General features: G+C 42.9%; 5 protein-coding genes across 5 annotated transcripts; 3 read left to right on the plus strand and 2 right to left on the minus strand.

Annotated features, from left to right (window-relative positions):
* Nucleotides 1-10593: 10593 nt before the first annotated feature.
* On the plus strand, nucleotides 10594-23922 carry TAF8 (TATA-box binding protein associated factor 8). The gene is made up of 8 exons (XM_048498559.1): nucleotides 10594-10727; nucleotides 12523-12682; nucleotides 13572-13670; nucleotides 14576-14638; nucleotides 15573-15697; nucleotides 18207-18354; nucleotides 19533-19666; nucleotides 20717-23922. The coding sequence occupies exons 1-8, from the start codon at nucleotides 10686-10688 to the stop codon at nucleotides 20858-20860; spliced, it is 915 nt and encodes a 304-aa protein (XP_048354516.1). The 5' UTR covers nucleotides 10594-10685; the 3' UTR covers nucleotides 20861-23922.
* Nucleotides 23923-28980: 5058 nt separating this feature from the next.
* Nucleotides 28981-42092, plus strand: LOC125433158 (acidic mammalian chitinase-like). The gene is made up of 11 exons (XM_048497568.1): nucleotides 28981-29012; nucleotides 29765-29794; nucleotides 32036-32240; nucleotides 33486-33542; nucleotides 35269-35434; nucleotides 37095-37213; nucleotides 37467-37590; nucleotides 37693-37875; nucleotides 39030-39146; nucleotides 39431-39566; nucleotides 41710-42092. Exons 1-11 carry the CDS (start codon nucleotides 28988-28990, stop codon nucleotides 42027-42029), a joined length of 1482 nt encoding a protein of 493 aa, XP_048353525.1. The 5' UTR covers nucleotides 28981-28987; the 3' UTR covers nucleotides 42030-42092.
* Nucleotides 42093-59110: 17018 nt separating this feature from the next.
* On the plus strand, nucleotides 59111-78407 carry LOC125433189 (acidic mammalian chitinase-like). Its single transcript, XM_048497626.1, has 11 exons — nucleotides 59111-59135; nucleotides 59794-59823; nucleotides 64235-64439; nucleotides 66615-66671; nucleotides 67650-67815; nucleotides 70156-70280; nucleotides 72723-72843; nucleotides 72932-73117; nucleotides 76166-76288; nucleotides 76596-76731; nucleotides 77966-78407. The coding sequence occupies exons 1-11, from the start codon at nucleotides 59111-59113 to the stop codon at nucleotides 78253-78255; spliced, it is 1464 nt and encodes a 487-aa protein (XP_048353583.1). The 3' UTR covers nucleotides 78256-78407.
* Nucleotides 78408-80356: 1949 nt separating this feature from the next.
* On the minus strand, nucleotides 80357-92769 carry PIFO (primary cilia formation). The gene is made up of 6 exons (XM_048495811.1): nucleotides 92645-92769; nucleotides 89196-89338; nucleotides 86231-86329; nucleotides 85420-85553; nucleotides 82552-82669; nucleotides 80357-81251 (listed from the first exon to the last, which is right to left on the minus strand). The coding sequence occupies exons 1-6, from the start codon at nucleotides 92682-92684 to the stop codon at nucleotides 81186-81188; spliced, it is 600 nt and encodes a 199-aa protein (XP_048351768.1). The 5' UTR covers nucleotides 92685-92769; the 3' UTR covers nucleotides 80357-81185.
* A 3965-nt stretch (nucleotides 92770-96734) lies between these two features.
* LOC125433373 (acidic mammalian chitinase-like) lies at nucleotides 96735-108169 on the minus strand. Its single transcript, XM_048497874.1, is given in 12 exon segments — nucleotides 96735-97018; nucleotides 98473-98614; nucleotides 98724-98843; nucleotides 101194-101379; nucleotides 101544-101667; nucleotides 102834-102958; nucleotides 103660-103825; nucleotides 104792-104848; nucleotides 105460-105500; nucleotides 105503-105672; nucleotides 107568-107597; nucleotides 108145-108169. Coding segments are annotated over 12 exon segments (1470 nt in total).
* Between the last annotated feature and the right edge of the window lie 9563 nt (nucleotides 108170-117732).

Here is a 117732-nt window from a genome sequence, read left to right on the forward strand (position 1 = left end):
ATACAAGTACCTCAGAAGATGTAAAGAAGCAGGAGGAGAACTCAATTCAAAGTCTGTTCAAATACCAATGTATTTGAGGAAATGGAAGCTTGAATGGAGTTCACTGAAATCTGGTCTCCTTAAGATTTCTACAGACAAAAACTCTGGTATAAAGAGGTAAAAAAGATCCTGCAACCCGTCTTCTCTTGGCCTAGTCTATCTCTTGCTAATTCCCCATCTTAAAAGGACAACCCCCAACATTTTTGGGTAACAGTTGGGCTCAACATACTTGCTAGGCTGCATTACATTTGGCTGATTTTGGGAAAAATGAGTCTTATTTTTACTTTTCAGTTATATCATTACGTTGCATTTTGGAAACGAAACACTGGGGAAGGGTAATGCCTATATATCCTTGTTGAAATAGCTTTGCTTGCTTGCTTGCTTGCTGCTGTTGCTTTTGCTGTAGGATGGGTCTTTGTATTCTTAATTGAGAACGGTACTTTTTCCCCCCATGGATGGCTTTAAAAGTGCTGGCCGGATTCATGAAGGACCAATGTCTACTTACCATTATAAGTAAAGGGAACGTAAAACTTTGAAACCCAGTGGTAGAAGGAAACTTCAGGGGAAGGCCTTGATCACTGTGCTCTGTTTGTTTGCTCCTCCAAGGCAACTGTCTATCTGCTATGTGAAACAGCATTCTGAACTAGATGAAGCACTGGTTTGATCCAGTGTCTGACACCAGCATACTTTATGGGATTCAACTGCCCCAAGAGGATAAAATATTCATGTGTAGTTTCTCATTGCAACATACAGCTAACAGTGGATAGGTCAAAGTTTGATCTGGGTTTGCCTCACTCCACTGACATCAGAACTTTCCTTTGGTATCTGGTCAATTTATACAAGTCAAAGAAGATAAAATGTAGTACGGTGAATTGCTTGGCCACAAGAAACAGAGGTCCAAATCTCTACCATAAAACTTGTTGGGTAGCCTTGGACAAGTAACTTGCTCTCACCCTGCCCTGCCTCACAGACTTGTTGTGAGCTTCTCAGGTGAAGGGTGTGGTAGGCCAATTAACTCTGGGGCAACTGCTGTGCACTGGTAACTGGATTGCATCAGGGCAAGAAATCTTGTCCCGACGCACTTCCTACCTGGCGTGCGCCGGGAGCGGAAGCATGTTGGGGCAAAAATCTTGTCCCGACTTGCTTCCTCTTGCCCCGCTTTTCGCTTTCGCCCCAGAAAGTGAGAGCACCTCTGGTGCAATTTTTGTCCCAGAGTGGGGCAAGGGCGGGGCAAATCTGGCCGTGGATAATCGGTCGTAGAAATAAATACAGTAAACACATAATTCAAATGTTTCAAAGAAATACCCACAGGCATACTAGAAAATACATTTAAAAATATTGAGGTCTGTAATCCATCATGACACTAACTGTTTGCCTTGGGGGAAAATGTTTTCTCTTAGGTTATTTCATAACTGTTCATGATGTACTTTCTGGTGTCTTTTGCTAAGTGTCTGGTACTGGCAAATGTCAGTCAAACTGCAGCACATTGGGATGCAGGTTGACACCAACTATTCATCGGCTTAATTGTATTTATGAAACATTTTCTGTTGCAAGTGGGCCTTGGATGAAATGTTGTTGGTCCTGATGAGGACATGGTGGCCCCTAATAAAGGAGTGAAAATGTACAAGTTGCAGCCTGAAATATTCAAAGTTAACTCGATCTATAATAATTGGACTAGAGACACGCTTTACTGGCAAAAGTCTGCCCCCTAGTGACAAATAAATATTTAAAGTGAAGGACAGTAAATAGTGGAAGGAAACCTGATATGCACAAATATGAAGTGCTGCTAACCGATTTTTGACCAGTGTAAATGCTGAGATGGAGGCCACAAATGATACTCACCTAGCTTCATATAATCATTTTTTAAAAATAAATTTTAAAAAAGTTAAAGTTCAATGAAATAGTAAGGAGTTGATTGAGAAAGTGAGGGTAGTCTTACTAACATTGTTGAGGTGAGATAAGCAACCCTGTCTTGAAGAGGCACAAGAAGAAGAATTCGCAGCCTTTAAAATATTTGAGGAAAAATATCTGTGTCCTGCACATCAAATAAAGGGCAGCTGTACATCTTCTACAGGAGTGGTAGAAAGAGGCACCAAGTTGCAGCTGACTTATTGAAACTAGCAAGAGGTTTTCAAGGCAAAATGCAAAGCAACAATTATATGGAAAGGCCCTTCTTAAAATCAAGGTTGGTCACAGTTGTGAAGTCACTTTAAATTTGTATGAAGAACCCTGGATTGTAATGAGTGAATTTAGAAAGTTTGATTAGTAACTGGATCAGTCAAACTTTCCCCCCAGTCTTGTCAGAAACTTATTTTCTGATGTAGCCAGAGAACATGAAATTTCCTTTGTGTCTCTTACTCAAAGCATAAACTTTCATTCCATTACTGACCACAGACAGAAAAGCTCAACAGAGCTGACAGGACATAAGCCACTGAAAGGCAGGCATAAGTCCAAAGGCTGGTGTGCTGTGCTATTGGCCTTCAATTCCAGGAGGGGACTGGCCTTCAGCCCTCCCAGAAACGCCCTGGGGTGCCCCCTCCCACTCCAGCATCTGAGCGACTGCTGGCACGTCTCCCTCTGTCAGGATAAGTTCCCTGGGAAGAGCAAACACTCTAGTGAAAGGGCACACCACTCCCTCAAGCCCTTTACATGCAAATCAATTTACTGTATGTGGGGCAAACAATAAAGCCAATTAATTTCTGCATTTCAGAGCATAGATCGTGCATTAAAAATAAACATCTTGATTCCCCATTAGTTGAGCACTTTATGGAAAAATGAAACACTGAAAATGACTTCCAGTTTTTAGCTTTGGAAAAGGTTTGTACACATCAGTATATACGAAAGAATTTATTAAAAGCTAATAGATTAATCTTTGAGTTTATGCATGTGGAGAAATGGCTCCTTCTCCCCCTTTTCTTCCTTTTTTTGTTTTTTCTCCTTCCCTTCTCCAATTAGGTATCATAGATTTGGAGGACTTAGAAATTCCAGAGAAACATCAGGAAGAGCTACCTGACCTAGGAGGAAAAGATATATTGACCCAGCCTGGCCAGGTCAAAAGAGGGTGGGTGGGGGGGGGGAAGGAACAGAGACGGGTGAGGTGTCTTCTTTTCCTCTGTCTTGTGGGTCACTGAAGGGAGCAGACCTCTTGCCGGGGGTGTAAAAGGAGCAGCCATTTTTTACCCATGTGCTCATCCAGGGAGCTCACTCAACCTGCCAGGTAATGAGAACTCTTTGAGAATTGTAACCTTCTAAACTTTAAGGACCTACCCTATTTTCAACAACTGCTAGGGTATGTTTAGGGAGAGGGACAGAGGATTTGCGTTTATATCTCCTTTGTTTTGGAAACCTTGCTCAGTCTGGTGCAGTGCTAAAAATATACCTGTAGCCATTTTATCTTTAATAAATACTTTTGAACCTTAGATGTGGAGCACAGTTTTCTGTACCATGAATCCCCCACTGTCTTGGTTGCGCTATCTAAATAGGATAGGGGGAAGAAGGCTGGCAGCTGGCGAGCAGCTTTTCCTCCAGGACCTCCAATCTGCCCTGTGGAACACAGGAGAGGGGAACGAAGGGAGACTGAGGCTAGGCCTCATGGGTGGAAAGAAGTTGGGGAACCCTGATCTTCCCCAATGGGCAGTTCCTCAAACGGTCAGGTGGTGGCAATGGTTTACCCAGAGAGAAAGCAAGCCCTGCCCAGGAAAAGTTGACAACCCCTGGGAGAGGCTTGGAAGCAGAATAGGGCCTGTCAGGCAAAGCAATCCCGTTCCGCCACAGTACACATCAGTATAATAAGATTTATTTATTTATTTAATTCTGAGGCTTTTATACCGCCCCATCCCCGAAGATTAATATGCAAAAGAACTTAAAACAGCAAGAAAATAGATTAATCTTTGAGCTGAACACATTTACTCCTTGATGGCTAATTCAGAAGTGAATTTCTCGTTTCTTAAAGACAGTATTGTAAGTACTTGCAACAGGACCATAGTAGGCAATATTGCCAGTATAATAGATAGAGGCTTGGCAGTTGATGTTAATGCAATATACATGAGAACTTGCCACATGGATATGACTATTAGTTATTTTAATTGTTTTATGGTGAGTAAGATTTTATATATATTATGTTAAAGTGCATAAGATGTTATACATATTGTTGAGTTATGATATAAGAACAATATATGTAATGTAACATTTATGATTATTTCAGAATATTGGAGTGAACTTGTATGCCATGTCTCATCTTAAGTCAAAAAGATGGGGTAAGTTTGGTTAATTTGCTTCGTTGCCAGAACAAGTAGATTTGCCAGTGAGCATAACTTTGCACCAGACATGTTCCCTCTGCCCATGGCCAGCCTACCTAGCTCCATCTTTCCCACTCCCTCATGCTGCTGTCCACACCTTCCTCCTTGCCCCTCGTTCCATGTTACTGGCTCTTTCTCTAAATGCTCATAATAACAGATAGTTGGCTTTTCCATGAAACAGTACAAGCAGGTTCTCTTTTTGTCTCCACCCCACCTTCCCTACTCTATTTGCACCCTTCCTGATGATCAGGAGGCATTTTTACAACTTTATTTCAAACAAACCTGTATTTTAAAATAATTTTTCTGGCTGCAGCAGCAGCAGAGAAAGAGAGTGGAGGGAAGGGAGGGGAGAGGAATCTAGTACATGGTCCCCTTCTTCAGCAGCATGTGGTGCAGGGGATTGCTTTGCCTCTTTCTTTTTGTTGAGGGGGGGGGGGAGGAGGGGAATTATGTTACAAGGGGCCAGAGGCATATCTAGAGAAAATGTAGCCTGGTGCAAAATCTGAGTTTTTCACACCACACCACACACACACACCCTGTAGGCGGCTGCCCTCCCCCATCATGACCAAACAACTTTTTTTGCATCAGGTCTTGAAGTCAGTGTATAGACCTGGGGGGCGGGGGGGAGGAGGGGCGTGGAGGGCGATTTTGGGAGCCCCACATGACTGAATGGTTGCATCCTGGGGACATTTGAAAGGGGCTACAATATTGATATACCAGCTATCACAGTTATATCAACATAAGTGAAATTTAAGGGGCTTTAACAAAGCCCTTTATCATGCAATGATGGGTGTAATGGCATCTGTCCCTTTAAGAAGAGCTGATGGGCTGAGTTAAGAGAACCAGGAAAAGTTGCAAATGCCCCTAGAGACCAACAAGCTAGCTGTGGGGCAAGCAGAAAATGACTCCTCGTGTATAGACAGAGAATTGTGAGGAGACCACACTACAGCCTCACTACATGGCTAAGAGCCATAATGGACCATTGTTGCAATTGGTTCTCTTCAGAAAACAAAACCTTTCTTCTACCTTACATGTTTTCTGATTTGTGTAACTTTGTTAGTTGTTGTTTTTTTCCGTATATGCACAATGAATATCTGTAATTTTGATACTGTTATTTTATAATTGTACTGAAGGAACATTAACTCTATGCATAGGTGTGTTGCAGTTTATTGTTTGTAGGTGCCAGCACACACAGTTCACATTGCATTTGCTAATGAGTATTTGTCATGCAAGCAGCATGATCTATTTATATGTATTAGAGCTGTAGGTGGCTTTTAAACTCAGGATGTGCATGTAGCAAAATCTCCAACTCCAGATGAATAATAGTTTTCAAAAGTGGAAAGGGCAGTACCAAAGTGAGGGGAAAAAACTCCTGAAGGTGAAATTTATAGGTGCACAAGAAACATACAAACATATATATATTGTTCTGCTGTAAGCTAAAAACAATATTTATTATACAGTAATATTTTACACATGACCCGTCACAGTGGTAGGACTTGGATCAGCATTTTCAAGTTCTGTAATTACCCACAATTCTGTATTCATGCACGGAATTTCCATATAAGTATTTGTACATATGCAAAAAAACTCATATAACCAAATAACCTATTTGAATATGACATCTTTCTATTTTTGCTATTTACAATATTTTAAAAAACAGAATTGCTTCCTACCTTATAGCAAGAGGTATAGCACTCCTTGAAGATGTGAAAAAAGTAATCTCTAATCACCAATTTCTTTTTTAAAATCACAACCTTTTCATAGCCATAACAGACACAGAGGGGTACTGTGAATTTAATCAACACAGCACACAATCTTTAATTTTCAGTGTTCAACAGTTGTTTACATTTTTGTATTCAGCTCAGTGATTGGCTCAAGCACTACCTTTTCTCTGCCTCCTGTGTACTTGAACAGGAAATGGGGAGTAGAGGGGCTGTAGGGTTTCCTGTTGAAAAGTCTGAAATGCATACATATGCAAGCTTTGATGTTCTGCAGTGTTTTGATCAAAACATCACCACGTAGAAGGGAAGCAGAAACTGAAAGAAGTCATTCTTCTGAAAGCAAACAACCTAAAACACACACCCCTTAATTAAAGTGGCACAGACAAAAGGATGGGTCCTGTCATGGTCTTACAGTTGCTGAGTTTCCCAAATGATGGACTGGGGACCACTGCTATATGATTGAAGTCTTTGTGGGTGAGTTGCTGTCTTGGCAGCAGTTAATGTTAGATGCTATTTGGGAAATCATAATCCATCTTTCCATCTGAGTTTCAAAGTAGAAAATAGTATTACAATCCACAAAACAGACATGAAAACATCAGGTGGAAAATACAAAACAAGGCAGCAACTTTAATGTAATGGCCTGGAGATAAATAATACAACACAGAAGACTACTTGAATGGACAACAACCGGTTTGGAGTGGCAGTTGCCTCAAAATAGAACTGTCCCAACTGGATTTATTGTTGTTAAAACGGACAGGTAAGGCTAAATCTTAAACAGGCATTCACGAACTTGACCAGAATCCAGCAATGTGTTTGAGTGACCTAAAGGGCAACCCTAATCCGAGTTAACTCTTCTAAGTACTGTACTGCAATTTGCTCTAGAGATACAAATAGTGACTTATTGCAGCTTCATGGTGAGTAGTTCAGAAACTTGAAGCTCTCTGTCACACTTGTTATGAACGTAAAGTGGCAGCCTGTGATATGGATTATCCTTGCTCTTATTAAGTAGCCATTGCTCTCTGTGCCAAAAAGGATACGAGCCTTTAGCACAACATAGCTATGCAGTAGGAACACCAGGCAGAAGTTCTGGATCAGCAGCATTTGATGTGCCAGTTCTTGCACCAACACCAGTGATCAGGCCTGGTGCTAGAAATAAAGAACCTACATTCAACACCTGGAAGCTTTGTACTCAATTCTATAAACTACTATTAGATTCCTATTCACTGTTGGCAATTCTTTTTCTGAAGGGCTTGGGAAGAAATTTAGAATCTGGGAGTTTATTCTGAAGGCCAAGTCACTACTCTCCTCCACTTACTGTCAGAAGCAAGTGGGAAAAAAGGACTGCCTAAAATCCCAGTTGCTCTAATTTGTTCCCAATGGTTCTAATGCTCTCCAAGTTTTATAGATTGCCCTAGAGTTGGGGTTCTTTAGGTAAGGATGGCAGAATTAGAGTGTAGTTGAGAGGGCGCATTCATGTCTGGCAAACCTAAAGCCAGATGCTGCACAAAATACTTAATAAGCAATTTCTGAAACACTTGGATTTTGAAGGGTCAGGAGAAGCATTACTGGAATTACACACTAGCAGGCCTCCAAGTCCTTTGGTGAGCAGAATTTGCAGGGCAAAACAATTTGCTCCCTCTATTTTGCAGCTAATATCTGAACTGAGATATGTCACTGGCAATGAATGATTTTTTGGGTATCTGCATGACTGTACTACACTCTTCCATATTCTGTTTGATATGCTCATAAAAAGTAACAATGCAGCCTTGAAGCAACAAAATGGTTTCAGTTTTTTCCAGGTATGTAACTTTTGATGCTAAACATCTGGAAAATCAAATGAGCTCTAATTGTGACTGTAATTCAACAAAGCATGTATTCTATGTATAAGTAATAAACACAACATTCACCTCTGAATCCCTGAGGCACACAAGTGTGATAAGAGTCCATGGATCTTGGACTCTCACATTCAATCTGTTTGTGGATTAGGGACTTCTTGTCTGGACATTCCCAGAGGGTTAGACTGGGAAATCGGGTTTCCTCTGTTCTTACTCTAAATATGGGAACGCCACAGGGCTGTGTGTTGAGTCCTTTACTGTTCACCCTTTATACATATGACTGTACTCCTGTCTATCATAGTAACACCATTATCAAATTTGCTGATGACACAACGGTGGTGGGGCTCATCTCTGGAGGGGATGAGTCTGCCTATCGGAATGAAGTGGACCGACTGCTCTCATGGTGCAGGGAAAATAACCTGGTTCTTAACACTAACAAGACAAAGGAGCTCATAGTGGACTATAGAAGGAATAGCTCAGAAATTCAGCCCTTGACTATAAATGGAGATCAAGTGGAGCGGGTGGCTAGTTTTAAATTTCTGGGCGTTATGATTAAAGAGGACTTGACCTGGGGCGTACAGACTGCCGCAGTGGTTAAGAAAGCCCAGCAAAGACTGTACTTTCTGAGACTTTTAAGGAAGCAACAACTAGATGGAAAACTTCTGGTGTCCTTTTACCGCTGTGCTATAGAGAGTGTCCTAACCTACTGCATCTGTGTATGGTTCTCCAGTTGCACAGTGGCGAATAGGAAGGCGCTCCAAAGGGTGATCACTACTGCACAAAGGATTATCGGCTGCCCTCTTCCCTCCTTGGAAGAAATATATAATTCCCGAAGCCTAAATAAAGCCCAAAATATTCTGAGGGACCCGTCTCATCCAGCACACTCTCTTTTTAAACTGTTACCATCCGGCAGACGATACAGGGCCCTCAGAACTAGGACAAAGAGGCTTAGAGACAGCTTCTACTCTAGAGCTGTGGCTATGCTAAACTCCGCTGCTTCATATTGATGTATTTGGGGCTGTGTAGGGATGGGTGGAGGAAGGGGAAAGTGAGGATGATGTATGAGTCTGAAATTGTGTTCATCGAGGAATGCTGCTGTTAATTTCGTTGTGCGTGCACAATGACAATAAAATGCTTTTGCTTATGCTTATAAAAGATGAACGTCTAAAGTGTAAAACATTGGTTTGCTTAGCCAGATAATTGACATGGGCTATTTTATTTATTCTAGCCCAGGGGTCGGGAACCCGCGGCTCGCGAGCCGCATGCGGCTCTTCTGCCGCTGTTCTGCGGCTCCATGAGCCGAGCCGCCGGCCCCATCCTCGCCCGCCCTGCAGGCAGCAGGGCGGGCGCATCCATTGCTCACGGCCGGCTAGGCCGCGCCGCAGGCTTGTTTCCCACCCGCCCCGCTGGTTGCAAGGCGAGCGCTCTCCCGGCGGCCGGCTAAGCCGAACTGCTGGCCCCATCTTCTCCCGCCCTGCAGGGAGCAGGGCGAGTGAATCCATCGCCCAAGGCCGGCTAGGCCGCGCCGCGGGCTTGCTTCCCGCCCGCCCTGCTGGTTGCGGGGCGAGCGTTCTCTCGGCGGCCGGCCAAGCTGAGCCGCCGGCCCCATCTTCACCCGCCCTGCAGGGAGCAGGGCGGGCGAATCCATCGCCCAAGGGCGGCTAGAAGCCCGCGCCCGGCTTGCTTCCCGCCGTCACCTGCGTTTGGGCGGCTCTCCAGCGGCGGCTTCGCCCGAACTGCGGCCCCATCTTCGCCGCGCCCTGCAGGGGGCATCCATTGCCCGCAGGGGCTAGGCAGCGGGCTTGCTTCCTGCCTGCCCTGCTGGTTGCAGGGTGAGCGCTCTCCCGGTGGCCGGCCAAGCTGAGCCGCCGGCCCCATCTTCACCCGCCCTGCAGGGAGCAGGGCGGGCGCATCCATCGCCCAAGGCCGGCTAGGCTTCCCGCCCGGCCCGCTGGTTGCGGGGCAAGCGCTCTCCCGGCGGCCGGCCAAGCTGAGCCGCGGCCCCATCTTCGCCCGCCCTGCAGGGAGCAGGGCGGGCGCATCCGTCGCCCACGGTCAGCTTGGCCGCGCTGCGGCCTTGCTACCTGCCCGCCCTGCTGGTTGCGGGATGAGTGCTCTCCCCCGCTGGCCCCACCTTCGCCCGCCTTGCAGGGAGCAGGGCGGGCGCATCCATCGCCCACGGCTGGCTAGGCTGCGCCACGGGTTTTGCCTCCCACCCGACTCGCTGGTTGTGGGGCCGCTGGCCCCATTCTCACCTGCCCTGCCGGTGCGGGGGTGAGCGGGCGGGGGGGGGGTGCGAGCGAGCGAGCAAGTGGGCGCAGGAGCGGACGGGGGGGGGGGGCCGTGCGAGCGAGTGGGTGGGGGGTGAGCGGGGAGGGTGAGCCAAATGGCTCTTTGAGGGGAAAAGGTTCCCGACCCCTGGTCTAGCCCAATGAAATCCATGGAGTTTACATATGACCACACCCCTATAATTCAGTTTTGTTTCACCTTCTCAGAAAATTACTGAGTGGAGTCTCCTCACTCTCCCTTTCTGCTCTAAGAGGGCCACTTTCATAACCGTCCAGGATGATAACTCAAGATCGCCCACTACCCCGACTGGCACCTGAGAGGACTTCAACCCCCACAATGCCCTAAATCCTTTCATAGAGCGAGAGGGGTTCCACTACAGTACTTGCTCCTCAGAGAACTACAAGCTCCATAATGCTCTAAGTCTAAACAATCGCGAACTACAAGCCCCATAATGCTCTAAGTCTACACAATCGCGCACGCGCTCATTCTCTCATGGAGCCAAGATGGCAGACCCAGGAACCGGCGGCTCCAGTAGCTCAAGCACGGTAAGGTGGGCTTCAGTGCAGCGATTCCATTCTTGAGGAGTGATCCGCCCCTAGGACCGCGGAGCGACGTGGCCGGGTCTGTGTTCACCTCAAGCAGCAGGAGGCCTCCGAGAAGGGAGAAATTCCGGGGGGACGGCGGCGATGGGCGGAACCTGCTTCCCCTCGTTCCTTCTGAACTGAACCAACTTTCGGTTGGGTGTATGGAATGAAATGGCAGAAATGAAATGGCAGCCATGCAAATGTTAACACAGCCAGTACCCGTTCCACTTTCTCCCGTCGTTTTCGAAACTATCAATATAGAAGCCATGTCATTGCTTTTACACCTTTAATTTCCTCTTGCCTTTTCAAAAGGCACGTGTTCAGCTCAGAAAAATGAGGAATGAACCCCCCCCCCACTCCGAAGTTCTCACGTGAATGTTCCAGGCTTTGGAGAACATTGTACAAATGTTGCTTACTTGTAGTTAAACGACTAATGAGACGCCTCCATATCCCTAAATAGCATAAAAAGGTAAAGGACCTCCCTGCCCCCCTGTGCAAGTACTGGGTTATTATTGATGCATGGGGTGATGTCACATCATGATGTTTACTAGGCAGACTATGTTTATGCGGTGGTTTGCCATTGCTCTCCCCAGTTTTCTACACTTTCCTCCCAGTAAGCTAGGTAATCATTTTACCAACCTCAGAAAGACGGAAGACTGAGTCAACCTTGAGACGACTACCTGAAACCGACTTTAGTCAGCATCGAACTCAGGTCGTGAGCAGAGATGTAACTGCAGTACTGCAGCTTACTACTCTGCACTATGGGGCTCTTTAAAAAGAAAAAAGGTGACTAATAAGTACTAATATTTGGTAACCCAATTTTGCAGTGTTGTGTGGTTTCTCTGAAAATGCCAGCCACAGATGCAGGGGAAACGTCAGGAGAAAATGCTACTTGAACATGGCCATACAGCCTGGAAACCACACAACCCCCCAGTGTTTCCGCTGTGAAAGCCTTCGACAATACATATCCCAATTTTGTTCGTTGATTTACAAACATAGAAACTTAGTTTAAAGGGCTGTGGCAATTATAATGACTGAAAGCACAGCCTGTGTAATGCTGAAGAACTGCTATGGTTTGTGTTCCCAATCCTCCATATTCATGAAGAGTTCCAGATGAGAAATCAAACAGTATGAGAAGAGAGAGAAGCCAGAATGTATTTAATTAAGAGAACTTGGAAAAGGAGATCTGAAGAAAGATAGAATGAAAATATTTTGAAAGCTCAGAAGGAAAGTGAATTGGTCACCAAACCCAATATTGTGCTAGTAGCAGGTGCCAGAATTGTATATTTATGTCCCACTCACCTTTTCTGGTGCTTTTCTGGAAACACAGAACATTGCTATGATAACAGGGCTCTTTCAAAAAGGCCATTAGTTCTTCAGAATAATAGAAGCAGTAAAACGCGACAGCCTACAGACATGGATGGATCTAAATGCAGGCGAAACATCAGGAGAAAATACTACTGGACCATGGCCATACAACCCGGAAAACCCACAACATCCTTGTGATTCTGGCTGTGAAAGCCTCCGACAATACAAGGAACAGAAAGTTGGTAGCGATGAGAAGAACCTTTTTTTGTGTGTGTAGCTCTGCCATCTTCTGCAGTAATCTAGTACCAGTGAAAGCAACAATTATGATTGGAACAGAATGTATTTTTTGGGATCTGGGTACAAGTTTATTTCTTGGCGGCTTTTGCAAGTTCTTTGTTTATGAACCACAGGTCTTTTATTTCTATTTGTTGCTTTGATTTTGTCTCAGCAGCGAACAGGTGGCAAACACTCAACAACCCCAGCAGACAATTACTATCTGGCTCGAAGAAGGACCCTCCAGGTTGTGATCAGTTCACTGCTGACAGAGGCTGGGTTTGAGAGTGCTGAAAAGGCTGCTGTAGAAACCATGACAGAGATGGTCCAGAGCTGTGAGTATCACCAAACATGTGTTCCTGGGTTAAAATAATTAAAAGCTGCCCATTTCCAGTATCAAATACATTCTCCTTAAAGTGAAGACAATACCAGACACAGACAGTTTTACTTTTTGTACTTGGAACTGACCACAAAGAGGCTCCTGCTACTTTTAAGACTTCATTGAAAGGAAGCAGTTTTGCAGGAGAAACTTCTGCTGTGATTTTGCAGCAGTCTGGAAGCCTGCCCTTCTGTGTGCAGAGCCCTTCATACTGTCACTGACAAGGGTTGGAAGCTGGGTACTGCTGCTGCATCATATCATGGGAAGCCTGGACCAGTCATTTTCTCAGTCAAGCACCACTTTCATTCACTTAAGAAATTTGTAAGCCTGTCTTTCTTCAAGTTGGGTATCTGCTTAATAATTAAAATTAAAACAAGGCAGTGCTTTTATTTGGATTTGCAATCGTTGAAGGGAGATTATAATAAGAACAAGGTACTCCCGGTAGGCATCCCTGGATAATAAACCAGATGCTGCATCAGTTGCTATTTTTCCAGTCATTTTTCAAGGACTGATTTTTGATATCTGGAATCCTTTCATCAGTAAATTGCTATCCTGTCTTAACAAAGGGGGACTGTTGTGATCTTGACACACCTGGTGGCTCACATAGAAGTGTAAGTCACTTGACAGTATGATGACCTTATTGTTTTTGAGTACGTGCTTACAAACACATATCTAAGTTGGGGATAGCACACTTCTGCTCATGTTCCTGTAAGTTTAATGGTGTCAAGTAGTATTGTCAGGGGCATCAAATACCTTGACTTTTATCACAGGACTGGGACTTGTTTGCATTAATAATAGTGTTATGATGACTGTAGACTTTAAATCTCAACACTTTTCTTTTCCAGATATTTCAGAAATAGGGAGGAGTGCTAAATCGTTCTGTGAGCATACTGCAAGGACTCAGCCAACCCTTTCAGATATTGTTGTCACCTTAGTAGAAATGGGTGAGTACCTGGGTGTGCTTTTCACTTACATGGCTCTATTGCATGTGATTGGTTTTGCAGAAGTGCTGAGGTGGAAAATGATTTTTGGACTGGTAATTTATTGCATGTGGCTGCTACTACTGAGGATGCCCAGTCAATTCTTTTTTATTTTCATATCTCTTCAGCTACACACTCCGATGGTCCTTGATCTTTTGGGTTAGAGACAGTGATTTGCTTACAGAAGGATTATGGAGTTTCCCTGTATTCCCCTGCTCCAGAAGCGATTTCTGACCCGTAGGAAGTTGATTCCCAGGGCTATGGGACCTGTGTGGTATAGTAACCATGCAAGTGATTGGGTTGCAGTGATATGGGGGAAGGGTGGGAAATGATTCCCTCTTTTCTCCACCCCAATGCAGCCTCCTTACCTGGGACCCCAGGAATAAGTTTTTCCAGCATTATATGTGGTTGCTGAAGGAGCAGAAAGCAAGTAATATCTGTAGCCATTAACACCTTCCACAGGCTGACTGTTGGATTGGTTGGAGACGAGGGTTGGAGTGGGTGGGTACCATGAAAGGATAGAGTGGTCCTACAGTCCTTTGGTCTCCTTCTCCCCGCTCCCCTGAGTACCGCCTACCTACTTGTCTTCCATAAGGAAAATTCGGCCTACTCACTCCTGGTCTTTTTTGATGTAGGTATGATAGCTAAATTCTGCCTTACTGTGGTTTTCGGCACACGACTCAGTGAGCATAGGCATCTGCTTCTTTGTCTGAATCTCTGCTTGAATTTGTGTGGAGTCAGGAAAAACAAATATTTGTTGAATTAGCAAGTTTTGCAGTAAAGCCAATGAGCCTGGTTTTCAGATGTGGATGAATTACAATAGTGACCCTGGAGCAGCCTTCTAGAACTCTCTTTTTCCTTTGTTTTAGGATTTAATGTGGAAACTCTCCCTGCTTATGCCAAACGGTCCCAACGGATGGTGATCACTGCACGTATGTGAACTTTTGTCTAATGAGTGGGAGGCTGCTGAATCTTAGGCAGCAGTTCTAAGCATGCTTATTTGTGAAAAAGATCAGTAACACTTCATTGCAAATAAACACATGGAGTGATGGGATGTGCCTGTGTAGGGATTTGGGACCAAAGCATAAAATAATTTCTGCACATCCAGCAGAATAAAGTGGTAGAATATTGAGGAGGTAGAATGGACTATACATTGAGAGTGTGTTATGTTATGCTTTTTATATGCCATTAAAGGTATTGGAATGTAGAATGGACTATACCACTTGAGATTGCAGGTGGTAAATGGTATTTTTGAATGCTCCTCTGCGTGAAGAACTCTATGCCAATATAAAACAAATGGAACAAGCCAAAGAGTAGGTGATACCTTTAAGGATGGAACTGTACAGTATGTTGGATATAGGACTGCATCAGAAAAGCATTTCCCTGTCAAGTTCACTCCCCCTTTCCTATAAAGAAATAGTTACCACCTTGGGTCACAGTGTTGCCTGATTTTGTATTTCCCTGACTCTGCTCCCCACTATTGCTGTCTGATGGTGAGGAAAGGAAATGCACAACATAGTGATGCCTTGACTTAGATGTGGCGATCTTAGGCATTATAGGGTAGAGAATGAAAGTATGAGATACTGTTTAGGCAGCAGTCCATGTAATATGTACAGTTATCTGAATGTTGCAATATTGGTCATATTAAATTCTATTTAAAAGAATTTTAAAGATTTTTTTAAAGAATTAAAGCCTTTTTTGCACCATTTTGCCTGCAGGGAACTGTTTTTACTATGTTGTTGCCTAACAGGTTCATCATCTCAGTTGTATAAAGCGCCCCTGTTCCATTGGTTTGTTTCAGTTGATTGCCTCAGTGTTTTGCTGGGTTGATAGCAATGTGGCAAGAATTTCTGTTTCCACTTTTAGCACCAGTAACTAATCAGCCTGTGACGCCAAAAGCACTGACAGCTGGACAAAACAAACCTCACCCATCTCACATCCCATGCCATTTCCCAGAATTCCCAGATCCTCACACTTACATCAAGACGCCGGTAAGTTGGCCTGACTACCAAAAAACTGATTATTTGATGTCAACTTTTGCATCAATTGCAGCAGAAATTGGTTCCCCGATAGAATTTTTAATGGAAGGTTATATATTGAGTTGTTTACGATGTATCCAACCACAGGCAGTCCCCATTGTATTAGCAGCTCAATGTGGTGTTACTTTAACTTTTCATCAGTGGCTTGTAGGAGAGGTTTTGGTTGCCTATCCAGTGGATGTAAATCATTCCTTGGGCCTGATGGTATTCACCTGTGAGTGCTCTAAGTAGTTTCTAGACCTCTTGGAGGATTGGAGATGTGTCACAATATTGGAAGAGGGTGAATGTTATCCCAGTCTTCAAAAAAGGGAGGAGAGGTGGCCCAGGAAACTACAGACCAGCCAGTCTGAACTCTGTCCCAGGGAAGACACTGGAGCAGATTTTGAAGAGGTCATTTTGTGATCATTTGAAGGACAACTTGGTGTTCCAGGGAAGCCAGCATGGATTTGTCCCTAACGAATCCTGCCAGGCCAACTTCATTTCCTTTGAACTGACTGGATTGTGGAAAAGCTGGCGTTGTTTATCTGGATTTCAGAAAAGCTTTTGACAGGATTCTCCATGATGTTCTGATGTGTAAACTAGAGGACTGTGGAATAGACTCCAGGATAGCTAGGCAGATAGGGAACTGGTAAGAGAAAACCATGCTCAAAGCGTAGTTAAGCATTTCATCCGAATGGAGGGTGGGGGGGGGGGTGACCATTGGGGTGCCAAAAAGCTTAGTTCTGGGCTTGATACTTTTCAATATTTTTATAAATTATTTGGATGAGAGGGGGGAGGGACTAATTAAATTTGTAGAATAGACCAAATTGACATGATTGCTCTCTTTAAGCAGTCGTCACTTAGAGGGGACAGGGTGCTGTTCCTGTTGGCAACAAAAGATTGGGTTTAATTTACAAGGAGAAAGTACCTTCTGGAGATAAAAAAAAATTGTTTTACAGTAACAGTCGTTCAATAGTGGAATCTGCTTCCTAGGGAGCTGGTGAGCTCCCCCTCACTGGCAATCTTCAAGCAGTGTTTGGAGAAACACTTGTTAGAGATTCTTAGGGATCTTGCATTGAGCAAGGGGTTGAACTAGATTGCCTATATGGCCACTTCCAACTCTATGATTCTGTGATGCTGCCTGTAACGGACTTGACCCACCCTGAAGGGCTGGTGTGAAACAGGCCTGCTTAAAGAGGCCTGGGTGACAGTAAAAGTGAGGCAGCAGGCATTAATTTAAATAAAAGCAAGGTGATTGGTCGATGGAAGGCACTGTTGCCCCTGGCCAATGTAAGGGGGCGCTAAAACGCTGCTAGATAAACAGAAAGACAGAGAGAGCCTGTCAGACAGTTCTTTGTTGGGAGTTCTGGAGAGAACAGCTCGTGTTCAGTTGAGAGCAGAGTCTGTGGAGTGAAGTCTCCCCGCTCTGGTGTAAAGGAATTCTGGTCCAGCTCAGATAGCTGGCAGGATTCTAGTGACTCTCCTCCTCAAGCGAAGGAAGCTTGTGAGAAGAAGGAAGGCACTGGCTTTTTGGTGCAGAGTGAAGCGCCGGCCAGAGGCTTGTCAGTAGACACTGACCAGACCTAGGTGTCTGTCCTGCCCCTGTACAACACCAGTCTGGGAAAAGCCTGTTCCAGAGGCCAGTTTGGGATTAATGTGAGAGAGGGAGACTTTGTATGCCAGAATCTTACAGGGCATAGACTGTGTGTGTATGTGTATTCAGTGGGTTGTGGATCTGAAAGGACTAGTGTCTGTCTGTGAAGAAATTTAGTAGATCTAAAGTATAAGTTTTCCTGGAGAGACACCTGTGTGTGTGTGTGTGTGTGTGTGTGTGTGTGTGTGTGTGTGTGTGTGTGTGAAACCTAAGTAACATCTGAAGCTCTGTAATTTTTAAGTGAAAAGAACCTCTCTGAAGCCATCAAGCGTTAGTACCTCTCTGAGCCAGTTTAAGAAGCCTTTCTTTTGTTTTCAAAATAAATTTCATTTGTTGTGTTCAAGTTACCCTCGTGCCAGCCTGCGTTTGTGTGTGAGAGATTGAGGAGTGTCTGTTTGTGCGGCTAGAATCCCAACCAATTTGAGTTCCCTCCATCTTTGTACATGGGACTCTGAAGGACATTCCCCTCAGACCAAGAGTGAATGTGAGGTGGGATCCTTTATATATTTGGCAGCCAGCAGCAGTTTTTGGGATTCCTAGTTCCTTCTCTTTAATGGTGGCAGCAGAGGAAAAAAAGAAGATCCCTGAACACTAGCCTGGGATATTTTGGGTGGCAAAGGAAACCCCACTGGTCAGTTTAAGGGAACCTTAATTGTAGGCCACCCGTCCCGTTACAATTGGTGGCTAGTGGTGGGATAATATCTCTCCCTCGCCTTGAATGTAAGGGACCCCGTTACACTGTCCATACCAAGGTCTGGCTGACTGACCCCCAGTGAGTTCAGGAGTGTGCATTGTCATCATTGCCTCCTTCTATCTTCTGCCTTTCAGACTTACCGAGAACCTGTCCTGGATTACCAGATCCTACGAGAAAAGGCTGCCTCCCAGAGACGAGATGTTGAAAGAGCTTTAACTCGCTTTATGGCAAAGACAGGAGAGACACAGAGTCTTTTCAAGGATGATGTCAGCACCTTCCCTTGTAAGTTAATCTAAATGACAGTCAAATAAGTGGCAGAGCACATTGTATTTTTAAGTAGAATGCTGTGTGATTATATCAAGGTCTTGTATTGACAGGCCATTTGGAAGAATCACTTAAACAGTCGTACAATGCATCTCAATGGTCCATCAAAGCGGCATCCGACTATTCCAATAATATAGTCAGTGGAAGATATTCAACATTCACTTTTCAGTAGTTAATTATATGTGAGTAAAGTGCCCTCAAGTCACAGCTGACGTATAGCTACCCAGTAGTTTTTTCAAGGGAAAAGACTAATAGAGGTGGTTTGCCATTGCTATCCACTGCAGAGCAATCGTGGTATTCCTTGGTTCTTTCCTATCCAAGTTCTAGCTGGGACCAACCCTGCTTAGCCTCTGTGATCTGATGAGATTGGGCTAGCCTGAGCCGCACAGATCAGGGCATTAGTAAATTATTTGTATCTTTTTACTTCCAGATATCAATAACATTTGAGGGAAGGATAAGCTAGGAGATAGATTAGCCTGATTAGACTGCATCACCCCATACGTCCCTGTACGGCCTCTTCGTTCAGCGGAGGCCAACTTACTGGTGGTCCCTGGCCCCTCGATGATACGGCTGGCCTCCACGCGGGCCAGGGCCTTTACAGCTCTGGCCCCAGCCTGGTGGAACGCTCTTCCACCAGCTGTCCGGGTCCTGCGGGACCTTACTGAATTCCGCAGGGCCTGTAAGACAGAGCTGTTCCGCCGGGCCTTTGGAGGAACCAGCCGTTGATGGTGCCCCCCCCCCACCCCCCCGGCCTCTTACATCTGTGCCTTTTGCCATCTTGGGATTTGGCGTTCCTCCCTCCTGAAAGAGGATCTAAAAAATGGAGCTGTCGGACACCATTTTGTTCATGGCAACCAGTTATTATGTTTAGCTTTCATTTTTACCACTGCTTTTAATGGTTTTAGCTGTTTTATTTTATATATGATGGTTTACTGTACACCGCCCAGACCCCTTTGGGTATAAAAGTTGAATGAATGAATGAATGAATGAATGAATGAATGAATAAATAAATAAATAAATAATAAAGTGCATATTGAAACATGGTAGCATAATGGTGAAGATCTTCTGCTACAAGGCAGGAGTTCTTTTTCATACCTCTGCATCTGACAGGATACATTCTCCTTTCCCGTCTCCAGTGATAGCTGCCAGGCCTTTTGCAATACCCTATTTGACAGCTCTGCTTCCCTCTGAATTGGAAATGCAGCAGATGGAGGAGACGGATTCATCTGAACAAGATGATCAGACGGACACCGAAAACCTCCCCATTCATGTGAGCATGGTAGAACCTTAGAGACAAAGTTCAATTCAGTGTGCCATTATTTCTTGATTCCTGAGAATTCTATATTAAACAGTTCTCTGAAGTTAAAGAGTTGCAGCTGGGATGTGCAAAACAAATAAATTTCATTTGTATAATCTTCCAAAATAAGTCTGGAGACTTCTGGCAGGCAAGTGGCTTCTCACCATAAGGGAAAAAAATGTAACCCCTCTTTGGGTGATTTTTTTGGTTATCCTTTTTCAAAAGAGTGTAAAACTGTTTGGGGGGGGGGGGGTAGGTGTTGGAGGTGACCGGGAAATAGATATCTGTGCTAACAACTGGGCCAGTGTTCCCTTGTCTTGTCCTAGTTGTCCACAGCTTCCAGTTAGGGCAGAATGTAAGTGGAGGTGCTCATCCAAATATGCAACCTCAACCACATTCTGCTGTAACTGATCCTGTGTTACCACACATGATTGGAACTGACAAAGCTTTGGTGGGCAATAAAATGTGTGTGTAAAAAGACAGGAAGTGTTGAACCGTTTGCCAAACTAGCAGAAACATTTCCTCTTTCAGAGTGAGGGCAAAGGGGAGGGTTTTGTTTTTTTCCTGTAATATTGCCAGGCATTCACATATGACTGATGATGTTCTATGACTTTATCACAATCTGTATGGGATCTCTGGGCCCACAGTGAAGAAGACCTTTGAAGTAACATTAAATTTGTACCAAAACAATCTTAAATCAGGGAAAAAGTGGATGTTAAACAGGTATGGGGGAAATGTACAAAAGAGTGGAGAGTATGCTTCCTCTCTGCACATCCTTCCCCTTTCTGGTTTGTTCCTTTTGGTGATAATTTTTGCATTAAAAACTCAGTGCAGCAGTACTTTGCTTCCAGTTGTAGACCAGGAAGTTTTTTCTGTTACCCAGCAGGGGACACCCCATACCCTGTGATGCCCAAATGTTAATTACTGCCTTGCAGATCCTAAGCATACTCTGTTTTATTTCTTGTGTATGGGTATTCTTCAGCTTTGAATGTGACCTTGTTTGCATCTTACCTTATTTTTCAGGAAGACTCAGGAGCTGAGAAGGAGAATGCATCAGTACTACAGCACAACACATCCATGACGGGCAGCCGAAATGGAGAGGAAAACATGATAGACAATCCCTACCTCCGCCCTGTGAAGAAACCCAAGATCCGCAGGAAGAAGTGAACTGGGGATGGGATGGACTAAATTAGAGACTGCCTTGGGCCCTTTAGTGGACTCGGTGCCGTTGAGATGTGGCACTGGAAAGGCAGAAATGTACTGCTGCTTGAGGGTCAAATGACAAGGCAGTCTCCTCCACTGGAACTTTCTCCTTAGTGGTTTATTATAACTTAAGCTAAAGACTAAAACCCTGACTTGAAAGCACCATGTAAACTGACATGTAGTTATGTTGTCTGCATGCTGCCATTTGTGGTAACTGCAGCCATCTTTCAGTCCTTCAGATGAGCTTTCTTTTTGAGGGTTGCAGACAGATCTGCAGACAGTGCAGAATGCCTTCTCTGTTTCACCAGCAATGACAGGAGATTTGTCCCTTTTTTTCAAGCCGTTTACCTTTTGTTTATGTTGTGGTAGCTGGGGTTCCGGCTGTGCCTCTATGCTAAATGTGATGGCTTTGGATGAAAGATAGTCTGGTAACTTGGCTAGATACCAATAGTTGTGCCTTAGTGAAAATTGAGGCTGTATAATTCTGTGTTTTCTCAAGGACTGGAGTCACTTGGGGCTACAGTGTTCATTTGAGCTGATGTGAGAGTTGCAAGAGGAGATACAGCGATAGCTTGATTAAAAGAAAAACCTGCCACCAGATCTGCCAAATGACCATGCAACTTCTACAAAATGTCCACTTAAAATGCAGTTCTGTTTTAGTAGATTGGCTATGGCTGGTGATCCCTCAGCTGGCTGAGAATTGCTTGCGAGGTTTTAAATCTTGTGTCTGCACTTTATGACTCAAGAGTCTTAAATTTCATCTCTCTGATGCGCTACAGTGCTACCATTTTGCAGTATTTTCGCTTGCCTCTTGCAGAAGTTCTGTTCTTGATTGAGAATATGAAGGAAAGGGGAAAAAAACTGACCAGGTAAAACTTCAAAGTTTCCAGTTGCCTTTCTGAACAAAATTTTAGATGTAATGAAACTAGAGGGGAATAAGAATAGAGAGGCTGCTAGAAGAACACATCCTGCTTTGGCTATTGTCTGCTTATCCTTTAAGCCAACTTTAGCGATTCAGAGAAGAAGGTGTGGGGCTGGTGCACTGGTTTCTCTCCAAAGATTTGAAACCCTGGTTTAGAGGTGGTCCTACTCTGGGGTAATTTAAAGTATTGGCGGAACTTAACATGTGTGGTATGAAAAGGATGCCTTGTGCTAGCAGACTTGCTGTGAAACTGCTTTTCATTATGGTGGGGCTCAGGTTCTCCTATTGTTACACATTGCGAACCCTGACCTTTCCTTTCTGCTCTTCCCTCCTCCAGACCACCTCTAAGAGTAAATACACTGCACTGTGGTTGAAAATAAGGGTCAAGTTATACTATACTATACTACTTTTCATCTTCGCAGTTTACATTTTTACCAAATACACTCATAAAGACTGCAGCCTAAAACAAGAGCACTGAGGTGGGAGGGGAAGCCCCCTTTCTCTGGTGCTAATTGCTGTTTCCCTGGGAGGGAAGAGAGAGAGGAGCAATTTGGGGTGGTTCTCAGGAGATAAACCTCTGTAGGAAATAATGTTAAAAGCTCCCTCCTCGGCTTTTTTGCTTGTTTTCAGCATGCATACCTGGAACTTACAAAACAAAAACATCCTGTGGTGGGTGGTTTTCACAGTTACCCATAATGTACAATTTAGTTTGAAGTTAGGATTTCAGCCTGTATTTGGAGGTGGCTCTTATTTCTCTGGCTTCTCCTACCTTGCTGTATTTGTAAAATATATTCCTTCTGATCAGCCAACTGTTTGACCTAGCATAAAAATTACAGAGTTGCAGTCCTTTAGCTCTTTGAGCTGGTGGTGCATTGTTTTGTTTCCCACATGTGATCAGCCCCAGGCACAACTTAGTGATAGCGACTAGCACTGGAGCATTGCCAAGAAGCTGCCAGACCAGAATACTCAAGTGGGTTTTAGGTTGGTACCCCCTTTCTATAGGAGAGATCCAAAGTGTGAAAGAGCTAGCACAATATTACTTTGGCCTTAGATCATAGGAAAGGCCTGCATGGGGAAACTCCTTGGATCTGCTGTTTGCAAAGTGTTAGTTCCTGTTCAGTATTAATCCTGTTTATCCACAGCAGTACTGAGAAAAGGATTACATATTAATTGCATGTAGGTCCACGAAAACAGAGTGGTTCTGTGGTTGTGTCAGTTTTGCAGTGAGTCTTTGTGGTCCATTCACCCACTTGTGCGTACAAGTGTGCTGTACGTTTTGTGTTCTATTGCGGTTTGGTTATAGCACCCCCATAATGCAAGTGCTCATTGTTGATGGATGGTCTGCACAGCTATCTCTGTTGCTCACAGCCTATGAGAAAGGTCTGTGTAGCTGCAATACTCCTTGAAAACACAGTCCATTAGACTTATTCTGTGGATTTCCCTTTGTTAGTTATTTGCTCTCCAGCTCATCATACTGCATCATCTGACATATTAGAGAATCTTGGATGTGCAGAATGCTCCAGGTAGGCTGTTCATTGGTTTTGCTTAAGGGCTGACTTTTTTCCTGTTAGTAACAATGCTTCTGAAGCATTTTGTAACTTTAAGCTGATTTTTATTTTCTTTTGCTACTTCCCCTACTTTATAATATTATGTTGGTGGAAGAAGCAGCATGATTGGATTGATGTCTAATACCCTTTGTGCCTAGTTTGAGGGTCTAGACAGGATTCAATGATCCCGCCAAGCCATCCTTTCTTCATATTATTCTTGAAGCTGGTGATGCTCACTTTTCTATTGAATCAGCTGTGACAGGAATGCTTTTCATTATCATAAAAATCCTCTCATAGGGAAAACTTGAAAGACTCACTGTAAACAATGATCTGTGGCCAAAAGTTTCTAAACATGCCATTGTTAATCATACAAATGTACTTGTGTAGAAACAATGTGAATATAGAAAATTGTATATATTTATACATTTATATATATATTGGTCACAGGCTAGACTTTTTAACAATTTTAAAAGTGGTGGCTTGGTACAACAAGCAAGGTACAGTGAAAACAGTTTATTTTTTTTCAGTTCATAATAAAACTGTACCTGCATACTCCAGATGGAAGCCCTTTCTGTTTGTTTTGTATAAATTTAAACAGGTGTATAAATAGATTCCAATTAGGAAAATCCTTTATCAGGCCTCCATTGCAGTTTTTATTAATTAGGGGAACAAAGCCATAGTGTGGAGCGAGGAGTGTTCTCTCTCCCTGCTCCATGGCGTTCTTCACCAGGGGGGCTCCACCAGGAAGGCTAAGGTCATGCCCTGATCATGCAGGCAGGGCTTATGCAAATTTGTTGCAGGGCCACCTCGGGAATTGGGGGCCTGACCTCTCCAGTCTGGTAGCCCAGCCAACACAGTCAGGAACTTCATGGACTCAAAAAAAATAAAAACATCAGCGGAACTAAGGGCAAAAGAGAGTGTCGAGGTGGTGGATTCTTGGTTCCTCTCTCTTTACTCATGGACGAGTATAAGAAGAAAGGCTCCAGGGCAGCCAAGAGACAGGGTAGGGATAAGCCCTCCCTAATGGAGACTCCCTCAGTGGCAAAGGGATTGACTGTGGCTATGTGCAATGGCGTGGAGACTGCACACCCAGCTGAGGCAGAAAAGGAGGTTGGACTGAAGAGGTTGACTTCACAGACACGGAGAGCGGACTTGCTCTCCCATTTTGTTGGGGCTGAACACAGGTGAGCCGCAAGCAGTGGTGCTTTGGTGGGCCCTTAATGTTTGGACTCCATCACAAATGGAGGTAGAATATTCAGCACCCCCAGCCAAGTTCACCATATTGGGGCCAATACAACCAGGCGGCAGGAAGCTCAAACTCGGTAGGCCTACCATGTTGTCCCACGCCTCACCTACCACAGGACTCAAGACTGGCCTGAGACACTTTTATCCACATTGGCCGCATGGTTACATGCGGGGGGGGGGGGGTACCAGCATGGAGTGGGGGTTGGTGGTCAAATTGGTACTCCCATCCCTGCAGCCAGTTCAGAATCATGGAGGGGGTTTAGTCAGTGGCTGGAGCCTTCCCCCATCCCCATGGACTCGGATGATGACTCCTCTGCAAGAGAGGACCGGAGGTGCTATCGCCCCAGGAAGGCCAAGGGAATATTGCAACACTGGTGGGTTGGAGGAGGGCAGCAAGGAGGAGGGCAGCTATTCAGGGGAATTGGGAGGCAATTCAACAGAGCCAAGAGACAGCTCTCAAGTTCCCTGAGAGAAAGTGAAGGGGACAATGCATCCTCTATCACCATGGTGGCGAACCTATGACACTCCAGATGTTCATGGACTACAATTCCCATCATCCCCTGCCAGCATGACCAATTGACCATGCTGGCATGGGTTGATGGGAATTGTAGTCCATGAACATCTGGAGTGCCATAGGTTCGCCACCACTTCTCTATTAGATCCAATGTAACTGATAGGGAGAAGGGCAAACATTTTGGCAAGGAATAAAAACTAATGGAGGAAGCAGCTTGCCTCCTCCAGGCTGAGCATTTTCAGAGGCTGCTAGGCAAAGTAAACACTATTCCCACTAACCAGACAGAGGAGGGGGACCCCTCCTCCTCAACTTCATTGACTGGTTCTGCTAAATGTTACAATAGCAAAGTTTTCAAACAACCAAAAAAGCATGTTTTGTACTGGTCCTTTCCAGAAGTGTTTGAAAAGGCTCTGAGAAAAGAGTGAAATAACTCAGGTCCCTCTGCCTGTCTAGGATCCACGGCAAGGAAATTTTACAATCAACCAGCAGAGATAATGGAGGCACTGAAGATCCTCTAGTGGATGCCCCAGTCATTGCCATGCATACTGGGGCAATACTATTCAGGGATGGGGAACATGTATTACAGGTCCGCATGGATGGAAAAAATGAATCTGCCCTCAAAAGAGTGCACAAAGCATCCACCATGTTGTCCAACTTTGCCCAAGCCATTCTACTATAGGTGGGAGAGATTCTCCAGGAGAGAGACATGGATCTGGTCGTATGGTGGCGCACTGCCAAGACCCAGAGGGCAACAGAGTTTACCGTGGATGCATCCCAGGATGCAATGCAGTTCTCGGCAAGAACACAAATGGACATGTAGTTAGGGGGAACCAATGGCTAAACAACTGGAAGGTGGAAACAGTGACCAAAGCCAATCTGTCCACTGGAAGTTTCTTGGGTGGGCTGATTTTTGAGGAGGTGGCCTTGAGCAAGGTACTAGTGGAGACTAGGGGAAAAAGAAGGCCATGCCTTCAGCTTCGGGCTTCACACCAAGGGACAGTGGCACCAAGAATAAGGGATTTTCGTTCCTTTTGTAACTTCTGGTCCCCATCTTTGGGCAGAGATGTCAGGGGCTTCTGACGCAGCAGAACCCATAGCGACAAGTTCAAGAATCAACCACGTTAATTTTCCCAAAACAGGAAAGACAAGCCCCAGGCTGGCAAGGGCCTCTTAGCTTGACTGCAGGGTTGGGGGTCGGCTGATGGATTTTTCCCACATGCAGAAGAACATGTGGGTTCTGGAGATAGTCTAGCATGGCTACAAAATAGACTTCATCTCCAGACATCCTCACTGTTTCCAGACATCATCGCTACCAAAGGATCAGACATTGTGTGGGCAGCCTTGGATTCAGCAGCTGATCAAATGATTCCCTAGCACCAGAATACACAGGTCCCTTAAAGGCTGAAAGCAGAAGAAAAATATGGCAGCCAGGTTACCATTTTTCTTCTTCCGAGAAGACTAAACATTGATATCAGCCCCTTAGCCCCTTAAATCATACACCTTATGCACTTCTGCCTAGCTTTTTATTTTATGAAATCATACACATTTTTGAAATACAGAAACAATCAGCAATCCAACATTTGATCAGTTACTGAATCCAAGGCTACTATTTTCTCATAAATGAGATAAGACCTGAATAAAAAAGCAGAGAGTTGAAGTTGCTGTAGAAAATCTAGAAATCAATAGCACCTTAGTTAACGGGTTGCATACTGTCACCTTCTTCCAAGTACACACTGCAAATTCTCCTGCTCATATAAAAAACTATTTTTTTTACAGTTTTAGTAAACAGTTTTAGTAAACTATACCTTACACATCACATTTTTGTCACATCCATTTCAATGTGGATTTGACTCTCACCTCTTCCAGTCCAGATGACCCCTTGAACAAACTCTTTCCTGTCCCTGAAGGCACCTCAGAAGACATCCACAGTAAATAAGACACTGTGCTGTTCCCTGTCATGTGGCCAAACGTATAAGGCAGAACATCTTACAGAGCCCAAAGAGATCAGAACCATGTGCATGTCAGGACTCCATTTTATTCTCACAACAACATTCTGAGGAAAGTTCAGTTGAGAGTGACTGGCCAAAATTCATTCATTGCATTTACTGGGGCTTTCAACCTAAGCATTTCCAGTCTTAGTCTAACCGCAATATCAACACCAGTTCTCCACAAAATAGGTGATGAGGTACCAGACCTCAAAAGTCAGTTCATGCTGTTCCCACAAACTAAGAAGCAAAGAAGAAAACAAACCTAGCTAAAATATATATTTTTATATCTTGCAATTGTTTATTGTCTTTTGGGGGGATGGGGGGAAGGGACATCCTTTCTGTGTTGGTCATATTGAGATTGGAGAAGGAGTGAGGGCAAGCTCTGTCCAAGCAGGGTCAGTGACTCATGCCAAAGCAAGCTATGACTGCTGCTTCTCTTGCCAAGGCCAGCTCTCTTGGCAGTTAGTCTCTTGGGCTTCCAAACAGCTCTCTTCAGAATTGGCAGATTTAGAGCAAGGATGGCATGAACAGCCTTGACTGACTTTCACTGATTAGTAGGGGTAATTTAGAAACCACATATCAGTCTCTGAAGGGCACAGTTACTGTTTAGACATCTTGCAGAGTTTTTACTTGTCAGGACCAGGAGCCATGGTAGCTAATCACTCATTTAACTTGCCTCAGTCAATACTCTGTTGATGACTCTGCTGCTTATCGATATGGGTGCAAGGCTAGTTCAGTGGATGGAAGCCAAGGAGACAAGGCTTTTTATGAGTAGATGATTGATTAGACTTATGTAACAGTTATGGCTAAATACATATAACATTACTCTAAATTGGAAATGTATGTGTGAAGAGGGCTCAGCCTCTTATCATTTAAACATTTTAAAACATTTTAAAAATTTGGACTGTAACATGAATTATGTTACCAGTCACTTCTGTCCCATGAGCATTTTTAATCTTCACAGTTAGAGAACACGCATAACCAGAAGATTTCCTTCAGCTGTCCACTGCTACATGATTACCTTTCACTCAGTTTCAGGTGTCAGGGTGTTTGTTATGCATATGCATAAAGGCATTGTAAATATGTACTGACACTTACTTGTTACTTAACATTCTTTGGGCTGTTCAACAGTGGAATTCACTGCCTAGGAGTGTGGTAAAGTTTCCTCCTTTGGAGGTTTTTAAACAGGCTGGATGGCCATCTGTCAGGAGTGTTTTGATTGTATATTTCTGCATGGTAGGGGGCTGGACTTGATGACCCTTGTGGTTTCTTCCAGCTCTGTGATTCTATGGCTGAAGCTTCACACTGGAAATAAATTCAAAGTGAAATTGCTGGCTCAGATTTATTCCTTGATGCAATGAAAAAATATTGTGGTAAATAATCATATCTGTTATTGGCATAAGGGTCCAAATTCTTTCCTCACCCTCAGCCTTGACTCCTTGACCGTTCTGACCACCTGATCATGCTGTCTATTAAAAGAAGATATAAACAATAATTTGAGAAATTAAAAGTAATAAACTTTTGTAAAATATGGGATGAGTTTTATGTCCTTAAGGGGATATCTCTTGAAATTCCAGGTTCAATCAGGTGATAAAACTTCAATTCACAGCATTATTTCATAAAACTGCCCCCATTATAACCCTTCAGTAGCCTACTACTGGGAGATTTTGTCCTTCAGAAGAGATCTGAGCAGTTGTTGTCCTTGAGTAAATAAGATTTTAAATTTGTGTCACATGTTTTAATTGCATTTGAACAATACGGTAGTCTATCTCATTCTCCTCAGGTGCCTGTGTCCCACACTGATAAGAGAGAGTTCCCCCTCTATATAAAATGGCACTTGAACTGCGAGCTTTGTAGTCACAACTGGAAGAAAAGATGGGGAAGGGTCTGCTGTGGTTTGGTGAGTGTGTCTTTCAATTTTCACATCTCTGTATCTAATTGTCAGGTTGAAGGCCATACCAGGGATGTACAAAAATCATTTCACAGGTCTCTTTTGAAAATGGGAAGTAATGTTCAAAGGGGCATCAGATTCCCTGGAAGTGTTCCAAACAGTGCTACACGAGTTTTCAGTTATGAAGATTTCCAGGACAAAATAAGGCAAAGACATTCTGACACTTGTCACCTACTTACTTAGCGCCCCCCCCCCCCCGCCACCGCCATCAACTGCTTGTTTACAATGGGTTCTTAACCTGCAACTTTAGTATTATTTAAAACAACTAAAAAAAACCCAATACAGATGTGGCTTCTTTATGAAGTTATCCCAGCCAAATCAGGAATCAGGCAGCATGATGGTATCATATACCCATGAAGCCAATCAGATTTGACTACATGATGACACTATTAAATTAAATCAGAGTGAAAAAAGGAATTGTTGCTCTCATTCTGAATATGCTTTATGAGATGCTACATAAGAATCAGTTTTGGCTTTCTGATGGCATCCAAAAACAAAATCAGAATATGGGCGATTCTTCCTGCCATCTTACTGAAAGGATGAGCATCTATTCTGCATTTTGCATCTTGCAAAGAATCTTGGAAGTAAGGAGAAGTACATTTTTGCAGGCTGAAATGGGTTCCAGTTTTTAGATCAGCCCTCCACTGAATACTGACAAGAATATGTTGGCTGTTTCTAACACATTCAACTTTCTCTTGCAGGTCTGGCTGTTCTGCTGCAACTGCAGCTTGGTGAGCATCTTTTTAAATATAAGTGACTGATGGCATCAAAACAAGATAGTTTTAGTGAAACAGCATGTTTAAAATAGATTATTTTTTAATTTTGCTTTCTCTTTGTATCATCTCCAAGTTTTCTTAATGACATTCATGGGAAGAAAAAAAGCAGACTTTTTTCATTACAGTATTATGCAATACAGAAGAGTCCTTACAAATGTTGAAAGGAAATGAGCAATGCATCAGCCCCTTTTATCTACTTCTGTTTCTTATTTGCATTCTGGGACAGTGTATTAATTGTTATTTTTACTTTCATAATATGAAGTGCAATGAATATGGAGTCAGGTAGCATTTTCATGGAGAGTAAAGCTTGGACTGAACTGGTGCCATTCTTTCCTTAGGGTTCTTGGTAGTTTACAATGATACTTAAAACTTTATTTGGTTTAAAACCAAAAGAAAAATAAGAAACCGCAAATCTCTCCCCACTTAAAGGTGCCTGCTGATTTAGACTCCCTCAAAAGCCCTGACAAAAAGACAAAGCATCCAGAGGTCTCCAAATAGGGGTCTTCCTCACTTCTTCAGGGATCCCCTTCTACAAAACAGAAGCCATAATGGAAAAAAAAATGGACTCTGATCGATGACAGCCAGGCCACCCAAAGTGATGGGATAGCCAGCAGATGGCTACTTGTTGACAGTAGTTGGCACACAGGGACTTACAGAAGAAGACAGTCCTTCAAATATGTAAGACCCAGATTATGGTGGGCTTAAAAGGTCATAATCAGCATCTTGAATGGAAGTCAGAAACAGACTAGCTACAATGTGGCTGTTTTAAAATGGGCAATGTATGTTCCCAGCAACTAGCCCCTAACAATAATTGGGCTGCCACATTCTGGACCAATTGTACTTGCCTTCAAGGGCAACCCCACACAAAGCACATCGCAGTTATCTAGCCATGAGGTCACAGAAGTGTGAATTAGCATGGCCAGATTGGCTGAGTCTAAGTAATGAGGGGGTAGCAGCAAAAGGTGCTCCTAGTCAACATGCCAAATTGATTTTCAAACAGCAAGACAGAGTGATGGCCACTAACCTGGATGGCTTTAAAAAGGGCTTGGACAGATTTATGGAGGAGAAGTCGATCTATGGCTACCAGTCTTGATCTGCCTTGATCTCAGATTGCAAATGCCTTAGCAGACCAGGTGCTCAAGAGCAGCAGCAGCAGAAGGCCATTGCTTTCGCATCCTGCATGTGAGCTCCCAAAGGCACCTGGTGGGCCACTGCGAGTAGCAGAGTGCTGGACTAGATGGACTCTGGTCTGATCCAGCAGGCCAGTTCTTATGTTCTTATGTCCATGGGCATTCCCAAGTTCCTAACCTGCCAACATCAATCCATCTAGTCCCCCTAGAATGCCAGCTTTCCCAACCAGCATTACCTGTGTCAAGTCAGCTTGTCTCAAGTCAGCCTCAGTTTGTTCTGCTATAGCCACCTGACCACAGCCACTTGGCAAATTCAGATGAGCATGGATATTTATTGCAGTGCAAGCTGCAAGAGGTTATTGGCTATCTACTGTTAGGGAAAAGACCTGCTACATGATTCTTTGTGAGACAACTTTTAGCAGATGGTCTCTTATTTAACTAGGTACACTCATAGCTCAAAATTATATATTTATGAGGTAATTTCAGAAAAGCTTCCTTTAGGTTTGCCTTTAGCTTGCTAAACTTTTTGGCGAATGCTGTGGTTGATGATGATATTTGTGGCCATGAGGGAATAAACTAAACAGTCAGTGAAAGCACATTGCTCAGATTCTACTCTGCCCTATCACTAGTTCGCAGGATTTGCTTGACTCATCTTTTTGAGTTGCACAGGGATGATGGATGCTATTTGGGTTAGTCATGTCTATTTCATAGCATGTACACTGGAGTATGAAGAATAAAAGCAGGTCAGACATATGGTTCATTGAGGAAACAGTGATAGCCAGTTTAGACAATGTGGAGCCCTTGTATGTGTTTCTGTTTAGCTTGTGTAACTATTTAAAATTCCCTGCTGTGAAATGCTTTGACTACTTTTTTTGTAAGTGTCCATTTCATTGTTGAACAGGCAACAAAAAGAGACCCAGTTTATTTACTGAGTAAAATGCATTAGAATTTCCATTGCATTTGGTGGTTAACAGGATGGTTTTTCTAATATAATTCAAGTGATCTGACAGGAATATTTTTTTAAAAAGAGAACTATCATTCATGGGTTTTTCCCTCCTCTTGCCAGGTTCTGCCTACAAACTGGTTTGCTATTTCACTAATTGGTCTCAATATAGGCCAGAACCAGCCAAGTACTTTCCAAACAATGTAGATCCAAATCTTTGCACTCATTTGATTTATGCTTTTGCCACTATGAATCAACATAAGATTGCACCATATGAATGGAATGATGAAGACAGGCTCTTCCCAGAGTTTCAAGCACTTAAGAAAAGGTTAGTAATATATTATATGTTTGAATGTTTTCAGTGCAGATGTATGTTTACATGTGCATTTCTTGTAGTATGGAGGTCTTTTTAAAATAATCATTCACTGTTTTTAAGGAATATCCCTCTTTGAAGGGATCTGTGATCATTGTCACATACTGGTGGTGTCCCCAATGTGGTGTCCAATGACACCATGGCACCCACTGACACAGTTCTTGGTACCCAAGTGTTTTAGAAAGTTGGTGGGGCCAATTGGGGTTTTTTGAGATTCTGATGTTTTCGGTGTAATGCTAACAGCAGTTTTATATAAAGTACTTTACCTGTGCAAACGTCAGAGAGATATTCTAAAAACACAGTGGATTTCTTTCTGACTAAACCCAATAGCTCACCATTGCTAAAATACTTAATGTACCTAACAGGAACTTCTACTGATGTAATTGGATATTTCTAATTTGAACATGTTTTTATAATTCAGGTGGAAGTTGATAATATTATTATATAAAATTCAGCACTAACTATTACAAGAAATGGTGCTAGGGTTGCCAATCAATCACCAGGTGGGACCTGGAGATTGCCTGAAATTACAAACTGATCTATGGAAAAGAAACCATGACAAGCTTTTTTTCTGGTTCCTTTTGCATAAGTGTTTGCAAAATAAAGACAGAAACTGCCAGAGATTTATTGTCGAAGGCTTTCATGGCCGGAATCACTGGGGTGCTGTGTGGTTTCCGGGCTGTATGGCCGTGTTCTAGCAGCATTCTCTCCTGACGTTTTGCCTGCATCTGTGGCTGGCATCCTCTGAAGATGCCAGCCACAGATGCAGGCGAAACGTCAGGAGAGAATGCTGCTAGAACACGGCCATACAGCCCGGAAACCACACAGCACCCCTGCCAGAGATTTCTTAACTAGCTCAATGTATATAGCTATTTTGTTGTGTACATAAGAAAATATTTTAAACAATATGCTAATTTTAAAAGGCATCCCATTAAGCAGAGCTTCTGACTGAAATGCTGAAAAATTACTGTGTAACGTTACTCGCTGACATCTTGTGGTTGGCTCTGCCTTGTGCGGTAGCCATTTTGTGTTTGTGCCCACCACCCTCTGCCAGAACTCCAAATGTGCCTGCAATTGGAGACCCCTGCCAAATATACTAGTGAAAGATAGCTGTAGTTTAAAAAGAATTTCAGTATTGCAAATAATGCATTCTGAGGTACAAGCACAAATGTCTAAATTGATATTGTTCATATTTTACAGCAACTCCAATCTTGTCACTCTGCTAGCTATTGGAGGCTGGAATTTTGGCACTCAGAAGTGAGTATCCTCCCCATGTCCCCAAAACAACTTAACAGCTTTTCACACCACAGACTGTGATCTTGCTCCAGTGGAGTTTCTGAATTGGAAGTAGTCAGAAGATCTATGCCCCAGCCATGGCTATGAACAGGGTGAAAAATCCTGAAGTTACTGCTTTTGATGTGATAATTGTGTGATAGAACTTCTGATTAGACAGGCTTTGGTTTACACTCTACTGAGAAAGAAAGAGTCAGGCCAACTGAAGTAATTACAGTGAATGTTGTGTATAGGAGAGACTAGGAGAAAACAAATGACAATCTTGTGCCAAGTTAACCCAGTTATGTGCCAAGAAATGCATTTCATTAGTGCATTTTTATCTATTACTAACCCTCTAAGGAACTCAGGGTTCCCGGCTGATTGGCAGTCAGCTGGCCAGAGGGCATAAGCAGGCAGACAGAAGAGGAAGGAGTGATCTGAGTCCACTGTGTGATGATGGCTCTTCCACCTTGATGTTGAAGCACCCGCATTGCACCAGGGGGACGCTCTAGCACTTCCCCCAAACCTTTATGGAAAACACAGAGTTTTGGGGCAAGAGCTGGAGCATCCTTCAGTAAGATGCTGGTGCTTCCACATCAATCCAGGAGTGATGTCATCGCTCAGGAGACATAGATTTCCACCTATGAACCTGCCTCCCTAAAGCTCTCACCGGTTGCCAGGAAGGGCCTGGAAACAATACATCATACTCCGCTCCTCCATTTCATCCACACATCTGCCCTATGGGATAGATTAACTGACCCAGGGTCTCCCAATGGTCTTCATGAAAAATGGGGATTTAACCCATGTCTCCCCAATCCTAATACAGCTTTCTGTGCACTAAACCATCAATGATGATTAAATGATGCAAGAATGCTGATTTCAGGTCTCCCCAGTCCTTAATCCAGCATTCTAAGCACTGAATCATAAGTGCTGATTTCCGTATAAATTATGCACAGTGAATTGACTTGCATGCATTTGTGTTCTTTGCATGATTTATTCTGCTTCTGATAGCCAAGGGAAACTGCAGAGCACTGGAATTTCCTCCTCCCCAATCCCTGGAAATCCTGCTTAGCTTAACCTCTGATTTTTAAGAATGAGGCACTGTACATACTTTCTCACCTTTCTTGGCTGCCCTTTACCGGTACTCAAGCAATAGAGGTGGCGCTTATCCACAAATAGGTGCCATGTGGCTGGAGTAATGTTTAAATGAAGCAAGAAGCTGATTTTACAGGTACTGAGTCAGCATCCTTTTGGGATACATGTGGACACTGTAGGAGAGACCCATACTTCACCTCCTTCCACACTCTTTATCTCCTTCCACATTCCAACATTGCCCCAGCTACATGAGAACCATTCATGGAAGGAAACGTTGGCTCATTCCGCACATGCAGAATAATGCACTTTCAAACTGCTTTCAGTGCTCTTTAAAGCTGTGCGGAATAGCAAAATCCACTTGCAAACAGTTGTGAAAGTGTTTTGAAAACGCATTATTTTGCGTGTCCGGAAGGGGCCGTTGATTCTCAGCATCTTGAGTAATGTGTAAATGGTTCCTTGCAGCATGCCCATGACTTATTACTATTCTTCTGAGTAGAGAATACATGACACTGGGATCTTGTGATCATAGAATATGGGATATGACACAAATGAATGTGAATATGAAATGAATATGAAATGGTATGTGGGAGACTGGTTAAGAATTTCCTCATTGCAGGTTCACTGAAATGGTTTCCTCAGCTGGCAATCGTAAAATATTCATTGATTCAGTGATTGAATACCTCTGTAAATTTGGGTTTGATGGTATTGACCTGGACTTTGAATACCCAGGATCAAGGGGCAGTCCTCCTGAAGACAAGCATCGCTTCACTATCCTGGTTCAGGTGAGAAGCCAGAACAATAGTAAGAGTGAATAGTCTGTGCATAACCAGTGCAGCAAAGCATGGCTCCCCAAAATATATTAGAAACCATCTTTTCCTGGTAGATTGCCAACCTACAGGTGGGGCCTGGAGATCTCCTGGAAATTCAGAGATCACTTCCCCTGAGGAATATCTGCTAAGATATCTCCCCAAACCTTGTTCCTACCAGGACCCATCCCTAAATTTCCAGGCATTTCCCAACCTGGAGTTGTTAACTCTATTTTTAGAGACCTTTTAATCTTTGCTGTTTTAAACAAAAAGCAGCTAGGTGATGAGCATGTCCACTCAGGGGATGCAAGGCAAGCAATTCTGTCTCCAAGCAACAATTTAAGCACCAGTACAAAAAAAGGAATATTGCCAACAACTGGAACTTTTTAAATAAAACGAGAGAGAGTTGTGTTGCTCATTATTAACTATGCCAAAAATCCTGTAGGTTCTCAAGATACTTGCATCAGTACAGTGCATATAATAACCACAAAAGAATTGGATGCTGTGCTGTGGTGGGCTGAAAGGAAGAATCTCATTTCTCTGGAAACAAGATATTGTGTTTTAAGTTCTTTGGAAATTCAAGGTGCAGCCATGAACTAAGACATGTGGACTGGGGCAATGAGTGGGACACTAGTGATGGGGGAAATCCTTTGCCATTCCCACATGCCCAGAGATTTAGACTCTACCACTATTTGTAGATTAGTCACAGTCAGAAAATTAAACCTTTTTGACCAAGCCAATCTAGTGATACCTTAAAGATTAATAAAATATATACCTGTAAGAAGGGCATCAAAGGCCATTTATACCATGCACTACTTACCCCACAGCTGAGAAGCAGTTTTCACTAATTTTGCTTCACAGTGGGGTTTTCCTGTTTACACCATTCTCCCCCCCTCCCCCCCCCCACAATTTTTGTTTCCTATCTTTTTACCTCCTGCCTATTTGTAATAACCCTGCAACCTCCATTTTGATAGGTTGCCTGCCACCTTTTTTTGGGGCGGGGGGTGGAGGTTAGTCTGTCAATAGTTTGCTGAAACAGCTTGATTCACTAGCCAGGACAAGGTCTGCCATTCCAAGCAATAAAATCAAAAAGTCTTGCAAGAGGGAAGGAAGGAAAGCTGGGGGTGGGGAAAGAGACAAGAGCTCCTTTACTGATCCCAGTCTTGTCAATTTCATAAAGGATCCATCGATAGACTTTAACCATGAAAATAAAAAAAGAAGCCGGCAGAGTGACCTCCCCAAACCTTCTGATTGTCCTGAAGTGTTGGCTGGTAGAGTGGGGGGAACTACTGTGGGGTGTGCAGTGCAGGGGGAGACAAGGAGGAGTGAGAAAACCCAATGAAGTGTTTATATAGAGAGATCTCCTTCACTTTTCTTGTGAAGGGAGGAAAAAAAGTTGCATCTAAAGAGCTTTTGAAAACCATGGGAATTTCAATATGAGAGTGGGGTGAGTGCCAAAGAATCAAACCCGAAGGGAAAGTATTCTCAAAGGGAAGGAGATCACACATGCATGAATGGCCAGGGTGTTATGGGAACCTATAGCTAGCATTGAAGTAAGCTACTGTGAGTATGTGTGTATAGAAGATGTTCAGGAACAGGATGTACGTTTGAAATGGTTCTCCATATCTCTCCACAGGAAATGATGGCTGCTTTTGAAAACAATAAATGTGATGGGAAGAGGTTTTTGATCACGGCAGCTGTATCTGCTGGCAAAGGGACTATTGATGCCGGATATGAAATTGCTGAGGTCGGAAAGTATGTTGAACGGGACTCAACTGCTTTTGGGGATTGAATATGATTCTTTTATGCATCATCAATTGTATCATTTATCATGCAAACTGGCCATAAAACTGCTGCCAATTAATTGTCAGCACTTACATTTTGCAGAGAAGTATCAGCGAAACTGATAGAAACCTTGCGCATACTGTAGGTTACTGTTGGATTTTTCAAGATCCGTGTCACTTATCTAAATGAATTTGTATACTTTGTTGTATCTCATTTATGACAGAGTTCTAGATTTCATCAGTGTAATGACATATGACTTCCACGGAGGCTGGGATACTTTCACAGGACACAACAGCCCCTTGTATGTGGGATCAAAGGACCAGGGTGATTTCAAGTATTTCAACTGTGTAAGGAAATAATTCTGATCCTGTAAAGAAAATGTCTGAATTTTTCATAAGGCTAGTGAATGAGGTGGGCGCTGATCATTTTTCTAACTTGTACCTCCCCAGGATTTTGCTATGAAATACTGGAGAGACAATGGTGTCCCCGCTGGAAAACTTCTTATGGGATTCCCCACCTATGGACGCACCTTCAGGCTTACTTCCTCAGACACTTCTGTTGGTGCTCCAGCCTCTGGGGCTGGCTCATCTGGACTTTATACCCGTGAGGCAGGCTTCTGGGCCTATTATGAGGTAAAGAGTTTGTTTGTCAGGCAGAACCTCTTAAAACAAAAAAAAAATATGTAGAGTATTATGGTTACTTATCTGGCCACAATGCCTTGTCAAAGTCCTGTCTCTTCTCTATTCCTGCCATTCCTCATGTTGGCAAAGGTCCATTTGTTCAAAGGAATATTTGATGGAACAATACTAACGACTGGGGCTTCTGAATATCTGGATTGTTCTGGGTGTACTTATAGTGCTATATAATGTCCAGGTGCTGCAGTGTTGGGTGGCCCTTAGCAATCAGTCTTTATTGTATAGGCAAAATGCTCATGCTAGCACACTGAGCAGCAGGATCAACTATTTATCAGTTCTATCTAATAACTGCTTACCCATCGATACAGTATGCCAGACTTTTCTCCACTCAAAGGTGTACTTACATTCACTTTAGCTAGGACTTGTAGATTGTTAGGGCAGCTGCAACTGATGCCAGTGTTTCTTCATGGAAGGGGGATTTGAATGCCACTGTCCCCTGGGAGGTCACCACTACTTCTAACAATTCCCCAAATTTCAGGCAAAGTATTTTAAGTTGTGGATTTTCCAGGCTGTGTGGCCTGGTAGTTTTTGCTCCTAATGTTTCATCTGCATCTATGGCGGGCATCTTCAGAGGCATGTCACAGTAAGAAGTGTTTCTCTCTGGGGAATAGTGTAGAGAGAAACACATCTCACCATGACATGCCTCTGAAAATGTCAGCCATAGATGCAGGCAAAATGTTAGGAGCAAAAGCTATGAGACTACAACCACACAGTCTGGAAAACCCACAACAGTCAGTTGATTCCAGCTGTAAAAGCCTTCAACAATATATTAAATTCCTATGGCATTGACTGGCATTTTAGTTTTCTCCATTTATTTAATTTGTGTAGCACAATCCTTGCTCTCCTAATCTTTGCTAGTTCTCTGCTCCCCAAGTCAGGTCACTTTTGAAATCATGTGAGCTTAGAAATCTAGAAATATAAGAGATTAATAACACATATTTAAACAGAAGTTTGATCAGGAATTGTTGGGTTTAGGCAGTTAAATAAGCATAAAGCAGACTTAATGGAGGCCAAGATGCATCCACATTTCACACTGTTTTTTTTGTGCACTCAGAATTATGGAAGGAAATCCCTTTTGATTTGTTTCACAGATTTGCACATTCTTAAAGACTGCCACACTAAGTTGGATCGATGACCAGAAAGTCCCATATACCTACAGTGGAAATGAATGGGTTGGATATGATAATATTTGCAGCTACAAACATAAAGTAAGATTGTAATATTGTCCATGTTAACAGTTTCACAGTATTGGAACATGCCTGAGTTTGAATATAGACTATACAGTTTATCAAAGGCTACATTTGCATTGATGATGCTGGGACAGCAAAATCATTCCTTCTGGTTGTGTTTGTGCTTGAGCAGAAATATTCTTTAGCACTAGTACGACCCATCACTAATCATAAAATAAATGGTTTTAGCACAGACATATGCTTGAAATGAAAGATGTAGAATAATTTTTTTCACTTAAGTGGGCTTTATGATTTTTGACTAGGTCAAGTACCTGAAAGAGAACAGTTTTGGAGGTGCCATGGTTTGGGCCATTGACCTGGATGACTTTCTGGGCTCTTTCTGCAATGAAGGAAAATATCCTCTCATTAGTGAACTGAAGAGACTTCTTGAAACCAACGGTAAGATGGTGAAAATGAGATGGGAGTCTATGGGAGCAATCCCCAAGCAGGTCTCCTCCAGGGGCGTACTGCCCAGAGGGACATATGGGTGCAAATGTCCCCAGGCAGCACTCATTTAATCACGTGGGGAGGGTGAAAAATCACCCCATACTCCTCTGGTTGAAAGGCGCCCCTGCCCGGCTCTCCCCCGGGGCGAAGTGAGGGGGAACTGCGCCGGGGCACATGTGCGCCCCACGCCCCTGCCAAGGCATTGCCATGCCCATGGAACGTCCCTGGAATGCCCCGGCCATGCCCCCACACTGGGGCATGCCCAGGGTGTTGCGCCCCCCATCCCATGGGTGCTACGCCACTGCACTCCCCCCTCAGGCACTGGCTGTAGCAATCCCCTCTGGGCTCTCCCAGCCCGCCAAGTCCTTCCCAGCTTCGGTGGAGGAGGAGGCGGCTTCCGTGCACCTGCAGCTAAGTCAGTCCAGCATAACCTGTAAGGGGAGGGGAATAGAAGGAAGCCCCTTGCACCACAGCTGTACAGAAGCGGCCGCTGCGAGTTAGGATCTTGCTCCTCTACTCACCCTACCCTTGCCTGCTATTGTGAAGGTAAGTGCCCCTAAAAAAGCCCATGGATTTTGCTCTAGAGGAAAACTAATGCCCCAAGTGTGTGGGACGATCAAAGGGGGGATTCCCACCACCACTACTACCACTGAAAATGAGGAAAGGGCAACACAGAACTGGAGATTGGTATACAAAAGCTTCTTCTGGCATCAACTTGGGTTTTTATTGTGGGGGGGGGGGGCGCAGAAAACTCAATTCTTGCCCCAGGCTCCATTTTCTGTCGATACATCACTGGTCTCCTCAGAAGTAAATCTCATGTTATCCCATGGATTTAACTCTCAGAAAAGCGTAGTGCTCCGACTTAGATGTGATGGCATTTGACTTTAAATAATAGTGCCCTCTTTGAATAAACTACTAAAATTATCCAAAAGGATCTAAAGACTCATCATTGACTAGCACTTTATTTAAAGATCTTGTTTCAGGCACATTGACATAATGGATGTTCTTGTCCTGCCGTCAGGGTGCATCCTTGGCATTGTCCCCTCAGTCTTGTCCCAGAGCATCACCTGCCTTGTATAAGACGTCACACAAGAACACTTGTTGAACATTACAAGAATGAGATGGGGCAAAGATCCTTTTGGCCATTATGTTCTCTTTCGCATAATCTTCTCATAATATCAATACTCACTTCTTGGGGTTATTTTTTTGCCTCAAAATGATTTCACATCAGTCTGGGGGCTGAGGACAGTTGAGGGCCTTTGGGCTGAATTTTGGCCTGGTTCAGACATTTCTGACCCTTTTCCTCTACTGCATAGTAAATGTTGTGTGTGATATGGGCCCTCCGCATGGACACCTAAGCATGCAGATACCCAAGTTGTTTTCCACAGAACTGTGAAAAAGCATCCGCTACAGCTTCAGTGTCAAGTGGCGTGGGAGCATGGTCCATACACAACTGTTCTCACTCTGCTCCTACCTGACACTGCCCCCAACCTCTTTCATATCTCTCTTTCCCTTGTGCCGGCACAAAACTGCAGTTATGACCGGGATTTTGGAAGTGTGGTCCAGTAAAAACTTTCCCCTCCTGTTCTCTTTCTTAACTAAGCTGCACTTTCATGCTGTAGCATGGCACAGTTTTTTTAAAAGGACCGAAAGGATAGGAAATGGTACCCAGCAACAAGCTGCCTCACACTGTTTGAAAGCAGAGCAGTTTAGAGCTCAATTGGGTTGGAATTCATACATTATGCAGCAATGGAGTTTGCACATCATATATAATAGCAGTGAACACACAAGATACATAAGAAAACACGAGGAAAGAAGTTGTGGGTGCTTGCTAGGTAGTTCCGTTTTTTGTTTTCACTGCTTCCTGTTTTTCAGTGTTCACCAGAAGACAGTATAGTATACAATTAAGCAACTGACACTTCTGCCAAGTAAAATATGAATTGGCTTTGTTTGTTTACAAAACCTCACTGGAATTAATTAAATAGTACTTTAGCACTCTGTGAAGCTTCTTTGATTAAAAATATTCAGATCTATGTAGGGTGATTTCACATGAATGCAGTGATTTCAATGTATTGTGATTTCAATATTCCCACAGACCCCATTGTTCCTGGTTGCCCTGATGGAACTGTTCCTGATCCTGATCCTGGGACTCCTACTCCAACTCCAGATCCAACTCCAGATACTCCAACTCCAGATCCAACTCCAGATACTCCAACACCAGATACTCCAAATCCAGATACTCCAACTGTGGGGCCACCAGTACTTAACTTTTGTGACAACCAACAGGACGGTATCTATGCAGACCGAGAAGATAGCAACAAATTCTATATGTGTGTTAACAAGCAAACTTACTCTTTCAGCTGTGCATCTGGCCTGGTATTTGATGAGAGTTGTAAGTGCTGCAACTACCCTTAATAGTAACAGCTGGCTTCCAACAAAGAGAGTTTGAAATGGTATGTCTTTTTGACCACAGCAGACCCCCACCCCCCTTTCCTTTCAAATAAAATCCAGGATGCATGACTGAATCATGTTTGTGCTGACTTCTTTTTGTCTACCATATTGGCTGGGTGCCCTTTCATTTATAACAGTTTTTAAAAGAACAAGATTTGTATCACTAGGAGTACAATCTTCACCTGAGCTTCCCCCTTTGAAACCCTTTGATTTAAATGTATTTAGAAGGGTGCAACTCTTTTACAGATCACACTGTTTGTCTTCTGGCAAGATCTGGCAGGACTGTGTGTGACAAAACCAGGGCTTGATCCACTGTGCCTGGAAGGTGATCCTCAATGAGAATGAAAAAGTGCACAGTTTTGCTGGGATCATGCCTGGTAATGCTAATAAATATTACGGAAAATTGTATAGCTATATTTCAGAGTGACTGCCCTAATATGGAGCAGAGGAAGCTGTTGTATTTTTCAGTTTTCTATTGGGTTTTCTTCCAAGAAAACCCCCACCTATGCTCAGTACTCCTATACAAATAATGTTTAGAGCACAATCCAGTCAGAGTTAATCATTTTGAATTGCCACTTAATTCACATTAAAACATTTTATGCAGCTATAATAATATTCTCATTGAAGACCTTGAGTCATAAGGAATTTAATATTTGTTCTGAGCCCTTAATACATCAGTTATTTGAACTGAGTGGTTCGTCACTAATGTCATGCTACATAACTGAGGGTCCTTCAGGATGTTTACGGGCTGAACTGAACCAAGAAACACAGACATACCTTATTATGTGACATATTGTGATGTGGCTGGCATGCGACTGGCAAGCGATCTTGTCTGCTGAAGTCCCTGCTAATCACAGCTGCAGTACCTCTCTGGGTTCAATGGTTTCCCACTAAACACTGATTTTTCAGAAAAAAGTGGAAAGTTATTTCTCAAAGCATTATGTTGCTCTAAAAGAAAACTTCCTAATATAAAAGTGAAACAAAATTAATGCAAACATACGTTGAACCAAAGGCTTTTAAATTACTTGGAAGTGATTTCTGCGCCACCATTATTTTAACATGAAACCAACCTAATACATCTCTAATCCTTACAATAAAAATGTTGTGTCCAAAAGAAAAAGTCCAATTTTTAAACCTGCTCACTCATCTTTAATATTACACAACATTCTGAGTAGAATTATTAATCCATGCCAAATTACATGGATTGCATTTTTTGCTAGTAGCTCCTGACTGTGGCAGCTAGAACTTTTTGCACCAAGTCTGGGGTTGCTATGTATCTATATCAATATATTCCTCCCTCCTGCCCTAAATTATCTCTGTCAGACCCTTTCCAGCTATCTTCCATGTCTCCTTTGGCTATCTCTATTTGTAACAGTGTTTTGTAAAGAAGCATAAATGTTAACACTCTTCTACATCAATGCATTAAAGTATGCATTTCTAAATGCTGACCAAAAAGTAGATAAAACATACCTATATCAGAACCTATGAAAATATCAAAAGAAAGTAACTCCAGAAGTCCCAAAACTGTTGAAGAGTTTCAGCTGAAGACTACTGTCACCTCTTTTATTGATATAGTAGAAGAAGAATTTGTATTTTATACCCCACCTTTCTCTCCTGTAATGAGATTCAAGATGGCTTATAAACTCCTTTCCCTTCCTCTCCCCACAACAGACACCTTGTGAGGTAGGTGGGACCGAGAGAGTTTTGAACGAACTGTGACTAGCCCAAGGTCACCTAGCAGGGATGTAGGAGTGGGGAAGCAAACCCGCTTCACCAGTTTAGAGTCCACCTGCTCTTAACCACTACACCACACTGGCTATCAAGTTGCTTCCACTGGACAAGTTGCTAAAAGCATTCTAAAAAGGGGCTTTAGTAGTGCACTGTGTGGTATGATTGTGTATGTTTTAAATGTTTTTCACTTGAAAAATCTGCCAAAAACATAAGTAATTTTCACCAAAGGCACCTAAACATGATTTTCCATTTTTCATATCTGTGCAGTAGTCCTGAGCACAGGGTGGGCCATTATCAATAAATCTAATTGCCAATGAGGTCAAATATGTAGCTAGTTAAATCCAGATTTCAGAAATATCTGAATTTTTTTAAAAGGTTAAAAACTCTCAAAATAAAAATAGCATCTGTAGCTTGAAGAACTTAATATATTCTCAGTGGACATTGTGGGGACTGTTAGGCAACCACAATAATATTGTCAGCCTTCAAGCCTTCATTTCGATCAGCAAAAGGCAGTGGGGAGTGGTATGGCCTTCTCCATGCCTTTAAGGGAGGATTAAGTGGCTCCAGGCCAGGCAAAACCCAATGGGAAGTTTGGGGTTGCCAACTTCCAGCTGAGGTCTGGAGATCTCTCAGAATTACAACTGAATTCCAGATTCCAGATATCAATTCTTCTGGAGAAAATGGCTGCTTTATGACATTATAATCTACTGAATTTCCTCCCCTCCCCAAAGCCTCACTTCCCCAAGTTCTATCTTAAAACTCCAGGAATTTTCCAATCTAATATCAGTGACTTGATATCATGAAACTTGCATAATTAATGCATGGCTGGAGCTTGTTAATGTTCAACAGCAGCCACTCCATGAAAGCCAGTATGTGTAGTGGTTAGAATTTCAGACTAGAACATGGAAAACCCAGGTCAAATCACCATTCTGTCATGGAAGTTCACTGAGTAATCTCAGATTAACCTGTCTCAGGGATCTTTGCATCACTGGCTGTGAGAACACACACACACACACACACACACACACACACACACACACACGAGACACAGAGAGCGCTACAGGATTGATCTGGGCTGGTCCACACACACACACACACACACACACACACACACACACACACACACACACACACACACACACACACACACACACACACACACACACACACACACACACACGAGACACAGAGAGCGCTACAGGATTGATCTGGGCTGGTCCAAGCTCTGGGATCCTGTTTGCAGGACCCTACCAGAATGTAGCAGCAAATGGGTGGATGTTACATCAGAGGGATTCATTGTTGTCATTGCACACAGTGATAACATACTGAAGAGGGACCATTGAGATTTTTCCAGCCTAGCTGACTCCTTCCCCACTGGTTTATCTCTAGGATGAAACAATTTGCCCTGCTTTCATCCACAACAACCAGCAAGAGGAAAAGAGGAATGTGGGATACAGGGGAATTGACGCTGCCATGCCCCCTCATCTAGGCGACGGGCGTATTTGGGTCTGCCTGCGGAGGCTTATGGATCCTGAGGGATTCCTGAATATCCTGCAGGATGCTCCTTCCACTGGTGCCTCTCTCGGTGAGCTAGTAGAGAGCTAGGATACCAGACTTTCTGAAGACATCTAGAAAGTTGCTCCAAAATGTCCTCTCTCTCCCTGTCTCAAATTGGCTCCCTAGCATACTGAGGAGCTGAGGAGGATGAAACAGGAACTGAGATGACTTGAGCAAGTGTGGCGGTGAGTTTGTGACGAAGAGGCAAGACTCTCATATAGGATGCTTATGAAATCCTACAAGAGAGCCATCACAGCTGCTAGCTCATGCCCGGCACAATTGTTTACTGTAATTTGGACTTTGGTGACCGCTTCCATCAGTCTCCAAAATCAAAAATTGGCTTTTAGCTAGGCCAGGGGTCTGCAACCTGCAGCTAGTCAATTGACCATGCTGGCAGGGGCTGATGGGATTTGTAGTCCATGAACATCTGGAGAGCCACAGGTTGCAGACCCCTGAGCTAGGCATTTGCGAGCTTTTTTGCAGATAAGATCTTGTCTCTCCGCCAGGCTCTTCAGGCTACTATTGAGACAATAAGGGAACTGGAGGCCCCTTTCCCATCTTTTGGTCCTAGTTTTGACCATTTCAACCTGCTAAATCTCTCTGAGGTGGACAGGCTTTTGTCAGCTGTAAGATCTACCACTTGTAGATCTTGTAACACTTGTCGGAGCAGCAGTAGCGTAGTGGTTAAGAGCAGGTGCACTCTAATCTGTGGAACTGGATTTGACTCCCTGCTCTGCCACTTGAGTTGTGGAGGTTTATCTGGGGAACTAGATTTGCCTGTGCACACCAACACATGCCAGCTGGGTGACCTTGGGCTAGTCAGCTTTTCGGAACTCTCTCAGCCCCATCTACCTCACAGGGTATTTGTTGTGGGGAAGGGGAAGGGGAAGGCAATTGTAATCCCCTTTGAGACTCCTTACAGGAGAGAAAGGGGGTATAAATCCTCCTCCTCCGCCTCCTTCTTGTCCTTTTGACCCATGTCCCTCCTGGCTAGTGAAAGCTTGTAGGGAGGAGCTACAGAGGCACCTGGGAGAGATCATCAACGACTCTCTTGACCAAGGAGTCTTCCTTGGTCAGCTGAAAGAGGCAGTGGTCCACCCTCCTCTTGAAAGACCGAATTTAGATCCTCTTGGGCCCACATATGTTAGGGATCGCCTTTCCCCATATTGCCCAACTTTCCCCATATTGCCCAATTTCCCCATATTGCTCCTTGGAGGAGAACCTACTGGTAATCCCTGGCCCAAAAATATCCAGCTAACTTTGACTAGGGCCAGGGTTTACTCTGTCCTGGCCCCTACCTGGTGGAATATGCTCCCACATTACATCAGGGCCCTGCGGGTTCAGAACGGTTTCCACAGGGCCTGCAAAGCAGACCTATTCTACCGGGCTTTTCTTGGAGGACAGCCAGGCTGATATCTATGTTCAGTGGCCTCCCAGGTTTTAAAAGGGGATATTAAGGGTTATTTAAGATTTTAAGTCACCATCTTGCCTATTTTTAAACTGTTTATGTTGCTGTAGTTATAATGTTTAGGTTTTTATTGTTTTTATTGTATTTTAAAATGTTGTATTGCTGCCCTGAGCCCTTCGGGGATGGACAGGGTCAAAATCCAATAAATAAATAAATAATATATGTGTATAAACGCAGATGTATATTTTTAACAGTTAATAGTTATTAATATTAATAAGCAATTCTAAACCAAGCTATAAGATTGTCAAAAAGATTTGCCAGTTTATTACGTATTCTAAATTGTTTTTTTTAATTCCTTCAGTATATTATATTACTATTCTCTTTTCTATGTTCTTTTTTCTTCTTTCTATTGATAAAGAATCATAGACGGAGGAGACCACAAGGGCCATCCAGTTGGAAGAGACCACAAGGGCCAACCCCCTGCCATGCAGGAATATACAATCAAAGCACTCCTGTCAGATGGTCATCCAGCCTCTGTTTAAAAACCTCCAAAGAAGGAGATTCCACCACACTCCAAGGCAGTGTTTCCTACTGTTGAACAGCCCTTACTGTCAGGAAGTTTTTCCTAATGTTTAGGTGGAATCTCTTTTCCTGTATCTTGAATCCATTACCCCTTGTCCTAGTCTCTGGAGCAGCAGAAAATAAGTTTGCTCGATCTTCAATGTGACATTCCTTTAAATATTTAAACATGAGTATCATGTCAGCCCCTGGTTGAGTACTGTTTTCTTTTTTAGGAAAAGACCGATGGTGTTAAGTAGTTCTTTCTTTTCTCCATCCCTGTCAGCAATCCACCATCTTCTCCATGCAGTGACCCTATCATATCTTTTTCTTCCTTTTGCTGTGGACATAACGAAAAAAGTCTTTTAAATTATTTTTAACCTCTCTGACAAACCCAAGCTCATTCTGAGTTTTAGCTGTTGTTATGTTGTTATATTTTGTAAACAAATAATAAATTATGTTTAAATAAATAAATGCCTATATGCCTTCTTATACTTTTAAGAACATCTCTACACCCTTTTGGGAAAAAGTAAATACATACTTGGACATGTTGGTGGACAAATACCCTTGTCCAGTATTTTCTAGTGTAGGGGACTGATTGGGGAGTAATCATTTGAACTCGGATAATGGTGATTACATTCCATACCCTTTTTTGCTGCCTAGGCAATCCAATGATCATGTCATTAATACAGTTGACAGAACTTTGTGCCATCTTTAACTTTGGGGGTAGGGTGGTCTACCAAATTGAATAAACAACAACAACAACAAACAACTTACATATACTGAATGAATCCACTCACTAAGACAACAAGTAGAATAGATCTATATCTCCCCACGTGGTTGTAGTGTAGTGGACTATGTGATGACTTCAATGGCCCTTGAAAAATATATTTTGGATTTTGTGATTGGTGATCAAACTGAAATTGATCACTTGCCAGTTTTGATGTCCATAAATCTAAGAAGACTTTCAGAAACATCTCAACCATCTTCTCCTGACATCAATACTTATTCACAACTTAGAAGGATCAAATGGTCACTTGATACTGAGGAAATAAAACAAAGGATATCGAATGACACCTGCTTACTATGAAATTATAATCTATCTACCACCAAATCTCTCCTAGAGGTGTTTATGGCCTGTAATATTAACATTAATGCCCAACCATCATGTTCAAAAACTCTTCAGTGTTTCTCTAGATCATGCTTTGACAATTAATAATATCATCTAAAGCACCAATTATTCCATCAGGAATGACAAAAGACATCATCATGTATTTCTCATTTATCTGGCCCTTTTATTTTGAAAGTGGAAGGAATTTCAATTAACCTTAGCACAGAAGAAGCATATGGTCTCAGCTGCTCAATGCAATCAATGGGAAGAATAACAAGGAAGTTTTGGGCCTCAATGGTAGGTTCACTTCTCTTGAACCCTGGAGTTTCTGCTTCCTCAATTTCAGTTCAGAAATGGCTCCATAAGAAGTCTCAAAATGGGTAAGGACTTGGGCTGGATGGATTATCAGCAGAACATCTTAAGAGCAGCATCGACTGGTGGGCTAGTCCCCTTGCATGGCTGTTTACATTGATCTACAAGTTTGGCATTCTACCTGAGGTTTGGTTAAGCTCTGATTTAATACTAATATTCAAAAACAGCAATCCCAACTGCCCAGAAAACTACCACCCTATAAATTTGCTATCTGTATAGGCAAGTCATGTGCCAAACATCTTTTGAATAAACCAATGGACTGAATGGCCTTTCAAGGTTTGCCAGGAAAGAAACAAACTGGATTTTGCAAGGGTAACTCTGCCTTAGACCATTGCATAACGCTGTCCTTTTTGGCAGATCTTATACTTGCTAAATAACCCTGATTTTGTTTTTTGTAGTCGTTTCCCCACTCACCGTTTGTTGCGCGCTACTTTCCCCAAGTAGCGCAGGGTCCAGCAGCCCTCCCCACTACAGGGCGGCGACAACGCAGCCGCCCCGACTCTGCCACTCTCGCGCCCCCTCAGCGTGCGTCATTTCTGGCGCTGTTCGGAACAGTGCCTTTTGGATGACGCGCGGGGCAATGGGGAAGCCCGGAAAGTTCAGCCTCCAGAGCTGCGCTCCAGCCAATCAGAACAAAGACCCACCCTGCCAATCACCAGCGAACGCGCAGATGTGGCGAGTGCTGCTTCTCTGCAGCCGCGGCAGAACAGCGAAGCTTTCCTACGGTACAAGTTGAAGTGGGGAGAACGGCTGTGCGCTCAAAAGCTGCGATTCATACGAGACGGGTTTGCCTCAGCATTTTTTTTAAAGTGGGAAATCGCCCAGTGAATGGGTGGTCAAGTTTTTACTAGAAATTATACACCCTAAAGGATAGTTCTGTTTTTTAACTTTGCTGTGTCACTCTGTTATTAAGAGATTCTTTGTTATCATTCTCTTTGGGGATTGTTTTGAAGCTGGTTTTTGTTTTTTTCTTCTGTATTTTACCTGTATCGTCTTATATGCCAATAAAGGCTTGGTTTACCAGCTGTCAAATCTACCAGCTGTCAAATTACCAGCTGTCAAATTAAGTTCAACGACAAGGGCCATCCAGCTCCAAAGATCTCAGTAACAAAAGGAGTGAAGCAAGGATGTTTACTGGCTCCCTCTCTTGTCAATCTATTTCTCTCAGATTTGCCTGTATATTTGTCTAAAGTAGATGCCCATGTCCCCAGATTAGATTTACAGCTGGTCCCCTTTGTTGTTTTATGCAGATGATGCAGTGATCCTTTAATTTTCCCGGGTGGGATTTAAATGCCTATTAGCCTCTTTTATTTCCTATCGTGAACTGAATTTTCTATCTATACATTTTTTAAAAACCAAAATAATAGATGCCTGAATTAGAGAGGGGGCTGGGCAGGGAAATCAAGTAAGTTAAAAGCTTTAGATACCTTGGGGTTCTTTTTCATTACAACTTAAACAGGTCCACACACTGGTTTCATTCTCTCACTGTTGCCAAAAGCGGCATGTCCACTAGAACCAGGGGGCATACATTGAAAATGCTGGGGGGAAGAATTATTTATTTATTTATTTATTTATTTATTTATTTATTTATTTATTTATTTATTGTTTCGATTTATAAACCGCCCCATCCCCTGGGGGCTCTGGGCGGTGAACAACATTCACATATACAATTAATTAAATCGATAACAACAATATAATACTAAAATCCATTAAAAGCTACTTAAAAACAGCGGTTAGTATCATAATAGGTGCCCTATTATGGCCAATTCAATTAAGATCACCCCAGTAAAAAGAAAAGGGAGGGGTCAGGTTCCTCTCTGGGAGGATAATAGGTGGTAAAGTGCATCAGATGGTATGTGCAAAAAGATGCAGGGGGGGAAGGAGAGGGGGAGGGGGAAGGGGGCGCCACTCAGCGACTGGACACTCCAAAGGCCCGGTGGAACAACTCGGTCTTACAGGCCCTGCGGAACTCACCAAGGTCCCGCAGGGCCCGGACAGCTGGAGGAAGAGTGTTCCTAATGAACTAATTAGAACTAATAAAAGGAAACACTTCTTCACGCAACGTGTGATTGGTGTTTGGAATATGCTACCACAGGAGGTGGTGATGGCCACTAACCTGGATAGCTTTAAAAGGGGCTTGGACAGATTTATGGAGGAGAAGTCGATTTATGGCTACCAATCTTGATCCTCCTTGATCTGAGATTGCAAATGCCTTAACAGACCAGGTGATCGGGAGCAACAGCCGCAGAAGGCCATTGCTTTCACATCCTACATGTGAGCTCCCAAAGGCACCTGGTGGGCCACTGCGAGTAGCAGAGAGCTGGACTAGATGGACTTTGGTCTGATCCAGCTGGCTTGTTCTTATGTTCTTATTGTTCATTTTCAGCACCAAAGTGGAAACCAATTTGTGCCAGCAGCCATACAAGGGTTGCAGGCCAAAGTGATTTCCCAATTTTATATAGGATACCAGTATGGATACAAGCCTACAACAAGGAGGTCAAATGAATTCATGCAGTTGGGTGCTGTGTGGTTTCCGGGCTGTATGGCCGTGTTCTAGCAGCATTCTCTCCTGACGTTTCGCCTGCATCTGTGGCTGGCATCTTCAGAGATGAAGATGAAGATGCCAGCCACAGATGCAGGTGAAACGTCAGGAGAGAATGCTGCTAGAACACGGCCATACAGCCCGGAAACCACACAGCACCCAAGTGATTCCGGCCGTGAAAGCCTTCGACAATACAAATTCATGCAGTGTTTCTCTGTCGCATCCTTGATATCTCACAATCAGCTGGGTACTTCATGTGCTAAATTGGGTCAACATCTTGTGGAGTCTAGAGCTAGGATTACTTCTATCAAATGTTGCTTACATCTCCATTTTCAGTCCCAGCCCATAGTTTAATAACTTGCTTGCTTGCTGACTCATATCACTCTAAATGGTCTACCTCAGTTGAACATAAAAATTAACATCCTTGGCACTGACTTAGAAGCTCTTGTCAACTCTGGGGAAGCCTATTGATTCCAGACAATTACAAGAAGAATCTGGGACACTGAAAAACAGAAATCAGATGCTGGATTGAATAAGATTTGCTCCCCATGCTCACATGGGCTATCTTTCTCACAGAGGGCAGAGGCAGAGCTACCAGGGGATGGGTGGGGGTGCGCCATGCATTGGGCACACGTTTTTGGGTCTTGTGGGGGGTGCAAAAAAAGTACAGAAGAGGGTGACCAAGATGATGAGGGGTTGGAGCACCAGGGAAGGCTGAAGTATCTGGGACTTTTCAGTTTAGAAAAGAGATCAGTAAGGGGGGAAACTATAGAGGTTTATAAAATTATGCACAGGGTGGGGAGAGTCGACACAAAGATTTTTTCTCCCTCTCCCAAAATGCTAGCTGTCCTGGGAATCCATATCCCGTTGTTGCTGTTAGCCACATGGGGTACAGATAAGAAGACCAAGCCACACTCCCTTCTAGCTGAGAGAGAAAGAATCGGGTTTCTCTTGTAAAAGGGGGGTGTAGTTTGAAGTGAGGTGGTTAGTCATTTGCTTTCAATATTTGTAGAGGAGTTTTGGCGGGGATTTTCTAGTTCTGTCAATAAATGTCTGGTGGTCTATTTTACCTGAACTGCTGTTTCTGAATAAAGACTTTTGCTAAAACAGAAGTGCTTTTCCCTGAACAGGGGGGCGGGGAGGCAGGAGAGGGTCCTGATTATTAGTGGCTAATAGCTATGGCAACTAAAGAAAACTTTCATGTCCAGAGACAGTAAATCTCTGAATCCTAATGCCAGGAGGCAACACTAGGGGAAGACGTTTAGAGCTGAATTGCCCAGCGCAAAGGTCCAAAGGAGTCGTACATGCATCACACAGCATAATAAGTTCTCTGCAAGATAAAAGGGCAGCACTGAAACAGACAAGGAAAGCTGATGAAGGAGAAAGACCCTACCAAAATTAGAATAGTTAATGACTGGTAATCTCATATATTTGCTTTACATATTGGGTGTGAGGATCCTCTGAGCGTGATACTGTGGATATTTATAGACTCAGAGTCAGAACCTAGTATATCATTATAGTTGTCAGGCTCCCCATGAAGAAGGATCATTTTTTAAAACCAGTTCAAGTATGTGGAATGAAAAACAATATCTAGAAGATATTTCTAACATAGTAATGAAACCTTGTGCTTGTAAAGCTGAATCCACATGTGCCACCCAAAGTTTGCTTTAGCCTTTCATCTACATGCATGTAAAACAGAATATCAGCAAGAGTGTCAAGTTTCTGATGAGAAAAATTAAGAGGCAGTTTAAAATATATTTGTTCAAGGTTTGTGATATGATGATAGCTGTGCTGGAACTTTTGATTTACAGTTGCAGTTCAACCTTCCTACACTACAACTTCCTACACTACACTAATACACTAAGGTGTATTAACAATGCAATCCTATGGAAAGTCACTCCACTCTAAATCCTCTTAAACAATGTGACTTAGACTGAAGTAACTTTGCTATGGATTGCATTGACTCCTACCATAATGGGAGCAAAAGAAACCTGTTGGCACAAATGTCTCACCTATTGTGTTTCCCCACTTACCTTTGCTGCCCTTTGCTGCGGGCTACTCACAGTGCGCGGCATCTCTGGCGCGCGCCCAGGCATCCCCACGACCCCGTGCTCTGCGAGGGGTCATCAAAAGGCGCCGTTTCGAGGAGTGCCAGGGATGCCGCGCGCTGAGGGGGTGCGAGAGCCATAGCGTTGGGGCGGCTGCGTTGTCGCTGCCCCTGTAGTGGGGAGTGCCGGGGGACCCCATGCTACTTGAGGAGAGTAGCACGGGGCTTAAGGTAAGTGGGGAAAGGGCCAAAGATGATTTAAAGTCTCCTTCTAGTTACAGCTTTTAATGCATCCAGGAATTAACTGATGATACAGGAACTGACTAATTAAGTAATGATACTAACTAATTAATGAATTAACTAATGATACAAGAATTAACTACAGGAGCATATTGCAAATGTGTCACATCATATTTAAATTAATGCATGTTTTTCAAAGCTACAATCACTTTCCTATCAGTCTGAATCAAATATAAAGGACATTTCCCCTTCATTTACTAGAAGAAGTGAATGATGTATAAAGTTCTTTATAAAGTTCATATACATATATTTGCAGATTCAAGTATTTGGGATAACCATTTCCAGTATCATCTTGTGCAACAGCTTTGCTCCTTGGACAAACATCTATTGGTTATGCCCTCAAGTATTCTAGCTAGGACAGTCACTGTTAGAGGCTAGGCTTTTTCAGAAGCTTCTCCTGTTCTAGGGAACAGCCTTTCTGAAATTATTAGGGAGACTTCTACTTTGTTAAGAACCCACACGCTTTGGAAGGTGGAGCAGTTTAGGGTTTTATTTTTTGGCAATGGTCACCCATGTTGAAAATTTTGTTAATTTTTTAGGGATTTTAAAAATTATATGCCATTTTATTAACATTGTAACCTGTTCAATTCAGTGTCAGAAACAAAACTTGAAGCATAAGCATAAGCATAAGCATAAGCATAAGCATTTTATTGTCATTGTGCACGCACAACGAAATTTACAGCAGCATTCCTCGATGCACACAATTTCAGACTCATACAATTTCAGACTCATGCAATTTCAGACTCATACATCATCATCCTCCACCCATCCCTACATAGCCCCAAATACATCAATATGAAGCAGCGGAGTTTAGCATAGCCACAGCTCCCCAGGTAGAAGCTGTCTCCTCAAGCCTCTTTGTCCCTGGTTCTGAGGGCCCTGTACTGCGTCTGCCAGATGAAGTAGCGGTTTAAAAAGAGAGTGTGCTGGATGAGGCGGGTCCCTTTAGAATATTTTGGAGCTTTATTTAGACTTGGGCATTATAGATTTCTTCCAAGGAGGAGATGGCAGCCGATAATCAGCACATGTACGGTATTGATCACCCCTTTGGAGGCGCCTTCCTATGCGTACGCCCTGTGCAACTGGAGAACCATACACACTGGAATGCAGTGGAAGTTGTAGGAGTCACTCTCTATAGTAACACCAGCCCGGTAAAAGGGACCAGAAGTTTTCCATCTGAAGTTGTTTGCTTCCTTTGAAAGTCTCAGAAAAGTACACAGTCTTTGCTGGGCCTTTCTTAACTCCTGTAGGTAGTTCTGTACTCCCCAGGTCGGGAATCCTTTCTTTAATCCTTAAGCCCAGGGAATTCTAAAATAGCCCACCCAGCTCAAAACCTTGATCTCCGATTTTATAGTCCAAGGGCTGGAATTTCTGGAGCTAATTCGGCTTCTATAGTCCACTCATGAAGTCCCTTTGTTCTCTTTGTTGAGTGTTAAGAACCAGGATTATATTTTCCCTCGCACCACTATGAGACAGGTCCAGGTCCACTTCATTTCGATGGGGCAGCACTCATCCCCCCTTCCCAGAAGATGAGGCCCCTAAACCGCGTTATTGTCATCATGCAAATTTGATAATGAAGATTGTTACTATTCAAGATGAACAGGAGTACAATCGCCCATGTATAAAGGGTGAACAGTGAAAGGGGCTCAACACACAGCCCTGTTAGGCGTTCCCATATTTAGAGTAAGAACTGAGGGAAACCAGGTTTCCCAGTCCTTAAACCCTCTGGGACGCGTCGGACAAGGGTCCCTAATCCTACAAACAGATTGAATGTGAGGAGTCCAAGATCCACAAGTTTTGTCACACCAGTCTTTGTGGTGAGATTGTATTAAATCTTGGAACTAAGTCACTTGGAAGAGCATTCATCGCCATAATTCCTCTGCTGTTTCCAGATCGTCAAGAGCTGTGTAAGGCTAATGGCAATGGCGTCACTCAAAGATCTATTAGTCCGGATATCGCGAACTGGATGTTTATCAAAATGTTATCTGGAGAATACAAGAACTAATATGCTTCCTATGGACCAGTTTTCAAAACGCTTCATGATGGATGGGGTGAGTGCCACTTTGGTCTATAATCCTGAAGCATTGTCAGCAGTAAAATTCTCTTGACCGGTGGTGGAAATCAATGGTGAAGCTTTCAAACAAAGATGGAATGGTGGACTGGGATGAAAAGATGGAGTTAAAGATCCCAGTAAAAAAACTTACCAATAGTTAGACAGCGTGATTCTCTTTAATTCACCCGACCGGAATACCATCCGGTCCGTTGCAGCCTTCCCTTGGATCTTCACAACTCCTCAAAACTTGCCTTCACCTCATGTTCCTCCACAGTGAAGGTGTGGGCACCTGTAACTCCACCTGGTGGCTGTGTGTCATCTCCTTCTGATAGACCTGTTTCAGCGGGCAAAAAGAATTGGATTTAGCTCCTCCCGCTTCAAAAAAGCTAGAAGAAATCCCCTATCCACAGAAAATGGTGTCATTGTTTGGTTTATGGTTGGTAATTTGTTGAATTCCCTGCCATACCTGCCTCATGTTGTTATTATTAAAATAATGCTTCGAATTTTTCTCTGGTACCAACTCATCTTGGCTTGTCCATGCATGCCTCTCTTGAGACTGGCTTCTCGGTCAACATGCTTTTCTTGTGCCTCATCACCAGATCTGAAAAGCCAATATTCCTGTCTCATGCAAAAGTCGCTGAACCTCCCTTTGTCATCCAGGGTTTATGGTTGTGAGTAAATCGAGGATAAACGCGCTTATACATACAGTGCAAGGAGTGTCTGTGCAATTGGGTGATATGGAACTCAAGAACAGCAGTGGTATACTCACTCCAGATCTGGGTTCAGAAGCATAAGCATAAGCATAAGCATAAGCATAAGCATTTTATTGTCATTGTGCACGACAACGAATTTACAGCAGCATCTCGATGCAATACTGCATTCATACAACTCTCAGACTCTTCCATACCTCAGACTCACAAGCATCATCATCCTCCACCCATCCCTACATAGCCCCAAATACATCAATATGAAGCAGCGGAGTTTAGCATAGCCAGCTCCCCAGAGAAGCTGTCTCTCAAGCCTTGAACCTGCCCTGAGGCCCCGTACTGCCTGGATGAAGAAGCGCCTAAAAAAGAGAGTGCCGAATGACGGTCCCTTTAGAATATTTGGGCTTTATTTAGACTTCGGCATTATAGATTTCTTCCAAGGAGGAGAGGGCAGCCGATAACTTTTGTGCAGTATTGACCACCCCTTTGGAGTTTCTGACGCCATCAGCAACGGAGAACCATACACAGATGCAGTGGAAGTTAGTAGTCATTCCCTGCAGTAATAAAAGGACACCAGAAGTTTTCCATCTGAAGCTGCTGCCTTCCTTTGAAAGTCCTGCAGTTCCTGCCGGGCCTTTCAACCACCCCAAAGCAGTTCTGTACCTAGGTCGGGAATCCTTTCTTTAATCATAACGCCCTGGTAATTCTAAAACCAGCCAGCCCAAAACTTTGATCTCCACTTGAGAAAACAAGGGCTGGAATTTCTGGAGCTATCTCTCTATAGTCCACTCATGAAGTTCTTTGTTCTCTTGTTAGTGTTAACTATATATTTTCTCTCGTAACGCTAAGAGACAGCTGAATCACCATTCCGTGATAGCACTATCCCCCCTTCCCAGAGATGAGCCCCTAAACCACCTTGTGTCATCAGCAAATTTGATATCGGTGTTACTTTTCAAGATGACAGGAGTACAATCATGTATAAAGGGTGAACAGTAAAGGCTCAACATTAGCCCTGTGGCGTTCTATATTTAGAGTAAGAACTGAGGGAAACCCGGATTTCCAGCCTTAAATCCTCTTAAACGCCCCAGACAAGAAGTCCCTAATCCACAAACAGATTGAATGTGAGGAGTCCAAGATCCACAAGTTTTGTCACCAGTCTTTGTGGTGATTATTGAATGCGGAACTGTCCGTGGAAGAGCATTCGCGACATACCCTCTGCTGTTCAGGACGCCAGCCAGTGGAGGCTAATGGCAATGGCGCCTCAGAGATCTATTAGTCCGGATATGCTTAACTGGATGCTTATCAAACGTACTGCATAATCGTTTATGCTTCCAGGACCAGTTTAAAACACTTATGAAGGATAGTGAGCGCCAATTTGCTCATAATCCCGAAGCATTGTCAGCGGTAAAATTCTCTCGGCAGTGGAAATCAATGGTGGCCAAACAAGATGAAACGGTGAATCGGGATGAAAAGACTGATTAAAAGATCCCAGTAAAAAAACACCAGCCAGTTGGTTAGCGTGATTCTCATCAATTCACCCGTAACAATCCGGACCGTTGCGCCTCCCTGATCTTTACAGCTCCTCAAACTTGCCTTCACCTCATGTTCCTCCACAGTGAGGTGGTGAGCTGTAACTCCACCCGGTACGTGTGTCATTCCTTCTGATAGACCTGTTTCAAAGCATAGATTTGTTCCTCCCGCTTCAGAGAGAAGAATCCCCTATCCACAGAAAATGGTGTCATTGCTTGGTTTATATTGGTAATTTGTTGAATTCCCTGCCATACCTGCTCTTGTTGTTATTATTGCAACAATTTCAATTTTTCTGGTAAATCTACCCTTGCCCATGCACGCCCTTCTTGAGACTGGTTCTCGGTCAACATAATTTCTTGTTCTCACCAGACCTAAGCCAACATTCCTACGCTAAAATTGAACCTCCCTTTGTCCAGGCTCATGGTTGTGAGCAACCGACGCTGCTACATACAGTGCAAGGAGCGTTCGTGCGAGTGGGTGACATGGAACCAGGAACAGCAGGCATATTCCTCCAGACTGCCCGGTGTGTTCACGAATAAATACTTCATTTCTTTGAATAACGGCCCAACTTTATTCCTAATTATCCAGAAGTTCTTTTGGCATTGTTCGTGTAAATACAACCTACCACGCGCGAAATAAAGCTGAACTGTATTTCACTACAAAAGAATCCATCTGTCCTGAGAACTTGATGTGCCAAGTATTAAAATGACGGGGAGGCTAGTGAGACAAATATAGATAGCCTTGGCTTACTAGCTAAAGCTTAATCTGTCAGGCTTTTGGAAGGCTGGCTTGACACCATGTGCAGCTGGAACATTTCAGGAGTCTGATTTGATAAAATGTTTGCTCGACTCTGGTCAATATTTCTCACAGATCAAGGCTAATCCAGCTATGAATGTCAAAGGAAGGATCACAAGGTTATTTGTTAAATGTTGTGTCATTTAATGTGCAATTTTAATTATTTGATTCTGGTTTGGCTGGATCTATATGTAATGCTCTGCTGGTTATGTGGCACCACTTTTTTTGCAGCGCCAAAGGGTTCCGAACAGTGATATGCGCAGGTTTTCTGCACCAATTCATATAATAAAGTAACACCCATCTCCTAATCTGCACTTTACTTGAAAGGGAAAAGATGGGGAAGGTATTGCTGTGGATAGGTTAGTAATTTTGGGTGCTGAGCTGTTCCGGGTGCATAAACGTGAAATCCTAACTGCAGAAGGTCATCTTAACATTTTTCTGGAAATCAGTTACTATAGTAAACATAACTTTCCTCCTGAAGATGCTATATCTTTTTTTCTTTTAAAAAGGCTGCGGTAATATGCTGAAAGCTATCAATAATATTACCTTTATAGGCAGATCCAGTGACTGAAGTTTTCATCCATAATCTAGTCATATTTAATTACTACATTTGGAATCAGAAGGTGTTGCTTATCACTTCCCTGATGACAAGAAGTCCAGTGGCAAGACTACTTTAGTCTTCTTTGGATGAGAGAGCAAGGGAGACATAGACAGTCTTTGCAATATCTGTATTTATGAGTCTACTCTTTCATCAGGTAACACAGCCATTAGTCCTGCATCAGGTACTCAAAGAAGGCAACTGCACCTCAGTGATGCTTAATGTGAGCCAACTCTTGTCTTTCAGTTTGAATTCCCTAATGTGTTCCAAATATTTCTCTGCCCATCCACTTAGCAACATGTGGCACTACTAAATTGGAAATTAGACATGACTGGCAGATCCCTACAACTTTAAGGCTCTGAAACGTTTCAAGTTATTTTCTCCCTGTGGTTAATCCTTTTTTGTTTATTTTCTTTTAGCTTTGGCCATTTTGCTGCAGTTGCAACTGGGTGAGTATCTTCTTGTTGATTTTCTTTGTGCCTGTGGTGATAGGTAAAATATTGGCGATTTTTAAACTTTTAATTAAATAATTTATCCTGCAGTGTAGAAGTAAGCTACAGGCCTAAACTCAACTTTATTTATACGTCAGTATATCAATCTTTGATTATAAGTTAACTGGCTATTCATAAGCATTCCCCGTTCTGCTTTATTGATGCACAGCAGAGTTGAATTCTAACCATCACCATGGAGATGAAGGGCCCTTTCGCACATGCAATGATTTTAGATAGAGTGGGTGGATTAACCCTGGATTTGAATCTGACTTCATAGCTTCAGATGCTGAGAAAATAGGAGTCTGGACAGAGATCCAGCTGCTCTCCTGAGAGGTCATATAGGTTGATTTTGCACTTTCTAAATGCTCCGTGGCTTAGACAGGGAGCATACCTGCTGCGGGGCTTCTCACCCTGCTTGTAGTTCCCCAGTGCTGCCTGGCTCTTTCCTTTGCTTGAGTCAGGGAAGCCCCGAATGGTTCCCCACAAGCCCGAGGCTTTCCCATAAGCACTGTGAGCTCTTTCACAGTCTCTTTCACGCATGCATGGGCAGCCTCCATTTTTTGCGTTTGGATTGACTGAATCTTGCCCCATTCCCCGCACTCACTTTCAGTTTTACATCTCTGAACACAAATCAGGTGCTGAGAATTGGCGCCTTTGGCCCCCCCATCTAAAATCCTTGTGTGTGCGACGGGATCACCGTCCTCCACCCACTCTATCTAAAATCATTGCATGTGCGAAAGAATCACCGCCCTCCTGTTCACGGTGTCTGCACATGTCACTTTTCTGCCCAATATTTCTCCCTACTTTATAAAAAACATTTCTCCCTCTGATTTTTTTCCACTGGGGGGGGGGTGTTCTGCTCCCCAGGTGGTTATTTAGGTGCCCTGCACCCGGCCAAAGCAGAATGTAAGAACTCACTGATTCAGTTAACAGTTCAATAGCCCAAAGCTTTAATTGTAACAATGTTGACAGACCCTGACTCCTCGGGTCCTAACTAAATAAAAGGATTACTTTGTTGCAGGGAAACTTCTGGAGATCTGGAGATTTATTGTAAACACTGTGAGACTATAACATCTATACTGTGAGATCCTATAGCCATATCTTTGACTGTTTGCTTAAATACTGAGGAAGTCTATAACATCTTTGGACTGTCTAACTTGTTGCTGTCACCCAGCTTCCGTTGGCACCTAACTGCCAAAACCAGACGGGTTGCTGGGTAATAACTGCCATAGAACACCAGCCCTAGGGCTTCTTAAAGGGACCAGGGAACTAGAATTCGGTTCCTCCCACTGGAATACTATACTGAAACACTAGCTGAAACCCGCATACTAACATTTGAAACTAAATCTTAAAGGGTCTGTGGGGGCATGACAGGGGGCACTTCTCAGTGCCAGTCCATTGATGGGACGGGCCAGAGCAGCAAGTTGGGAAAACTGGCCCTATTTCTGCTATGGAGGAGTTTTGCATGGCGGCGGAAACCTCCTTGCATGTGCCATGCTGAGAGGGAATGATATAGACAAAGTAAATCTCATCAAAGTTGATTTTTTTCCTTCCTCACTCATCTTGATGTTGCAGTTCCTTAGCTATTCTTTAAATGTATCAGGGGTATGTGGGCCAGGAAAACTTTGTCCAGGGGCCCATTATGGTTCCTGGCAGCTCTGAATGCTAGTAGTCATTGGCATTGCTGCTGCTGACCTGCATTAACATAGTTAAGGAGAAAAGAAGGAAATATGTCCTGAGAAGAAAAGCGTTGTGAGGAAGGGAGAGGAATTTTGAGCCTAGTTCCTTGTCCATTTTCAATTTGTCAGTTGGGGGGACAAAGAATCATTATATCCTGTTGAAGTCTATTCAGTGGTGCTTACTTCCAGTAAAATACTCTTAGGATTGCACTGTAAGTGTGTCAGAGCACACTCAAGCATATTGTGAAATCTCTTCCCTCCTTGCTCTTCATTTATGTAAACTTATTCAATAACAATTAATGAATGCACTGGAAGTTGCTGAAGTGTGGAGTAGGTGTGAGCATTCGAATATGACAAACCCTCCCTCCCCCAAAAGCCAGCAATCTGGATGAAGCCAAAAACCTGAAATCTGAAAAGCCAAAAATCCCACCAAAAACAGCTTTCTCACAACTCATGTAAGGGCATAGGGGGGATTTTTAAAAAATTAAAGCCCACTCACGAAACTGTTTGGTTGGGCTTTAACTTTTAAATATGCCCCTTTAAATTTACTTTGGCTGGTGCTCTGCTGGGCTTCCAGGTAGGTTTAGCTGGGCTGACAAATGTAGCCCCCCCCCACTTGCTGGATTGCTCTGGAAGGACCCATCTTCTGTCACTCTTTTCCTGCCCTTTGACTGGGTTCTAGGACAGCAGGACATAGGGGAAGAGGAACCTGGAAGGGACAAATAGGAGAGCTTGCTGGAGCTTTGGTTCCTCCAGAGACCAGAAGGCTTCTGAGGGGAGATAGGTAGAAAGGCCAGAAGTTTGCAAGAGGAAGACATGGAAGGGGTCTTCCCCCTCAGGCCAGTTATTCCTGTGCTCACTAGTCATAGTTTGTCTCCTCAGAGGTGGTTCTGGGGGTGTTCACAGCTGCTGGTAAGCATGGGTGCCCCCTCACATCCTTGGACTGGAAGTACTTCTAAGTGATAAAGGATCCACAATTTGCACAGCTGTGTAGGGCCTAGATCAGTTGAGGAAAAGGCATTCATAATCTCTTGACTTTCAGAGTCCAAAACCATCTGATGAAGCACCACCAGGTAGTGCTTCTTTGGGGGAGACAGAGGCTGAGGAGGTGGCCAAATGGCCTCTAGCCAGCCAACAGGTGAGATAACAGCAGTCTCATCTCACGCTCTCCTTTCTGCATGCTGTGCACAGTTTCTTGCAGGCAAGGGATAGTAAGCATTTCTGATGGAGGTGCTTGGCAAGGGCAGCACTAGGGAACCAAGAGGGGTGAAACAGATGGCAGAGGAAAGGGTCACTCACATAATTGGTGAGAAAACCATTACTGACAGGCAGCCCTTCAGAACTGTAGAAGATAATCGGCTTTCACAGACTGGTCCAAGATGTCTGTCCCTGGTAAATGTCACCTTCTTGCACCATGATGAGCAGAAACGCTCTTGTTCTACAGGGCTGCCAGGGACCACATGAAGGCACAGTTGTCCCATGTTTATAGGAGAACTGAACACTTCATAACCAACATCTGGATCATCTTCAGGCACATCATGAGTACCTCTCACTGACAGCCCACTGGTGGCAACCCAATGACATTTTGGTGCGGTTGGATAGACCAGCACTAGGCATCACTAGGATAGCCATCACGAGGCTCTGTCACCATCAACAGATAGCAGACTGGGTAGGCACGGCAGGGACATTACCATGAGCTTCATGGTGACCAATGGTGGGTCAAACATCAGGGTAGTAGCAACAGCATTGGGCCTGAAAAACATTTGCTGTGTGGCCCAACTTCTTCACCTCAGGGTTAAGAATGCTTTGGGTCTGGGTTCTGCAGAGAATCTGAGGCTGGATGCTGCAGCTTGTGCCTTCTAGCATCTCTTCCAGAAATGCTGGTATCTCACGGATCACGTCTCATGCGGCGTAAAGGACACCCATCTGCTGTATGAGAAACATGCACTGACAGGCATGCCAGAGCGCTGCCTGTTTGGTGACTCTCTGGAACTCTGCCTATGCCATGCTTGAACATTTGGTAGGGCAAAAGTGAGCCCCTTCACTGCCTTGTTCTGTGTGACTGAGTGGTGTGGAAAGAGAGCCAGCTCAATCCAGAGGAGTGGTTGACTATTCTCAGACTGTGGAGGCTTTTAAGTCCTTATAAGTACTATATGCAGTCGCTTTTGTCTAACATGACAGCGTGTTCCAATTACATGATAAAACAATTAAGGGAGATAATGAAAACAGAAGGCAGGAAATACCCCAACATGAAAAACAAGCAAACAGTACATTTGAAAAGGGAAACAATCTAAAGCAAGACATTATTTAAGAACTCTTTCCTTTTACTTTATTACAGCTGAAGGGAGAGCATGTGAGAACAATTTGCATGGGTCACTATGAGAAGAAATACAAAGGTTCAGTTCAGTTGTTTCAGTTTGTTCAGGGCAGGTAGAAGCCTGTTTAATTGGCAGACTTGCACTCTCTGTTCCTCCCTCAGTCCGACTGGAAATGAAGGTAGAAATCTTCAGTCTAAGCATGTGACCAGAATGTGGGTGCCTTCTCTGGGGTTTGTTTCTGTCCTGCTTAAGAGGATTCTCAGTAATGGTTTAATTCTCCGTTGAGACAATACCTTTTCTAGTGGCATCTGCCCCTGCTAGAGGAATGATTTCTTCCACCAGCTTAACTATGATTTTCTGTCTTCCTTCCAGGCTCTGCATATAAACTTGTGTGCTACTTCACAAACTGGTCTCAATATAGACCACCTCCTACTCAGTACTTGCCCACAAATATTGACCCAGATCTTTGTACCCACTTGATTTATGCCTTTGCTACTATGAAAGACAACAAGATAGCTCCTTATGAAGACAATGATGAAAGTGAGCTCTTCCCTCAGTTCCAAGCACTGAAAAAGAGGTCAGACCTATACAATGATAAAATCTCTATGTCTTCTTTGCAGTTTTCTGATATAGCATGTGCTTCTTTACAGTTAAAATGAAGGGCTAGGAAATGATTTTTTTAAATCTAAGGAATAGATCACCTTTAACAATGACAAAACAAGGTTTTCACGCATAACAATGCTGGTGACTTAGAACCCATTTTTGATTACTGTGAAGGCTGTTAAAAGGAGTAGAAGAGAGCCACTTTTAAAACAAATTCATTTTCCATGCAGGTTGTTTGCCCTGGGTTATATGATGTTGGCAAACAAAGTTTTTTTTCTGCTTCCAAACAGCATTGCGGTGCATTCATGCACCTACTGGGTTTTCTTTATCTTTCCTGAGATCTTTTCCAAACTGGTTTAGTTGTGATATTTTTTTGGGAAAGATTGCAGAAAATCTTGGATGGCTGCCACATGGAGAGGAAAATCTCACTTCTCCTGGTCCTGCCTACATGGCAGCTATTTTCACTTCTACAGTTCCTGCATTGACTTCTCTGCCACCCGTGTGGGGAGATGATCTACTGATGCAATGAAATACTGCTATGTCAATTACTGGGAGAAGTATCCTAAAAAAATGCCATGGTGGTGTAAGGTGAGGGCCAGTGGTGGGATCCAAAAATTTTAATAACAGGTTCCGATGGTGGTGGGATTCAAACAGTGGCGCCGCCGCACACACGCACCTCCAGTCCCTATTGGGCAGGGAGGTTGCTTTAGTAGCCCCATCTCGGCACTCAGAAAAAAATAGTAACCACTTCTAGAGAAGTGGTGAGAACTGGTTGGATCCCACCTCTGGTGAGGGCCCTATTGCCACTGTATTGCATTGGCAATTACAGTAACAATGTGTGGCTTTCACAGGAAAGCACTGCCTTTGTGGAAATCTTTCTGGTATATTTCCAGTCAATATGAGTTTTGAGTTCAAATTACATATGTCCAAAATGCTCTTTCAGTCTCATGCATAAAAAGCTCTTTGAGAATACAATGTGCTTGTATGCATAGATGACAGATTTTTAAAACATAAATGCTAGCTGATCAGCCCTATGAATTTTCCATTAGTTTTGGAATATCAGGATTGAAAACAATAGCTCTATCAAGTATTTTGATCTCTAGTTTTAAAAAAATTTCATGGAATTGCTTTATGCAGTGGTACTTTGGGGTGAAGCAGGGTTAATGCCAGCCTGTAATGTACCACATGCCCTGACCTGGATAGTCTCAGGCTTGCCTGATCTTGTCAGATCTCAGATGCAAAACAAGCATTTAGGAATTTCTCCTGAGGTTATATCTTTGATCTTCAGTACTGCACTTCACATGGTGCTGGTTCCTGGGCATATCAACCACTGATGTTTTTCCTGGATTCAACCCTAAAGTGATCACAAGTGCTGGAATGCCTCACAGCTTTCATTTCAAAAAGACAGCTCCTTAGTGGCAGGTCTCTGCTCAGTGGTGAGAGCAGTACTGTCCTTGTAGAAGGGCCCAGTTTCAATCCTTGCCAATTGAAGAAACATAGATAGGAAATCTAGTTCAGTGATGGCGAACCTTTTCGAGACCAAGTGCCTAAATTGCAACCCAAAACCCACTTATTTATCGCAAAGTGCCAACACGGCAATTTAACCTGAATACTGAGGTTTCAGTTTAGAAAAAACAGTTGGCTCCAAGGCATGCATTACTCGGGAGTAAGCTTGGTGGTAGTCAGTGGCTTTGCTTTGAAGCAACTGTGCAACTCTTCGAACGGGTGAATCACGACCCTAGGAGGGCTTACTCAGAAGCAAGCCCCATTGCCAGGAACTGAGCTTACTCTCAGGTAAAGGATCGTGCTTTAGTTCTTCCAATGAAAATCAGTGGGGTTTAACAGTGCTTTCCCTCCCACATGATGCACTCTGTGTGCACGTGCCCACAGAGAGGGCTCTGAGTGCCACCTCTGGCACCCGTGCCAAAAGTTTGCCACCACTGATCTAGGAAAGACCTTCCTTATCTGAGGTCCTGGAGAGGACTGCCAGACAGCAAAGACAATATTAAGCGAGATGGAGCAGTAGTCTAATTCTGTAGGAGCAATGTCAAATATATTCTCTTCATTTTTCTTCAGCATTAAAATAAAAGTTTAGGAGGAACAAAGTGATTTTATTGTTTGTTCTATTAAGTATTTCTTTTTCTCACAGCAATCCAGACCTGATTACCCTGCTGGCTATTGGAGGATGGAACTTTGGCACTGATAGGTGAGACTCTTTCTGTATATTTCATGTAGATGTCATTCATGGTAAGAATACTTCTGTTAACATGTAGCCCAGTTCTAGTTAACATTAAAACAAAATATTAAAACTATCAAAGGAATGACTGGAAAGCAATCCAGGAGCCAGATCAGTTTGTTGAGAAGTGTGAAACGGTAGGTTAATCTTGATATAAAAAAAAGGTCATACACACACACACACACACACACACACACACACACACACACACACACACACACACACACACACACACACACACACATACATACATACAAATTACCTGTGGGGGAGTGGTTAAGAGCAGGTGCACTCTAATCTGGAGAACCGGGTTTGATTCCCCACTCTGCCACTTGAGCTGAGGCTTATCTGGGGAACTAGATTAGTCCTTGCACTCTGACACACGCCAGCTGGGTGACCTTGGGCTAGTCACAGCTTTTTGGAGCTCTCTCAGCCCCACCCACCTCACAGGCTGTTCGTTGTGGGGGTGGGGAAGGGAAAGGAGATTGTAAGCCCCTTTGAGTCTCCTTACAGGAGAGAAAGGGAGGGGGGGGTATAAATCCAAACTCTTCTCTTCTAAACTCTTCTAATTATAACTTATGGATAATTAGTATAACAGTATTCTGAAGGGAAATTATCACTTCTTTGCCCCAGAAGCCAGTATTTCAGAGAGGCTGAAAGGCATGGGGGAAAGCAAGTGCATATCTCAAAAGAGCAATTTATTAATATATTGGAATTTTTTGTTTCATATTTATATAATAACATGTGCTTTTCAAAGCAATCCAATGCATAGCTATGCAGACGTAAGTCCCCCTGTTTGGTGGTGTCTGCTCTCAGGTAAGTGTGCATCTTAGCTCAGCTACTGAAATAAGTGAGATTAAAAAAGTAGTTTTCCTGGATTGTACCCTAAAGGCTGTCATAAACACTAACAAGAGGAAAAATCAGATTTAAAGGCCGGGTTTTCCACAGGTTCACCACCATGGTATCCACAGGAGCTAATCGCAAGATCTTCATTGATTCGGTGATTGCATACCTCCGTGAATTTGGCTTTGATGGCATCGACCTGGACTTTGAATACCCAGGCTCAAGGGGCAGTCCCCCTGAGGATAAGCACCGGTTTACCCTCCTGATTCAGGTGGGAATCTACAGGACTCATTTTATTTTAAACTGTATATTTGCTGTACAATCAAATTACCATCAAAGTAACTTAGAAATAATAGATTTAATATAATGGCTTAACCGCCCCCCCCCCCCCAAACAAACAGCAGTCTTTGAAGTTTGGACTCATGGTGGAGGCCACAGAGTCATTTCCATATCTGCAGTGCCTGGGGAACTGGCATTTGAGTGGTGTGCTCTTGCAGTCTGGGAAGGAGGAGGCCAGGTCCTTGAAACAGGCCTTTTGTCCAGTTCGTAACTCAGACCAGTCTAGTCTTCCCCTGAGATAGTATTTTTCCTAAGGAGATGATGCAACCTTCATAAATGTGGTTTATATCAACTTGATTACCCAGTTGCTTCAATAATTTGCAAATATGATTGAGATTTGGGATCACAACACAAGTGCCCTTTTCCCTAGATGGGCGGCTAGGAGTAGAAAAGAGCTTGTGTTTCTGTACACTGTCACGTGTTCTGATTTCACAGATACATATTTTGCAGCAGAGGCATTCCTCCCATTGGGCAAAGTGGGCAGTTGCCCTGGGCGCCGCCTTGTGGGGGGCGCAAAAACTGCAGGTTCGTCTGTGGGATTTTTAATATTTTCAGTGTTTTTCCGTTTTTGGCCTGCAGAGGGCGCAATTTTTAGGCTAGCAGCACCAAAATTTCAGGGATTCTTCGGGAGCCCCTCCTGATGATATCACCCAGGTTTGGTGAGGTTTGGTTCAAAGAGTCCAAAGTTATGGACTCTCAAAGGGAGTGCCTCATCCCCCATTGTTTCCAATGGGAGCTAATAGGAGATGGGGACTACACCTTTGAGGGTCCATAACTTTGGACCCCCTGAACCAAACTTCACCCAACCTGGGTGGTATCATGAGTAGGGTCTCATGAAGATACTCAGAAATTTTGGTGCTGCTATTCAATAATTCTCACCAAATTCCTGACAGCAGGCACCCCCTGGACAGCAGGCATTTCCCCAGATTTTCCTTTTTTTTTTTTAAATCCCACCCCTTTCCTGTGGCTAACAATGCTTGTTGTTTCTTTTATTTATTTTTATTCTCTCTCAATGCCTATTAGAAGAAAAAGGTTAATATTACTATTATTAAATCCACCCCCCTTCTGCATGGGATTCTAAAGGGAGAATCTGAGGTTCCTAAAGGTTTAAACATTAGAAAGTGATGCTGTTTCTAGGGTGGGAGATAATCCCACTCCAAAACAAGCATCATTCTTTCCAATGTTAAAGTTTTAAATCTGGGGACTCCCAGGTTCTCCCTTTCAGGTGGATTCAAAAGGAGAATCTGGGCTCCCTAGTTTAAACACCATTGAAAATAATGCTGTTTGGGGATGGATTCCAGCATCACTTGTTTAAACCAGGGAGCCCAGATTCTCCTTTTAAATCCACCTTAAAGGGAGAATCTGGGGTCCCCAGTTTAAAAAACATTGAAAGTGATACTGTTTCCCCCAATTGGGGGGGACTGGATACAACACCATAAAATGTTTTTATAGCAGTAATAAAACATTTTGAAAGCATTTTGAAAATGTTTTCAAAAATATTTCTGCTGTGTTCAGATTTGTGAGTTGGGGCATGTTCTATAATGTGATGGTGACTTTGAAATGACCTGGTGGAAAAATTTTTTGTTTGGTCACGGTGGGGGAGGGTGGCTGCCCATGGGGGAGGGCTCCAGTTTGCCTAGGTACACCACTGTTTTGCAGGGCTAAGTTCAAGTCCAGTAGCTCTTTTGAATATAAGTTTTTGAGAGCTCCCTTCATAAGTTTTTGATGCTCCCTTCATCAGAGACTATAAGGAAACTTTGAGTCTCAAAAACATATACCCTCCAAAACCTTGTTGGTCTATAAGGTGCTACTGAACTCGAATCTAGCTCTTCTGTTGCAGACTATGTTCTGAAACACATTTTGCAGTACACCACAATTGGGAACCTGCATGATTTCTGTAATATTATGAGTAAAATAAAACATTAATTAGAAGAAAAAGTTGAGTAAAAAACGTTTTTTAAAATGAGTATTCATTAAAAATAAATTAGATTTGCGTAGTCACATACTTTTCTAATGATGGGAAAACACAATTAAGTGTGTGCTGTCCATCAAGCAATGGATTGAAAATAAGGGTTACAGCAATTACTAACAACAGTTCCACTGCTACCTTTCAACTCTTTTTCAATTGTGATGGAAAGTCCATATTTTAATTCACAATTAATCAGTGAATTAGCCCTTCAGCTTTCACTTCTAGATTAAACCAAAATAATGTTATTAAACCTAAATATTTTTTTTCATAAGCATCACTCATTATTCTTATTTTACACCAAAGGAAATGCTCACTGAATTCGAAAAGGAGTCTGTGCAGTCTGCGAAATCTCGACTACTGATCACAGCTGCAGTATCTGCTGGTGTGGAAACTATTGACGCTGGATATGAAATTGCTGAGATAGGAAAGTAAGTAAAATCCTCAAACCACTGCTGACCTAATGCACCCCGGCCTTGCAGCAACAACACATACTGAACATGCGTCTCTCCCATGCTCAGTAAAACTCTGAGACATTTATAACTCTTAGGATTACAGGAAGCAGGTTTCAGTCGTGACAATCCATGTTTGCAAAAAGTACCAAGGGCACATCTATACTACAGGCTTGGGGCTAAAGCGGATAAGACTCTAAAGAGATCTGTGAAATGGTCTCCTCAGTATTTTGCTGGGTGATTCCAATTTAGAATTTAGCTGCAGAGGAAGGAAGGGAGGTGTTTAATCCTCCTCCCCTAGTTTATTGACCTCAAATGACCTTAGAGCAGCTATTTTCTCCACTGGATGAAACATACAAGTGTACACCTGAATATATATTTATCCTAAGCAAAGACACAGGAGCAGCAGTGGCGTAGGAGGTTAAGAGCTCGTGTATCTAATCTGAAGGAACCGAGTTTGATTCTCTGCTCTGCCGCCTGAGCTGTGGAGGCTTATCTGGGGAATTCAGATTAGCCTGTACACTCCCACACACGCCAGCTGGGTGACCTTGGGCCAGTCACAGCTTCTCGGAGCTCTCTCAGCTCCACCTACCTCACAGGGTGTTTGTTGTGAGGGGGGAAGGGCAAGGAGATTGTCAGCCCCTTTGAGTCTCCTGCAGGAGAGAAAGGGGGGGGTATAAATCCAAACTCCTCCTCCTCCTCCTCCTCCTCCTCCTCCTCTTCTTCTTCTTCTTCTTCTTCTTCTTCTTCTTCTTCTTCTTCTTCTTCTTCTTCTTCTTCTTCTTCTACTACTACTAATGCCTAAATAACTAAATTGTTTTTGCCCAGATCTTATCACCATACTTACATAAGGTTCTGTATTTAGACTCCATTTCTGGCATCATTCTACATAGAAAGAATTCACTCTCAAAATTACAGTGCAATCTTAAGCAATGTTACACCCTTCTAACCCCATTTGACTTTAATGTACTTTAAAGGGTATAATTCTGCTTAGGACTGTGTTTTTAGCTTGTGCTCACACATTATGTTCTATGAAAACACAAGGGCTGCTAACCTCCAGGTGGTGGTTGGAGATCTCCTGGAATTACAGTTGTTTTCCACATGGCAGAGATCAGTTCACCTGAACAAAATGGCTGCTTTGTAAGGTAGACTCTATGGCATCATACCCTATTGAAGTCCCTCCCCTCCCCCAAACCCCGCCTCCTAAGGCTCCATTCCCAAGAGCTCCAGGTATTTCCCAACATAGAGCTGGCAATTCTAGGGTACAACTGGCATAATTGGTGCATACATAGTAAAAGTATGGGGTATCCATTGTCTCTGAAGCTAGAAATAAACAAGATTGGGCTTAGGATACAGTTGATACACCACATTCGTCCCCACCTTTGTAGAGGCTGAGGAATATGTGAGTTTTAGTTTGCAGAAATACTATCAATTTTTGAATTAAAGTGTTCTTGCTCCAGAAAAATGTATCTAGGATGAAAAGAGAGAGAAGAGATCTATACTGGTCGATTTCATCGAGTTAACTGTGGGTTTCAAGAGTTTTCTCTGTTTTCCCCTCCTTTCTTTGGTATGCCAAAACTGAAGTCTTTTACTTAGTGCAATTATCCAAATAGGAACTCTTTAATATACTAAGGTTAATTTCTTTCTTAACCATAGTTTAATCCCAATTAAATTGTATGTGTGTAAAATGCCATTAAGTTACAACCAATTATGGCAATCCCAGCAAGGGGCTTTCAAGGTAATTAAGAAGCAGAGATGGTTTGCCATTACCTTCCTCTGCAGAGTCTTCTTTGGTGGTGTCCCTTTCAAGTACTGACCCTACTTAGCTTCCAAGATCTGATGAGATCTCTGGTCCACTCTGCACAGTACAAATAAGAAGTTCTGAGGACGCAAAAAAAGGCATACTGGGGGGAACTCCACACACCTTTTTTCTTAAGATGTCTTCAGAACATCTTATTTAATCTCAAGGCATCTTTTTTTGAAGTTGCTAAAATGTGGACCTTTTATCCTGAAGTCATCGGCAAGTCATCTCCTGCTTGCTATGCTGGAGCTGAGGAGACATCTTATTTTTCCTGCCCAACCATTAAAAATCTCTTGTCAGTTTCCTCTGCTGCTTTCGCCCAACATTTTATGGTTATGTAGTGATTCTCCATGCCTGCAGCCATTTGCTGAAGCAGAAACTATACATACCATTGTTAATGAAAGATACTTCCTGCTTCAAACATGGTATGCTATTGCAAATGAATGAAGCAGGGGTGGGGGGCAAGAAGTGTTTGAGCAATATAAATTTGTGCTTTGTGCTTGACATGAATGAGCTCTAGTTTATAATCTATAATCTGAGCCATTAGTCACATATGAAATGATTGGATTTATAGCCAGTATCTTAACGTTTATAACTGTTGCTTACTGAATTGCTGTCAGACTACTAGATTTCATCAGTGTGATGACGTATGACTTCCATGGTGACTGGGACTCTGTCACAGGATGCAACAGCCCCTTAAATTCAGGTTCTGATTGGTGTGAAGATGAGTGTTTCAATTGTGTGAGTAAACACCTCTTCAATTCCTTTTCTTGTTCTTCCAGGATGCTGAGAATATGTTGTAGAAAGATATTTCTTTTTGTTTTGGCAGAAATGTGCTATGGAGTATTGGGAGAATCATGGTGCCCCAGCTGAGAAACTTCTGATGGGATTTCCAGTCTATGGCCGGTCTCTCAGACTTAGGAGCAGTAGTACGACAGGCCTCTGTTCATCAATCTCTGGGCCCGGTACTCCAGGACCATGTACAGAAGAAGAAGGATACTTGTCTTACTTTGAGGTTTGAATACTTTAACAGGCCAATTCATAATGGTACATTTATAATTTTTTTGCCATCAAGTCACAGCTGTCTTGAGGCATCCCCATAAGGTTTTCAAGGCAAGAGAAGTTCAGAGGTGATGCCTTCCTCTGCATCATGACCCTCGTATTCCTTCTAGGTCTCCCATGCAAATATTAGTCACAACTGATTAGCTTCTGAGATCTGATGAGATCAGGCTAGCCTGGGCCTATCCATGTTACAATTACCTGCATTAAAATTTGTGTGGCTTAGTTAATAGTGCTAAAATCCTTTTTTTCTGGCATCAGCTGTTCTATCTCATTTCAGTGTGGTGGTTTCTTCCTGTACCTTAGCACTGTTGCACCACTGAACCATATGAAAAAGTGCAACAACTCAGAGTTGAATGGAACACTAATGAGTGTTAAGCTACAGAGGTGTGTGTTTATGTTTTTCCTCACACTCAAAAGCTGGCTTCTCTAAAATGCAGCACTGATTTAATCAGCTGCCATACTTAGGACTTTCCTCTCACCTTCTATCCTAGAAGCTGAGCTAAAAGATGGGTGTATGTGGAGAAACAGGTATACTTTACAGAGGCTGGTCAGCAGACCCGTTACCATGTAACATTTCAGAAATCAAACAGAAAGCTTCTTTCATGAGAATGGAGATTTTTTTGTGTAAAATGGAATTAGGGAGCATTATACATTTTATGGTCTGACAGAAAAATTACTCTAAAGACCTGCTGAGAAAGACTTTTCTGAAAATCTAATGAATGGTACTTTGGTTAACAGAAGTGTGGTGAATATCCTTGAATATTTTGCTTTTGAAGGGCTTCATTCAATGCTGGTGAATTATTTTGGACAAAAGCAGCACTATCTTAGTGTTTACTCAGTTCTTGATTTAGGCAATTTGCTTATTTTGCTTTTTAAAAGTAATTCATACATATGGAACTGAACAGGCAATAACTTAGCAGTTAAATATTTTTTTTCCAAAATACTCTGATTAATTAAAAAAAAACTTTTATTGTGAACACTTCCCACCTTGGGTCCTGAAATACTCAGAAGAAAGGAGGGCCTAAAGTACTTCAAATAAATAAGTTCAAAATCAGCCCTAGATTGGTAGAAAGGTCTAGTAATGGTGCCTTAGGATGTTACACAGGGTATAACAGACTTCCCTCTGTGATACACCTCTGAAGATGCCAGCCACAAATGCAGGAAAAACGTTAGGAACAAGATCTACCAGACCACAGCCACACAGTCCGGAAAACCCACCACAATTAGTTGAATCCAGCTGTGAAAGCCTTTGACAATACATTGTACCTTAGGATGCTTACAAAATCTTCAAGAACAGCTGAGAATAAAAATAAGTGCTATCTAAATACATTAAGCGTAAATGCAAACATGTTGGTAATCTAAGTCCAAGCTGCTCTTTGTGTTGTTGCTGGAGGACTGGAGCGTGCAAAGCTGACCAAGGTCTCACCCAGCCTTCAGATGGTCCTGCTTTAGGCTGAAAAGCTTAGGGCCTGTGGTGGGTTCAGTGGGTAAAGTTCCCCACCATAATGTATACAGATTATTGCTCCCACCTGAAAGAAACAAATACCAAACACACACAAAACTTCAGAATGGTCTATTCAGTATGTGGTTTTCCTTTGTTTGTATGTCCCATTCTTTTGGTTCTCACTTTCTGGAGCCTCCAAAATCCTGAATTTATTCTGGCATATAGGAAAGATGCTTCATTTCCAAATGGTTGTCTCATGGCAGAAATCCAGATCTGCCTATAGTAAAGTACAGGAGTGACTTGGGCCTCATAATGACCTGAGTAATCTTTCTCTTGCATTCAGTTACTGTAGTGGGGTTCCTGTGGGATTCACAGATGTCATCATGGGGGACATTCCTATAAGGATAGGAAAGGTTTGTAGCAATGTTGACCTCTCCTAGGCCATTTCCTAGGCACAATTATACTGGGTTACAATCGGTATCTTATAATCCGGGTCTATTTTATCCTGGTTTCTCCCTTCACATGGCTGCCCATTTCTGAGAAGCAATTGAGTGAAGACCAGGAGGAAATACTCCAGTTTGTTTTGCACGAGCCTGGATCTTTTGTGTTTCTACCGCAAGTGTATTCATGCATGCGCAGACATCCTTGTTGACCCGTGTTCTGATTGGCTATTGTTTTTAAGCAGCAGTTTGAATGAATGTCACTGCCCTGCCTTTTGAATTTCTTGATAGGGCTCGGCGCAGGCCTCAGCATGGCAAGCGGCAGCAAAAAACAATGGGGCACAGCATCACATCACATTCTCACTCATGTTCTCATATTTTTGTGGAAAATGAGAGACCCCACCCCCATGAAATGCCCACTAACATTTGGCCCAAAGTGTACATATACAGAAAAGAAAACGGGGACATTTTGGGACTCAGCTCCTGATTAACCCAGGTGAAATGGCACCTGGTCGATACAATAAGCAGAAAACGTGCTTGGGAGAATGTTTTGGGAAGGGTGGGCTACAACCATCGACAGGTCAGCAAAGTTGAAAACTGACATGACATCAGGTGGGAGATCAGGGGGGCAGTGAGGAGGGGAGATCAGGTGGCTGGGCAGGAAAAATAAACTGGTTCTGCTCCCGTGGTGTTTGCATGGTGGCTTCAATGCAGGATTTTCAAAAAGAATCGCCAAATTGGCAATTTTTGAAAATCCCAGGATGAGGGAAATATTGTGGGACAAACCTGCTTTAAGACTGGGAACTATGTGAACTTCCTGGCCAAACCAGGATATTTCCCTTGCTCAATCCAGGATATTTGGACCATGCAGAAACGAACCTAATCTACACTCTGCTCGATGATCATTCATGTTGTACTATAGAATGCTTGAGCCTTCTCCATTATTTCCAACTCCAAAAGGAAGTAGAAGCTCCACCACCAATCTGAATTAGGAGGATTGAGAGATTTGGGTACTGCCCTACCAGAAGATTCTTCTGGCTGCCTGGTCAAAAAACAATCACTTATTTGTTTCAAAACAAATCTAGATCTTTGTGTTAATGCTCTGCTCTTTTGACAGGTCTGCAGTTTCCTAAAGGAAAAGGGCACTCAAGTGAAATGGCTGGATGAACAAAAAGTTCCATATGCCTATAGTGGAAACATCTGGGTAACATATGATAACATTTGCAGTTACAGATACAAAGTAAGACCTTTTTCTTCCTCTTTTTTTTTTGCTTTTAAGGATTACCTTTAAATTTTCACTTGTAGTTCAGCTATTAGGAAGCATTTTGTTAAATGCCATTCTATGAAGACTTCTTGTTATGAAGGGAATTCATAATTTTTACCCCCCCTTCCCCACATCTTTAATTTTTGTCCTAAGAAGCCCATATACTATGGCCAGTTTTTATGGTGATGATTTTTAGGAGGTAGCTGTTCTATGATTTACCTTCTAAGAGGATGCTTTTACATTCCAAGGAAGTTGAAGATGTTAAAAAATATTTTTTTTATAGGCTAAATATCTGAAAGAGAAAAAATATGGAGGTGCCATGATATGGGCTATTGATTTGGATGACTTCCTTGGTACGTTCTGCAATGAAGAAAAAAATCCTTTAATAAGCGAGCTGAAGAGATTGCTCGAAACAAGTGGTAAGAGAGTGCAGTGGACAACCTATACCTTAAATAATTCAGACTTGTCATCTCCTCTAGGATCTGCATGGAAACACAAGAATAGGTATAGGATAATTTAATTACAAATAGGTGATTTACTGATGCCCATCTTGTTGTATCTCTCCTCCCATTTCTCATGAAATGAACCATCTATACCACTGCACTGGAAGAACAGAACTTTTAACAAACTTCTTTTCTGAAAAGCTCTGTTTTCATCTAGATCCACTGGAGAGAAACATGATATCTTTCAGAGGGTATCCATTTCTGATGGTAGACATGAATTTGGGAATGGGTCTAGAGAACAGAAAGAGTCTGAGTAGAAGTTTTCTTTTCTTTCTCAATTACATTATCCATGCAAGTGCAGTGGGGAATGAGATTGGGTGTCTGCCCGATATGTGAGCTCATTTTGATGAATGGGGCAGCACACATATTGATTTGCAGCTTCAGTATGCACAAAGATATTTCCACAAAAATCTGGGGCTCTGTTTTTGTGTAATGGAGTTGTACATTCATGGGAAATATGCATACTGTCCCATTCACACAAAACTGTAGCCATGTTTCCATTTGGTGCACTGAACACCCGAAAAGAGCTTAGAAATGCAGGCCATCAAGTGATCATTAGTTTTTATTCCTGTATTGAATAAAGGTTAATTTGGTACTTTAGACAGATTGCTTCTCTTTCTCAGTCCTCTCTGGCCCTACCTCCTCAACCTGATGCCAGTATTAGTCCATTTCTATCTTGTGCATTGTCTACAAGACCTGATTGAGAGGTACATATGTTCATTACATTACTGGCCTTTGCCTCACCTGTCTTGTAGACATTACTGCAGATAGAGATGCAGGGGTTGAAGGTAGGGAGGTCAAATGGACAGCTGCCTTCACAATGTCCTCAAGCAGCCAAAAGTGTGAATAATGGACACTTAATGGGTTTGAAATGCCATTTGGTCCAGTCTCTTGTTGCAGGGTACATTTCATTTTTTCAAAATACTTAATTAATTTTTCAGGTTGTTTGACTACTTCATGTTACAAATGGAAACTATACATTTTAATTTTGAGGCAGTTTTTAAGGAGGCATAAATAGAACTTGCAAGGTTTGCAAGGTTGTGATCCTCTGATTTTGCAATTTACAAGCCACAGCAGCTTAGGTGAAAAATCAAAAATGCAACAGCTGGTATGTTGATGTTTTAGATATTCTGACTCTATTGTATTTCAGATCCTATTGTTCCAAACTGCCCTAATGAAGTTGATCCTCCAGTGACCCCTCCTGTTGATCCTCCAGTGACCCCTCCAGTTGATCCTCCGGTGACCCCTCCAGTTGATCCCACCACTGCCTCTCCAGGAGATGAAAATTTTTGCTTAGAGAAAGTGGATGGCATGTATGCTGATCCAAAAGACAAATCAAAATTCTACGTTTGTGCAGGAAACCGCACATACCATTTGAGTTGTCCAAGTGATCTAATCTTTAATACTAATTGCATGTGCTGTGACTACCCAAAACATTAACATAAACATCAGATCAAACTCACTGTCAAATGCCTTTGTTCTTCTGAAAAATTGAGAAGCAGCCAAGTTGCTGTACTTAATAAGGAAAACCACATATTAATTGTCTTACCTGCAACACTACACCTAACTTGGGGGGCACTTTATTTAGTCTTGTTATTGTGTCACTGTGGTCAAAATCTGGCCAATTTAAGGTTATCCTGTGATTGTTTCATGCTTTGTGCTTTTGCTGATCTTGTGTTGACTGCACTCAGAGATGGTAATTATATGGTGGGCAAGTATGAGTGGTTGCATCTCAAAAATCGTGAGCGAATGTGTGCACTGAACAACCACAACTGTTGCACATCAAATTAAAATCAATCCACAATTAAAAAGTACAATGAAAAACAATTAGATGTTTCTTGTATTATTGCAGCTTCTGCTTCTTTGTTATCCGCCTTGATTTTGAAGGTGGGGTACAACTATTATAAACATCTTTTCCTACTGCCTTTTGTTTATATTTTGTTGAATATGCACGCTGAAGAAGAGTTCTGGAGAGCTTGAAATCTTTCTCAGTACTTTGTAACCTTTAAGTTGGTCATAATAAAAGGTAGTAGGGTTACTTGCAGATTTTTTTTGCTAACAAACTAGCACAGTATTTTTAGGGTTTTAAAAGTATGTTGAAAATTGCTGGATCCAATTGAGCCACCTTGATGGAATTGAGAATTGTTTTGCATTACTGATGAGTTCATGTCTCTGTACTCCCTAATATCAGGATGTTTGTTGTATGCTATCCCATTCAGTGGTGTGAACATGTATCAAAAGAGGACCAAGGGTCACCAAACAAATAAAAAATAATGATACAATCACATCTAAATGCTATTAAAATCAACAGTAAATCATCAACACGATTAAAACCAGAGCTAAAATACGCTCACAAACCCATAAAAACAATTAAAATAATGGGCAAGAAGGAGGGATCACTGAGAAAATGTCAATTGAAACAAAGACTTTTTTACCCGCTGGTAAAAGATGGCAAAAGAAGCAGGAAGATGAGATTGTCTCTTGTGTTTTATTATTTATTTTATTAAATGTATACACCATTCTTCCCAACCGAAGTCAGGTTCAGGGTAGCTTACATACAAAATTAAACCACACAAATATTAATCTTCTTCTTCCTAGCGTTGTCCCACTAACGCAGGGTCAGCTGCTCGGATTTTTAAATGCCACTTCTCTTGATCAAGCGCATTGTCTGGTTGCAGGCATGTAACTTTTAGATCCACATTGATGGTGGATTATTTTCCATTCTTGAGGTTAATTTGTTTTCTGCCCCTAGAATTATTTTCAGTCACTTTTGTATTTCACTTGGGAGATGTATGTACTTTATGCAGGTGTGTGGCTCCCATGCTGATAACCTGTTTTAGAAATTCATGTTGAATCTCTCAGCTTGGCCACTTCTTCTGAAGAAAAGGTGATTTTGGTATGAACAAGTGAGTAATTTTGCCTTCTGTTTAATAAAATTACTTGCAAATTATATTTATCCTGCTTTTGGTGCCCATTTTCTGTTGAGTATGTTTTTTTTATATTTGCCCTATGCAATTCCAAACAAACTGGCTCTGACAGAAAGGGGAATGTGAAGGATTATATGCATGCTATGTGTATAGAGGTCACACAAGTGCTTTGGAGTATTGCCCACGTCAGACCTGCATTCTAAAAAAGCATCCCATACTTTCTTTCTTTGATTTATACCCCACTCTCTTTCAGTAAGCCGGGCTCAGGGTGGCTTCTAGAATCAAGGCTTCCACCATTAAAGTTCATATCACTAGATATGCCATTATTAAAGTTCCAACAAATAATTATTGATTCTCCCTCAAATATAGTGGTCACATAGGAGGCAGGAAGACAACTCTTAATCTGCTGCTGAGCAGCAAGATGCCATGAAAACTTGAAAGGGAAATGCTCCTATTTGGCTAGAAGCAATGTATTGTAGGGTGCCAGCTGGGGATACAAATGTGAGTGTGGTTGCAAGAACATCATATGTTTTAATATCAGATTAACTTCCCATGTTAAACTTCAGCTAATTAAGCAATATCATCACTTAAAAATAAGAGTCCAAACGCACTGATTACACCTTTCTGAATTTTATTAGTTCAGTGGAGTTATTCCAAGAGGCAAAAAAGATACATGTGGTGATTAGCACCAATAAATTACTAAGTACAGTCACAAGCAGGGGATTGGATGGATAGAAAAAATATGAAGAGACAGGATTTATACTGCAAGGCCTGGCACTTATTTGAGTTAGCAGAAGTCATATTTAGGAAACATAGAGAATGATCTATTGTCATGTGGTTCAAAAGCTTCCATGTGAAATCATTAAATGGAAACCAAGTATTTGGAGTATCCATGGGAAATTATCAAGAGTACTCAAAGGAAATTATAAGAGATGTTTATGGAATGGTGTGTACAGAAATATCATACATGAATGCCACAAAGAAGATGGAAGCAGCAGTTAGCAAAGTGAACAATTTGGTACGGAAAGAAAATTTGGTTATGTCCATGTAACCTGTGTGGTTCCTCACATGTTGCAAAACTGAAACATAAATGAGTCTAAGGTGAAATCTTCACATTTTTATGGGACAGGTAAAAGATAAACAAGGACTGGACTATCTCCAGTGGTTGCAATACATAAAGGAAACACTATTAATTAATTAAGATTCTATAGGTGAAACTGCCTTTCAAGCTACATGATTACAGACTTATGAAATTTTGAATCAGACAATCAAAAATTAGAAAGATAAAAAACATTAAAATAAAGAAATCCAAACCATGACAACTCAGTGGTTTGGTTATCAAATCACAAAGGACTATCACATTAGTGTAACAATTCATTGCAGTTCTGTGTAACAACGAGGGAAGATAAGTTGTGTAAGTACGTAGGAGATAAAAGACTTCAATCAGTAATATAGGCTCAGGTAGGCCAATAGGTTTCGTTGCTTCCTGAATGCTTTGTCTGTAATCAGCTAAAACAAATAAACATATTGAAGCAATAGTGTTGAAAACTACAGCAGAATAAACAAGCAAATGCTATCTGTTCAGTATAATATCTCCATATCAACAGTGCAAAGGAGTCTCCAAGAAAGAACCAGAAGTAGTAGTCCATTACCCACCAAAAAGTTTTAGTCACAATGATGCACTTGATTTCTTCAGTCAAAACACTCAATTGGTTCACAATTACTTAGGCTTTTCCAGCAAATGCTGCTGGTAGTGTCCAGCCAAGTTATCATGCTATGACTAGTTTTATGGAACAGACTTGACATTTTACTTCTCTAATGACATTAGCTTGTTATATCGGTACTGATTTTACTGTGTTGGAGCCCCATCCAAAGGGGATTGGGCGAATCCATTCTTGGGAGTGGCATAGCTCCACACTGGCGGATTTGCCCTCCCTGGAGTATTTACCCCAGCAGGGGGCAATTCCACCGGCATGCAGTGGTAGTGGCCCTGAGCTGGAATGCAGCACTGAATGCTGTGCCAGTGTCCCAGGGTCCCTGCTGCTGGCATAGCGGGGGTGGGTTGGGAAGGAGCTCCCTCCTCAGTTGGCTCCCTCCTGGCCTTTGCTGCCATTATGCTGACAGGCTGTGCTTTGGACTGAAGCAGTCCTTTTGGCCAGTGTGAGTCCATTGAGGCCCACAGAGGCTTCTTGGCAGTGGGAAGGCTCTTTCACTTTTTGAGCCTCCCCACGCCACCAGGAAGCCTCTTTGGGGGTGGCAGACGGTGCTATGTCCAGCTTTTGGGTGGGGCTGCCTGCTACCTTGAAAGTTAGAGGCATGGCACAAATTAATAGATACATGACACAAATGCTGTTAATTAGTCTATTCACTCCCAGATAAAACTATATCATAATTCTGCTTCCCTCCCATTACCACTGGAAATTCATGGCTGCCCTGCAGAAAACAGCAGGTCAGCATGATCCAAACTGAGATGCTGGAGACCTAGGCAGGTTGCTCAACAAATGTTAGTTAAATCTAATTTTGATTCTCAAATATTGTGATGTCTCATCTTGCTTTTCAATGAGATGGCATCATAATGCCAAGAGACAGCATAGTGAACTCATGTATTGTTGCTTAAGAACCTAAGGATGTAATTCATCTCTTTATCTCAACACTGATTTCTTTCAGCATCATAAGCACAGAAGGGCTACAGGATAGAAAACATTTGGTTCCTCTTGCTGAATTCACATTCAGATGACATTACATCTGAGATAATACTGGATCTTGGTGTCACAATGCTTATTTGGACAACTACATTAGAAGTCCATACCTCAGTCTTTAGAGTCCTTTTTACAGGTGTTGGTACCAAAGACCAGTCTGGAGACCCAAACTTTCCGGGCCAGGTGACATGCCTGTGTGGCATCTTGTAAGGGTTATATGTTCCAGGTCTACAGAGACAGAAAGAGGCAGAAGCCCTTTAAAGTGTGTCAAGGTGCAGTGAACTGATATAGGCCACATGAAATATAGTTTGCCACATTAATCCAATGAGAAGGGTACAGATTTTCATGTATTGTCTTCTATCAGTAGCATTGACACTCTTTTTGTTTTAAAAAGGGGCCACTACTGATGCATAAGTTTGCACTGATTGCCATCAATGCCCACCTCTCTTTGGGAGCAGCAGTGGCATAGTGGTTAAGAGCAGGTGTACTCTAATCTGGAGGAACTGGGTATGATTTCCCATTTTGCCGCTTGAGCTGTGGAGGCTTATCTGGGGAATTCAGATTAGCCTGTGCATTCCAACACACACCAGCTGGGTGACCTTGGACTAGTCATAGTTCTTTTGAGCTCTCTCAGCCCCACCAGCCTCACAGGGTATTTGTTGTGAGGGGGGAAGGGAAAGGAGTTTGTAAGCCCCTTTTAGTCTCCTTACAGGAGAGAAATAAATCCAACTCTTCTTCTTTGCAAATCCCTACTAGGCTGTTCCACAAAGGGCAGCTCTCTCTTTCTCTGCTGACTGGGTAGGCTTGCACCCAAGGATCAAAACCAAATAAGAGCTCCAAAAAAGGTGCTGGGACTCAGTACTGGTGAGTATCATCACAAAAAAGCCATGGGGAGAATAACAAATTTCAGCATTTCACACTTGGGAAGAATTTGGCTATATTCCTTTAACTCAAAAACAATTCAGGTAAGAAATCACCAAAGAATATACCAGAAGAAGTGTGGATTTTGGCCTCTGCCGTTTCATAAAGCGTAAAACAAGTTCATGCTTCACGCACCCAAATGTACCTGCCCAGGCACTGAGGTAAAAGGGGGAGGATCTGCTTGTGGTACCTCTCCCTGCCAAGATACGTGGGGAGGGGGGGGGGACACAGAGCACACGAGAGTGCTTTTTCTGTGCTTGCCCCCAGGTTTTGGAATAATCTCCTCTCAGAGGTTCAACAGGCTCCTACCCTCTTTGGATTTAGGCACCTAATGAAGACTTTCCTCTTCACCCACGCATTTGGTTAATCTCCCTGGATGTCCCCTCTGTGATACTGCTGGTTGGGGTGGGAAGTGAGGGTTAGGGTTGGGTTTTTTACTTTTGTATGTTGGAGTTTTAACAGATGCATTTATTTAACAGGATGTTTTTATCCTGTAGGTGCCTAGAGATCTTGTATATAGGTGGGGCATAAGTGTAAAACAAACAAACAAACAAATGAAAGGATTAGCAAAATAGAACATGCATTTGATTTTGCTGGCTATGTTAAAATATTTAACAAACATTCCATGTTCAAATGAAAAAAATCCTCTTAAACAAGAAGTAGGGGTAACTGAACTGGAAGACGTTCATGATAAGGTTTCATCAGAAGATCTATACTATATGTACCCTATTCAACAAAAAGATTCAAGTTCGGCCAGTCATGGTGCAGCAGAAGTAAAAGTAGCATACTTCTGCAGGTAAAAATAGTCCCGAATATCTCACAGCATTAATTAATCGTTTTTAAGCCCAGCCTTAGTTAAAAACATCACTAGGTGCACTGACATGTACATAACCAACATGGCAGTCTGATAAAAGAGATGGGATGGCGGGACGAAACCAGAAGAGCAAGTGAGGAAGCAGCAGTGGGGATGGGAACAGCTTCTGCTGACAGCTCTGGTGTGCAGGTGCTCCAGCCCTTTCCTTCCTCGACTGCATCCTCACCAAGACAGCAGGTGCCCATCCAGCCAGAAGCTGAGTCTTCCATCTGTAGCTTGATTCCTGTCCCAAGCCAGCCCTACTCCCTCCCTTGGAGGCCCGATGATGAGCTTTCCATGGTGCAGGCTCTCAGACAGCAGCTTCATCGCCAACCTGCCAGTGGCTATATGACTGACCTGCAGCAGCCAGAGCCTCAGCAGCATCTGCCACCTTCCTCCACATCCTCCTTTGTGGCCTCAGAGCACAGGCAGCTACAGTCAGCAGCATCACCCCAGCAGCCTCAGCCACTGTCGCCTCAGCAATCGATGGGCAACAGCTTCTTCCACTCTCTTGCCAACATTGTGAAGCAAACTCACTCCGGCCAGCTAGGTGGATAGGTTGCCTTCTTCCTAGGTAGCAGCCAAAAAGTTCAAGCTGCTTTTGGTGATCCACAAGTGTTACTTGGGCTGGCAGGTACCTCCCTCCCACCATAGCCCAGCCTACCAATAATGAGGGGCTCAAGCGGTGTCCAAGGCTGCTCATCTTTCCCTCCCCCTTGGCCCAGGCTCAAAAGGACAGCAGAACAGGGCTGTCAGTTGGCACCCGATGGAAAGACACTTGGGCTGTAGTCAGGCTAAAAGGGAATGGTCCTGATCACTGCAGTGCCAACACTGAATGTCCCTGGCTCATGTTATTCTTATAAAATGACTTCAGGCTACTGAAACTGGAAGAAAATGGAGGGTGCTAGGAATGCAACAGGCACTAAGACCCCATGGAGCATTGCTCTACAAAGTAGGTATGGAGGGAAGTGAAGGAGTATTGGATCTTTTTGTTGAACAGAGTATAGATGATGCCCATCTACTGCTGCATTAGGACTAATCTTACATAGTAACAAAGCCCTGAGAAGTTAGTCATGATTTTCACGCAACCATCTTCATTCCATGATTGATCTGGTGGACTTAAGAACATGTGAACTTGTAAATGACCACTATGTACTTCTCGGTAATTTATAAGTTTTGCAGTTCAAGAAATGAAAAAAAGTACCCGGGGAAAAGGTCTGCTTCCAGAACCTTTTGTGAAAATCGTGGTGACTTGCTGGAAAATGCAGCATACATAGGCGGAGTCTTTCGGTCTTTGGTCAGCATAGCCTGGTATGCTGTAGGGCCAGGTGTCACACACTAGAAATTGAACACAATAAAATGAGTTTATGGTGAGATAAATAATTTCTAGGAAATATACAAGTGCTCCAATAAGACTCTAGTCCAAAGCTTAATATGCTAGTCTGATCCTCATCTTCCCTTCCATATCATCAGAATGGGAATGGCTACTGAAAACATTTTGCTGATACTTTTATTCAGTGGATAACAATAAAGCCATGGTCAGAATTCACTGTAGTCCCCTTTTGTGACACTATGTGCACTAATGAATTATAACACAGCATGAAAGACAGTTGTTTTCAGTTTGATTGACAAGCCCAACCACAGCCAGAGTGGTATAGTAATTAGGGTGTTGGACAAGGATCTCAGTTACCTCAGTTCAGATCCCCCCACCCCACCCCACCCCACGCCATGAAACTGGCTGGGTAATCTTGGGTGAATAACTCTGTTGGAGTCTTGTCCTGAAGATAAATTAGAGAAAGAAATAACTATGTATGACCATTTAGGTTCCTGGGCAGAATGACAAGATAAAAAGGAACAAAATGGATGTCCAAATACATATAAAACAACACAATATAATGTCGTTACCATGCAGTCATGTGTCTAGCAGGGCTCATGTATTAGAATGTCCTATAGTATAATTATTGCATATTTTTTTACAATTCATAGAAGCTGGAGTTGCTGACAGCAGCCTTTACCTTGTCAGATAGTGCAAAACGTGGGGCTGTTCTTGCTCCCATAGAATAACCTTTAATACTTTCTGGTCTGTGAGTAAGGTGGTATACAATATTGCTCCTCTGCGTATTAAAAAAAATTGCTGAGATTAGTTCCAGTCTACAGAAATACTTAAAATGATACTGACAGAGATGCTAGACCTCAAGCTTGTCTCGCCCTCAGGCCCTGGGACCAGGGGCATGTGCACTGGTTGAGATTAGCTAGGTGCGGAGAAAGCATTTAACTCATTAAGACACTTTCCCAGGATAGAACTTTCCCTACATAGGGTTCCATGACTGACTCTCCAAGGACTTTATTTTGCAGTGCCGAACAGATGTAGGTGGCTTCAGACTGAGTGGTGGACTGGTGGGAGAGGGAAAGGGTATGTTTAACGCTTTCTATTCCAGCTTTCAGTCCAGTAAACATGACCTCAGTTTTTTCCCCACCAATGGGAGAAATGGAGTCTTTTTACTTTTCAGGAAGAAAGCCAACTGTGGGTACATAAGAAACTTTGACTCGATAAAGGAAAACAACTCCTTTCTTCACCTCTTCCTGATTTCCTATTCAATCTCAGCTAGGCTTACTATGTTCTGCCTGAGGTGGTGAGCTTGCACTCTCATCCTACATGGTTCATGCTTAATTCATTGAGCAACAAAAAGAAAATGGGGAGGGGGACACAATGTCGCAAACACTGTGACATCATTTTTGGGTAATCATGCAGAAGTGATGTCATAGAGTTCAAAAAGCTCTAGAAATTTCTCCTAATTTCTATGGTCTTTACCATAGAGAAAGGGAGGTTTACTAGAGTGTCAGGGGCTGTGACATCACTTCTGGGTAATCATCTGGAAGTGGTGTCACAGGGTCTGTGATCCACCCACTCTTCAGGCTCCACCACCCAAAAGCTCCTAGAATTTATAGATGTAGGACAAGTAACCCCAATCTGAATCCACAGTTACATAGCAGTACAAAAAGAAAGCAGGTGGGGAAAGCAGCCATGGAACTATATTAAACATTCAATTTCTGCCCTTATTATGACCTCACATGTGCTGAGGGATGCTACCAAATTTCACAAGCTTGTTTTGTTCACTTCAAATATCCCCATCTCAATTTTGCTTGTCCCTTGTGCAAACTGAACCTGCAAGAATTTAATTTCACATTAAGCTCTGCTTCTTTGCATGGAACATATGAAGTTTCCAACAGTATTTGTACATTAGTTAAATATACTATGTTGATATACATACAAACAATGTTCATTTTATGTATACACACAATAAAAACTGCATAAAGATATGTAAAAATGCGTTAAAGTAAAATATTAGTACCAGCAACAAAAATGGGCAACAGAAACTGTTCACATTGGCCATTTATATATGTGTGGTCCCCTCCACAGGAAGCCTTGATTCTCTTCAGGGAAATTTCCTGTAACACAGAGATTTTTCCTCCTCCACACTCACTGTGCCTCAAAGGACCAAAGCTCTGCAGCTTTGAAATGCTGGGAAAACTTGATTCCTCTCTGCATTCACATTGAAAGCATGTCTGTTTTGCCTTCTGTGGATCTTCTTGTGTCTTCCTGGCTGTTGTTGCGCGCACAACAGCAGAAGCTCCTTCTCAGCTCCTTCGTGCTTCCCAAAGTAAACTGATCAAAAAATTGATAGATTGATCTCTCATATGTATAGTGGGGGGGGGGGGAGGGGAGAACCTCCCCTCATCTCTGTGTTCAGTCTCTCCTCCACCTCAGTTGCCCGGTGCCCTAGAGCCTTTCCCCTTGCCCCCCTCTCCATGCTGCTGGCTCTTTCCTGCATCTCTAAAGTGCACATATTTCAGGCAAGACTGTTTTAAAACAAATCTCTCTCTTTACTTGCAATGGTGGCAGAGTGTGTGTGTGCATGTGTGGAAGGGAAAGGAGTGGGGGAGAGAATATCAGCTCTATACTTCTAAGGCTGTTTATGGGCAGAGTTCAGAGAACCAGGAGAAGCAAAAACCCAGCAGAGTTCAGCAGACAAACTACACTGCAGGCTGTGGGCTGCCTCCTCGCATGTAAACAGAAAAATGTGATGAGAGCCCACTACAGAGAACAGGCTTGACATAAATGTTCCATGTGAAGTGCATCATGAGTTGTTTTATCCTAGTCAGAAGGTGGAAGGGTAATGTAAAGAATTCAAAGGTACGATGTATATTGCAATATGCTTGATTAAAGCAGAGGGGAAATGCTTGGGGGCAGAAAATCAGCATCTGCAGTGAGATAAGAATTCTGTGTCTCTATTCAGCTGGTGGGGGGGGGGAGCATTATTCCGAACTTGTGAATTAACTCCAATTCAGCAATCTCTCATAATTTCCTTATGAAATTTCTTTGTTTGAGGACTGAGAATGGCATGGATGATTAAAATGCTATCGCACTGGTTTCTGAGTCTTATGATTTTTAATGTCAGATTTATGTCCATCTATTCTTTTGCATAGGGACTGATCTGTCTGTCTGATGTAGAAAGTAGAGAGAGATTGACAATGTCAGGAAAACAAGAAAAACAAGAAGAGACTTTTGCCCATCTCTGTATGTACCTGTGCTTGAGCCTGGCACTGAAAACAGGTTTACGTTTCTGCAGTTGCCAGAACAATAATGTACTGGGTAGCACTTTTCTTCTGCTTCTCATATTACTTTTTAATAAACAGTCTGTAATCAACTGCTTACTTTTAGTTTCTACCCTTAACCTCACTGCTATCAATATGGATGAACTGTTTTAAATTCACGTAATTCATCCTAATACATTTATGGATGGCAACCCAGATATCCACACAACCAATTTTCCAAGGCAGGGGTAGTTGCTTATAGTTAGAATAAAACATTATGATGACCTCATTTGGGGGAAATGGATAAAATGATAATGCTCAATTCATTTAGTGCTCAAAATCTTGGCGAGACAATACAGTTAATTCAGAGATAGTACAACTCACCTCTGCATGGTTATAAGATCCAGGACCACGGATGGGATCACCAGTAATTGGTATATACACATTTCCTAACCTGTCAGGAGCATGAAATAAAGGGAAAATTCTCTTTTCCTGACAAGATCCAAATGATTTTCGTGTCTGTGCAGCTGTAAAGCCAAAAAATTGTGATGACATTTAATTAAAATATGCATGTTTCCTCTTATGATTGGATTGTGTTTTAATCTATGCTCTACTGGGCCTGGGATGCTGTGGCTGTTATGGATTCTTTGTATTTCTCTCTCTCCCTTTGGCAACAATCTTTTGTTTGTTCATATATTCCAAGATAATATAAGATTTCATACAACTGATGAAGTAGGCTCCAACTTGCACGATCTTATACCATGATTAGTTTTCAATGTGTCAAAAGACTCTTCAGCTGCTTTTAAATCACAGTTTTATTTCAGTTTATAGGCAGCAAATAAACAGTACTTTGTGGCTCAGGCATAATAATCAACCATTATTTACAGGAAGCCAGAAGAGGGCTGAGGAGTTTAGGAACCTGAGAACATCTAAGAATAATTCTTAACAACTAACAATAGTTATTACACCTTAACGTAGCCTGTACATCATAAAATGTCTTCATAGCATCTATTGCAAAATTATGAACATAGAAAGTATGACATCTTTTGTAGCCTGTTAATCCTCTTAGTAGCATGAAATGTCATTGGCACACATTTTTAATACTTTACATGTATGTATGTATGTATGTATGTATGTATGTATGTATGTATGTATGTATGTATGTATGTATGTATGTATGTTATTATTATCATCATCGACAAAAACAGCAAACACATTGTATCACAACTGCCAGATCACTGGTTGGTGGCTGTTGTTGTTATTATTATTATTATTATTGTTATTAAACTTATACCATGTCCATCCCTGGCTACAGTCAGGCTTGGGGCAGCTTACACTCAAGTTAAAACAATATATAAGGCTAACATAAGATAAAATAAAACAATTATTTCCAATTATAGATAGCGATGAATACCCTTCAGCCCAAAACAGGTAATCAAGAAGGGGGATACTATAAATAGATGATACAGTGTGTTGATGCTAGTAACAATGATCCAATCGACCATCGGTGGTAAAAGGTCAGGAGGCCAGCAACTGATGTTATGACAGCAGGTAGATGGCCTCAACCAAAAGCCCAGTGGAATATCTCTGACTTACAGGCCCTGCAATACTGGACAAGGCCCTGGTGTCAATTTACAGAGAGGGTTCCATAAGGTTGGAGCCCAGGCTGAAAAGGTCTGGAGCCAAGGCCAAAAAGGACTCTGGTCAAGGCCAGCCTAATATCCTTTGGGTCAGGGACCACCAGTAGGTTCCCATCCGAAGAACATAGAGACCTTTGCTGGTAATATGAGGATATGCTGTCCCCATGATATGAGGGTCCCAGACCGCATAATGCCTTGAAAGTAACATGACCTGAAACTTAACTTGCAAACAATGCAGATGATACAAGATGGGAGTACATATACTTTCTCACTGAAGCTCCAGTGAAGAGACTTCCCACTGCATGTTGAACCAGCTTTAACTTCTGGATCAAACTGAAGGCCTGCATAAAGCGAGTTACAGTAGTCTAACCAGATGTGACTGTCGCATGGATCACTGTGGCTAGATCAGTGTGGAACAGGTAAAGGGACAACTGACTTGCCTGGCAAAGATGGAAAAAAGCCACTCTGGTCATGCGTGTGACCTGGGCCTCCATAGATAAGGACGACTCCAAAATCACTGGGCGAAGTTCTTAAAGCCATCCCATTGAATTGAAGCAGTTGGAAGCCCTCAGACATCTGCCGACCCACAGGACCTCTGTCTTCGAGAGATTTAGTGTGTAGGTTCCATATTAACCAGGGAGAATCCCAGTGCTGCCATGGAAGACATGTGGTCCACTGGCTGTAACAATGTGGCCACATCTACATGGATGTTGAAGTCTCCCTGAACTAGAAGCCTGGGGTACCCCAACGGCCACTCTGACACAGCTGCCAGCAGTTTCGACAGACTATCAGCTGGTGTGCTAGGTGGCCATTACACCAGCAGAATTGCCACACTCTGCACAGATTCCCACATTGGCCCAACACAATCGATGCTGGCAATCTTTGGGGTGGGGAATGTCCTGGAGGAGAAAGCCTCACACATAAGTATCCCCACCCCACCCCTCTGGCTCTTAGTCCAAGACTGGTAAATGATCAAGAAACCTGGCAGGATAAGTTCTTGCAGGGCAACTGTTTCATCTTCTCTTGGTCACGCATGTCAGGTCTGTATTTTGTGCTACGAGATACTCCCGGAGCATCATGGTCTTATTATTTATGGACCTGGCATTGCACAACACCAGCATCAAAAGACAGCATAACATCCTGGGTCTACCACAGTCATGTCTAGAGATGTGGTGAAGGTCAGAAGTGAGGCAAGCTTGTCTACATCTCCCCCTCCTTCTCTCATTTGGCCTTCTCCCACCGCTATATTTTTCCTGCCTCATAATCTTCTTAAACTTCAGTCTAGACCTATGTAATTTTTCAAAGCCAAGAGGAGGGGGGGGGGGATAGGAAGGCTATTTGGCTTGGGACTCAGTCTCAACAGGCCCCCTCAAATTCACACACACATTTTCCTTTTTTTGGCATTTAATAAGTTTCACAACTTGCTTTCATGCACATCATGTGTTGCCATTTTCAAAACACCTTTATTACAACTGCTGGCCTCAAATTCTGGAATTGGCCTGGGGCTCTCTGGACCTTTTAAAGAACGTGATTAAATGCAGTCCCTTCTGATCTATTAATCTGGCAGAAACCTAAACATAACTTACAGCACATTGGACAGGAATGTTCTAGAAAAATGGTGGCCCGCTCTACTGAAAACTCTTGGTTACCATTCAATAACATTCCTATCCTGTGATGGACACATGCAGACTTCTTACCAAATCTTTGGATTTGGAAGCCCGGACACTCAGTCTCATTACACTGTTGTCATTTGATTAAAAAGAGGCACTCTTTACTTCATATGGTCGCAGAGCTAAATCTCAGCGTTTGAAAAGCTGTGCCTCTATCTGGACAACCTGGATAAAGTGGTGCCTATTGTTCTCATAGGAAAAGATGTAGACTCCTTTCCAAGGATAAAAATGGATGACACTCTGTCGTTTTGCCAGGATTCCCCAACTGCTGCAACAGAAGTCTAACCCCAGCTGGCTCCGCAGCCGTCAACTCCTGCCTGCACTCAGTACAGCTGCAAGAAATTCTCAAATTCTCTTTCCACCCGGAGCACTCGCCCTTTCCACCCGCACTTGTGCCCTCAGACTGCCGCCGGCCTGCTCGGAGTCCACGAAGCTAGGCAAAACGTCTCGCAGGAAGAGCAAGCGGGCGCCCATTTCAGCGGAAGGGACTGACGCACAGGTGGCTCCCTCGCGCCCCTCTCACCTGTCAGATCCCACGCTAGTTGGCAGGGTCCCGGCAACATGCTACCGCTCTCGCGGGAGGCGGCTACAGTTACGAGGGCGACGGGAGTGGGCGGGCGCAGGCAAGCAAAGGCGCATAAAACCTGCGGGCGGGGTTCCTCTGCTGAGCAACGGGGGGGGGGGGGGGTTCTCATGAGCGAAAAAGGGAGCTTCATCCCTGCACTCTTAACTAGGGGTGGGCTAAGCTGCAGGACCCGCAGCTGTTAAGGACAGTACCTAGGCCCCTTCCACACATGCAAAATAATGCTCTTTCAATCCACTTTCATTGCACTTTGCAGCTGGATTTTACTGTGCGGAATAGCAGAATCCATTTGCGAACAATTGTGAAAGTGGATTGAAAGTGCATTATTCTGCATGTGTGGAAGGGGCCCAAGTCCCAGAGGTTAAGGAAGCATAATGTTAATAAAACGGAAGAGCTCGGAGCATGCGCTCTCGTGCACCAGCTGTACCTAACCTCCGCAGAGCTGGGCTAGGGGAAAGGGCTTCGCAGTCACTTGAGTGTGGCTTTTCTCGGAAGCTGCGAGCGCCTGGCTGACTTTGCTTTTACGTAAAGCGGGTTTTTTTTCTTTGGAGCAAAATGCAAAATCACCACGCCCAGTGATTCCACCAGCGTTTCTTAATGGAGAAGAAACCGAAGAGACGGGGGGGGGGGGAGACGCTCCAGATAAATCACACAACAAGCACAACAAGAATGACTACTTTTCAAAGGATGGTGTATTTTTTCCTATCTCTGGAGACCAGAAATAACTGCGGCTTAATATCCACATTAATACTCCAGTAAGGTTTGCATAGTTTTCGCCTCTAGCAGAAAGTCTTTAATAAATAACTAAAAGTAGTAGTAAAGCATGCCTAGGTTCTTACCAAGACGCAGTAATGAGGGAAAGTGACTTAATAAATCCATGCCTGCCAAAGAGTTGCCAAGTCTGGGTTGGAAAATTCCTGGAGATTTGGAGATGGAGCCCTCTGGAAGGCAGAATTTGGGGAGGCGGCTCAGCAGTGAAGTGATGCCATAGAGCCCACGTTCCAAAGTTGCCATTTTCTCCAGGGAGCTGATCTCTGTAGTCTGGAGTTAAGTTGTAATTCTGGGGGAACTCCAGGCCCTACTTGAAGGTTAGCAACCCTTCTGGCACTGTTAAGGACATAGTGTAAGAAAATGAAGGGGCACCCTTTTGATTAAAGGAAATCTTCAGGTAGGTTAAAGTTTTCAGAATCTTTTAGAGGAAGTTTTTATTTTGTTGAGGCAAACCTACATAGTTAAATAGACACTACTCAGTCAAATGTAAACCATTTCCATAAGATCCCATACGTATTTATTTATTTTATTTTCCATTTTCTCTCTAATGGTGACCTGCAGTGGTGCACAACATTCTCCCAGTTTCCATTTTATCCTCATAATTACCCTGAGAGGTGAATTAGATGGGCAGCATAATCCAGAGCCCTGGGATGGCCAGGGATGGCACTGCTGCACTGCCAACCTGCCACCTCCAGAGGGATTTTTGACACCTTGGGGAGGCAAAAAACAAAAAAGCCTCCCTGCTGCTGAAAAGCCCTCCATTGGACTCAATGAGTTTACTCCACCCAAAAGGGTCACATAAATCCATACTCGGGCATCCTGGGAGGCAATGCTGGGTTGGAAGCTGGTTAATGTTGGCTTCACTCCCAGCCATGCGTCCAGAACAGGGGGGTTAATGCGGCATGTCACGAGGCCACAGTAGCAGCCTGCCAATGGATTAGCCCCTCTGGTGGGGAGGGCAAATCTGCCGGCATAGGATTCCACCACCTCCACAACTGTCTTTGCCCTTCCTCCTACTGGATTATGTTGTAAGAGTGTGTGACTGACTCAGGATCACTTTATAAAGGGGATAGCATGCAAAAGCCTGTCTTTTGCTCTTTCTATTTTTAGGTCAACAGTTTTAGTGCAAATCACATCATTTAAAATTAGGAAAGGAGGGGAATGCCTGTTTTATCTTTAAACATGCAACTAAGGAGTTTCTTTATGCAATTCTTGAACATCTCATTCCTCATTTTCTCACATTTTTTTCAGCAGTCATTACAAAGTGTTATGTGAACCAGAACACAACTGAGCCAGGTTTTTATCAGTTATTTACTTAATGTCTAAAGTACCTGCACTTGTCTGTTTGCTTAAACACAGATTGGTCTTTAGGGGAAGTACACTGGTTTCTCCATGCCTGTAAAATTCCTTTTCCTGTTGCAGAAAACAAGCCAGTGGTGTGACTTTAGCTCCTGTGTTAGTGATGGCAGGAGAGAATGATGCCACCACCAATACAGATATATGTGTAGGCATTCCTTCAGTACCCGATAAGAATTACTGCCACTTCTATATCTTAGCTATTGCTCTGTTCCTTCACATTTACTGCCTCTTTAACTTCCCTTCCTTGATGATCCTCAGGATTAATGGTGACCTCTACAGCCATTTTGCTTGCAGACGCCCTTCCCACATAAAAAAGAGCCAAATCTCCCTTCAGGGAAGCCCGTCCCAAACCACACAAGTTTGACTTTATTTTACTTGCACTTCTGTTGGCATCTGAGTCTACGGCAGCAAATAATTTGTCAATCTCTTTTACTCCTGTCTTGGATTGTAATCCTTGTGGCCAAGTACTTTGTTACCTCTGTATTATCTGCAGCACCTAGCACACTGTTGGTACCCAGATGGATGTTGCCTTGTAGATTGATCTGACAATGACCTGTTTTGAAATTCTTCAGATGAAAAGCTGAATGATACATAAATTCTGATGACTAACAGGTTTTAACATGCTTACCTTTCCAAAACTCATAGGACATAGTACACATGTTGGCGGTTCATGGGATAGTATTAATAAGAACAGCAACTCATTTTTTCTAGGTCATTGTGCATTCCAAGCCTGACATCACAGAGGCTGCAGAACTGTCACTTCAGAATCTTTTGATTGTGATGCATCACTTTCCTAAAACAGTGCAGGTTTCTGTCTAAACCAGGGGTAGGGAACCTGCGGCTCTCCAGATGTTCAGGAACTACAATTCCCATCAGCCCCTACCAGCATGGCCAATTGGCCATGCTGACAGAGGCTGATGGGAATTGTAGTTCCTGAACATCTGGAGAGCCGCAGGTTCCCTACCCCTGGTCTAAACTCTGCAAACTTTTAAAGCTCAGCCTGGTTCAGTTTATTTGAATAGTGTAGTGTTTTAGTGGTTGTTATAGGACATACTTGGTTTATTAGAAAGAATCCAAGAAGGGACCACTATAATTTGGTTCTCTAGAACACAGGTCTTCAACCAGTGCATCAGTACACTTGAAAGGATACCATTAAACACCAGGTGAGTTTATAGCCAAACTAACCTAAGGTCCTCTAAAAACCCCAGTGAATATTAGAATAGTAGTAGCAGTGGGGATTTAACGTTGTACGATACTGAAAGAAGAACATGTTGGCGATGATGGATAGTTGTTGGAACATCATGGAATTTTTCCCATGGCACAGCACATGAATTTTCTGGTGATGCTATATAGGGGGAATCACAGTCTCCACAGGTAAAATGCATGAATAATCCTTTGTTTATCTAATGTAGGGTGTCAGCTATCTGGAACAAGTGGTTTCCTACCTGGTTTAGCACAAGTATGCTGTCATTTCAGCTGAGACCTCTAGAGTTGTAATTCCCAAATTTGCCCTTCCATACTCTCTTTGGGAGGAAAGGCAGCATGGTATAGCCCAATCTTGTAAGATCTCAAAAGCTAAGTAGAGTCAGTACTTGGAAGGGAGACCACCAAGGAACACTCTGCAGGGGAAGGTAATGGCAAACCACCTCTGCTTCTCACTTGGCTCGAAAGCCTTTTCGTGACACAGGTAGCCAATTTTGATGTACTCAAACGCAGAATGAAAAGTTTGTCTGAAGTTTAAAGAAACAACTAATATGGAATGAGTATATACTCACGGGCACTTTCCGAAGTTTATCCTCTTACCAGACTTTTATTTTTAATGTGTTGTCATGTGAACACCTACACCTGAAGAGAATTACACTTTAAATCTGGCTTATGGGGAGTTTGGAGAATCAGAAATTTATACTTGGATTTTGTAGCAGCTGCAGCTTGGATCAAAGACCAGACCTGTTTGGCAATATTGCTCATAAGTGACTCCATTCTGACAGTGCCAGAAAGCATTTTTGTTGCTGGCCACAGGGTATAGACCATTAGCTTTGCCAGCACAAAATCCGCTGCCACCAGAGCTGCCGCCTCCACCAGAACTGCTGCCTGGAACTGCTGCCGCACCGCCAAAAGACTTCCACCGCACATACCCCTCCACCCACTTCGGTTGGAGGAAGGAACAGGTACGGAGGGCCTGACCTGCGGGTGAAAGAGCATCACGTAATTAATTTCACACAAATTGCAGTGCACTCATTTATTATCCCCCTCAACCTAATTACTTGTTCTTTTGTTGTTAATGAAATGTATATGCAGCCTCTCTATTTTAAAAGTTGTAAAAGTTATGCAAAAGTTTAAAACATTAATGATAAAAATGACCTCAAAAGCCACTGAAATATGACAGCTTGATAAAAGTCAAAGATAGAACCATAAAAATGTCAACATCCTCATAAAAAAGGATGAAATTAAACATCTACAAAGACTATGGCCTGAATGCACATGTCATAGGAATCATTTTGAAGCTAAATAGGTTTAGGCTAGTACCTGAATAAGAGACCAGGTTCATGAAGTGCTAGCAAGTAATGTAAAAGGCTTGCTGCCTAAAGAACATGGCCTATGCTACAGATCATCAAAACCTATAAAAGAATGATATTTTTTAGAATAACCTGAAGAATAATCTAAGTAGAATTATTTGCTAGTTAATATGTGAAGTGGTTTATAATTTTTATAATATGCGAAGTGGTTTATAATTTTTAACACAGTTGTCTCCATACAAATCCTGTGAAGTTGAGAAAGAATTGCTTGATCAGAGTCATTCAGTGAGTATCCTGGGTCACATAAAACATTCAATGTGGGCTTTCCTATCCAAATTTAATATTCTAGTCACTCTACCATAGAAAATCTCAGCAATTTATTGAGAAATCAGAAAATTCTGTGAGAAGTGTTCAGTGTATGAAATATGTTGTGGACTAAATGGATCTATAGCCTGATCCAGCATAGTTCTTTTTTATATACTTTCTAATGTGGATGACACTATTAACATATTTGTGTTTCTTTTAAGGTTGCTTCTTCTAGAACTGCTGTGGCTATGGCCCTTTCCACACAGGCCACGCGAGCAGGGGTGCATTGGCACAGTCTATGCCGGTGTGCCCCCCTGGGCCACTCACATGAATGGTCCTGCTGGCCCAGCGGCTGGCAGCGCACCCTCTGCATGGGCCGTGCCGCTCCTGGTGCCCTTTTACCTCCTGCTGGCTCCTGTTGCTCTGTGGAGGCCAGGGGACATGCCCCTGTGGCCATAGAGACGCCTCTGGAGTTGGAGTGACCAGAGCTGGCGGGAGGTAAAAGGGCACACAGAGAGCGGATAGCGGCTGCCAGCTTCCACATGATGTGCGTTAAACTTGGCACCCGAAACCATCATTTTCAAAGAGATTTAGCCCATTAGACAAAGAGAAAATGCTGTTGTGGGGGGAAAACGCCTCCGTTCTGCAGCAGTGGCAGCTTTGCGACGATCTCCCCCACAATGCTGTTTTTACTGGCCGGTCTAAATGGCCCGTGTGGAATGGGCCTATGTTTGGGTTTTAACAAATCATAACAAGTCTTGGAATATGTAAATGTCCACCTACATTTGGAAAATGCTCTTTATTGCTACTACTTACTACTACTTTGCAGTCCAAGGGCATTCTTCAGAGTGGTGATCAAGGGGAATTTGCCTTGATTGCAGAAAGTTCCAGTGAAATCATCCAGATCAATTGCCCATACCATAGCACCTCCAAAATTGTTCTGCGTCAACCATTGAGCCTTTCAGGAAAGAACGTTTTTTAAAAATCAGTCTGAAGCCTACAGTAATGGAGAGATTCTGATGCATCCAAATGAATACATGTGCTTATAAAACTGGGTCCAGTTGTACCTTGATGTTGAAACTCTTGATATTGTCATACCCAAGCCACTCGTTGCCTTGGTAAGCATATGGGACATCCTGAGGCGCATCCCAAGCTTGAGTGGCTCCATTCTTCAGGAAGGTGCAGATCTGGAAGAGGAAAGATGCACATTTTCAATCACTGATCTCAATGAGTTTAGCAGGTTATAACTCTGCTTAGGATTGCTGGTCAAAACTAAAACATTTGTTTTTCAGTAACAAACATACCAGGATCTGAATTCCTCAGAGTTTATATCCAAGTTCTTACTACTTTTTTAAAGCATGATTCTTAGGCTCTGCCAGAAGATTCTGATGGTGCCCCATCTCTCCTGTTGTCTTTGCTCTAATATGAATAAGCACACTAAGAGCATATGGTGAGCCAGTATTTCTCTTCTGGGAGGACTAGAAAGCCCAAATTCTGAAAGGGCTAATACCTTAAACAGAATTATAACATTCAGTAGGAAATAGGGGATGCAGGGAAATAGAATTAAAATAATTTAGTGTGAAATACTAAGTGGGGAGGGAAAGTGGCATGGTATAAGGGTCCATACTTGGAAAGGAGACCTCTAAAGAAGATTCTGCAGAGGAAGGCAATGACAAACCACCTCTGCTTCTCACTTGCCCTGAAAGCCCCTTGCTGGGGTTGTCATAAGTCGGTTGTGACTTGAGGGCATTTTACCCCCCTGCTAATATGATGTAATTACTTGACAAGTTTGATATCACTGCATTTCAGGAAATAGTATTCTAGAAGAGAAACCATGGTGAAAAGAATATTTGGCGCTGTTTGATTTTATGATGCCATGGAGATTAATGGCATGAAATTTTGTAGAAATAGCTTATTTCATTGCATAGTAATTGCTTTAAAATTGCAGTGCTTTATGTTTTAAACATAGCACTATGAATCTGATCAACAATTAACACTAGATAAGATGAAGTTTTCTACTTTTCCTCTCTAAACAATTTGAATTCTTGTGAGGAATGAAAGGAAAGAGTAGAAAAAAAGAATGGCTAAGAAAGAGAAGGGAGAACAAAGAAGCACAGAGGTGAGAAGATCAGTCTGCGCTGTTGAAATACTTTGGTGAACAATTCTCAATGCATCATCTAAATTAATCTCTGTTTTTTTAATTTGAGAACCTCTACATCAGTGATGGCGAACCTTTTCGAGACCGAGTGCCCAAATTGCAACCCAAAACCCACTTATTTATTGCAAAGTGCGAACTCAGCAATTTAACCTGAATACTGAGGTTTTAGTCCTGCGTGCACCAGCCGCTCTGCCCTGCGCTGCTCCAGTGCCTCCATCCCACCCCACCCCACCCCTCTGCCTCCGCCCCACCCGCTCAAGCAGGGGCCAGCCTGCTCTATCCTCCAGCAAGTCCCGCTCACATTGCTCTGCACTTCTCTAGCATTTCCGCCTCCTCTGCTTCTGCCCTCCCCCACCCCCCGGGCAGCAGCCATCCAGAGCACAGGCACCAGACCTGCCAGTCAAGTCCTCCCTGCTCTCTGCGGGGCGTCGTGCCCAGTGGCCCAAGCCAGCCTAGATGTGTGTGTTTGTGGGGGGGTGCCTGCCCAGCCCGCGCCAGTGAACCCTATCGCGTGCTTGCCTGAAAGGAGCTCTGGGTGCACCACCTCTGGCACTCGTGCCATAGGTTTGCCATCACTGCTCTACATTTTTCTTCTAGTCTTATCCTGTTGAGGTCCTGTCTGTTCCATTTCTTGCTTGAGAAACATTCAGTTAACCAATGGCTTTCATATTCTCCATTTCCCCCCCTCCCCTTCTTCATCCTTACCTGACTTTTTGTGCAACTTAAAACCTGCCAGTATCCAGTACCACCTCGCCTGATAATCTCTGCAAGATTTTCCATGATGACCTGATAATTCTTTCCCCCCTTTTCTCCCCCCCGCAACTTAACAACTGATGAACATTGTGAAGAACTCAGAAACTTGCACACTGTTTTGTAATATTTTTTGTTGGTTCTACTAAAATTGATGTTATAATTTGTTGCATTCGGATTTTTCTGTGGACCAACATATCTGCCTACAATCGCTGTCTGGTTCAGTGAATAGTTTTCAAATAGAGTTGGAGACTTAGCTCTTACTAAAATTATATGTGTCTAGGTTGTACCATTTTAGACTAAATGTGGTGGGTTTGCATGTTTCATACATAAACCTACCTGCCTTCACATAAAATAGCTGCCCATCTCCTTCTGTATAAGTAGTTTATTTTTTAGTACAGAGGAACATTCAACTATGTGAGCCCTTTCCTGAATTCTGAAGGATGGAGCCTGGACACAATTTTGCAACATTAGTGGACAAAAGGCCATAGCTATGCAGGACATTCCAACTGTGGTATATCATTATCACATGAAGGACAATTCCCATAGATTTTACTGGAAGGTTAAATTCTTGCCACATGATGATTATATCTGTTTTTGACTATACAGAAAAGCTATGTTACACATACCTCATAGTAAGCCCAGAACCCAGACTGTCTTGTGTATGGTCCAGCAGGCCCTGGCCCAGAAGTTGGAGCACCAACAGCAGTGTTGGATGGGTTGCTGAGCACAAATGTGTGTCCATAAGTTGGGAATCCAACAATGAGCTTCTCTGCTGGGGCACCACTGTTCTTCCAGTAGTTCATGGCATAGTCCTATAAGGAAAAAAAATAGAGTTTTTCCAAAGAAATGTGGATGAAAGTTTTATTGACTTGTGCTAATTAATTATTTTATCAGGAGTTCTTGGATCAGTTTGATCTGCTTTGTTGAGGCAAATTTTGCTAAACTGTAAGTGACCAGATTTTCAAAATATACTTACAACATTGAAGTAGATGTTGCTTCCAGTGTCAGCAGGTCCTTTATACAGGGGACTGTTTTCTCCAGTGTATCCTTCCCAGGAGCCATGGAAGTCATAGGTCATCACATGGAAGTAGTCTAGATACCTGGAGGAGAAGAGTTACCACGATGGCATTCAGTTTTTGTATGACTACTAGTTTTCTATACTGTTGGACTAACCATCATAACAGTGGTATAAATAGTTTATTTGTAGCATGTAGTTGGGCAGCCCCATCTAAAGCCCTTGAGTGAGGGATGTGGCACTGTTGTGGCATCTCCCCACCACCTCCAAGAGGACTTTCCAGTGGTTTGGGGAGCAAAACATGCAAACCCTCCTGCTACCTGAAAGCCCTCCATAGGACTTACAGTAAGTTCAAAGGCCAGGACGCTGTGCTCCCAGCCCTAAATCCCAGGATGCCAGTATGGAGGGGTGTGTGTTTGCAGGCTGGGGTGTTCCCAGGGATGAAGTCAACTAATGTTGGTTCCATCCCTGGGAAAACCCCAATCTACTGACCCCGCATGCTGGCATCCAATTGGGATACCAGTGCAGCCACGCCATGGCCCAGACTTTTGAGTTTTGTGGTGACAGGGCTGAGGGGCAGGCGGCCACCAGTGTGTCTGCCTTTTCCACCAGGGTAAGTGCCCCAGAAAGGGTAAATGCACCAATGGAAGGCTGCACCTTTCCAATGAACCAATGTGTTACAGTGAGATGTGTAATGTCCTTGGCTAGTCTAATACTTCTTACACATCAGGTAATGCTACCTATTAAAACTCTCAGGAGAGACTCTTTGCAAGATTTTCTGGTTCTACAGGGTGTGGTTTTACAATACCTCATCTTTTCCTTCTCTCTTTTTGTTCTGTGTATTTAGCTGTCCTCTCCCTAAAATATCCAGACACTGAGAAGGTCCAGCTATTGGGGAAGTTTGCAATAGGCAGGTCAAACTCAACCATCTTTGCTGCTCTGCCATGCCTGATAATGAGATCTTTGTCATTAAAGTGCCCCTTTCTAGCTTTTAGCAAACCTTGTTTTTCACCAGCCCAACTCATATTTCGTTTTTTGATTCCTTCTCTAATGTCAGCTACCCCTCAACACTGCCCGTTGCCAGTCCTTTCCTTTCTTCCCTACAGCATCAGCTTCCGCACCAGTTCTCCCCAGAGCATGTCACGCAGGAAGTCCCACAGTCTACTGCTAGAACAAAAAGGCTGCTTGAACTATAGCTGTAAGCATCTACCTGTGGGCACTCATCAGCCTATCTAATATTGTAATACTCACTGGCCGAGCTCAGGAATCTGATAGCCTGATTCAATGTTGGAAAGTCCAGCAGCCACAGCAGCAGTGACCATGAGCCTGGGCTGGTTTGTCTGACTGGCCTCCTGCTCAAAGGCCTCCCGCATTTCCTATAAAATGGAAGCAGTGTTGAAGAATATTATTTCTATACAGCTGAACATTTTCCTCCTGCTAAACAAGTGAACAAGAAATTTCTAATATCTGACAGTAGTAAATCTGCCCATATTTTCCAGTATCCAAGTGCTGGAGTTCAGATTTCTTCCTAATGCAAATCCACAAGGAAACCTCAGTTATTTTAATATCTATGAATCATATTCCAAAATATACATTTGAAATATTATGAGGCATTGTCAGATTTTATGATGAAAGACTTGTTGAAGTCCATAACGGATGCCTGGGAGAATATTTAACTTCATGCAGCAGACATCTATGCATTTTAAGAAGGTGCTTTTAAAAGCCTGCAAAGGGAAGAGGGAATGTTGTTTGTGAAATACAAAGCTAAATACCTGCTGGGCACAGGTAAACTAGTGGAGATTTTGACATCCTATCCAATAAGTTTTTTTCTCTCTATTGGTGATTTTTTAAAATTGACCAGCTTAATTTTTTTCATTAATGAACTTTCAGAAGAGCTGATCATTTGCAGGAGAATCCACAAATCAAAAGATCCATAGATAAATAATGTAGTTGATTCATATTAATGACGGGTTTTAAGAGGTACTGCAAGTGTTTCACCAGCTAAGCAACATTACTCTGGATTTAGCTAATCATAAATGTTGCCACTTGTTAAAATGAAATTATGATGCTACTTTACCTTAACTAGAACAGTAAAGAGGGACTTATCCTGAGCAGTGCTGCCTCGGGAACCTGGGTACTCCCAGTCGAAATCCAGCCCATCAAATTCATACTGACGTAGGAATTTGATTACTGAGGTGATAAAAGTCTGGCGAGTCTGAGAAGTGGAAACCATTGCTGTAAATCTAGTCAAGAACAAAAGAAGAGGAAATTTAGAAGCAGTTCTGATAGCCATAATTTACTCCCCTCTATTATAGAACGTATCTTGATGGCCGTTTCCCCACTTACAAAATGGTGGACGATATGCTGCAATTTCCTTTGCTGCAGGACCTTTTGAGCACTGGCTCATGGTCTCCACTGCAGCTTCTGCCCCCTTGTTCAAATGAATGCTGCAGCCATGCAGCCTCTACACAGGACTCCCCGCGATCCACTCGGGGGCTATCCTGATTGGCTGCTGGGCTGCTCTGGGGCGGGATTTTTTTCAATGTTCTGAAGGACAAATCCACGGCTCCTCGCTTTGCCAAGGAATCCACTGTTTTGAGCACCGTTTTGAGCACTCAAATTTGAGCACTCAAAACGATGTGGAGATGTGGATTTTTAGCATTAAATTTTTTTTAAAGAAAACCCAGGCTGCGTGCACACCCCGCCGTTGTCTAATTGGACAGATGGATCTACGTCATCAGCAACGGCGGGAAACTTAAACCCGGAGTCACCCTCCGGGCTTCCCCACTCCCCCGCGCGCCCCCGTGCTCGGTGCGGGGTTTTCAAAAAGGTGCTCGGCCATCCAGCAACAGAAATGATGTGCGCAAAGGAGAAAGGAGAGTGGCAGAATCGAGGTCGCTGCGTTGTCGCCGCTGGGGTAGTGGGGAATGCAGCAGGCCCTCAGATTATTTGCCGCAAGTACCACGCAACAAAAGGTGAGTGGGGAAACGGCCTTTGTTGAATATATCACAAAGAAAAAAAATGTCAGACTTAATTTAAAAAGAGTCAAAGGACTCAGCCCCAAAAATTCTGAACACAGTTCTAATATGTATAGCAGAGGCCTTGTGGACTGTTGCCAAATATCTAAACCCCTAGAAAGCTCAAGTCCGTAAGCCAATTCCCAGAAGGAAGAATTTCACCATACAAAAAAAAAATGGATTAGGGCTTACGGTGCAGTTCCAAAATTCCAACCTCCAATAGCCAAGAGAGTCTTCAGTTGGGAATTCCTGTGAGGAGACAATGAGGAGAAGTTCAGCACAATTCTGTGCTTGGTAAGCATCTTTTGTCATAATAGCTACTTTCCTGAGTCAGAAGGGGAATTGCGCAGACATGCTCTCCGCCGCGTATCTGTTTTGCTTTTAAAAGCTTCTATATTGTTGAATCAGCCAAGCTATACACTGCATATTAGAGATGTCAACTGAGAGATTTTAGGCTGCTACTGGCAAAGCACAGATTTGACGGAGGTTTATGTTGGATCAGAATCTCAGGGTTTCTGTTGCATACAGTTTCTACTGTCTTATCCACTTATATGTCAGTGTTGCAATCTGATCTTTCATAAAAATCATGTAGCTCAGCTGCTGTCTTTGGATGTAGAACACAAATGCAGTAGGGACTCTGTACATGAAGAAATTCTATGCTCTCTCTTTATTGTGTGTATGCTGCAATTACTTTCTTTTGACTTCAAAACATTGGAAGGATCCATGGTTGCTTCCTTCCATGTGTAATTTCAGGATACCAGCATGAAACCTTAACATTTTCAGAGTGCCTCTGGTGAACCAACATCTAATCAAAATTGTAATAAGATAAGCCAGCAATGTCTTAACATTAAGCTACTTACTGGTTCTTCAGTCCATTGAAAGATTGGTAAAGGGAATATCCTATTTCCATTCAATGGTGACGATATGTTGTTCTTCGCTGCCAGCAAATGCGCGCCAGATCAGGTTGGGTAGATTTTGCAGGCATGGGTCGATGTTGTCAGGCTTGAATTTCCCAAGGCCTGGTCTGTATTGGGCCCAGTTGGTGAAGTAGCATGTCAGCTGGTAGGAAAAGCCTACATCCAAGAGAGAGATTGAGATAGTAGATTTGATGTCATAAACTACAGTGGTCCCTTCTTTCAAATCCCCTGTTCTTAGTCTGAGGTCTTGAACAACAAAACCATAAAACTTAAATAAGACCCATATGTAAAACCACCTCCTTTGATTCTTCTCTGCAGCCTCTAAAAATCAAGCAACAAAATGAGCATGTAGAGAGGCAGAGTCTTCTAAGAAGAACTGAACCTTTGGCGCTAAAGTTGCTCAAGAAAACATGGTCCATTTGTTAAGTCATGGTTCAATCCATTTTAGCCTCAGTTGGGACATGTAAGGCATAGATCTTACCACCTGTTGACAAAAAACTAATAGGTTGGAAATTCTGAGTGTTACCCTTATCTCCAGCTTCATAGATAGGAACAATTATGCTGGAATGCCTTTTGGGGGGACCACAAATTTACTTAGGTAAAAATGTTAGCCAAAAAAGGCACTCACAAGGTCATATTATTAAGAATAAATTCTGCCAGGATGTCATTGGGATCTGTAGTCTTCTGAGTACGGAGACCTTTAACAAGGTTCATTATCTCTGAACACAGAACTGGTCCATGAAAATACATTTTCTTTGAATATGAACAACCAAGTTTTACTTGGCTACTCTTAGGCAGTTCAGTGATAGGTTTGTGATTCCTGCAGAGTTTGTCATTTGGCAGAGCCGATTTGTGGTGATCCCTTTAACATGGGTTCAGTTTGCAACTTAAATCCACAGTTTTAGTAGCCCCAACCACAGTACAAGACTGCTCAGTATAGATCTAATGGTGGTACAGTGACTGAGTGTGAACTGAATTGTGTGCTAAACAGTGGCGTATCTAGGGGGACGGGGGGTCATTTGACCCAGCATCAGCCTGGGTCATGTAAGGGGTACATTTTGGCTACACTTCCCCCTGCGTTCACGTCTGACTGAACTTCCCCCCGCTGCCACAAAAAAGCCTTCTCCCCAGGGCATGCTTCTGACCCCCTCACCAGCTCCTCTCGCCCAGACTTTCAGGGGACTTTCCAAAGGTGTGCACCCTATCACGCCTGTGCTTCCCCAGCTGAAGAGGAGAAGAAGGTGGCCACCTGGTTGCTTTTTTGGCCCCACAGCCCATCAACAAAGGAAGCCCCAGCAGCAGGTGAGGTCTGGTAGGATGAGGTGACCCAAAGTGTAAGCTGGTGGGGTGAGGCTGCTTGTTTGTTTGCCTGCCTGCCTGCCCAGCACACCTTGGAGCAAGCCATAGGCACATTGAGCATATGCAGAATGCAGCCTCGGGCCTGGGGGCAGTGACAGCAGAAGAGTCAGCAGGGGGAGTGGGGGGACAGGGAGTTCCGTGGGCCTCTGGGTCCCACATTTTGTAGCAGTACGCCACTATCGTTGCTTTCAAGCAGTCGATACCCTCTTCAGCACAACCGTGTGGAGACTTGCCTCAAGTGCATTTTGCGCATACCCGTACAGTCAGAATGGAGTCTGAGCTGCTGAATGATTGAATTCTGCAGAGATATAATGTAGATACTGATCAGCAACTTTGGATGGTGAAATACTGCATCTGTTCTGCATAGGCTGTGCATAGTAATCTTGGGAGGATCAGAATTTTAAAATAACTCTGTGCAGTAAAGGTGGAAGACTGCAACTGTAGGGCTTGTAAAGATGCAACGGGGCAACCCCCTAACAATTCTATAAAGTACCTCTCCACAGCTAGAGAAGGAAATATCTTAAAATAATCATCTTAATTTTTGTACTCTCTTTGGAAAAGGCAAATATACAATATCATAAGGTGTAGTTATTTTAGTTATTTTTATTCTCCTGAGGTAGCTCTATGTTGGCATAGAAGATGCCCAAGTTCATCCACTGAATCCATTGCTTATATTCCCACCCATTACTTACCCAGCTGAGCATTCAGCAAAAGCACCAAACCTATGAATAAAATAAAAGAATAATCCTTTGAAATAAAAAGGAGCACATGCATTAGAGACACAAATGCATTCAAATAAATTTTGAGCCTAATGTGTTTTACATTGGATGATAATTTCTTGAGCTTTCATGCAAGAAAATCGAAGGTATAATGGATGTACCTACTGAGTAAACACATTCAGTGTTCTACATTTTTTGGGATCTAAGTTCATTTTACATTACAATCTTTGCCTCAGTTTCTAGATGTTCTACATCATACCCAAACTCCTGATGGTTGCCAGAGGTGTTAATTGCGTCCCATCAAGAACTGGGAGGTGACCATCACCTTGGGTCTCCTCGACCCAGTCACAAGACCGCCATCTTTGCTGGATTTAACTTTGCAACTTCATGTCACATGTCCTTTTTATTCTGATGTTCTTCAAAAATCCCTTGGGATTCTAGGGAACTGCACTGTCTATTATCCCATCAACAGAGTGCTTAAGAATGGTGTTATATAGTTCATATTCCAATAATATTATACACAAATATCAAGTAGTAAGTATAGTCTTACCTGTAAGGAAGATCAGCTTGGCCATGGTTAATTCGTGTACCACTGCTCCATAATCTGCCACTGTCTTTTATAGAGTGAGCTTTCTTCTTTTACTGCTTGGTTCCTTATCAGTAAAGATAACCACACAGGTTATTTAAACAAACCTAATTGGTAGGTAATGGATAAATAAATGGATATTTCCATCTCACCTTTGTAATGTGCCATTTTCTCTCATTCAGTGGATCTAAATAACACTGCTAAAGGAATATCCTCAAGATAAGAGCCAGTTTGGGAATGTGTGTGTTCTAAGAGGTAATAGTGGCTATTGTGTTTTTAGCAATTTTATCAGTATTTGTATTGCTGTATAAATGCGGGTTTCAAAATATACCTTTGTTTAACATTAGTGGAGAGAAAAGCTGTAGATAACTTTATCTGCAAGAGAATTTTGAAGGAGAGGGGACCAAAGAACATTTATGTACCTGTCATGCTGATGCTAGCATTCATTGTGCCAACTTCTGATGGGTTACAGTTTGAAGTTCTTTGTTTAGCCACAGCTCATGTTGGATTCAACTAGCCTTGGCATGTGGAAATGTTCACAGCCTAATTTGTGAAATTTTGAAGGAAAGGGCTGTTTGCTATAGATTTCAATGAGGGCTGATTAAAAACTTCCATGATGATTTTGAGTGAAGAACTGAAACTCAAAAGCCATTTATAAGTAGAGGATTAACTTCATGCATTTGTTGCTTTTATAATACAGGTGGTGAACCCGTTAGAGTACTTGAATTTTAAGTTCACTCACAGATTCTTAAAATGTTATGTGAAATAAACATGTGAAATAAATTACTATGAAACTGGTTTGTGTGAGTGTCAATTGCCATCAAATTGCTTCGGACTAATAGTGACCCTATGAATGAATAACCTTCCAAATGTCCTATTTTTAGCAGCCTTGCTTAGCTCTTGTAAACTGAGGACTGTAATGGCGACCCTTATATCCCGGGCTAGGGAGAGATATTAACCCACCGCTAGCCACCAATTGTAACAGGACGGGTAGCCTACAATCAAGGTTCCCACTAAACTGACCAGTGGGGTTTCCTTTGCCACCCAAAATATCCCAGGCTAGTGTTCAGGGATCTTCTTTTTACTCTGCTGCCACCATTAAAGGGAAGGAACTAGGAATACCAAAACTGCTGCTGGCTGCCAAATGTATAAAGGATCCCACCTCACATTCGCTCTTGGTCACCGGGGGGGAATGTCGCTGGAGTCCATATATACAAGAAAATGGAGGGAACTCAAAATTGGCTGGGATTCTAGTCTCTCAGACAGGCACTCTTCAACCTCTCACACACAAATGTAGGCTGGCATGAGGGTAACTTGAACACAATGAATTAAATTTATTTTGAAAACAAAAGTTGGTTTCAGAGAGTTATTTTCACTTAAAAGTTACAGAGCTTCAGATATTATTTAGGTTTCACGCACACACACACACAGACACACACAGGTGTCTCTTCAGGAATGATTATGCTTTTATACACTTTGCTTTTCCTCACAGACGGACACTAGTCCTTTCTGATCCACAACCCACTGAATACACACACACACACACACACACACACCCAGTCTATGCCCTGTGAGATTCTGGCATACAAAGCCTCCCTCTCTCACACTGCTCCCAAACTGGCCTCACTGCCACTGGATCGGGCCTTCCCAAGACTGGTGATGTACAGGGGCTGGACAGACTCCTAGGTCTGGTCAGTGTCTACTGACAAGCCTCTGGCCAGCGCTTCGCTCTGCACCAAAAAGCCAGCGCCTTCCTTCCTCTCACAAGCTTCCTTTGCTTGAGAAGGAGAGTCACTAGAATCCTGCCAGCTATCTGAGCTGGACCAGAATTCCTTTACACCAGAGACAGAGTGAGAGACGCTTCACTCCACAGGACTCTGCTCTCAAGCTGAACAGGCAAACTGTTGGGCTCTTCTGGAACTCCAAACAAAGAACTGTCTGACAGGTTCTCTCTGTCTTTCTGTTTATCTAGCAGCGTTTTAGCGCCCCCTTACATTGGCCAGGGGCAAACAGTGCCTTCCATCGACCAATCACCTTGCTTTTATTTAAATTAGGGCCTGCTGCCTTACTTTTACTGTCACCCAGGCCTCTTTAAGCAGGCCTGTTTCACACCAGCCGTTCAGGGTGGGGCAAGTCCGTTACAAGGGTCATGGCTACCTTGATTGAGTCAATCCATCTCATGTTTGGTCTTCTTTTCCTGCTGCCTTCAACCTTTACCAGTATTATTGTCTTTTCTGGTGATGCTTGTCTTCTCATAGTGTGACCAAAATATGATAGCATCGGTTTAGTCATTTTAGCTTATAGGGAATATTCATTCTTGATATTATCTAGAACCCATTTATTTGTCTTTTTGGCAGTCTTTGGTATCTTCTCTAACACTACATTTCAAACGATTCAACTTTCTTCCTGTCAGCTTTCTTCATTGTCCAACTTTCACACCCATACATAGTAAAGGGGAATACTATGGTATGGATTATCTTGATCAAGATAATCAGTGAAAGATCCTTAAACTTAAGAATCTTTTATACCTCCTTCACAGGTGCCCTTCTCATTCTCAGTTTCCTTCTAATTTTGTGGTTGCCATCTCCCTTTTGGCTGATGATGCAGCCGAGGAACAGAAAATCTTGAACAATTTCCATCTCTTCACTGTCAACCTTAAAGTTGTACAAATCCCCAGTAATCACTACTTTTGTGTTCTAGATGTTCAACAGTACTCTTGCTTTGGCACTTTCTTCTTTAACCTTCCGCCTAGTGAGAGTAGTTAAGAGTAGTGGACTCTAATCTGGAGAACCAGGTTTGATTTCCTACTCCTCCACATGAGCAGCAGGCTCTTACCTGGTGAACTGGATTTATTTCCCCACTCCTACATTCCTACTGGCTGACCTTGGGCTATTCACATTCAGAATTCTCTCAGTCTTATCTACCTCACAAGGTGCCTGTTGTAGAAGGAACAATGGAAAGGAGTTTGTAAGCCACCTTGAGTCTCCTTACAGGACAGAAAGGCAGGGTATAAATCCAAACTCCTCTTCTTCATCATCAGAACTCATTCCAAGTCTTTACTGTTAATATTTCTTTCACTAATTTTCACTCCACCTTCATTTAAATCCAGTCCAGCTTTCCTTATGATATGTTCTGCAAACAGATTGAAGAGATGGGAATAAAAAACATCCTCGTCTGACATCTTTGCCAACTGGAAACAATTCTGTTTCTCCATATTCTATCAGTCATTCAGTCAGAACTTTTATTGGAGTAAAAGGATGATGCACAAATTTATGAAGTGTTCCTTATTCTATCCTAACAGTAGCTTCTTGTTCAGAGTGCAGATTGTGCATCAAAGCAATCAGACATTGTGACACCTCCATTTCTTTCAAAACCAACCATGCCTTTCCATTATCCACACAGTCAAAATCTTTGCTGTAATCTATGAAACACAAGCTGATTTTCTTCTGAAATTCTTTTTTATGCTCCAGTAAGTACCTTAAATTTAAAATGTGATCTTTTGTGCATCTTCCTTTTCTAAACCCAGCTTGAACATCTGGCATTTCTCATTCCATATAAAGTAAGTCTTTGCTGTTCAATTTTGAGCATCCCTTTACTTGCTTCTGAAGTTAATGTGGTGGTCTGATAGTTGCTGTAATCTTTGATGTTTTAGGAATTAAAATGTAGATGAAAGAGTTTTCAATCTGTGGGGCATTGTTGGCATATAACTCTATTGATATCCCACTTACTCCTGGTGATTTGTTCCTCCTAATTGCTCTTAGTGCAGCTTTTACTTCACTTTCTAAAAGTGTAGGTTCTTCAAAAGATTCTTCTTAGAAAGAATCTATTATCCCATCTCTTTTGTACAGTTCTTCAGTGTATTGTTTCCATCTTTTTTTATTTTGTCCAATTAATGTTGATCTTTCTGTGTTGATCTTGCCTAAGTGTGCTTTAAATTTCACTTGACAAAGTCTAAATTCCCTATAGCATTGCTTTGAGCTTTGCTGACAAACACAGTTCCCCTCACCACATCAAGGTGTGTGTCCAAGAGGGGAAGTGAAATGGATAGGAGATGCAAATGATTACAAATATAATTATCTGGAATATGAGGTCCTGTATTGACATATACTCTGATTTAGGAGAACATCTGCTTCCAGACTATTGCAGGATTCAGTCAAAGATGTTTTCCCCAGGTTTCTGTTTTGAAAACATATATGTAATGCTAAACTATTCTTTCTTGAATCTAGGATTATGAAGTCAAAAGGACTAATAATGTTGTTCCAAAAATATCCAACAGCATTTAAGTTCTGCATTTAAATCTGTGAGTTATCCAGTGCAGCCAAGTCGCTTCTCAATGTAAGATAGTGTCTGAAAGAAAGAACTCTGTATCCACTGGATCCCATGCCATGGTGTTATTGCACAGAAAGGGCCTTGGTCAGTGCTTGCTGGTGTCAGGCTTGCCATTCCATCTGAAACCTCTATCAGAATGTCAATACAGTAAAAAGCAAGATAGAATCTTAATACTGTTTTCTTTTCCAGATAGCCTAAGTTACACAAATGATTCCTTATAGCAATTCTGACATGGAGATAGCCTTTGATTATATGAACTTTATATAACCCAACATATATGATGAATGTACAGGTGCCCACTTCTCGGTGCTTACACATGTAGGAATGGTTCTGCATCTGCTTTGCTTGCAGAAGATCCTACATTCAATCTCTAGCATCTCCAGTTAAGGAGATCAGAGAGTAGGTATTGAGAAAGACCTCAGTTTGAGATTTGGAAGGCTGCTGCCAGTTGGAGTAGACACTGCTGACCTTGATAGACAAATGGGTTGACTTGGTACAAATCCACTTCATGCGGTACTGTGAGAAGAGTATTGTGTGAATCAGCCATTGTGTTGACATATTTGGCTCTGGCAGAACCCTTGGAGAGTTTAAAATACTGTGAAGGTTTACTTAGTTTAAATATTCCCCCAAGCAAAAGCCACATGGAAAGTTAGCATTTTCAGAAGGAATGATTTTTGTCAAGAAGTTCCTCTAACCAAGGGAAACTCCTCGTAACCAAAACTCCAACCCTGCCCCAAAGTTGAAACAAAGCAGTCAAACAGCCCTGTATGGTAGACTTAATTGCTTAACCAGTAGTGTGAAACCCAAGTGATCCACTGAATTTGTATTGAAACCACAAAAGAGCAATTAAATGCTGGTGAAAAGTTTATTATGCAGAATGCAAGAATTTAGACAGAACTCACTTAAATAGTCTCAACAGGAGACCTTGTCTTACACACAGCAAAAGCAAACAAATGGTAAGGTTTTTTTCAATAGTTACCAGCCCAGCACATCCAGGCTTCATAGCCAGCTTCATACAGCTCACAGCCCCCAACTCTCCAGTCCAGGAGACGACCGGGTGACCCTGAAATCCTGTTATAAGGCTTTGCAGAGCACACTGATTGCAGGTACAATCCCACTTTATCAGGAAATCCCACATGGGGTGAGAGGCCAGGGCCAATTATGTCAGCTACTCAATCTAGGTAGACTTGCTGATGACATTGACTTAAGATTCCCCTTCCCTCATGTCTTGGCAGAAGTAGGAATGTTTCCTAAAAGGCTAAATGGTCCATCTCCCTTATACTGCAATGACCAAGTGATTTACATTATATGACTTGGAACAAAGACAACAGAGCGGAGTAAGAAACCTGGACATGTTCCTCGCACCTGCATGGCTTATCACATCTGACAATGGGGTGAAAATCCATGATGTAGCAGAGAGGCTGACAAGACTTGTCAAGCCTTCCTTTTGATCCATGTGGGAACCAATGAAACTGTTAGACATAGCTTTCAGGATATCACAAGGGTTTATGAGGCTCTGGGTAGGAAGCTGAAAGACCTTGATGCACAGGTTGTCACCTCTTCTGTCCCCCAGTTGACAGACACTGCTCAGGAAGGGAGAGAAGAATAATGGAGATGAATAACTGGCTTTGCAGGTGGAACTGCTGAGAATGTTTTGGCTTCTTGAACCATGGTCTGCAGTTTCATGATGATGACTTCTGGCAAGGGATGGGTTGCACCTCACAGTAGTTGGTAGAAACATCAGGCATACAAACTTAATCACTAAGGCATTAAACTGAGTTATGTGAGGGAGGGAGACAGTATTCTTGAGGGCAGGAGTTTATTCAGTGCTGGACAGTGCTGGACAATAGTCCAAATGTTATAGAGGCAACTGAGCAAATAGTTCAAGAACCCGAGGCCCTTTCCGCACGGGCCAATAACAGCGCCCTAGGGACGGCAAGAACGCCATCCCTAGGGACCTGTTCGCATGGGGGGCACAGCTGCATCGCAGCAGCGCCGCCCTCGCTCCCCCCCCCGCTGTTTCCCAACCTTGCTTCCCGAGAGAGATTTTCTGGAAACAGTGGCTTCCAGCTGCGGCCGTTCCCCCCTGCCTTTCCTGAACGACGTACCTTCCCTGCAACCTTCCGGCGACTCCAGAGCTGTCGCGCAGGGCAGGGGGGGGGGGTGTCCAGTGGTGGGATCCAAAATTTTTAGTAACAGATTTCCATGTTGGGATTCAAACAGTAGTGCCAATGGGACTGGGCGGGGCATGGAGGGGGCGTGGCTGGGCATCCGTGGCGGGGCATTAATAATTTCTCTGTTACTGTAAAAACTCTTACTGTAAAAAAAAAAAAATTTTCCTAATAATTTCCTACAGCTGGTTGTCTTTCTGCTGTCCCATGAATTTAAACTCATTATATGCAGAGTCCCTGTGTCAATACCTGCCAGCAAGAAACAACTACTTCTCCTCTAATTGACTGCATGTCAAATACTTAATACTTTCAAATACTTAATTTTGTTTCTAGAAATCAAAAGAAGGATACTTTCCTTAAACAAGGAACTTTACCATATTTCTAAAACATGTTTTTAAACTGCTCAACAGGGAGAATTATCCCGTTTCCTACCTTCGCTAACCAGCCACATAGTAAACAACAGGACTTTATGATTTTTGGACCTAATGGAATTTCTAACAGAAAAGCAGACCCAATTAGTAACCCCCTCTCGGCACACCCGATTTACACCCAATTAGTAACCCACTCTTGGGAACTGGTGAGAACCTGCTGGATCCCACCTCTGGGCATGTCCCCTGGCCTGGGCGACGCGGCAGAAGGTCGCAGGGAAGGTACGTTGTTCAGCGCTGCACTGTCTTCCCTGCCCCTACCAGGACCGTTCATGTGAATGGTCCAGGGGTGTGTGTGTTGGCGTTGTATACGCCATGCGCACCTAAAAAATGCGTGGCACAACGAGGAGGCAGACTCCGGTAGGAGAGAAAACCCCCCTGAAAAAAGCAGCTAGGGAAGATGATTCATGGTCTTAGATGTCTCTACAAAAATGCACAAAGCATGGGAAAAAAACAAACTTGAACTCAACACAGTAAAGCAAATATGATATAACAGGCATCACCAAAACCTGTTGGGATGAGTCTCACGATTGGAATGTAATAATTGAGGAGTATAACCTATTTCAGAGAAATAGACCTACAAGGAAATGAGGAGAAGTAGCACTATATGTCAGGGATGATTATACCTGTGAGGAAATTCATGATTTAACTCCTAGATCCCAGATTGAATGCATCTAGGTGAAAATTAAGCATGAGACAAACAACAGTGATATCTTTGTGGGAGTCTATTACTGATTCTCAATCCAGACTGAAGGCTTGGATGACACCTTCTTGGAACAAATGACCAAACTTCCAGAAAGAAGAAATGGAATAGTTATGAGAGATTTCAGTTATCTTGATATTTGTTGGAAGTCAAATTCTGCCAAAACTATAAAGTCCAACAAATTCTACCCTTCCCTTTCTGATAGTTTCATTGTCCAGAAGGTGGAAGAAACACAGAGCACATTGCACTGGGTGCATGCCTGGGGTGTGTGTGGAAAATTACCCCCTGTGGTGCTCCCCCCACACTTACCTTAATTTAGACTAAAAGTGCAGGCTGGAAAAACCAGCCTGTTCACTTGAGGCTGAAAACAGCCTGGTGGGAACTACACTTCCCAGGAGACCTTGCGAGCCCCCAGGTCTCATGGGAAGTGTAGTTCTGGAGAGTCAACCCTGGCTCTCAAGGTAGAGACGAACCGCTTTTTCCAGTCTGCACTCCAGAAACACTGAACTAAGGTAAGTGTGTGTGTGTGTGTGTGTGTGGGGGGGGGGGGGATAAAATGCACAGTGCGCACCGGGCGCAGTATGGCCCAACTACCCCTCTGACAAGAAGGGGCCCAGCTATTTTAGATCTGATCCTAACCAACAGTGATGATCTGGTTTATGATCTGTAAAGGGTGGGATCAGTGGTGGGATTCAAATAATTTAACAACTGGTTTTTTACAAGCACCATTTTAACAACTGGTTCTGCTGGAGTGGTGTGAACCTGCTGAATCCCACCATTGGGTAGGATCCTTAGGTGGGAGTGACCATGTTCTCCGAAAGTTTGTTATACAGCGGAAAGAGAAAGGCAGGCTTAGTCAGACACACATTCTAGTCTTTAAGAAAGCTGATTTCTGTAACTATAGGGAACTACTGGGCATGATCCTGTGGTTAAGAATACCACAAGAGAAAGGAGTGTATGAGGAATGGGAGTCTCTTAAAAGTGAGATATTGAAGGCACAATTTCAAATAGTTCCAATGATGAGGAAAAATGGGAGGCATCTAAAGAAATTGGGATGGATATCTAAAGAACTTTCAACTGAGCTAAGATTTAAAAGGGACATGTACAAAAAATGGAAAAAAAAGAGGAACACTAAAGAAGAATTCAAACAAATGGACAGCACACATCCGAAGAAAGTCAGAAAAACTAAAGTGCAGAATGAGCGCAGGCTTGCAAGAGAAGTTAAAAACAATAAAAAGGGGTTTTTTTGGTAATGTCTGTAGCAAAAGGAAGAACAAGGAAATGGTAGGATCACTGTGTGGAAAAAATGGCGAAATGCTAAACAGGGGATGGAGAAAAGGCAAAACTACTCAATGTCTTCTTCTTCTTGGTCTTCTCCCAAAAGAAAAATAGTGCTCAACCTGGGGAAAATGGAGAAGATGATGCAGTTAAAAAAATCCAGCACAGAATAGATAAAGAAGTAGTGCTGGAATGCCTGGCTACTCTGAAAGAATTCAAGTCTTCAGGGACTTGAACTATATCCAAGGATTTGAACTATATCCAAGGGAATTAAAAGAACTGGCAGAAGTTATCTCAGGGCCAGTGGCAATAATCTTTGAGAATTCCTGCAGAACAGGAGAAGTTCCAGAAGACTGGATGAGGGACTTTGAAATACTGAGACTCTCACCAAAAGAAGGGGAAAAAAAGGAGTCCCAAACAAGTAATGCTTGCGATCAGCCTGATGCAGCTACAATGTGCCAGAAAAAAACTAGAGCAAATCATTAAACAAACAGCCTGTAAGCACTTAGAAGTGAATCCCGTGATCAGTAAAAATCAGCATGAATTTCTCAAAAACAAGTCACGCCATACTAATCCTCTTTTTTTTGATACAGTAACAATCGTGGTAAATGAAGGGAATGCTGTGGATGTAACGTACCTTGAT

Source organism: Sphaerodactylus townsendi, linkage group LG05, assembly GCF_021028975.2.
Source record: "Sphaerodactylus townsendi isolate TG3544 linkage group LG05, MPM_Stown_v2.3, whole genome shotgun sequence".
NCBI lineage: Eukaryota > Metazoa > Chordata > Lepidosauria > Squamata > Sphaerodactylidae > Sphaerodactylus > Sphaerodactylus townsendi.

What these genes read in the sequence shown, in the direction of transcription:
- TAF8 (XM_048498559.1), top strand. Translation starts at nt 10,686, where the DNA reads ATGGCAGACCCAGGAACCGGCGGCTCCAGTAGCTCAAGCACG. An exon ending in ACACTTACATCAAGACGCCG is followed by an intron (nt 15,698 to 18,206) that starts GTAAGTTGGCCT and finishes TCTGCCTTTCAG; the next exon opens with ACTTACCGAGAACCTGTCCT. An exon ending in TGATGTCAGCACCTTCCCTT is followed by an intron (nt 18,355 to 19,532) that starts GTAAGTTAATCT and finishes TCCCGTCTCCAG; the next exon opens with TGATAGCTGCCAGGCCTTTT.
- LOC125433158 (XM_048497568.1), top strand. Translation starts at nt 28,988, where the DNA reads ATGGGGAAGGGTCTGCTGTGGTTTG. An exon ending in GAAATTGCTGAGGTCGGAAA is followed by an intron (nt 37,214 to 37,466) that starts GTATGTTGAACG and finishes CATTTATGACAG; the next exon opens with AGTTCTAGATTTCATCAGTG. An exon ending in GAGACTTCTTGAAACCAACG is followed by an intron (nt 39,567 to 41,709) that starts GTAAGATGGTGA and finishes ATATTCCCACAG; the next exon opens with ACCCCATTGTTCCTGGTTGC.
- LOC125433189 (XM_048497626.1), top strand. Translation starts at nt 59,111, where the DNA reads ATGGGGAAGGTATTGCTGTGGATAG. An exon ending in GAAATTGCTGAGATAGGAAA is followed by an intron (nt 70,281 to 72,722) that starts GTAAGTAAAATC and finishes AATTGCTGTCAG; the next exon opens with ACTACTAGATTTCATCAGTG. An exon ending in GATACTTGTCTTACTTTGAG is followed by an intron (nt 73,118 to 76,165) that starts GTTTGAATACTT and finishes CTCTTTTGACAG; the next exon opens with GTCTGCAGTTTCCTAAAGGA.
- PIFO (XM_048495811.1), bottom strand. Translation starts at nt 92,684, where the DNA reads ATGTTGCCGGGACCCTGCCAACTAGCGTGGGATCTGACAG. An exon ending in GATCTTATAACCATGCAGAG is followed by an intron (nt 86,330 to 89,195) that starts GTGAGTTGTACT and finishes TTTAATACGCAG; the next exon opens with AGGAGCAATATTGTATACCA. An exon ending in AAAGGACTCTAAAGACTGAG is followed by an intron (nt 81,252 to 82,551) that starts GTATGGACTTCT and finishes TATTTGTTTTAG; the next exon opens with CTGATTACAGACAAAGCATT.